The sequence below is a fragment of the Bidens hawaiensis genome, unplaced genomic scaffold, assembly GCF_021521415.1.
Source record: "Bidens hawaiensis isolate Kalapana, Puna unplaced genomic scaffold, B.hawaiensis_p1.1 tig00012385_1, whole genome shotgun sequence".
Classification (NCBI taxonomy): Eukaryota; Viridiplantae; Streptophyta; class Magnoliopsida; order Asterales; family Asteraceae; genus Bidens; species Bidens hawaiensis.
Window position 1 is genome coordinate 264,890 of NW_027492011.1, and position 144,179 is coordinate 409,068.

At 35.9% G+C, this 144,179-nt stretch overlaps 12 protein-coding genes, 2 non-coding genes and 1 pseudogene across 16 annotated transcripts in view; 6 read left to right on the forward strand and 9 right to left on the reverse strand.

Moving 5' to 3' along the window:
- Nucleotides 1–9,279: 9,279 nt before the first annotated feature.
- Nucleotides 9,280–10,544, reverse strand: LOC143540914 (BURP domain-containing protein BNM2C-like). The gene is made up of 2 exons (XM_077033869.1): nt 10,354–10,544; nt 9,280–10,226 (listed from the first exon to the last, which is right to left on the reverse strand). The coding sequence occupies exons 1-2, from the start codon at nt 10,426–10,428 to the stop codon at nt 9,378–9,380; spliced, it is 924 nt and encodes a 307-aa protein (XP_076889984.1). The 5' UTR covers nt 10,429–10,544; the 3' UTR covers nt 9,280–9,377.
- A 24,842-nt stretch (nt 10,545–35,386) lies between these two features.
- Nucleotides 35,387–43,105, forward strand: LOC143540915 (SWI/SNF complex subunit SWI3D-like). Of its 2 annotated transcripts, none has more exons than XM_077033870.1 (7): nt 35,387–35,918; nt 38,750–39,273; nt 39,982–40,665; nt 40,739–40,905; nt 41,799–42,244; nt 42,323–42,513; nt 42,589–43,105. In XM_077033870.1, exons 1-7 carry the CDS (start codon nt 35,453–35,455, stop codon nt 42,940–42,942), a joined length of 2,832 nt encoding a protein of 943 aa, XP_076889985.1. In that variant the 5' UTR covers nt 35,387–35,452; the 3' UTR covers nt 42,943–43,105. The 2 variants fall into 2 exon arrangements, with proteins under 2 accessions (XP_076889985.1, XP_076889986.1); XM_077033871.1 differs by lacking the exon at nt 35,387–35,918 and adding an exon at nt 37,040–37,072.
- A 703-nt stretch (nt 43,106–43,808) lies between these two features.
- On the forward strand, nt 43,809–53,109 carry LOC143540917 (coatomer subunit gamma-2-like). The gene is made up of 18 exons (XM_077033872.1): nt 43,809–43,867; nt 45,530–45,624; nt 45,709–45,759; nt 47,493–47,606; nt 47,697–47,897; nt 48,023–48,124; nt 48,262–48,369; nt 48,469–48,702; nt 48,972–49,222; nt 49,743–49,914; nt 50,542–50,697; nt 50,795–50,845; nt 50,923–51,063; nt 51,164–51,334; nt 51,426–51,557; nt 51,634–51,807; nt 51,899–52,138; nt 52,811–53,109. Exons 1-18 carry the CDS (start codon nt 43,825–43,827, stop codon nt 53,000–53,002), a joined length of 2,628 nt encoding a protein of 875 aa, XP_076889987.1. The 5' UTR covers nt 43,809–43,824; the 3' UTR covers nt 53,003–53,109.
- Nucleotides 53,110–53,993: 884 nt separating this feature from the next.
- Nucleotides 53,994–54,857, reverse strand: LOC143540879 (transcription termination factor MTEF1, chloroplastic-like). Its single transcript, XM_077033842.1, has one exon. It carries the CDS (start codon nt 54,833–54,835, stop codon nt 54,116–54,118), a length of 720 nt encoding a protein of 239 aa, XP_076889957.1. The 5' UTR covers nt 54,836–54,857; the 3' UTR covers nt 53,994–54,115.
- A 1,218-nt stretch (nt 54,858–56,075) lies between these two features.
- On the reverse strand, nt 56,076–56,178 carry LOC143540924 (U6 spliceosomal RNA). Its single transcript, XR_013136667.1, has one exon. It is a non-coding gene; the product is annotated as a U6 spliceosomal RNA (small nuclear RNA).
- A 961-nt stretch (nt 56,179–57,139) lies between these two features.
- TRNAE-UUC (transfer RNA glutamic acid (anticodon UUC)) lies at nt 57,140–57,211 on the reverse strand. The gene has a single exon. It is a non-coding gene; the product is annotated as a tRNA-Glu (tRNA).
- Nucleotides 57,212–58,113: 902 nt separating this feature from the next.
- LOC143540881 (cyclase-associated protein 1-like) lies at nt 58,114–64,726 on the reverse strand. The gene is made up of 10 exons (XM_077033844.1): nt 64,319–64,726; nt 63,393–63,561; nt 63,234–63,298; nt 60,721–61,015; nt 60,506–60,653; nt 60,306–60,415; nt 59,696–59,751; nt 59,568–59,624; nt 59,042–59,185; nt 58,114–58,442 (listed from the first exon to the last, which is right to left on the reverse strand). Exons 1-10 carry the CDS (start codon nt 64,592–64,594, stop codon nt 58,356–58,358), a joined length of 1,407 nt encoding a protein of 468 aa, XP_076889959.1. The 5' UTR covers nt 64,595–64,726; the 3' UTR covers nt 58,114–58,355.
- A 2,015-nt stretch (nt 64,727–66,741) lies between these two features.
- Nucleotides 66,742–70,844, forward strand: LOC143540880 (NADH dehydrogenase [ubiquinone] iron-sulfur protein 8, mitochondrial-like). Its single transcript, XM_077033843.1, has 8 exons — nt 66,742–66,855; nt 67,866–67,959; nt 68,451–68,504; nt 68,592–68,683; nt 69,451–69,564; nt 70,115–70,182; nt 70,337–70,448; nt 70,645–70,844. Exons 1-8 carry the CDS (start codon nt 66,802–66,804, stop codon nt 70,738–70,740), a joined length of 684 nt encoding a protein of 227 aa, XP_076889958.1. The 5' UTR covers nt 66,742–66,801; the 3' UTR covers nt 70,741–70,844.
- Nucleotides 70,845–72,013: 1,169 nt separating this feature from the next.
- On the forward strand, nt 72,014–74,545 carry LOC143540882 (AP-3 complex subunit sigma-like). The gene is made up of 7 exons (XM_077033845.1): nt 72,014–72,116; nt 72,248–72,290; nt 72,961–73,019; nt 73,754–73,850; nt 73,924–73,994; nt 74,230–74,321; nt 74,394–74,545. Exons 1-7 carry the CDS (start codon nt 72,048–72,050, stop codon nt 74,458–74,460), a joined length of 498 nt encoding a protein of 165 aa, XP_076889960.1. The 5' UTR covers nt 72,014–72,047; the 3' UTR covers nt 74,461–74,545.
- Nucleotides 74,546–74,689: 144 nt separating this feature from the next.
- On the reverse strand, nt 74,690–79,434 carry LOC143540918 (putative LRR receptor-like serine/threonine-protein kinase At2g16250). The gene is made up of 4 exons (XM_077033873.1): nt 77,445–79,434; nt 76,551–76,679; nt 75,617–75,639; nt 74,690–75,511 (listed from the first exon to the last, which is right to left on the reverse strand). The coding sequence occupies exons 1-4, from the start codon at nt 79,406–79,408 to the stop codon at nt 74,913–74,915; spliced, it is 2,715 nt and encodes a 904-aa protein (XP_076889988.1). The 5' UTR covers nt 79,409–79,434; the 3' UTR covers nt 74,690–74,912.
- A 19,242-nt stretch (nt 79,435–98,676) lies between these two features.
- On the forward strand, nt 98,677–100,683 carry LOC143540883 (glycine-rich RNA-binding protein GRP1A-like). Its single transcript, XM_077033846.1, has 2 exons — nt 98,677–98,831; nt 100,285–100,683. Exons 1-2 carry the CDS (start codon nt 98,718–98,720, stop codon nt 100,609–100,611), a joined length of 441 nt encoding a protein of 146 aa, XP_076889961.1. The 5' UTR covers nt 98,677–98,717; the 3' UTR covers nt 100,612–100,683.
- Nucleotides 100,684–127,801: 27,118 nt separating this feature from the next.
- LOC143540884 (protein RADIALIS-like 1 pseudogene) lies at nt 127,802–128,887 on the forward strand (annotated as a pseudogene). Its single transcript, XR_013136663.1, has 2 exons — nt 127,802–128,162; nt 128,710–128,887. The product of XR_013136663.1 is annotated as a protein RADIALIS-like 1 pseudogene (transcript).
- A 3,816-nt stretch (nt 128,888–132,703) lies between these two features.
- On the reverse strand, nt 132,704–135,995 carry LOC143540886 (uncharacterized). The gene is made up of 6 exons (XM_077033847.1): nt 135,905–135,995; nt 134,926–135,093; nt 134,697–134,831; nt 134,013–134,120; nt 133,809–133,880; nt 132,704–133,225 (listed from the first exon to the last, which is right to left on the reverse strand). Exons 2-6 carry the CDS (start codon nt 135,058–135,060, stop codon nt 133,061–133,063), a joined length of 615 nt encoding a protein of 204 aa, XP_076889962.1. The 5' UTR covers nt 135,061–135,093; nt 135,905–135,995; the 3' UTR covers nt 132,704–133,060.
- A 3,504-nt stretch (nt 135,996–139,499) lies between these two features.
- LOC143540898 (uncharacterized) lies at nt 139,500–141,882 on the reverse strand. The gene is made up of 5 exons (XM_077033857.1): nt 141,312–141,882; nt 140,091–140,239; nt 139,994–139,999; nt 139,784–139,836; nt 139,500–139,506 (listed from the first exon to the last, which is right to left on the reverse strand). Exons 1-5 carry the CDS (start codon nt 141,880–141,882, stop codon nt 139,500–139,502), a joined length of 786 nt encoding a protein of 261 aa, XP_076889972.1.
- A 608-nt stretch (nt 141,883–142,490) lies between these two features.
- The window catches only part of LOC143540899 (uncharacterized), a 4,782-nt gene continuing 3,093 nt past the window's right edge, over nt 142,491–144,179 (reverse strand). Inside the window, exons 11-15 of the mRNA XM_077033858.1 lie at nt 144,029–144,179; nt 143,199–143,911; nt 142,823–143,125; nt 142,650–142,717; nt 142,491–142,547 (exon numbers count right to left, since the gene is read on the reverse strand). The exon at nt 144,029–144,179 is cut by the window's right edge and continues 240 nt beyond it. Of these exons, the coding sequence (XP_076889973.1) occupies nt 142,491–142,547; nt 142,650–142,717; nt 142,823–143,125; nt 143,199–143,911; nt 144,029–144,179 (1,292 nt within the window). The remainder of the gene's footprint in view (nt 142,548–142,649; nt 142,718–142,822; nt 143,126–143,198; nt 143,912–144,028) is intronic.

Sequence of the window (144,179 nt, forward strand, 5' to 3'; positions counted from 1 at the left end):
TATGGGCTTCACATGTGGTGTAGACCAACATTTGCTCCTACCCACTAAAGTTCAATCAATTTTGACTATTCTTTTTAGAAAGTCAACTAGAATATGATGATCCCATGTTTTGTCTGATACATAGACCAAGTTGTCATGCAAAAATAGAGGTGAATGTCAAATAGGAGAAAATGTATGGTGACTGGTGAGTATAGATTGAGGGTAGATATGAAACTTATATTAAAAAAATAGATATTAATAATCCTAATAATGACTTATTGACTGATAATAATTTGAACTTACACAGGGCAAAAGTGAATTGCATTAACTTTGATGTTATTTTACTAATTTCGTGAAAATAACGTTAAAAGTGGCGGAAGGTTAATCAGGCATCATGTGATGACATTGATGGCCGAAAGATAAAGGTACATGTACCAATCAGCAGGAGTCCCAATGGTTGAGTGTTATGTGCCTTATGTCCAAGGTTTGATGCAAAACCACTATCGAGCCGGGGGTCTCACTGGAAGCAGCCTCTCTATTCTTACAGGGTAGAGGTAAGGTTGTCTACATCTTACCCTTCTCAGACCCTACCATAGATTTGTTATTGGTGGGATTTACTGAGTACGATGATGATGATGACGACGACATTGACGAATGATAATCCTAATTTTCTTTGTTGTTGCCATGAACAATCTCAATGATATAATCATCACATATTTATATTTGGTTTAACTTGATTTCTTTCATAATAATGATTATTAGCTAAATGGATAAACATACAAGAGAAATCGAGAATATAGCTATTGTAAATTAAGTGTAACACATGATGATTATGTTATCGAGTTTGCTGACAAAATAAATAAATATATAAAAGAATTATCACTGGTCAAAATGTAAGTATGAATTATTATCGACCAATATGTCAATAAAATACAATTATTTAGAAAGAAGAAGTTGTGAACCGAATATTTTTAACATATGGTCCTTGTTGAATCTTTAACTAAACAGAAACACCCATATTTATTTAGTGGCTATCTTGCTGTCAAACCTAAATGTATGATAGAAAATCTAAGCACCAAGGGCCCACTAAATGCCTTTTTGGCTATTGGGTAACCTTTTGTAGTTGACTTCCAATTGTGTGAATAGAGTTGGAAAATAATCAACGATCGATATGTAAAAGTTTATCATGTTAAAGCTTGATTAAATTCACTTTGAGTTGATTTGGTTTGGTTTGGTTTGGTTTGGTTTTTATAAATTTGCATGCAGTGTAATCGCTTGAATAATAAAATATAAGATAGTCTATTCCTTTACTCTACTGGTTTCCTAGCTTAAACTGATTTATGGTATCCTTTCTTTGTATATTTGTACATGGTAGTGTGGTATTAAGACTTTTATGACTTGATATTGTTGTTCGTCTGTTATCTAATACTTGTATAAACGGTAATCTAAAATCATCAAAATTTAAGAAAACAAGTGATCAGCAACCTAGCTTGAAATGAATATGAGCCAAGACTCTAGGGTGGACTATACATTACTGGTTTAAATAACTCGAGTCCAATACTCCAATTTCATATTGTATTGATTCAAACTTGATTATTTAAAAACCCTAATGACAAGGATGGTTAAAAGGGACACAAAACTTTGTTCATGAAAGTTGTAACATTGTTTACCTATATTATAATAGTTTTAAAAAACAATATATTACATTTTAATGGGGCATTTATATTACTTTTCAATAAACAAAGAGATCGATGATGAAACGTACTCAATTTAAAAACAAGTAATTAAAAACCAAATAAAAAGATGTAGTAGTAAATAAACCAATTAATCTTATATCTTCTTTTAACTTTTCTTAACAACACATACCCTACTAATATTAAATACTCCTAACATCACCATTTGAACCCTTTAATTACTCTTATGATAGGGAAATACACAATTAGTCAATTACCATTAGGACATCCACATACCTATGTTCACTTAATATTATGTCTTATATCTCTCTTTGTTTATTTTCGACGAGTTTTGACATTCATATGTACATATTTCAAGCAATATGGGTTTGACAAAAAATGACAACATATTAAAAGAATGAAAAGATAAAACAAAAATGTTTAAATGTGGTTATTGTGAAATTTTCAAGTATTATAGTGATTTTTGTTTGATAACTCTATTAATTGCGAGAACTCGAGAGAACTTTCTTTGAACAAAAAATATTAGTTTTTTCATTCTTTATGTATGTGTATATTCTTTATGTATGTTATTATTTTTACTAATACAAAATATATAAAAAATGTAGTTAGCAAGATTATACGTATGTAATCTCTCTTGAGTTCTCATAATAATAAAAAGAAGTACATAAAGATTGGATATAAGATATTAAGATGTCACTTTAGCCCAAAAAGTATACAACAAGGGGCATAGGAAGAAACTAGAATGGTCTTTTCAAAGCCAGAATGGCCACAGTTTTATACCTAAAGTTTACGTACTACTTGAAGTACACATTATTTCTTATTATAAAAGAACATCAGACAAATATAATAGAAACAGCTCAATCAACTTATAATAACACTAATGACTATGTTATTTACTCCCCAATTCACTAATTTTCACACATTAGACAAATATAATAGAAACAGCTCAATCAGCTCAATCGTTTTCAACCGAAAGTTTGATCCCGGCCTCCTCCGTTTACGGTTTTTTAATGAGTATTTTCGTCCGGACCCCTCAACATCTTTATTAAAGCTTCGCCACTGTTCGCAATAACCATGTGATTTGCATATGAGTAATAAAAACTTGTTACAAGAAACAAATATTGAGAAAATAAGAAAATCACTTTACTAGAAAGGGAAAATCATTTATAATTATTTTGTTTTTGTTGTATATAGTTTTATAACTCATATGATACACGGGATGCTTAAAAGAAAATATAATTAAACTGTAGAAATTAAATGACTGTTTTTTTTTTTAAAAAAAACCTATATTTTTTCAGATTAAATGGTTTTGTAAGTTCAAATTATATTTTCTAATACGTACAAATATGTGATGTATTCTCACACACTTTCTTTATAATTACCAAAAAGATGTACATGGTGATTTAAGTTATAATAAATATTTTTTAATGGAAGCAAATTCTAACAAAAGGTGATAAAATGTGTTATAGTTTCGAAAGAGATGAATAAAACACGCTTTTGTGTTATACTTTCGAAAGAGACGGATGAAAATTCTATGGATCCATAGAATTCAATGAATATGTGAGAATAAAGTTGTTATTCATTCATATTTTTTTCTTGTCTTTATCATTTTAGACATATATATATATATAGCGTTCAACGAATTTTACAATATTCATCTCCTACAATCAAAAGTGTATATAAATTGATTTAATAAAAAAAAGAGGTAGATATGATCTATTTGAATATATAATCATTTTGATTATGCTCACATAAATACCCGTAAAGTTTTAATCCCTATAATTTGGATTTAGATAATTAGTTATTTGATTAAATGATGGATTGATATCTTTTGATTATTCCGACATAAATATATTCTTATTAAAAAGAGAAAAAATAGTTTAAGCGGAAAATTTATGATATAAATAATCTTTAAGTAACATGTGTCTTCAGTTATTTTCTTTTATTAAAAGTAGGTAGATATATTATATGTGTATAAAAGCAACAACAAGTCACACTTGGAGTTGAATTTTTAAGATTCTATTTGAGTTCTATATAACATATTAACTTGGAGTAAAATTTTTAAGATTCTATTTGAGTTGTATATTACATATTAACACCAACATGTGGTATTAACATATATTAATTTCATTTTCAAAAGACATGTTCATGTATCAAGGCTTTGACTTTGTAATTTTTATAGATTGATTATCAATTTAGCAAACAATTTTGTATTTTATAAGACAACAAAGTACAAAATAAACCACTAGACAGACACCTCAGCTAACATGGATGATGGTGAGTAATCTAGATTGTGGTTGTTTTCTAGATAATAATCATACACAAAACTATAGTTTTGACCAATATATTATTAAAATATAACAAATAACAAATAACAAATTTAAATTTCTAGATATTATTGTGGGCATCAATATCTGGATTATGAAAACTGGGGACCCACAATTAGATATAAAGAGCTTTGGGTCAAACTATTATCAATCTATAAATAATAGTAAACCCTAGCAACATCACCATACATACAAGACAAAGGCAAGATGAAACATCTCTCAACTTTCTTGATCATCTTCTCTCTTATGTTGGTAAGGACTAATCCTAACTTCATCTTCATCGCAAATTCGTGCAACGATATATGTATAAATCTTTAGTTTTTAAAATTTTTTAAAACAAAATAAAAACGTGTCAAAACATGATAAACTTTTGTTTCTTATCAGCTGACACACTTCTAACGATTCGTTGTGATCACCCTGAGGTATTCAATTCAAACCGATATCATTATTCATTAGGGTATATATCTAGAACAAGTTGACAATATAATCTTTGAAACTTTGTGTTAAAAACCTAGAAATGTATTAAAACTAGTAAACCCTAATTTTGTGTTGTTATGTCATGTAAATGATCAGATTATCAAGACTAATGAAGCAAGAAGCAACCCTCGGGAATATTGGAGCAACGTAATGAAAGATGAACCCATGCCAAGAACGATCTTAGAGGTTTTGCCTCTCGAAGATGGTGTGAAAGAAAACAATAATATATTCATCAAGAACTTCGATTTAAAGCCGAATCTCATAATTTATCGTTCTCATGTTGTGTATAGTGAAAAACATCATCACATAGTTTCGTCATCGTCATTATCATCTGATAAGTTAAATTAATTAGTCAAAATTGTTTAAGCTTATGTGAGGAAAAAAAACTCAAATCTTGATTGTTTAGTATTATGCATGTATGTATGTAAGTTAAATTATTGTAGCCTTTTTGGTTTTTAGTTGTGATGGGGTTATTATTATTGTTTATAAATACAAATCTTACTACATAAGTAACTAGTTGGAGTTGAATTGTGTGTGTTTTTATTTATATTAATTTATAAACATTTGAATAACAAGAATAATACAAAGAATAATACAAGTTGGGTTGAATAATATGAGATGTTTATTGCTGTCTCTATTATTGTGAGATATAATACATCTTTATTAATTTCATTCCTGTTCATATATCATAACCTTGGACTAAAGTTAGGGCTCTTTAACAATCTTGTGTTAAATTTTGATAAGTTTCGACTGATTAAAAGTTAGCTTTTAAATCATTCAGTATGTCTATGTTATTTAACCATTAAGAGATGTATTTTCGATTAACCAAACACATTCTACTTCTTATAACCGATTGAAATGTATCCTCTTAATGGCTGGAAATCCGGAATCACTAAAAGGGCTACCAAACAACTCCTTAAACTTTAATATTTTTGTCTAAACCTACTTGGTTTAGAAGATTTTAATATTGATAAAATATTATTATTGTTTGAAGATGTATATAATAAGTTATATTTTTTCAACGAGATACGTATGTGTTACATATCAGTGATGTCAACTTTAAGTTTCTCTTGTACCTATAATATACTTGAATAGTTTTCTTCATTCTGCATCATATCATATTTTTATAATCTAGCTTACTGGCATGTCACAATGTGATTTAAGGTAAAACTTTAGTCAACATTTAGGAATGAAAATGAAAATGAAACTCAAATTTAATGGGAAAATCTAAAACTCTAAATATTTAGGGTGGGGTAATACTCATCCTTAAAGGTATGAGATGGGTTTGGGATGGGTATGAGGTTTACGGTATGCTTGATTATTTGACCTGATTACCTGCTAACATAGCGCCATTTACTCGATTATATACCTGAGTAATCCGACATAGTTTTCTTTAATTTATATATTTATTTATCTTACAAATATTACACAGATATTTTTTTTGTAATTGATTAGTCATCTGAGACATGTTTATTGTAATAATATTTTGTTATTGGTTAATCTTTTTATCAAAACCTGATAGATATCGGCATGTTTTGGGCCGATGGGTATATTTAATAAACTAACGGGATTTTTTGTTATTTATTTAATCATTAGCGACATTTTCTGGTAATCATTCTTTGTAACTGATAATTAGTTACCAGATGTGACGATTAGTTATATTATCCTAAAACCCGATAGATACCGATGGGTTTTGGGCTGATGGCTATATTTAATAAACTGACGAGTATGCTTGAAACTCACGAGTTTGTCCAATACCCGAAGGAAAATTACCCGATGAAAACCCAACAAGTTTGAGATAAGATTTTATATTTGAGTACGGGTTTGAAATTACCTAAACCCGCCTCATTATCATCCTAAGTCAATGGATATTTTGGGTTTTTCCCAATATAAAATCCCTGGTTTGGGCCTAAACCAAATCAGTATGTTTTTACATAATCAAAACCAATAGAGGGCTATTTCACTATTTGGCCCAAATTCATGTTTGTCCATTACTCTGTTATGTACGTATAATGCGAATTTATTATCAGAAAATGCATAGCTCGTATATTTTAAATCTGTTTAAAATTTACGTGTGTATTCTCCTGTTAAAAGTACTTTAAAAAATTCTTATAAAGTACTGTTAAAAGGAGAATCTATATATATAATATATATAAACGAAGACATAAAAATCCTATGTGTCGTGATGTGGTCGCTCCCTCTTTTTTTGGAGTCACCAGATTTGCTTAATTTTTAAATGGAGGCTTCTCATGCATTTGACCCGAATTCATGGGTATGGGTCTTACCAAACCTATATATTCCTTAAACGGGTTATAACATCTTATTAAATTAAAAATTATTCTCACCAAATTATTTACGTAAAAATCCTATAAAATAGGATATTATAAAAAATAATATCTTATTTATTTTAAAAAAGATATATATATTATTTAAATTAAAAAACTAATTTGATAGTAAAAAAATAAACGGGGCTTGGGTCTCATCAAATCATAAGTATATTATTAACTTTCATAAATATTATTTATAATTAAAAAACCAATTTCATAGTAAAAAAATAAACGGGTCTTGGGTCTCATCAAAATCATATAACTTTTAAACCGGGTTATAACATCTCATTTATTTGTAAAACAATTTATCATCAAACCATAAGTATATTATTAACTTTCATACAATAAAAAAAATAAAAATTAAAAAAATTAAATATTAGAACAAATAATATAAAACAACCCCCGTAATACGGGGGATAAAAACTAGTACACATATAAATTTTAAATATATTTAAAATATGAACTATGAATTTTTCTGATAATAAACTCACATGAAGCTTGAATAATCTAATGGAGAACCAAGTTTAATTCTCACTTGTGTCACTTTTGGTGGATTTGAGCTAGGTCTTGCGAGGTTTCCAGTTTGAATCTCGAGCTCACCCGGGTTCTAGTCTCACCATGTGTTACGCCAAAGAGTTAGATTATCAAGTAGCAGCCGATGGTATGGTTTCCCGGGGGAACGTCCAAGTCAAACTCTGAAGTCAGTGTGGACCCAGTTAAGACAACATAGTCTAGCCAGAGTGGAACAACAGAACTCTCCAAATTAGAGAGTTCGATAGCCTAACACACAAGAAAGTCGTCGTTGTTAAAAAAAAAAACAATTGAATACTTTAAAAGTGGAATAGGAGATTTGATGACAAAATTTTTCATCATGCCACTCTTCAAACTTCAGTCTCACACCAATATCACTGACTACAATTATAACAAAAATAAAGAATAAAAATAAATTTCTTTTACGGATAACTACATAAAAATATATTAAACTTGTCATGTATTATAATTATACGTTGATAATTTGGTATAAATACTTATGTCTATTAATCTTCTTGGTTATCTCACAATAAGATTGTTATTAATGGCTATTTATACATCCCTGTATTCAATAGAAATCGATCATTGATAATCAATTCTCATACTATTATATTTAAAGAGGAAAGTTAACGTAAAAATGAAATTAACGTGCTAATTATGACAATCAAGTAGATTAATTATATATACAAACACATAATTACTCTATGATATAATTACATAATTAATCTACTTGTATATATAATTAATTACTTTATTTAATCTTCACAATTAATACATTAATTTTATTTATATTTTATCCAAACTCTATATTTAAAATTTAAATCATTATGTTTAAATATACCAAACATATTGTCTTATTATGTACCATATGAACTTGAACAAAGAGTAGTTCAGCCATTTGTTATATTGTAAAGGTTTCAGTTTTAAATTATTTGTTAGTTGTTGTTGCTGCTGTTGCCAATAAAACAATGCTTTTATATCTATATTGCTGTTGCTTGTGAATTAAAAATTTTGGATGCATACAAATACAATAGGAAAATATTGTTCATTTTTAAAACTAATAATATGTTAAAAACTGTGATAAATAACTTTATAATACATTTATATATATTGTTTTGATTGTGATACATAAGACAGTCAAGTAACCGTCACACTTTCTCTCTCCCAAAACTTTGATTATTAGGGGGACGGGGCGGTGCGTAATGGAGCTCCCATCACTCGTGGTGAGCCTCTCCACACCGCCGCCGCCCCTTTGTCACGCGGAAAAAATGGATTTTGCGTGATGGGTGTCACGCGTGATGAAGAGTTGATTCCAAGAAAAAGAGTCGTTGGGAGAGCGGTGGTTATGACAGTTGGGGGGCAGCCGTGCTGTGGGTCGCCGGAAGTGATGGATTGCCGGAAAATTAACAGGAAAGAAGGAGTTGTGCTGTGGGTTTTGTTAGTATTATTATTATTATTATATTTTAAATACAATTTACACATTTAACCCCTTAACTTTCACATTTCTTTTAAACAGAATTTAGAATAATTTACGAATTAAACCTTGAACTTTTGAATGCTATAAAAATGATATAAAAGTCGGCTAAGTTGGCGGAAACGTGACGAGGCCTATATCAACCATTTCTTTGTCGGTTTTTATTTATTTATTTATTTATTTATCTTTGTAACATTTAATCTTGCAAAAAACAAAAACAAAAAAAAACCATCACACACCATCACACCACACCACCACCCCTAGTAAAAAACCATCACATGTGATGGATTTGGGGTTGGTGATGTGGCACCATTTGTTTGGGTGGGGTGTGTGATGAGTGATCATTTGGGGTTTCCAAAACGAGCCGATAGATTGAAGATGTAATGTAAAGCACCAGACATTGATCATTTATTTATTTGTAAGTATAAAACATACGACATATCATACAAGCTCGGTAGAGTTAAAGAAAATAAGCAAGTGACGAATTTTAGACAGACTTTTTAATGTTACAAATGAAGGTTGTTTGAACTGTATACCCTTCTTTATTTTACGAAGTGCAAAGTACATATTACATCGTTGCCGAAGAAGGTATGAGCACGAAATTGTCACTAGGAAAGAAATGACAAACCGAGGTTGCTCCAGGCTCGACCCCAAGCACGCTAAACGAGATATGACTGCGGCTCCACTGAGACGTGTCCATGTGGCAAACACTCAAAGCCTCAACAACATCACCATCTTCACCTTCTAATGTAACCATAAGTACTTTGTTCTCACTTTCTTGACTATGACAATAGAACACTGTATAGGCATATGGCATGGTGTGACATGCCACTAATTTTGGTGATGGTATATTTTGTGAGATTGCAATAACTTTATAGTTTTGTAAAAGTCCACTAGGTGGATTTTTGAGATGTGTTGTGGTTAAAGTTTTCACTTGAGTGTCGGATCCAAATATATCGCGTGAAAACTCGTGCACGGATTCTAAAGAAGTTGCGCAACGTTTGGTCTCGCCTTTAATAGGCCTGACCTCACATTCTGTGAGTGTGCTTTCCATGGCTTCGGCTTGTGGCGAGCCTTGTGAGAAAGAGTACAAACGAAGGAGGTTAGGCAATTCGGCTAGTGAAAAGGGGATTTTATCGGCTTCTTGTTTAGACAAGAGTTGAGACGATGAAATGTGTCGGTTTGGGAAGTGGATTGGCATGGTTTTACCTACTTGTAGATCTTGTAACATGAAAAAAACCATGACTCTAGGGTCTTTTTGATTCGTTGATGATGACAACGATGACGATGATGATGGATGATGGCCATTGGCATGGCCATGATGTTGGTGCATATGGTCATGATGATGGAAAAGGGGACCATCATCATCCATGGTATTGAGTCTTATAACATTAGCTTCATCTCCTTTCACTTGAATCTACAAAATAAAAGTTACAAGCCATATAAACAAATAGCTAACAATTCATGTATGATTTTCAGAATAAAATAACACTGATTGTGTGTGTGCGTGCGTGCGTGTTTTCGAGAGGGAGAGAGGAAATTACTAGAGTACTAAGAAGAAGGAAAATAACCCAAGATGCCAACTTGAAAGCCATTACTTGTTGTATGAATGTGTGCATGTGCAAGTAGTAGGAAGCTTAAAGAGGATGTATCATGTATATCTAAGAAACTGCAAGCAATTAACCTAATGGCAAAATTGTAATTTATGGAAACAAACAATAAAAAAACTTATGTTAAACAAGCCTAATTGGATATACATATATTAACATAAGTTGAAAACTACATATTGATGGTTATTTAATCGAATAAAAAAAATTAATAATTAAATATATGTTTTCATGTTTTGGGTGTATTCTTTGATAGGTATTTTATTACATATACATTGAACTGATTGGCTGTAAAAAATAAATAAAATTTAACCAGAACACGTTTTTATTAAAGATGAAAAGAATTAAATATCATTACATTTACTCAAAGATATATATATATTTTTTTATTTTTATATAAATTTCTTTCCTGATAAAATTAACACTAAAGTTTTTATTAGTGATTTATTATTATTATTATTGTTGTTGTTGTTTTAAAACTCTAGTATAATTTATTCAATAAACGAGCTCTAGCCCGAGCTTAGGATATCGAGTATAGCCAGGATCACTAGTCTGCGTCTCTTTTGTCTAGCAAGCGTTCTCCTTTCTACAATAACCAATTTTGATATATTTTTGCTACGCAATTTAAATCTAACATTTAGAACAAGAATTTACAACGCGGGAACAATATTTATCATTCAAAATGATTTTCTATTTACACACACAAAAAAAAAACTGAGAAAATAACGAGTGATCTATGTAGATTTTTACTCATCATCTATCTTAACTTACTTTAATTATTAATAATATCAATTGATTCATCATATCGGATAAAGACATGGCACATGAATAGTTGTACATTTTGGAAGCAACGAAACCTACACTAAAACATGAATGATTAAGTCAATTATTGTTAGCCATTGAAAATAATTATTTTATATGTGAAGAAACGTGGATCTACTCACTGGTAGCAGATCTACTTTCCTCGGGTTTTGATTGTACTATTTCACCGATGGTTCTTCTGGATCCGTGTTCTTCCACCTACAAAATGAACAACGCCGTTAACTTACCCCTCAGAAAGGGACAGAGGGGTCCTCTTTGGGGTAACCCTCCGGCGTGAGAATAAGTATGTGTAGGAGAAGATAATAACGTCAGAGTAAGGGAATCTGGAGAGTATTGCTTAATAGCTGAATACTGTATGATTGTGTGACTGTGTGTTTTTTCTGTAACTGACTGTGAGTGAATGTAATTCAATATGATTGAATGTGATATCACTGCCTGTAACTGTCAATGATTGAGTATGAATGTGTCCATCAAAGTGGAGTTGATGCTGTATTTATAGTGCTAGGGTTTCCACTGATTGGGCTCAACCTCGTTGGCCTCCTCCAATCGCACTGCGCCACGTGTCCTCTGGGACACCTGGCGCTTTCTCGTTGGTTGTAATCACGTGGTAGCACATGTGTCATGCTGAGTTGTCGACCTTTCATTTGGCAACTGTCAACATCAGCATATTCTTACTCCTTAAAAAGATGCCTTCTGGAAGGTTGTCTGACGTGCACAATCAAGGTTGCCCTAATCCTGATTTGGATAAGGACGAGGTCGATTATGTGCATGTGTGATATGCGCCAATCCTGAGGATGCGCGAGGTCTTCTCTTTATTCTCACGCGCAGATATTTCATGCGCAGATGTGATATGCACGAGCATGTGATATGCGCCGCGCGCATATGTGATGCGCGAGCATATGTGTGCCTGGGCATATGATGCCTGAGCATGTTTTGTATGCGCCATGCGCATAGGTTTTGGCTTTGTGCCTTCATAATGTCTTTATCTTGTGGGTTGACCCGCCTTGCTCGGTGTTGAGGCGGGTACATACCTCTTCAAGCCCCCCCAGTCTAATGTGTGTCTTATCTCGCGCTAGCGCGGTAAGATAGATATTAGACTTACTGATTTGGTCTTTTTAATGGGGTTTTGTCGTTTTCTTGGTTGTTTCCATCGTTGCGCGAAGTTCTATCCATTTGGTTGAAACGAAGGGTCCAAACACGTGGTTGGTTGGTGGTGACGTGCGCCGTAAACGTGTCAGACGTTTCGTGTGCTCGAGGTGCTACAGTTGCCTTTCATGTCCCCTCGCACAGCTGTCTGGAACACGTGTCGCGCTCGCATTGGTTTGCACCTGCGAGTGGGGGCGCGTCTCTGCTCCGTGGCAGGTCCGTTACGTTTTTATGTCCCCTCAACAGTGTTAGGGACACGTGCCGCGCCCTCGTTGGCTTACACCTGCGAGTGGGGGCGCGTGAAATCCGATCAGTTGCCACTTTTCTCTCTCCTGGGCCTATAAAAGCAGGCCCTTAGCAAAAATTTTTATCTTCATCTTCATTGTTGTGTATTCCAAAGCTTCTATCTTTCCGATTTTCTGGTTATTGCTTCCAAATACCCTGTTATCTGTTGCTGTTGTTATTGTATGTCTGATAGCTCAGACTCCTCTAACCCCTCAATCACCTCTATTGCCTCTCGAAGACGTCGTGTGAAATCTGTGGTGATGTCGACATTGAAGCAAAAGGGCAAGGGGAAGAGGGTTGTTGAGACCACATCGGAGGAAGTAGGGAGGACCAAGGCCACGAAAAGGTGGAATGAAATCCCCTGCAAACTGAGGCAGGCCGATCTCGACAGCCTCATCTCGTCACAGGGTTTTCTCCCTGTGTTTGGCTGCATGTTGCCTGTGGCCGGGCAAACGGCGGCGGACCCGCCTCCCGGCTATATTTCACTGTACACCCATTTTTTCACCCACTGCAACCTTCGTCTTCCGATGACAAGGTTTGTAGGCGCGGTGTTACGGTTTTTTGGGATACATATATCCCAAGTCCATCCGTTTGGACTTGTGCGCATGACTCATTTCGAGTTCATGTGCAAATCACAGCGCGAGGAACCCACCCCTCGTCGCTTTCAATTTTTTTACAAGCCCAAGATCCAAGATTCTTGGATCTCCTTTATTCCTCGCAGTCAGATGGTTAAGTGCAGCACCGTGTCATTCAAGAGCCTTCATGACTGGTCTGAGAGGTTCTTCTACATCAGGGCTGGTGTAATCCCCATCCGCATGACGATGCGCGCGATCGATTCTGCGCCCGCGGATGCGGATGTTATTAAGAACCCAACCGGCGCCTGGGTTAAGAAACTGACCGCCGAACCATCCCCCGCCAAGAAAATTCGCGAGGAGGCGCTGGTGGGGGTCGGCATGAGTAAGCTGTGGACCGACAGCGCGGCGGAGCCTGTCATCCAAGTGGACGGCTTGCGTAAGTTATCGCATTGCTTTATTTCCGCGTTAATAAAATTTGCCTTTGCTGATATTATTTGTCTTGTTTTTGCGCAGTAACCAAGGACTTTTTCCACGCCGCCTACGACGATCAAGTGGAGGGTGGCTCCATCCCGCTGGGCGCTGGGGAGGTGGGGTTCCCAGATCGCTTCGATGACATGTTCATCCCTGTGGATCTGGAATTTGACTTCGATAGCGACGCGCCTGGTAAGCCTTCGCACTTATGCTTATTCCTTTAGAATACCAAAGTTTATTAACAGTTCTGTTGGTTGTATTTGCAGATGCGCTCGAAAACTACGAGCTGGAGCTCGCGGAAGAGGAGGAGGAGGAAGAGGAGGCGCCCCTACTAAAGCGCAAAGCTAAGGGGAAATCTGGCGCAGGGGGCAGTAAGAGACAGAAGAAAGATGACACCCCTGTCGCTCATCCCCATGCTCAAACGAAGGGACCTGAGGAAACCCAGGTGTTTACCACCAAGGTTTCTTTAGCTTCCCTGCCTGTGAAAGTGGGCAGACCTCCTGTCCACTTGAGGTATGGTGGCGTGACCTCCTCCCTTCGCGCGGCTGAAGAGAGAAGCAGTGTCGCTCCTGCGAAAGGTATACTCTGCTTACCCCTAATGGTTCAATGAGGGCGATTCTGATTGAATTATTATTAAATGTTTTCGCATTTGAATGTTTGCAGGACCGGCGACGGTAACAGATCAGCAGCAGGCGCAACAAGGTGCTGAGGCTGCGCCGGGGGCTGCTTCGAAGTCCCCTGTTCTACCCTCAGAAAAGGGTAGAATGAACTTTATGGCGATGTTCGCCGCAAGAACAGAATTGCGCGAAGGTATGTTTTGCGCCATTGTCTTCTGAATTTTTTGTTTTGATCAAATCATAAACCCTTTTTTGTTGTTGATTTGTTCATAGGAGTTGTAGCTGGCGTAGAAGCTGCTGGTGACACTCCTGGCGCCGTTGCCGGCGCCGCTGGTTCTGCTCCTGCTCCTGCTAATGCTGAGTCTCCCCTTATTGGGATTACAAAGGAGCAGGAAGCCGTGTTGCGCGCCGAACTGGCGGCGTCGAGGCCTCCCTCGCCTCCTCCTATGCGCAGCCCTCTCCGCGAGGCTGGTTTGGAGCCCTCCAGGTCGCAGGAGAAGAGGCCGATTGAAGAAGATGAGGAGGATGAGGGAGCTCAAGCTGAAGACTCCTTCGGAGTCCGTGCCAGCCCTGCGATGCCACAAGACTTCGCAGCGCATACTTCTGGTGGGGCTGGCGCTGACTTTTCTGCTTCATCCCCGCAGGTATGTTTTAATTTGTTGCTCCGCTGCGCGTACTTCCATATAAGTATGTTTTTATGACTTAGAACATTTCTTGTGTTTTGCAGGAAGGTGACCGCGTTTACCGCCCGAGATGGAATATTAACGAAGACAGTTCCTTCCAATCCATGGGTGTATGCGAGGACTTCTGGGCTCATGCCGTGCCTCCTACTGAAAGGAGGTATCAGGAGGGGCGCACCCGCGCTGACTTGCTCAACGATCACATTTTCGCTGGGTCGGCTTTCTTTGCTGCCTCCCAAGAGCTTCATCGTGATTATATTAAAGTACGCGATGCTCTTGTGGAAGCCCAGCAAGAGGCTAAGGTGGCTGCCTGGAACCTTTCTGATGCTCGCGCACGAGCTGAGAAACTCCAGGCGGAGCTCAGTGAAAACCGAGCAAGTGCCAACACCGCCTTTATTAAGCGCGGGCATGAGCTCCAAGCTGCGCGGGAGAAGCAGCAGGTGGCGGAGGCCGAAGTTGCCAAGTACGCGCGGAGAGTGCGTGACTTGGAACTGGAGGCGGAGGCGCGTGACCAAGCTATCGTCCAGAATATCACTGAGAAATCATCACTGGAGAGCGAGGTTGCGCGCCTGAAGAAGTATTTGGCGGCCGCGCAGGCCGATAGAGATGAGGCCCTGGCGACGGCAGCGTCTAGCCAGGAAGCACTTGTTGCTGCGCAGGCGGAGAAAGAAAAAATTTTGGCGGCAGCAGCATCTGATAAGGAGGAGCTAAAAAAGACCAAGGAAACTGTTGAGTTATTAAACTCCCAGGTTCCTGCCCTCGAGACGTCTGTTGCTGGCCTCGCGCAGGATCGCCAATGGCTGGTGTCACAGGGCATGACTCGTTGCGCTTTGGCGATGAAATATTCTGGCGAGTTTCAGGCCCTTGTGATGGACTGCAATGCTGCCGCGCGCTTGGTGGGTCGAGCTGAAGGGTTTACGGATGGGTATGAATATGGGATGTTGAAGAAGAACCCATCCGAGTACCCTTACAAGAGCGACGCGGCCTGCGCGGACATGGCCGCGGTGGGGGAGAAGTATATGAATACTCCCATCCCCATCCTTGTGCAGGTACCTTGACCTTAATGAGTTTTTCTTGATTAATTTTCCAATTGTTTTGTACTTAATACTTTTCTAATGATTTGCAGATAGCTGCGCTTGCTGACCAGCCCGACCTCAGCGCGCTAAAGAAGTTGCTCGATGAATGCGAGGGGGCTGGTGGCGATGATGATGGCGCGGGGGATGTTGCCCCTGCCAGCGGCTCTGGCGCGGCGAAAGAATCTGCTCCTGACACCGTCGTGATAGAAGACTCCATTGAGGAGGAAGAACTTGACTATGGTCAGTTTGGAGATGAGGAGCAGGCCGCGCCAGATGCTGCGGGAGAAGATGAGGGTGAAGAAGTGGCTGACGTCGACGTGGAGACTTGAGAAGCCCTTCATCTTTCTAATTTTTTTTGTTTTTTTTGTTTTTTGTTATACTTGTAATTTGTAACTCATCACACTTGTAAATTTCAATGCTATGGAATGAAATTTGTTTTCCCTTTTTCACATCTTGCGCATTTCCATTCATCTCTTCATGTTTGCTTGTATAGATATAAGATATGCTTGCACGTTAAAATAAGAACAAGGTTGTAAGGAAATTATTTACTTAACCATAGTCCTATTTTGTAAGTGGTTTCGCAGTATCTTGTTTATGCTGACACGCGCGATAACTTTTCACTATTCCTTTTTTGCGCGTCGTTGTCGCGCGTTTTTTATATGGAATTATGAGTTTTAGTCATTACATGTCAGCATGCGTTACTCAGATATCCACTATGATTCCGCGCGCGACCTCGACCTGAGACCTTAACAACTATGATTTGGCATGTACTTTGCCTTAGTTGTGTTTAGGGATTTTTATGATCAGGCTGCGCGGGATGTAAGATGGATGTTTGTGAGTGTTTTGAGCTAAGGCTCTTTGTTTTGGGCTAAGGCCCTGACGTTTTTAGAGTTAAGACTCGTTAACGTGTTTGAGCTAAGGCTCGTAGGTTTGGGCTAAGACCCTGACGTTTTAGAGTTAAGACTCGTTAACGCGTTTGAGCTAAGGCTCGCGCATGTATGTTTTACTTCGTTTTATTTTGTTTTGAAGTCAATATAGTGTTGTCATATTGCTCCAAATTAATAAAGGAAGTGTGAAACATGTATGCAAAGGTAATAGAACAAATATTGAAAGATAGCGCGAATCATCATTCATGATGGCTTAAAATCCTTGATTACATATTTGAATTTTTACATGAAGCATTTTCTAAGCTGTGCTGCGTTCCACGCGCGCGGTATCTTTTTTCCATTCAAATCTTTTAAAGTGTACGCGCCTTTCCCCAATTCTTCTGAGATTTGATAAGGTCCTTCCCAATTGGGGGACATTTTTCCTGGGGGTATTGCGCGGCTAGCTTCATTGTTTCGAAGGACAAAATCATTTTTCTTGAAGTGGCATTCTTTAACGCGCTGATTATAATATTTTTCCAGCTTTTTCTTGTATTTGGCTTCATTGATGATAGCCGCTTCTCTGCGCCCTTCAAGCAAGTTGAGGTCCAATCTTCTTTCGCGCTCGTTATCAGTCTTGCTCATCATGAGTACCCTATGGGATGGGCATCCAATTTCTGCTGGGATCATAGCCTCTGTCCCATAGGTTAGGCTGAACGGGGATTCGCCATTGCTAGTTTTGCTTAATGTCCTGTGCGCCCACAGGACATTAGGTAACTCTTCGACCCAAGAATGGGATTCTCCCTCCAACCTTTTCTTCAGCCCATTTAATAAACTTTGATTCGCGCGCTCCACTTGGCCATTCCCCTGAGGGTGGTAGACCGAAGTGAAGATTTGGTTGATGTGCAATTCTTTGAGCCAGCTGGATATCTTCCTGTCAGTGAATTGTTTGCCATTGTCGCTCACAATTTCCATAGGAAGGCCAAAACGGCAAATGATGTGGCTCCAGATAAATTGCTTCATCGCCTCAGCTGTGATTTTTGCTAGTGGCTTGGCCTCAACCCATTTTGTGAAATAGTCTACCGTCACTACCAAAAATTTCACTCGCCCTTGCGCTTGCGGCAGGGGCCCCACAATATCAATGGCCCATTTGTGGAAAGGCCATGCGGAGGTCACTGGAATCAAGTTGTTCTTTGGCCGCATGGTGTTTGGCGCGTAGCTCTGACATGCCTTGCATTTTTGGATTTCTTTTAGCGCATCCAAGTACATGCCTGGCCAATAGTAGCCTGAGCTCATTGCCTTGGCAACCACCATGCGCGGGCCAGCGTGTATTCCGCAGATTCCTTCGTGAATCTCCCTAATCACATAGCTTGCTTCTTCAGCATCCAGGCATTTCATGAGTGGTCCAAGATAAGAGCGTCGATATAATGTACCATCAAGTAGTTCATAGTTCTGCGCCTTGTGTCTTATCTTTCTCGCCTGTGCGCGATCGTCCGGTAACTTCCCCTCCTTCAGGAATTCCATTATTGGAGTTATCCAGGATGAAGGGGTTGTATGAATTACAAGGACAGATTGCGTTTGCACTGACGGGTTGCTCATCACTTCCACCCTGACATCTTTGCCAAAGTGATCAAAATTAGTTGATGCCATCTTACTCAACGCGTCAGCGGCCTTGTTTTCGCTGCGCGAGATGTGTATGATTTTGAAGAAGTTAAACTGCTCAACGAGCTTTTTTGCCTGCTCTAGATATAGAGGCATGGTGTTCTCCTTGGCATCATAAAGGCCATTGACCTGTGCAGCTACCAAGTAAGAATCAACATGGGCCTCTAGCCTTTTAACTCCAAACTTGCGCGCAATGCGCAGACCAGCCAGCAGGGCTTCATACTCAGCCTCATTGTTGGTACTCTTGAAGTCCAACCTAATAGCATAAGTATATTCATGATTATCAGGGTCCACCAGTTTGAGGCCTGCGCCGGACCCTTCGCTGTTGGAGGCTCCATCAGTGAATAGCCTCCAAACATCTTCTTCATCATTTGCTCGCGGAGGGTCTACCTCGCGCTGAGCTTCTTCAATCTTTCCCTCTGGGATTTCCGTGATGAAATCCGCTAAAACTTGACCCTTTATTGCTGGACGGGGCTTATAGGTGATCGTGTGTTCACCTAATTCCAGCGCCCACTTTGTCAGCCTTCCGGAGAGCGCGGGGCGTCGCAAGACTTGCTGGATGTTGTAACCTGTCAGAACTTCAATAGGATGACCATTGAAGTATCTATGAAGCTTTCGCGACGCGTGTGTTAGTGACAAAACTAACTTTTCCATGATGGAATAGCGCGTCTCAGGGTCTGTTAGCACCCGACTCACATAGTATATTGGCGTTTGGATCCCCTTGCGATCCACCAATAATACTGCGCCGATGGCGCGGTCTCCAGCTGACAAGTACAATGTAAGGGTTTCGCCAGGAAGTGGAGCTGTGAGCGCGGGCAGCTTTATGAGACATTCTTTTATCTCATTGAAAGCTTGCTCGGCCTCAGGCGTCCACTTGAATTGGCTCTTCTTCAAGCAGTTCCTCAAGGTGTTAACGAATGGAGTAGATTTGCTGGCGTGGTTCGCTAGGAACCTGTTGATTGACACCAATCTACCATTCAGCTTCTGAACCTCTTTCATGGTGGATGGTGAAGGCATGTCAAGGATGGCTTCCACCTTTTCAGGGTTCACCTTGAAACCATCCTTAGTGACCATTACACCAAGAAATTTCCCCTCTTCCGCGCCGAAAGTACATTTGCTCGGGTTGAGCTTCATGTTGACTTCCGTTAAGCGCTGAAGAGTTTCCTCGATGTCTTTGAGCATTTGTCTCTCCTCCCTGCTCTTGATCACCAAATCATCAACGTAGACTTCTAGATTTCTTCCGATTTGTTCACTGAAAACCGAATCCATAAGTCTCTGATAAGTGGCGCCCGCATTCTTTAAACCAAAGGGCATTTTTGTGTAACAAAAAACACCCTTGTCGGTTCTGAAGGCAGTCTTGTCTTCGTCTTGTGGTGCCATTTGAATCTGGTGATAGCCTTTGTAGGCATCCAGGAAACATTTGAGCTTGAATGGCGCCACAGAGTCCACCTTTGCGTCGATGTTTGGGAGGGGGTAACAGTCTTTCGGACATGCTTTGTTGAGGTCCTTGAAGTCAATACACATCCTCCATGACCCGTTGCTTTTCTTTACCATCACAGGATTGGCTACCCACGTCTGGTATCGGATCGGGCGGATGATGTTTGCGCGCAACAGGTCCTCAACTTGCTCATTCATGGCCTTCGCCTTTTCATCCCCCATGATTCTCTTTTTCTGAGCAATTGGCTCCACCGACTTGAACGTGTTAAGAGAATGTTGCGCCAAGTCTCGCGGGACCCCAGTCATATCGGAGTGTTGCCACGCGAAGACCGACGTGTATTTTGTGAGCAACCTTTTCATTCTCAATCTCGTTTCGTCTGAAACGGTAGCGCCAATTGTGACCGTTTGCTCTGGGAATTTTGGGTTTAAAATCCACTTCTCTGGCGCATTGTCCGCCATTGGAAGTTTCATTCTCCCTTCCCGCGGCGTACTTGTCACTGCGCACAAATGATCGCGGTAAACAAATGTTACGCCTGTTGGTGTAGGGAACCCCAATGCGCCGTGCGCTGGCGACGGTACAGCATTAAATTTGGCAATCGTTCCCCTACCCAGGATCATATTGTGGCATGACGTGGTGGGCAAGACCAAGAAGTTGACAACTTCGGCTCGCTTGTGCTCATCATCCCCCATAGTTAGTTCAAACTGAATTTGACCTAGGGGATGGATGATTTCATTTGAAACACCACAAATTGGTGCGTTCACCATCTCAAGCCGCGCTTGGTCTGCCGGGTCTAACTTTCTGAAACATTGCTCATACATAATGTCAGATTCGCTTCCAGTGTCCACCAGGACCTTTGACACTTCGTAATGAGCAATGTGTGTGGTGATGACGAGAGGGCTGCTGATTGAAGGGCCTCCCCTGATTCTTGGGAAGATAACTTGCTGCTCGTCCCAATCTCCGTGGATTTGCGCGCTTCTCTTTTTTGACGTCTGCCCTTGTCGTCCCCCCTCAGCCACACAGATTCTTTTGTATTTCTTGCTGGCAGAGGCTCCTTCCGGTTGCTCATCCTCTATTCTTGGGTTTTTCACCAAGTGAGCCAGCCTGCCTGATTTTACATCCTTCTCGATCGCATCCTTTAAATGATGGCATGCGTCGGTGTTGTGGCCCGGGGACCTGTGAAATTCACAATATTTGCCACTGTTTTGCGGTCCCTTGTAGTGTAGTTGCTTGGGGGGCTTGAATTGGACATTCTCAGTACTTAACACCTGTGAAGGTGTTTTAGTGAGGGGAGTCCATATTCTTGGCAGAGGTCTGCTAGGATCTCTGCCGCCCTCCCTCTTGTCACCCTCCCCGCGATTACGAACATCTTTTTGGGGCTGGGGTGAGCTTGGTTGCGTTTGCTTTTCTGCGGAAGAAAAACTTGTTGGTTGCAACCTGGACCATACAGAGTTCTGTTTGGCCCTCTTCTCTTTGCTGCGCGGTGATTCAGCCTGATGCGCTCTTTCTCTTGCCCTATCTTGGGCAATCTGCTTTTCATTTCTCGCGAAGACTCGCGATGCTTCCATTAGTTTTGCCCAAGTGGTGGGCATACCATCTCTGCTTACGAGAGCTCGGCGGAGTTGATCACTGCGCGCGCCTTGTATAAAAGCCACGCGCAGGAGTTGCTCAGTTATACCCCCGATTGCCAGAGACTCCTGATTGAAACGAGTGATGTAGTCCTCAATCGTTTCATCATTCCTGCGCACGCAGTGCATGATGTCATCAGGATCGCGCGTGTGTCTGCGCTGCTGTACGAAGTGGGCTTGGAACTTTTCCAATAGTTCCTCGAACCCATCAATTTGCCCAGTCGGCAAGCTCTCGAACCAGACACGCGCCGCGCCCGTAAGGCAGCGGGCAAACATGTGACACCATGTTGGCATCGTCCAGCTCTCTAGGTTTCCCGTGTTATAGAAACCTTGCAAAAAGTCATCTGGATCTGTTGTGCCATCATATTTGCCCAGACCACTTGGCATCTTGGTCTTGTGCTGGATGGGGGCCTTAGCGATGCGCTCAGTAAATTTTGAGTGCTTCACTAAGATGGCCGGCCTGTACGGCGTGGTTACGTCCACTTGCCCCCTCACTGGCGGGCTGTACGGCATGTGCAGATCCAGATCTGCTATGGCTCCAGGCGCCATGTTGACAGGCGCGCGGAGTTGTGAGCCTCCTGCATGAGTATCTCGCGTCTTCCTCATGCTATGCACTTCCTCATCACTGAACTCAGTGTGTGCAGTGTGAACAGAATGTCCGTCTTCCGGCGCGCGCGGCCTTTTTGTAGTCTGCTTATCAAACGCTTGCCTTTGTGTTTGGTCGGCTAGCTTTTTCTGTTTGACCATTTCATTGTACCTTTCCATTAGACGCCGCTGCTCGTTTATGAGCCATTCATTCGGATCATTTGTTTCTTCTTCTGGACCCATTGGTCCTTTCAGTTTCGCGCCGACAAGATTCTGTAACGTGAGATCGTCTGGAGGAGTTTCAGTCTGGCCGTGAGGGGTTGTGATGAAGGGACGGTTACTGGTGGCGCGCGTAGAATCACGCGACACCCTCAGAAACTGCTGTCCCTCATTGACACCCTCACGTTCAATATCCTCCAGAGCTTGATCAGCGTTACGAACGCCAGAAACCATGGTGATTGATTTTTTTTATGTAGATCTGATGAGATCTGATTGCCGTTTGTAACAGTGGATGGCGCCAATGAAGAAACGTGGATCTACTCACTGGTAGCAGATCTACTTTCCTCGGGTTTTGATTGTACTATTTCACCGATGGTTCTTCTGGATTCGTGTTCTTCCACCTACAAAATGAACAACGCCGTTAACTTACCCCTCAGAAAGGGACAGAGGGGTCCTCTTTGGGGTAACCCTCCGGCGTGAGAATAAGTATGTGTAGGAGAAGATAATAATGTCAGAGTAAGGGAATCTGGAGAGTATTGCTTAATAGCTGAATACTGTATGATTGTGTGACTGTGTGTTTTTTCTGTAACTGACTGTGAGTGAATGTAATTCAATATGATTGAATGTGATATCACTGCCTGTAACTGTCAATGATTGAGTATGAATGTGTCCATCAAAGTGGAGTTGATGCTGTATTTATAGTGCTAGGGTTTCCACTGATTGGGCTCAACCTCGTTGGCCTCCTCCAATCGCACTGCGCCACGTGTCCTCTGGGACACCTGGCGCTTTCTCGTTGGTTGTAATCACGTGGTAGCACATGTGTCATGCTGAGTTGTCGACCTTTCATTTGGCAGCTGTCAACATCAGCATATTCTTACTCCTTAAAAAGATGTCTTCTGGAAGGTTGTCTGACGTGCACAATCAAGGTTGCCCTAATCCTGATTTGGATAAGGACGAGGTCGATTATGTGCATATGTGATATGCGCCAATCCTGAGGATGCGCGAGGTCTTCTCTTTATTCTCACGCGCAGATATTTCATGCGCAGATGTGATATGCACGAGCATGTGATATGCGCCTCGCGCTGATGCGCCGCGCGCATATGTGATGCGCGAGCATATGTGTGCCTGGGCATATGATGCCTGAGCATGTTTTGTATGCGCCATGCGCATAGGTTTTGGCTTTGTGCCTTCATAATGTCTTTATCTTGTGGGTTGACCCGCCTTGCTCGGTGTTGAGGCGGGTACATACCTCTTCAATATGTAATAATTCAGAAATATGGTGTTTTAACCGTTAAAAATTTTAGTAAAATAGACAAGATGGGTATACAAACTAATTTTAAATAAAGATGTGGACATTGTTAAAAAACAAACAAACAAACAAATAATACAAAATTGTAAGAAACTATACATTTTATAGTTAATGTTAAAATATGATGAAAGAACGTTATATAACGGTCTATATTTTTTTTTTCACTTTATCTAATTAACACTACATGCTAAGCAACATCTATACATTTCGAATGAAGCAACAAATACCATAATTTGTGAAAGTCACATGTCACTTGAAAAGCAGTGTTTTAAAAACCGGTTCAAACCGGCCGGTTGAACTATTTTTTAACCTAATCCGGTAGAAGTAAAATACCGATTTTTAAAACATTGTTGAAAAGCCTATTTGTCACGCTAAGATGAGAAACAAATGAGACCATTGTGTTATGTACCCAAACCCTCGTTAATCAATCAACATTAATCTCACTTTCTCATTTTCTATACATTATCTTTCATGTATTTATTTTCTTCTATTTTAAGTTGCATGTTCAAGTAATTAGTGGGGTAGTTTCCTTATTTTTAGTTGTGTCGGTTTATTTGTAAAGGCTATATAAAGCCTAAGTTGCATTCTCAATGATTATGAATAAAAAATGATGATTTAACTATCAAAGTCTCTTTCAAAAATCTATAAATTCTAATCTGGTTTCTATCTATTTTCTTTGGACCATTTGATTAATGATTAAGTTCGTATCACTAACATGTAAGATGAATGAAGTGATCCTCAAAAACATTGTTTTAACTTTAACTAAATCTCTTAGGTTTAATAAGTACCAACTAAACATGACTTGAAATATTACTACTACATCATATGATTATCACATGTCAAATACATGTTTGGTGTCCCTAAACACTTGGTTAAAGTAATATACATATATCATCCAATATTTTAACATTTAACTTTGATATATCTACATGACCATACAAAACAAGCAAGGATATAATAACAGTAATATTGTTTTCAAACAAGACATACGGCCAACTCTATAATAGAATATTCATTTGAATAGAGGTATAACTCAATAGCCAATATCTAGAAAAAAAGATAATACTATTTTTTGGATTTTTCCAATAATTAGTAAAGTTGATAAGGCTAATAATAGTTTAATCTACATCTTAGTGGTTACCCCTTAAACTTTCTTTATATGATTTTAATTTTAAAATTCTATCTACATGCTAAAGACATTTAACATGTTCAAGCATAAAGAATTCTTTGGTGACATTTACATAATTAGTATATAACATGTCCAATTACAATTAGTATTTGTAATGTTAGCACATTGATCTCCAATTACAATTAGTATTTAACATGTCCAAGCATGACAAACACATATAAGCACGTTAATCTCCAATTTTCGTCTTTCGTACTGTCACTTTAACCACCAACTATATGTTGATCCATGTGCCTGAAAACACAACACATAACAATATGATTCTTGATACATGATGATATGTAGATCACACACTAACCAACTATATCAAATATACGTTTGATGTGATTGAACGGTGAACCACGTTAAAACTAATTATATTTATTATTTGGTGAAACAATAAATAGAAGAAATAAATTAACAATAGTATTATTATTTAAAACTATGATGAACAAAGTATACATATTGTTGCAAGTATATTTATTATTAATTATTTATGTATAACTTCATTTAGTTAATTGGTAACTAATCTAGATTAATCACAACAAAAATAAACGTGATGATTTGAATCAAAAAACGTTTAATTATGAGTTCTTCAATTTCCTTATACAAATAACTACATATGAGATTATTTTTGTTGAATTGTGATATATTTAAGGTTTATTGGATTTTAATAATTCGTATTGAACAATATTGGTCGATAATAATCCATATTCATTTTATCGTCACCGGTGGTCCCCGTTAAAAAAGACTTAACGGCGTTATACTTTTTTCTGAATTTCAAACCAATGTTTTATGGCCTTTTATCAGTAGGATGATACGAATCGATTGATGTAAAACTTAGCTCGAAATGATGATCCAAACGGCTTGATTTTTTTGTTAATTGCAAGTTCGAACACTCGAATTGAAGCATTATTTCGCCGTTTTGGATCATCGTTTTGAACTAAGTTTTACATCAATCGGCTCGTATCCTTCTTCCGATCAAAAGCCCTAAGACATTAGTTTGAAATTCAGAATAAAGTGTATCGCCGTTAAGTCATATTTAGCGGGGGACCATTGGGGGTCAATTTTATTAAATTTGGGACCACCGGTTGCGATAAAATGAATAATGATTATTATCGCTAAATACCATTCAATAAGGATTATTAAAATATAATAAACATATATTTAAAGAGAAAGAAGAACTTAACGCCAAAGTTAAAATTCAGATAAAACGAAATTAGTCAAGTATGAATCAAAATCTTGATACAAAGTTAAACAAAAATATATAACATACAATCAACTTCTAATCTAGTCACATTATTCTAACATCAAGGATTAAACGAGGATAATTACGATCTAATCATAGACTCATTGTTGGGGTCATTGTCGTCATAAAAACACCTCACGATTTTAACATTTTAATATCTTTAATAACATCACGTTGAACATGTTATTGTCTAACATCATTGTCTTATATTAAGCATATATGCTCACACAAATACACAATGTCAAAATCTTAATATTTAGTAAGATATTTCAACAACATACAACTTTGCATCACTAACACATGACTTGATTCTACTATACATTTACACAAAAGAGGAAGAACTTTGATTCTTTATAGGTAAAAAATAAACGAAAGTGTAAACCCTAACTTCGTGTTCGTGTACGTGCTGTAATTTTTTGGGATTATGTTGTTAATACTAATTGCTAAGTTATGGTTAGAATAACGTGTAGTTGTTTAAACTCGATGCAAGACGAGGGCATGTAATCAACAAAAGCGTATTTGGTGACTTAGGGGTGTGTGAAGTCAGTTTTGTTCGGTTACGAGGGCTTAACCATAACTACAACCAAATTTCCGTATACTGTCGTTTATGGGTCGGTTTTGGCTTAAATGTCCAGTGTATAATTTTTATGTTTTTCTCCTTTGAAAAAGTTAAAATTAGTTCGGATATAGTGTTCCAAGCTTAAGTATAAAATTTCAAAATCCAAACTATGTTACAACTTACAAATTGTTGCAACATAAATTTAATTGTTTTAAGTTGAATAAAAGGAGGTACAAATTTTGAAAAAAGAAACATAAACATATAAAGTTTAGTTTGGTTCGGTTAAAGTCGGTAACGAAGACACATTAAACATAACTGAATAGTCGGTTAATCATATTCAGTTAACAATAACCGTCACTTTTATTTGGTTATGGTTAATCTCGGTTATCGATTCAATTTTCGTTTATAGTTTGGTTTTGCTCCCACTTAGCGCAAGATGCGTTGGAGGTAGGCGTGTAAACGAGCTGAGCCTAGCCCAAGCTCGACTCGTTTTGACTTAGGAGAGCTTGAGCTCAACTTGTGAGCTCTTTCTTCAAGTTCGGGTTTGGTTCATTTGTTATTTATTAATTAATTTATATACGCTTTTAACGGTTTTTGTGTATTTTGAAAAAAAAAAACTCTTATTTAGCGAGCTCGTGTAGTACCTTAAAAGACATAAGTCAATAAAGAATCAAAATAAAAAAAATACATAATGCTCGACAAACCCAAACGAGTTTTCCATACAAGGCTTGAGCTAAAAAAAACTTGACTATTTTCAAACATTTTTATAAGGGGCGTGCGTGGTGTGGTTCGGTGCGCTTTTCGGCTAAAACCAAACCGAAAACCAAAACTTCAGTCTTTGGAATTTTGAAACCGTTCGGTTTCGTTTTTTCGGTTTGCTTTCGATTTTTTCAGTTCTTGCCATCTGAACCTGAAAAGTTTAGGCCGAAAAAAAAAAAGTTGACAAAAATAAATGAGTTAAGGTATAAATAATTTTGTTAATTGTAAAATTATAGACTATTATACATTTGATAAAAAAATATTTGAGTTACATATTTATTAAATTTTTATAAATTAGTTGATATAAAATATAATAAAACAAAATTTTAGGAATTCGGTTCGGTTTTTTGGTTTTTATTACATGAAAAACCAAAACCGAACCATTAGTTCGGTTTTTAAAATAGCATAAAATCAAACCGTCGGTTTTTGATTTGGTTCGGTTTTTTTCGGTTTGAATTTTTCGGTTTTTTACACACCTTTACTTTTTATTAATCATTACTCGAGTAACTCATGAACAACTCGATTCGTTTGCACCTTTGGTTTTTCTGAAACAAAATTCTCACAACCGTGGATGTAAGATATAGGTAGCGTTTGGTACGCAAGAATGAAGGACGGAATGGAATGACCCATTGTGAGGGAATGGAAAATAGTGTGTTTGGTTGACCAAAGAAATGGAATGACCCATTACCTAGTCCATTCCGTTACCTCTAAAATACCTCAATTTCATTCCATCCATACCCCATGTTTTATTTCATTTCATTCCCACCTTCACCCCACATAACCTCCACCACCCTCCCAACACCACCACCACCCAACATTAACACCCACCACCGCCACCAACCACCGTCGCTGCCACCAGCCACCACCATCGCCGTCCACCGCCGCCACCAACCATCGCCATCGGTGGCAGCCACTCAGCACCGCCAGCCGCCCGCCGCATATATCAACCATCACCCCACTATCACACATGCCGCCCACCGTTACCGCTGCCCACCGCCACCGCCACTGCCACCAATCACCACCATCGGCGTCCTCCGCCACCACCACCCACCTCCACAAACCATTGCCATCAGTGCCAGCCACCCACCACCTCCAGCCACCAGCCGCATCCATCAATCATCGCCCCACCATCACACACGCCGCCCACCGTCATCGCTGCCCACCACCACCTCCACTGTTACCGCCACCACCATCTCCACCGTTACCGCCACCGCTCCCACCACCACTTATTACCATTTTAATTTTATTTTTTTATTTTTTTCTTACCTACCAACAATACAAAGTAATAATTCATTTCATTCCCATGTGATAACCAAACATTTTATTGGAATGGTAATAACCCATTCCATTCCTTTGTCCATTCCATTACCACGTCCATTCCATTCCGGCGTCCATTCCATTACCCCATACCAAACAGACCCATAGTCATATAGTCCCATTCCCATCTACGGTAGATATCAACGCAGAATACCTTAGCAATGGTGAATCGCGATGCACACAATAACACATCATTAACACAAGTTTGATTTTAAAACCGTCTGTAACTTCTAATCAGGTCATATAATGATATTAACAAAAGCCCAAACTAAATATAATACTCAATCTATAATATATACATATAAACGAAAACGTAAAAATCCTACGTGTCGCGATGTGGTCGCTTCCCCTTTTTTTGGAGTCACCAGATTTGCTTGATTTTTAAATGGAGACTTCTCATGCATTTGACCTGAATTCGTGGGTATGGGTCTTACCAAACCCAGATATTCCTTAAACGGGTTATAACATCTCATTAAATTAAAAATTATTCTCACCAAATTATTTAAGTAAAAATCCTATAAAATAGGATATAATAAAAAATAATATCTTAATTATTTTAATATATATATATATATATATGTATATTATTTAAATTAAAAAACCAATTTGATAATAAAAAAAATAAACGGGTCTTGGGTCTCATCAAATCATAAGTATATTATTAACTTTCATAAATATTATTTATAATTAAAAAACCAATTTCATAGTAAAAAAAATAAACGGGTCTTGGGTCTCATCAAAACCATATAGCTTTTAAACCGGGTTATAACATCTCATTTACTTGTAAAACAATTTATCATCAAACCATAAGTATATTATTAACTTTCATACAATAAAAAAATATAAATTAAAAAAAATAAATATTAGAACAAATAATATAAAACAACCCCCGTAATACGGGGGATAAAAACTAGTGATATTATGTTTAACAACTTTTAACGTATATCAAGCCCAAAACTAAGTATTATACTTAATAGTATTATATTTAACAAGTTTAAAATGTTTATAATAACTATATCTTAAACGAGCCGAACTTTATCTCCTAACTCGTTAATAACTAATAACATTTTACTCAACCAAAGTTAATCCAATATCACAAAATTCATATCGATAGTTAATAAAATTACCAACAATATACGGGTTAAAAACAAAAGTATACGATAAAACACGCCGAGCTTTAAAAATGAAGAAATGGAAACCCAAAATAAATAAATGAAAACCACGTCGAGCCATAGAAAATTAAATGATACTCTCACCATATCAATCATTTCACGAGTTCCTGCTAGGCCCAATAAAAGAAAATCCAAAAAAACTTTATTTCTTTAGTATGTTTTTTTCTCACAATCCTAGGTTCTTATACACATAATATCAAATAAAGTAGAAAATTTGGAAAATGCAAAGATTTAGCTATTGATCAAAATAGTGAGGGTCGGTTGAGAGAATCAACTTCTTAGTCGTCACACGAGTCGCTGATAGCCTCGTTAAGTGACAACTAAAACTTACTAGTCACTGCTAGCCCCGTATGGATAAAACAAAATTGACCCTTTTAAAATGAAAAAATGGAAGCGCAAAATGAAGAAATGAAAACCCGATGTGTCAACGAAAAATAGAATGAGGGACTCGCCATCTTAATCATCATACGAGTCTCTCCTAGGCCCAATTTTAAAATAATCCAAGAAAACCATTATTTATTTATTATTTTTTTTCAAATAATCGTGGGTTCCTATACTCATTGTATCAAATAAAGTAGAAATTTTCAAAAATGCGAAGGTTTAACTATTGATCAAAATTTTGAGGGTCGGTTGAGAGAATGGCTTATTTGTCGTCCCACGAGTCACTAATAGCCTCGTTAAGTGAAAACAATAGCTTACTCATCGTTGTAGTTACTAGCCACACATAAGGGAAACAAAATCAACCCCCAAGAAATGAAGAAATGAATTCCCAAAATAAAGAAATGAAAACCACGTCGAGCCATAGAAAATTGAATGAGAGACTCACCATCTTAAACATTCCACGAGTCCCTCCTAAGAGCAATAAAGAAATCCAAAAAATTATTATTATTTTATTATTATTAGTTTCTAACAATCATGGGTTCTTATACACATAGTATCAAATAAAGTTGAAATTTTGAAAAATTCAAAGGTCTAACTATTGATCAAAATAGTGAGGGCCAGTTGAGAGAATCAACTTCATAGTCGTCCCACGAGTTGCTGATAGCCCCTCAATAGTGAGGGTCGGTTGGGATGACTAAAAGAAGCTGATTCTCTCAGCCGACTCTCAATATTTTGATCAATAGTTAAACCTTCGTATTTTTCAAAATTTATAATTTATTTGATACAATGTGTATGTGAACCCAACTTTGTGAGAGAAAAAAAATACTAAATAGATAAAGATTTTTTGGATTTTCTTGTATTGGGCCTAGGAGGAACTCGTGGAATGATTAAGAGGATGAGTCTCTCATTTAAATTTTTTCTATGGCTCGGCATGGTTTTCAATTCTTTATTTTGGGCTTCCATTTATTCATTTTTATAGGTTCGATTTTTGTTTTCCTTATGCATGGCTAGCAGCGACTACGATGGGTAAGCTATGGTTTTCACTTAACGGGGTTATTAGTTACTCGTGGGTGGAAAAAGAAGCCATTATCTCAACCCTCAATATATTGATCAATAGTTAAACCTTTGCATTTTCGAAATTTTCTACTCTATTTTGATACAATGTGTATAAGAACCCACGATTATTTGAAAAAAATAATAAATAAATAAAGGTTTTAGATTATTTTCAAATTGGGCCTAGGAGAGACTCGTGGATTAAAGATGGTGAGTCCCTCATTTTATTTTTCGTTGACACGTCGTGTTTTCATTTCTTCATTTTGGGCTTCCATTTCTTCATTTTAAGAGTGTCGTTTTTGTTTTCTCTTTTCAGGGCTAGCAGCGGCCGGCAGACTTTTGTTTTCCCTAAACAGGTCAAAATTCGACTCATGGGACGACTAAGAAGCTGGTTCTCTTAAACGTTCCTCAATATTCTAATCAATAGTTAAATCTTCGTACTTTTGAAAATTTACACTTTATTTGTAAAATGTGTATACGAACCTACGTCTGTGAGAAAAGTAATTAATAAATATAGATTTTTTGGATTTTATTTATTACTTAGCAGGGACACGACAGATGATTAAGAGAGTGAGTCTCCCCTTTTATTTTTCTTTGACACGTAGGCTTTACATTTCTTCATTTTGAGCTTCCATTTCTTCATTTAGAGAGTGTCGATTATGTTTTCCCTATGTGGGGCTATTTGCGACTGGTAGACTTTTGTTTTCACTTAACGGAGCAATCAGCGACTCGTGGGACGACTAAGAAGCGGATTCTCACAGCCCCTCAATATTTTGATAAATAGTTAAACCTTCGCATTTTCGAAAATTTCTACTTTATTGATACAATGTGTATAAGAACCCACGATTATTTGAAAAAATAATAATAAATAAATAAAGGTTGAATTATCTTAAAATTGGGCCTAGGAGAGACTCGTGGGATGATTTTGATGGCGAGTCCCTCATTCTATTTTTCGATGAAACCTCGGGTTTTCATTTCTTCATTTTAGGCTTCCATTTCTTCATTTTAAGAGTCTCGATTTGGTTTTCCCTTTTCAGGGCTAGCAACGGCCGAGAGACTTTTGTTTTCCCTTAACGGGGCAGAATTTGACTCGTCTGACGACTAAGAAGTCGATTCTCTTAAACGTCCTTCAATATTCTAATAAGTAGTTAAATCTTCGTATTTTTGAAAATTTCTACTTTATTTGTAAAATGTGTATAGGAACCTACATCTGTGAGAAAAAATAATTAATAAATATAGATTTTTTGAATGTTATTTATTACTTGGCCTAGCAGGGACACGACAGATGATTAAGAGGGTGGGTCTCTCATTTTATTTTTCTTTGACACGTAGGTTTTTCATTTCTTCATTTTGAGCTTCCATTTCTTCATTTTAAGAGTGTCGATCATATTTTCCCTATGTTGGGCTATCTGCGACCGGTAGACTTTTGTATTCACTTAACGGAGCTATCAGCGACTCGTGGGACGACTAAGAAGCGGATTCTCTCAGCAGACCCTCAATATTTTGATAAATAGTTAGACCTTCACTTTTTCAAAAATTTATACTTTATTTTGACAATGTGTATAAGAACCCACAATTATTTGAAATAATAATAATAAATAAATAAAGGTCTTCTTGAATTATCTTAAAATTGGGCCTAGGAGAGACTCGTTGGATGATTTTGATGGCGAGTCCCTCATTCTATTTTTTGATGAAACCTCGGGTTTTCATTTCTTCATTTTAGGCTTCCATTTCTTCATTTTAAGAGTCTCGATTTGGTTTTCCCTTTTTAGGGCTAACAACGGCCGGGAGACTTTTGTTTTCCCTTAACCGGACAAAATTCGACTTGTCTGACGACTAAGAAGCCGATTCTCTTAAAAGTCCCTCAATATTCTAATCAATAGTTAAATCTTCGTATTTTCGAAAATTTCTACTTTATTTGTAAAATGTGTATAAGAACCTACGTCTGTGAGAAAAAATAATTAATAAGTATAGATTTTTTGAATGTTATTTATTACTTGGCCTAGCAGGGACACGACAGATGATTAAGAGGGTGGGTCTCTCATTTTATTTTTCTTTGACACGTAGGTTTTTCATTTCTTCATTTTGAGTTTCTATTTCTTCATTTTAAGAGTGTCGATCATGTTTTCCCTATGTTGGGCTATCTGCGACCGGTAGACTTTTGTTTTCACTTAACGGAGCTATCAGCGACTCATGGGACGACTAAGAAGCGGATTCTCTCAGCAGACACTCAATATTTTGATAAATAGTTAGACTTTCACTTTTTCGAAAATTTATACTTTATTTTGACAATGTGTATAAGAACCCACAATTATTTGAAATAATAATAATAAATAAATAAAGGTCTTGAATTATCTTAAAATTGGGCCTAGGAGAGACTCGTGGGATGATTTTGATGGCGAGTCCCTCATTATGTTTTTCGATGAAACCTCGGGTTTTCATTTCTTCATTTTAGGCTTCCATTTCTTCATTTTAAGAGTCTCGATTTGGTTTTCCCTTTTCAGGGCTAGCAACGGGCAGGAGACTTTTGTTTTCCTTTAACAGGACAAAATTTGACTCGTCTGACGACTAAGAAGCCGATTCTCTTAAACGTCCCTCAATATTCTAATCAGTAGTTAAATCTTCGTATTTTCGAAAATTTCTACTTTATTTGTAAAATGTGTATAAGAACCTACGTATGTGAGAAAAAATAATTAATAAATATAGATTTTTTGATCCATGACTCTTATACCAATTGTTGTGATCTAGATTTAAATTCAACCAAGCTAATGAACACGAGTTACACCAAACAATATCAACTGATCTAATCCTTTGAATGGATTAGTATCACATTAATTGAATTTATATTGAAATTATGAATTAATTAGTATTATCAAAGTTAAAAGAAACGAAAATTAATCAAGCCATGGAAGGTTTCAGTGGAAAAACAACTTTGTATTATTTAAACGAATGATTAAAATCTATTGTTTCCCATCAATCTTAGCTCTTCATTAATCAAATTTTAGTACAAAGGTACTTTGATCAGATGAATGTTTGATGTAAAGTGTTAATGAAGAATATACTCTCTTCTTCATTTTATACAAATGTAAAACAAATAATGAGCTAAAGGTGAAAAGGAAATTTAACCAAATATGTTACAAACTACTGATGAACTGATACAAACAACCGTCAAAAGAATCCTATGAGAACTAATTATCTTTGATAAAACAACTGATGATTATCGTCAGTTGTTTGTCTTTAGTTATTTGAATCTTCAATATTTGCTAAGCAGTTATTTAGTCTTCTGTTCTTTTGTATCAGCAGTTTAATTTGTGAGCAACAATTTGACAAAAACCTTAATGGAGAACAACCAATGTTTGTAACATCAACTGTTTGGTTTCTAGTCATAAGTTATTTGCTAGGTTCAACATTTTCCAATCGGGTTCAGATTTCACTGTCGTTCCTACACTGAACACCGTAACAACGGTGAACCGCAAAGTACACAATAGCACATCAATATCGGTGTGCATATTCTGTACATGTCCAACTCTTCGAGTTCTTTCCGAAACAAGCCCTAGAAAATATACCAAAACCACAATCCACCAGCCACCGCCACCGACGCACCAGCACCGTCATCATCCTCCGAACCACACCAAATCTCCCGTCGGCGCGACGTGAAGCGCAAATCCTCACGAGCTTTAACCTTGTTCGAGCCCGTGTATGCGCTGCCTTACACGAGCCAAACCTCGCCTCGAGCTCAGCGATGCAATGCAAAATTAATAACATAAATCAAAAAAGAATAAAAATACACAAGGCTCAAGCTCGGGTTCGATAACTTAACGAGCTTTTTTAAAAATTCATACTAAAAGAAATCTTGACTTTTTTAAACTTTTTATCAATCCAAGTTCGAGTAACCCACTAGCAGCTCACTAACTCACTAACTCACACATACACAATAACACAATAATATTATTGGTGTGTATAGTCTCTGTATAGAGATCTCCGAATTCATTCCGAAACCCTAAAAAAATGGACCAAAACCACAATTCTCCGGCCAACGCCGCCGAACAACCACCGCCGTCGTCATCAGAACCACCACAACCGTCACGGCGGCGCGGCGTAAAACGCAAATCCTCAAACTTCAGCAACAGTAACACCTCAACTCCACCAACAGCATCATCGTCAAAGCGTCAAACACGAGAGAAGCCATCGCCGGTGTTATTCTCACCGATCCATAACGGACCGTTGACGAGAGCTAGGTTACAGCCGAATTATGCGGAAACGGCGTCGTTTTGGGAGGCGGTGGAGGTGAGTGGTGGAGAGGGAGGAGATGGAGGAGAAGGGAAGGTGTTGGCGGCGAAGGTTTCGGCGAAGGTGGAGGAGGAGTTGAATGCGAGACGCGAGGCGTGGGAGGCGGTGGAGAAGGAAGTGGAGAAGGAGTATGAGGTTGTTAAGAGGAGAGGGGAGAGTGTTCATGTCGTGCCGAATTCGGCGGGTGAGTTAATGTGGAATGTGGAAATTGGTTAATTGTAGAAATGTTTAATTGATTTTTGTGTCTTTAGGTTTTAATAATGTGGATTGTACTCGTTAGTTGTTGATCGGGCGGTGGGGTACTGACTAGCGATTACTAGGATTAATCGGTTTAGAATTCGGCTGGTGAGTGAATGTGGAGTGTGGAAATTGGTTAATTGAATTTGTTTGATTGATTTGTTTGAGTGAATGTGGAATGTGGAAATTGGGGGGGGGGTACTGACTAGCGATTAATTGGATTATGATGTTATTAAGAATAGAGGGGAGAGTGTTCATGTTGTGCCGAATTCGGCGGGTGAGTGGATGTGGAAATTGGTTAATTAAATTTGTTTAGATGATTTTGTGCTTTTAGGTTTCAATGTGGATTGATTGCTTAGGGCACAATAAAATTAGGGGTTTCTACAACATAACATTGGATTATGATCAGTGTTGTCAGTGGCGAAGCTTGGACGAAACGCCCACGGGGACTCAAAATGTATAAAAAATTTCACAAGGGGGGGGGGATTTTCGTTTGAAAATGGGTAAATTTACACTACATATAAAAAATTTCAAGTGAAAAATGGGTAAATTTACAGTAATGCGAAAAAAACAGAGGGGGCCAGGGCCACCCCTGGCCATCACTATACTTCGCCACTGAGTGTAGTAGAATGCTAGGCGGTGGAGAAGGAGGCGGAGTATGAGGTTGTGAGGAATAGAGGGGAGAGTGTTCATTTCGTGCTGAATTCGGCTGGTGAGTGACTGGAAATGTTTAATTGAATTTGATTTTTAGTTCTAGCTTTTTAATGTGCATAGACTGCTTAGGGTTTAGTAGTAGTTGTTACAGTAAAATTAGGGGTTCATAGAGTCAAAAGAGAGAATAGAACATTGAGATTATGATCTAGATGTTTATATTTAAAACTCTGATGATAATGTGCATGTTGTTGGTGAGTGAATGTAGACTGTGGAAATTGTTTGTTGTAAATGTAGAAATTGTTCATAAACTTCTTAGGGTTTAGTAATTGTTACAGTATAATTAGGGGTTTCTAAAATCAAAAGAGGGAATATAATAGTGGATTATGGTTTAGAAGTTGATATTCAAAACTCGGGGAGAGAGTGTTCATGTTATGCCGAATTCTGCTGGTGAGTGACTGTGGCTTTTGGAAATTGGTTATCATGCTTATTGTGATTGTTGAAAAGTTTCTTTGGTTTTGTTCCATCAATTCTTAAATAATGTGCATAGAATGCTTAGGGTTTAGTAGTTGTCATAGTTGTCAATAGCGAATAGCGGTAAATAGCGACGGGTCACCTATATGCTACATAGCGAATAGCGGTAAATAGCGACCGCTATTTCATATTTAGCGATAAAGGAGTAGAAAATTTTTAAGCAAATAATTAGGCTTTATTTTCACAAAATAAGCTTTTACGGTGGAACTTGTGGAAGGTGCAGCTGTTTGGTCGATAAACAAGCCTTAAAAATAGGTTTCTACAATTTTTTATATTAAAAAATAAAATAAAAATTAAAAAAAAACCCTAAATACCGCTATAATCACGCTAAATGACTGATATTTTGTATATAGCGGCCTATAGCCGCATCGCTACATAGCGCGCTATAGCACCCGCTATCACCGCTATTGACAACTATGGTAGTTGTTACAGTAAAATTGAGGGGTTTTTAGTTCCAAGGGAGGCAATATAATAGTTGATTATGATTTAGATGATGTTGTACTGAATTCTGCTGGTGAGCGAATGTAGCTTGGGAAAATTGGTTGTTTTAGTTGTGGAAATTTTTAATTGAATTTGTGTTTTTAGATTTTAATGTGGATAGATACACTGCTTAGGGTTTAGTAGTTGTTACAGTAAAGTTAGGGTTTGTAGCGTCAAAATGAGGGGAATATATTGTTGGATTGTGATCTGGATGTTGAAATTTAAAACTATGATGTTTCATCAGGATTGATGTGTTGGTTAATGGTTATGCTATCAGTGAATATGAATTGTTTTTTCGCTTTTATTGTGCATAGTGCATACTGCAGAGACTGCGCCACAGTCCAGGTTTTAGTAGTTGGTACAGTAAAATTAGGGGTTTCTAGAGTCAAAATAGAGAATATAATATTGGATTCTGATTAAGATGTTGAAATTTAAAACTCTGATGCTTAAGTATTCAGGATTGTTGTGTTGGTTAATGGTAATGCTATTAGGAAATATGAAGCTTTATCTCATATAGTCAGTCAGTCAACGTTGTTTACGGATGTTTTTTTGTATATATTAACTCAAGCTTGAAAATTGGGCATATTTTAAATTTCAGTTGAGAAAAAAAGTATTTTGTAGCTATAGAAAGAGACTGGATATAATATTTAACTGATTGCTGTAATTAGAATGGAGGGGAGAACCCTTAATATATACAATTGAGAAACCTTAAACCATAGAAACGATAGAGAAACCTATCTTGGTCCTACGGGCCATATGCTTATAAACGCTAATGGTAACACACTAACAACTATAGTAACAGTAACTTTAATAATCTTTACCTGTGGTTGGAAATTATTTTTATAGTGGTACGGATAGCCTGATATGTTGAGTTTTGGCAATAGTATTGTCTATGCTAGCCTGATTAAGATATTCTCACTTTTGATATTGCTAAAATCAGTTAAGAGTACATTCAAACTTGGCATTTTTCATTTTCAGTATATACTTGAGACATTGAATCATTATTTTTGATTGTTTTATACTTTATACGTGTAAATTTTGTTATTGAATATTGCTAGTGATTATTCGCATAAGAATGATCTACTGTAAACTGACACACTGTGGGGTTTGCAGGTTGGTTTTCATGGAACAAAATTCATCCATTGGAGGAGAAAGCATTGCCTTCTTTCTTCAATGGAAAATTGGAGAATCGGACTCGTGAAAGTTACATGGAAATTCGAAATGCAATCATGAAACGGTTTCATGAAAACCCTAACACCCAAATAGAGGAAAAAGATCTTTCTGAGATATCAGTTGGAGAATTGGACGCTAAAAAGGAGGTGATGGAGTTTTTAGACTATTGGGGGTTGATTAATTACCATCCACTCCCTGAACCAGATACTGTTAACTCAGTGGGTGACACTGAAGAAGCTGTAAAAGTCAACTCATTGATACAGAAACTTTTTGACTTTGATTCGGGCCAATCGTGCTCTCCAGCTGTACTGAAGAGTAGTTTAGCAACACCTGCAATTCCATATTGGTTACCTGAATCCATAATAGTTGATGACTTAGCACATCCCGAGGGACCATCTGTTGAGTATCACTGCAATTCATGTGCAGCTGATTGCTCTCGTAAGCGTTACCACTGTCAGAAGCAGGTCTGTTTTTTTCTTTTTAGCTCCAAATTAGTTGTAAGTTTATCACAATAGTCTGATATGCTTTCATATGTCTGTATGCTATTCATGCCATCATAGTGTCATACCAAATAACGTTTACTGATTTTTTTATACCTAATTAGTAGTTAGTTTTGTTTTTCATGAGTGAGCATGTTTTTGTTATAGTTTATGTAATAACCCAACGTGCTACGTGGTTTTATGAATAAAGTATTATTAAATATCATGATTAGTTACTGATTAAGTAAATAATAGAAGGGAAACTAATAAACTATAACATAATGGAGTTAAAAGTCTAAAAATGTAACTCCATGTATTCTTCTCCACACATTTTGAAGCAAGCTATGAACTTTTATTCTCCATGAACACATGTAATCTTTGATTTATACATGTAATGTAATTTACAAAGATTTCATCTCATACACATACAATAATGGAATCCTAAGTAGAAAAATGGTGGTAACTTGTGTATAATTTGAATCTTTTAGAAAGGAAAAAAGATATAAAAAGCAAGAATATATAAAGAATTGTAGGTCTTAGAAGATAAAAAGGTAATCTTTTTCTCTATAGACTAAATGGAAGATAATTATGCATGTGATAAACTGGAAAACACGTTCCATGTATGATGTATGTACACATACATGAACGCATCACATTTGTGTGTTTTATGTTGATTCAGTTTCTGTTAGGCAGGCAGATTTTGACTTATGTACTGAATGCTTCAACGAGGGCAAGTTCGACTCTGATATGGCCCCGTCGGACTTCATTCTCATGGAGCCTGGTGATGCTGCGGGTGCAAGTAGCGGAACATGGACCGATCAAGAAACACTACTTCTTCTAGAAGCCTTGCAACTGTTCAAAGAAAACTGGAATGAGATTGCTGAACATGTTGCAACAAAGACAAAAGCTCAGTGTATTCTGCATTTTCTTCAAATGCCGATTGAAGATGCGTTTAGGGATTGTGATGATGAAGATGATAAGAAAGATACAAAAAGTCTTGATGATGAAAATAAAGATACGAAAAGTCCTGATGATGAGAAGAAAGATACGAAAAGTCCTGATGACGAGAAGAAAGATACAAAAAGTCCTGATGACGAGAAGAAAGAAGCTGGTCAAAGTCAACAGGAAAATGATGACAAAATGGAAGTAGACAAGGAGAATGGTGATTCACAAGATATGAAAGAAACAGAGGATCCAAAATCTAACAATGATCAACCAATGGAGATTTCAGAATCTGCGGATAATGGTAAGTCAAAAGATAAAGAGGAAAATGGTGTGAATATCGCAGTGAAAGCGTTAAAAGAAGTGTTTGAGTCTGTGGGGTCTGTTGATGAGAAACTTTGCTTTGCTGATGCTGGTAACCCTGTCATGGCAATGGTAAGTTCAATTCTTTTGTTTTTTCTATGGAGGTCGTTGTGTTTTCTTACTTAGTTTAATGTTTCTTTTTCAGGCATCATTTTTCACTCGGCTCGTGAAACCGAATGTTGCAACTGCATCAGCCCGTACGTCTCTGAAATCTGTGTCTAAGGGTGGCACAGGCTTGCAGTTGTCTGCAAGGCATTCCTTTGTTCTAGAAGATCCAACTGATGAAACTAAAAAAGCAGATGAGACAGACAGGTCAATAAATTTTTATATTTATATTTAGTTACCAGTTAGAAAGAATTACTAAAGCTGGTGGTTTCAACTAATTTACTTGAAAATGGACCGATTTGGGTTATGTGTCATTGCACATAAGTTAAAAAACTTAAAAAGTTATCAAAAGTGTTAATCAAATGTTTTGAACTGCTTTTATAGAATGTTAAGGGGTAATGTTGGAGAAAACTAACTTTCAACATTTTAACAGTTTAGTTCCTTCACATTTATTTTTGCATCGGTTTTATCCCTCAACTTTTTGTTTATTTGTTGAGAATGCCATTTTGAGTCTTGACGTATTAAGCAGGCCAAGTTCATACAACTAAAAAGTTGGTTGGTTTTAAATATACATCAACCATTTGACAAAAAAATAGATGAAACGTTTTAGCTGGTCAATCTAATCAACATGGCCTATATAGTGGTCTCATTTGTGTCAGGTTGCAGGTTGACGGGTTAAATTGTTCATCCCGAACATGACCCATATATTTTTTCATGTCATCAACAATTTAACATCAACCCTGACCTCCACACACTTAAAACCGTGTAACCGAACATGACCCGCTTAACCCATATACATAAAGTGTCAAACGGGTCGGTGGGTGATAACTAAGTTGTACAAGTGTTAATCGAGTTCGTGGGTTGTAAAAAAGTGGGTAAACGGGTTAGTGGGTCCGCTTCTTTACCTAAACAGGTTGGCGGTTAACCCGAACCCGGCATGTTCAATTAAACAGGTTAACTCGAACATGCCCCGTTTTTTAAAACAGTTAGATGTCCCAACCCAAAAGCTGACTTTTTCGCGTCGTTTCGGAAACTGCCACCCCTGATGTTGACGTGTTACCACCTTTGAAAATAACTAACACTAAATATGTAATATACAGAGATGTGCAAGAAGTGGTAGATCAAGAAGCCGTGAAAGAGAAGGACGATTCTTCCAATAAGGAGAAAGAAGAAAAGGAAGACACGAAAGTAACTGAAAACGAGAACAAAACAGAAAAACAATCTGTTTCTGATGAGAAAAAAGAAGAAACGGTTACAGCAGAAGCGACGGTTTCTAAAAAAGGAAAAAACGCTGGCACGCGAAGAAAGGGTTTAAAGAAAGACAAAGATCCAGCGACTGAAAAACCGGTTATTACTGAAGAAACAAATAAACACAGGATAAACTGGATTCCTTCAGATTCCAAAAAGGAAACTGAAGATTCTGCTGACGGTGCGCCCGAGTTAGCGTTAGTAGTCTCTGAGTCAACCGAAGCTCCAAAAGACGAGGAGATGGCAGAAAAGACGGAATTACCCTCATCTACTTTGGCTGAAAACACGCCAAATTCAGGTTAGTTGTTGCAACTTACAAATGAAATCTTATTTTATTGTACTTAATTTAATTTCTTGGTTATGTTTAATGATGTAGTGGACACAGAACCGAAAGACTCGAAAAATGAGGACAAAAAGGATTCAGACGCTGAAGATGATCCGGTAATGGTTAAACTGACACGTGCAGCTGTTACCACCATCTCAGCTGCTGCAGTCAAGGCTAAGTTTTTAGCAGACCAAGAAGAAGACCAGATTCGCCAGCTGGCAACATCATTGGTGGAAAAACAGGTGAGGTGTCAATAACCTATTGGCTAAACTGGCCACATCATATATAGATTATGTAATAATAAATTTGTTCTACAGTTGCACAAATTGGAGACAAAGCTGGCTTTTTTTACTGAAATGGACGGTGTAGTATCACGGGCCCGAGAACATTTAGAAAGGTCAAAACAGAGACTTTACCATGAACGGGCCCAGATAATCGCAACCCGTTTGGGGATGTCGGGTGCTGCTGGTTCTAGGCCCATGGGTGGACATCCATTACAAAGGCCTCCAAATCCAAATGCAAATCCAAATCCGAATTCAATGGCCATGACCCCTCAAAGACCACCACTTTCGAGGCCCATGATGGGACCCGTACCTCCTTTTTCTAACCCAATGGTTTCTAGCCCAATGGGACCCGCAACAGTTGCAGGAAACAACCAAGCAATGAAGTAACTAGGCCTGCGGATCATGTGAGTGGTAGCCGGTAGGCGTGGGTGCGTTATTTAGTTACAATGACAACTTAGGGTTTATTTGGACTTAATTATTATAATCTTATCAAGGTATGGGTAGGTATTGTATGTTGTATGGCTACGTAAACTTTTTTAATTTTAGAGTTTTCGTGTTTGTAAATTTGTAATTTAGCTAAGTAATTAACTTGGCAAAATAATTTCGAGCAGCCTTTCTATGCAGTTGATGTGTTGCAGGTATCGTCGCAAAACAAAATGTTGTGTTTGTGTTGAATAATTCTTCGAAGTAGAGGGTGTAATGGTCATTTGACGTGTGAACGACAATGATCAGTTTCAAAATTTTAAAATATTATTGCAGAGATCCATAGTTTTATTGGCAATTTTTCCATTGTGATGTTAATGTGACACTGACGTCGTATTGTTGCGGTCTATGTACACAGTCTTAGCCCACATATTTCTCTCTTTTGTGTTAACTACAAGGTTCAAATTTAAACCCTAACCATTAGTTTTATACATGTTTTAACTTGGAGTTTTAGAGATTTTAAAGTTGAAAGTCTTATTATTAATAATATTTTGGAGTTTTAGAAATTTATGTTTGAAAACTTTGTACGAAATCAAGCAAAATCAATCCGCTCGGTTTCAAACTAAACCAAGATAAAACATAAAAATACCCCTCGTTTATTTAAACTCAATCCACTCGATTCATCTCGCTTTCAAACCAAACCAATTATGAGCGAGTATGAGCAAACCCGTGTTCGACTCGGCTCGGCTCGATTTATGAACTAACAAACTTTTAATAAAGCTCAAAAGAAGATAAAACTTACTCACAAAAACATCGAATCGAATACACACACACATATTCTCTTCAATGGCTCAGTACATAAAGAAAGTCGATGATCGTGACGAAGACGGTACCTTACGCATCTCTAAATTCAGTTCAATTATCATAATCGACTAATCGTTCGTTCAATTTCATCGATATACAGTTATTATAATTGTTCGTTCTATTAATTACTCGAGAATTAGATGATTCGTTTCAGTTTTAGGTTTAGCACTTTAGCTTCAGTTTGGTTATATATCGTTACAATAATATTAGTTGAGAACTTGAGATGATCAGAAATTGCTTAGAACTGTTTGATTAGTTGATCTAGTAGGCGTTGGATGTAAAGGTGTTGTTGGCATTCACTTCAATCGTCATAATCGTTGTTTCGGTTTCTTCGATACAGTTATTATAATTGTTCGTGTTATTGATTAGGCGATAATTAGATTATTAATTTCAGTTTTAGGTCTAATTCCCGTTCCGCTATATCGTTACAGTAATATTAGGTTAGATGACCAGAAACTGCAACTTCTGTTTGATTAGTTGATCTGGTAGGTTTTGGATGGGATTAGGTTTAGGTTTACATTCAGTTATATTGTTACGGTAATATTCACTGAGATGATCAGAAACTGCATCATTGTGATTTAAGCCTGTAATCCAGGTTTTAGATCATTGTGATTTAAGCCTAGATGATAAGATATTTGAGAAATGATATATGTGCACATCCAGGAACATGCAGTTCACAGGCATATCCTATAGGCATAATTACACAGTTCAAAAAAGTGGAAGATGATATAGGTTTGGGTCTTCTTGTACGACTGATTCAGAGAGCATTGATGAAAATGTAATCCAGCGTTTAGATAATTTTGATTTAAACCTAGACGATAAGAAAAATGATGTATGTGCACATCCAGGCAAATCTAGTTCACAAGCATATTTTATTGGCATGGCTAAATTACATACTTCAAATAAGTGGAAGATGATATAGATATTTAAATCTCAGTTACCTAATAGTTATTGATTTATGGTATGAAATAGTAAACGAATTTTTTTGTATATGATGTGATTTCTTTATTGCTTTATCTAATAGTTTTAGATTTAATTTCATTTCTGCTATGCCATTACAGTAATCTTAGTTGAGGTGATCAGAAATTGCTTAAAACTATTTGATCAGTTGATGATCTGGTAGGCTTCGGATGTAACGGTTATGACATACATGAGTTTGGTTTAGGTATTCTTGTACGACTGATTCAGAGAGCATTGATGAGAAGTTTGGTTTGGTAAATAGATCGGTTTATAACCAAATCAAAACCTGGGCTAAAATTTTAAAGTTAACATAATAGAGGTATAAAAGCTAGAAATATATGAAAATATGAATGGTTCGGTTCGGTTAATTGGGTTACCCGGCGGTACACAAAAAAAGTCATAACCGATTTTATGGTTAAAACTTGTTTCGGTTTCGTCAGTTTTTGGTTAAAGGTTTGGTTTTTGTTCACTCCTAAATGAAACTACCATCCAGCTTTGATCATTGTGATTTAAACCTTGATGATAAGATACTAAAGAAAGATATATGTGCACATCTAGGCAAATTTAGTTCACAAGCATACGCAATAGGCATGTATAAATTACACACTTTAAATAAGTGGAAGATGATATAGATCTTTGAATTTTGGTTACCTAATAGTTATCTAATTATGGGATCTTAAACTATGTTTTTGTATTTGATATGTGATTTCTTTGTTATGTGCTGCAGAGTACTCTCCCTTTCTCGGAATTGAGAAGGGAGCAGTTCTTCAAGAAGCCCGGGTCTTCAATGATTCTCAGCTAGATTCAAGGAGGTGTTCACAGGTGATTGTTTTGTTCATCTCATTTGATTTTTTGCTATTAGGATTTTTTGATTCATACTAATGTGATTTATCCTTCTGTTGTCAGGTTATTACAAAGCTGCTTTATCTTCTAAATCAAGGGGAAACCTTCACAAAGGTCAGGTTTCATTCTCAAGCCTGTTTAAACTTGAAAGTCTAAACAGACCACATCAACTTGTGTGTATATATATATATATATATATATATATATATATATAGGGTTAGCTTCCTTAGAGAACTCATATTTTGATGAGAACTCTAAGAACTCTTTAGAGCCATTGATCTTATTAATCAAGGCCCTAATCAATTAGGGTATAATTGTAAATAATTAGAAATCTTGGTCCAATTTACATGAAAAAGGGTATTATCGTAAAACCATTTGAATTATATTTAAATCAGTTTCCAATAACTACATTCCTATTTTTTCTTAACTTCCTATATGCACGATGCCATTTTAATTTCTCATAAAATAATCAATTAGTTATATGGAATGAATTTCCTTTAGGATTCTTTGAAACCGAAAAGAATAAGAATAAAACTGAGACTTAATATATTATATTGAAATTTACACAATTGTAAATATGTCAATTACACCAATCTAAATTAGAGAAATACATATACGTAAATGTATGAAATATAAGCTACAAGCATATGTAATTATTAAACTTAAGATATTCAAAATTTGGAATTAATACATGTGTATAGGTCCGGTCAACCATATGCACGTAAGTGAAATATTTACATATATGCAAATGTTATATATGTATATTAAATAGGACACTTGCATATACGTAAATTGTGAAATCACGCGTATTAAAAAGAAAGTACACATAAAAGATTGTATGGATAATAAGCCGAATTTGTATATATAAATAAGTTTATTGCACATATGCATAAAAAAGAACTAAACAATGTAAATAAAAGAATTAAACCTCCACACAATAAAAAGAAAAGTGTACTGTAACAAAAAAAAAATGTAGAATCATACCACTAGACTTCAAACATAGACAAATAATGTAAAATGAAAAATTTTAATTTCTAAAAAAATATATATATCGGAAAATAAAAAATTTCAAATATGAAAAGAATAAGAACATTAATCATTGTGGCTACTTTCTTCAAAAATTGTTATTTTGTGACTTTTGTTGGGAAATCGATGAGAAGATAGCTGACTAAAATATGTTTACATGATATAACCTTTGAATATTTTTAGAGTTTATAGGAATGATTAATAAGTATTGAACAAAATCTTAACCAGATATTAGAAGAAAGTGCTATTGTTCAAAGACCCTACTACCCTTAGTTAGAATTTGATAAAGAAAAAGAATAAAATGATTTGATTGGTTAAGAGGAGTTCTTAGAGTTCTCAATGAAATATTGAGTTCCTAATTGATATCAACCCTATATATATATATATATATATATATATATAGTTCATGATTGAGACAGTTTGATATTCTCTCTTCACGTTGCAACACAAGACACCAATGTTTCTATCTTTGGATTTCTCTCTCTCTCTCTTCCTTTTTTTGGTTCTTGTAATATGGGCACCAGAACATGTTTCTAAACCCTGCAATAATTTACTTTTGGTTGTGTTTCTTTTGCATCTAAACTAACTGAAACAAAACACTTCCAGTATACAATTTTTACAATTTAACTAAACAAGTAGTGTTAGTACTAGATATTTTAGACTCTTAGTTCCTGCGTATTTCTGTGGAATTGTGGATAAATATGTGTTCAAAGTTTTGGAAGTGTTACATGCCACATGGCTAATTACAGATGAAAAGATATGTTTGTTATACTTAGCATAGATTTCATATTTTGAGTTTCTGTTAATGTTATTCAATGTAGGTTGAAGCCACAGAAGTCTTCTTTTCCGTGACAAAACTTTTCCAGTCTAAAGATGTCGGTTTAAGAAGAATGGTTTATTTGATTATAAAGGAGCTCTCACCCTCTTCTGATGAGGTTATTATAGGATAACTGTATTCCTTTCTTTGCTCACTCAATCTTGATATATTAATGTTTGAATGACATGTTATTCTTGCTAACAAAAAGGTTATCATGGTCACAAGCTCACTCATGAAGGATATGAATAGCAAAACTGATGTGTATCGAGCAAATGCAATCCGTGTTTTATGCCGTATTACAGATGCAACACTTCTTACTCAAATTGAGAGGTACTTAAAGCAAGCTGTTGTTGACAAGAATCCTGTGGTTGCCAGTGCAGCTTTAGTCAGTGGTATCCATATACTCCAGGTACAACTAAACATTTGGGAGATTGTGTTATGTTGTGCAGTGTTCTATAATTATCTTTAAAGATTTTTTTAACAGTCCTTAGTTATTTTTATTTATTTATTATTTTTTTTAATTTGAATTTTTAGACAAACCCTGAAATTGTGAAAAGATGGAGTAATGAAGTACAAGAAGCAGTTCAATCAAGGGCTGCACTTGTACAGTTTCATGCACTTGCTCTACTCCACCAGGTATGAAACCCGTCATTCCCTTTCCCGTTATACCATGTTAGTAAACTTATATAATTAGCAATTCCTTGTTAAAAACTAAACCTGCTTTAACTTTCAACACCTGTTCTGTTTGTATAAGAAACTTTATATATTTGCAGATAAGACAAAATGATAGATTAGCCGTGAGCAAATTAGTTACCAGCTTAACAAGGGGTTCGGTGCGTTCACCTTTGGCTCAATGCCTGTTGATTCGTTACACCAGTCAGGTATTGTTATTAGTATTGTTCTTATTGTAATATCGCGTTTACAAGGTACTGGTTGGTTAGGTCCGACTCATTGGCACATGTGTGATTTCATTTTTTTAGGTTATTAGAGAATCAAGTACGAATAATCAAAGTGGAGAACGCCCATTTTATGACTATCTAGAAGGTTGTCTCCGCCACAAATCAGAAATGGTTATATTAGAAGCAGCAAGGGCAATAACCGAATTTAATGGTGTTACTAGTAGAGAATTAACTCCTGCAATTACTGTTTTACAGCTTTTCTTAAGTTCCTCTAAACCAGTACTTCGGTTTGCTGCTGTTCGCACATTAAACAAGGTAATTGTCATTCTACCCCTTTTCATTTTCCATGGCATTTTTTCATGTGACTTCCCTTAGTTCTCTTAGTGATCTTCATTTAAATTTTACTGCTAGTGTAATTTCTGTTGTGCTAATTGTGTAATTGGTTGTAAAATCAAGTTCTTGTTTTTTGCCTCAGTTAGTAATCTCATCTTTTTTAAAATGTGCGTTACAAACATTTATTTTCTGTTTAATGTAATATATCTGTTGGTATCGTTTCTAATATCTTATATTTCTGCATTATCTAGGTGGCCATGACCCATCCAATGGCTGTAACTAACTGTAATATCGACATGGAGAGCTTAATCTCAGACCAAAATAGAAGCATTGCTACCCTTGCAATTACCACACTCTTGAAAACAGGCAATGAATCAGGCGTTGACCGTTTGATGAAACAAATTACCAACTTCATGTCAGACATTGCTGATGAATTCAAAATTGTTGTGGTTGATGCCATTAGATCTTTGTGTTTGAAGTTTCCCCTCAAGTACAGATCATTGTGAGTATGTTTATGGTCTTTTATATGGTAATGTGTACATAGGTCACCCAAATTATTCAAAGTTATCATTATGGACACCCAAATTTTAAAACAATTTTAGAGTTCTCCCAAGTATCAGTTTTATTTCGTTTATGCCGATTCCGGCTTTGTGAATGACAAAATGTCCATAAATTAAAAATCTTTTCTCTTCTAAAGTTGTAAAAATGACAAAAATGCCCTCGGATGTAGTTTTGTACAAAGGAGTTAACTCTAGATGGATTTTTAAAACACACATACATATATTTAGGGGTACTTTTTCGTTTTACAAATTTCCGACTAGTTTTTTTTTACTTGGAATTGACATTAATGGAACAAATTTGATAATTGGATGGCATTAAAGGTTTATTTTTATTTATTTGTATTTGGGTTTGGGTTGGCCATGTACATGTTATCCCTAATTTTATAGTCTTAATTCTTTTACTAAAAAATGAACTGTATAGCATGTCTGTGACTCACAAACATTTATTTTTTCTTAATTAAGGATGAATTTCTTAAGCAATATCCTGAGGGAAGAAGGTGGATTTGAGTACAAAAAAGCAATCGTTGATTCAATCGTGATACTCATAAGAGACATTCCAGATGCAAAAGAAATCGGTCTTCTTCACTTGTGTGAATTTATCGAGGATTGTGAATTTACCTACCTATCAACACAGGTAAGTGGTTGGAGACTTCTGTTATTGGGGTAAATTGGAGTCTAGGAGCTGTTTGAAAGGCGCAAAAAATTTAAAATCAGTTAGGAGTTAGGACCCAATTGTTTAGTTCTTGTTTTCAAGAATTTTCAGATCAAAGGTTATGTGAACCTAACTCTATTAGTTAAACCAATTTAGGTAAGTGAGTCAAATGATAAGATAGACATGAACTAACACCATTAAAGACCAGGAAAGTTATTTTTACAGGTATAGCTAATCAATTATACTGGTTTAGGTGGTGGGAGTAGAAAATGACAAACTTTGTTACTCACTGTCTGCTCTCTGATGTAAAAGTAAACGAGTTCTATTTTTCAAATTTAATAAAAACTGCAGTTTTACATTTTCAGCTTTCTAACTTATGTAAAACCATTGTTTACATATTGATATAATGGTAGAATCACAAAAATAGAATGTACAAAAAGTTGAACGGAAGTAAAGAAATGGACTCACCTAGGACTGGAACACATGATATATTTAACATACAGAAATCCACTATCATTTCATATTTGTTTGCATATTGATATAAATGTAAGTCAACAGTTCGCTATAGTAGTACTACAACATGTTAAATTTCTGTAAACTTATGATCAGATTCTACATTTTCTCGGTGTGGAGGGACCAAAAACTGCTGATCCTAGCAAATACATAAGGTACATATATAACCGTGTCATCCTTGAGAATGCAACGGTTCGCGCCAGTGCAGTAAGCACATTGGCTAAGTTTGGTGCAGTTGTTGATTCTTTGAAGGTAACTTTACTCACATATTCTTATTGTTATATCAAAAAGGCAGGATGATTTAGTTTTTGCCACTAATATGGACATGAATTTATATATTTGATTGCAGCCCCGTGTATTCGTTCTTCTGAGGCGCTGCTTGTACGATATCGATGATGAGGTTAGTTACTTTTGTAACAATAGGTTTTCTTGTTTGTACATAGTAATTAGTAAATATGTTGACCAATTTATGTGTAGGTCCGTGACAGGGCTACACTGTATCTAAACACTCTTGGAGGAGACGGTTCGGTTGTTGAAACTGATAAAGATGTAAAAGATTTTCTCTTCGGGTCACTAGACATCCCGCTGGTTAACCTAGAAACTAGTTTGAAGAACTATGTAAGTGTCTACCCATAGTTTTTTTTAATTTTATTAATGATCTTGTCTATCAAATTTATCCATTTTTATTATTTGTTTATTACTTTATTTGCCGATATAGGAACCTACGGAAGAACCTTTTGATATCAATTCTGTTGAGAATATACCTGCTGCTGGTAATAAGCCCACAGCTCTCGGTGCACAACCACCAGCCCCCGCTTCCACAGTTGATACATATGAGAATCTATTATCATCTATTCCGGAATTTTCTACATTTGGAAATCTTTTCAAGGTTCTCTTGATTCCACATAATCTTGTAAAAATACAAACTTGTTACCTGTTTTTTATTGTGATTTTGTATGTTGTTTGGCATATATGTACAGTCATCAGCCCCCGTAGAGCTAACCGAAGCCGAAACAGAATATGCAGTAAATGTTGTGAAGCACATATTTGACAAACACGTTGTGTTCCAGTACAACTGTACAAATACTATACCCGAGCAGTTACTGGAAAATGTAAGTTTAATTTATAGAAAGCTTAATTTAAAATGAATTGAAAATCTCTCGTCTTAATCATGGATATCTGTTTTAGGTCGTTGTTGTTGTAGATGCTTCAGAAGCAGAAGAGTTTGCTGAGTTGGCAACCAAGCCATTGAATTCTCTACCATATGGTGCCCCGGGTCAAACGTTCGTAGCATTTGAGAAACCCGAAGGGGTCCCAGCTGTCGGTAGATTTTCTAACGTCTTGAAGTTTCTCGTCAAAGAGGTAATAACTAATAACTTCTCATCTGATGTTATTTATTTTATTATTTATCTATGGAAAAAGATTTGATATTTGAACTTAATGGAATTTGCAGGTTGATCCATCAAGCGGTTACGCTGAGGAAGACGGCGTTGAAGATGAATACCAACTTGAGGATTCGGAAATTGTTGCGGCTGATTACATGCTTAAAGTTGGGGTTTCTAATTTTAGAAATGCGTGGGAAAGCCTGGGCCCGGAGTTTGAGCGAGTTGATGAATATGGCCTTGGCCCGAGAGAAAGTTTGAGTGAAGCTGTTAATGCTGTTATCAATCTTCTTGGCATGCAACCTTGTGAGGTACGTTTTATATGTCGTAGAGGTGGCAGTTTCGGCCCATTTGAGATAAACGCATAAAAATATAAAAACACAACCCAAATCGACAGATCATAAGAAAATGGGCGTAACTTTTGACCCCTTTGAGATGAAGTCATGAATCATGACCAAGATCGACCCCCATTCATAGACAAACGGGCCTATGAATGAGTCGATTTGGGTTGTGATTTTTTACTTATATCTCAAATGGGTTGAATGTTCCGGCCCATTTGCCTATGTGTAGGTTGATTTGTATTGTGTGTTATACTTCATCTCAAATGGGTTGAAAGTCTATTTCTAATGCATGCAATTGACCCGTTCATACAAGATGAGCCGAAAGTCCGAAACTTTCAAACATGACATAGATTGTCCCATTTATAGGCAGACGGGATGACATTTTCAACCCATATGAGACAAAAGTATGCAGCGCAATCCAAATCGACACATTCATGGGTTGACTTGGGTTGGGTTTGTCTACTTTTATCTTAAATGGGCTGAAAGTTTCGGCCCATTTGCCTATGAGTGGGTTGATATATTGTGTTTTATACGTATATCTCAAACGATTTGGAAGTTTATTTTCTAATGCATACAGTCTCCTAACCTACTACATTAGAAACCTTAAAACCCGATTATTGCTAAAGTAAAATTTGTTTTCAGGGCACTGAGGTGGTTGCAGCAAACTCAAGATCACACTCGTGCTTGTTATCGGGCGTATACATAGGCAACGTGAAGGTACTCGTTCGTCTGTCATTTGGGGTCGATAGTTCCAAAGAAGTGGCAATGAAACTTGCAGTTAGATCTGAAGACGAATCCGTTAGTGACGTTATTCATGACGTAGTAGCCAATTAGTCCGCTTTTATTTACCATTTTTGCCAATTTGACAAGATCCGACATACTAGTATGTTGAGAAGATATAACGTTACTCGCTTTTGTGTTTTAGTCACGTAGACATTGATTGAGGTTATGATGTTGTAGGCTTGGCATTTGAACGTTTGACCTTCGGTATCAGAAATATAAATAGTAGAATGCAGAAGTTATTTGAATTACGAATCGAAAACTTGAACGTATTTAAGTTCTGTTACTATAGTCGAGTAATTTGTTGTGGGATGGTTTTGATAATTCTAGTCTAATATGGTAATACCCGATTATAAAACAATGTCCGACACCGGTTGTAATATGGTCTCATGTGATTGGAAATCAACCCGATCTTAAAATCAACCAAAAAACCGACTTAATATATACAATTACTCGACTATAGTAACAGAACTTAAATACGTTCAAGTTTTCAATTCGTAATTCAAATAACTTCTGCATTCTACTATTTATATTTCTGATGATTATTAGATTATATAAAATGTTAATATATTCAATGCGAGTAAAGTATTCATGTAATCAGACGAGTATAAACCTAATAATAATAATAATATCATGCACGCTCCAAACCCATACACTTTTTAACTAATTCCACACATATAATTGTCTTGAATGTTTCGGGTTTTCCTACTATGTAGACATTGGTTTTACAAACTAACCGGCAGGTTTTAAGTTGTAGAAAACCCGCCCTATGCTTCTCTCTTCCCTTTACGAATCAACCCGGTTTTTTTTATTTTTACTTTTATAGTTTATAAAAACACGAGTAAAGTGCCAAAATCGTCCCTGATGTTTGTTCAATTACGCGTTTTTCGTCCAAATAGTTTTTTTTTTTTTTTTGCAACCGGACTCTGACGTTTCTCATTATCTGCTAATATCATCCAAATTGTTAACCTCGTTAGTTTTTCATGTCAAATCAGGGGTAAATTTGAACGGAAGTAGCATAATTATCACATGTTTAAACGTATCGAAAACCGCTATTTGAACTAAAGTCACATAATGTATAATATTATTTCCATTTTTTATAAAACCTATGATCACTCCACAACAACATCCTATTCAAAGGCACCACACCATCAACACCCCTATGTTTCAAATGCAAAAATGTCTAACCTTAATCCTCTTATCCAGACTAAACCCAAAATACATTGGAAACTTATTCACTTCCTCTATCCCATCTCTCTTCATATCCTTCACCAAATACAAATACTTCACCGTCAAATTATTCTCAATCCCATACCCGAATATCACCGGAAACCGCCCACAAACCCGCCTCGATTCCTCTCTACTAAACCCAACCCCCTCCAAAAACCTCATTTTCTCTTCCATCTTGTCAACTCTTGAATTCAACAAATGTGCATTCAAAGTACTCGCATTGTTCAACCGCGTAATGCCCAAGCTTTTTAAATACTCTAAAGTCGGTTTTAAACATGATTCCGGGTCTGACTCGAGTAACTGAGGGCATTTTAGTATTAGTGTTCTGGCATCTTGTGGTGACGTTGATAATTCGACCGTTAGGAAGTTAAAAACCGAGGTGATCGTGGATTGGTTATACGTTGGAGCGAAGACGTTTGGGGCTAGGAATGCGAGGCGTGGGAAGTCGGGTTCGGAGAAGCCTTTGGATTTGAAGAGTTGGATGGTTTTGAGGAGGTGGGAGATGGCTTGTGGAGATGGGGTTGTGGTGATACCGAGTGATTTGAGGTAGCGGATATCGGTCCGGTTAGATGTTTGGAATTGGAGGTGGTGGTGGGGTGGAGGATGGTGGCCGGAGTAAGAGCAGAGGGTTGGAGTAGGATGGAGTAGAAGGTGCATGGATGGTTAGTTTGTGGTAGTTATGAAGATAACATTGTCCATTGTTTTTGTTAGTATTTATATTTTGTTTTGTTCTTTTTTTTTTGTTTTTTTTAACTTCCACTATTTTTTTTATATATTATTATTATTATTATTATGTGTGTGTGTGTGTGAGGTGTGTGTGTGAGGCTTGAACTCTAATTTTTGCTAGGTAACACTAGAGGTGCGCAAACTGGGTATTTTCAGGAATCGGAACCAGGTAGGAACTAATCTCACGTATGGTCAACAAAAATCCAAACCGGGTTGGGTAAGAACCGGTTCCGGGTATAGTTGGTTATTTGACCGGATTTTTTCGGGTAGGGTAGGGTCGGGTTTTGATATGGTATTTCCGGTTCCGGCAGTTCCTGGTCGGTTCCGGTTTCGAGTACGGCTCTGGGGAGAAATCCTATACCAGGTAGTGTTGTTCCTGAGCCGAGCCAGGATGGTTTTGAGCTTGAGCTCGAAATTAAACGAGGCAGCTTAGCTAGGCTCTAGCTCGATTTTGAAGTTAAACGAGCGTAAGATCGAGCCAATGAGCTGAGCTATGACCCGAGTCGATCTTAGGTCGATTTTGGCTTGGTTACAAAAAATGATCAAACTCAGCTCAGGTTGTTTTAAATCAAGTTTTTTTAGCTAGTTTTATTCGAGCTTTTATCGAGCGAGTCACGAGCCCAAGCTTCGAGCTACGAGCTTTATGAACAACCCTAATACTAGGTCGTACCCGCGGGTCGGGTAATGGTAGGAACCGGTTTCGGGTCACGCCCTGAACCAGGTATTTTGTGCATCTATAGATAACACCAACACCTTTACCACCACACCAAAGGAGTGGGGCAAAAATTAAATTTCTGTTAACTAGGTAGTAAGTAAACATGATCTAAAGAATAAAGAGATACAAATTGCAAGATAATTACTGCATTTGTTTTCTGTAAACTATATATAATTGACACATAAAACAGACATCTTAAATGCACATACAAATATACTATTCAAATAATGAGCTTTAAAAGATCATTGTTAGTGTTTTTTTGTTCATCAAACATGCTGATTTTAAGATTACTTTGGCTAACATTTACCACATTCATTAAGATAACCGTTAAAAACTGTCGGGGTTTCAGCATCGTAAAAGAACGAGAAGATAATAAACTTAAAAAACAGCAGATGCAAAAAGAGAGAAAAAAATATGGGTTGTGCGAGGACGACAAACGAAGAAAACGAAATAGAAAAAAATTTGAACCATTTCTCGATTTGTGCGTGTCATCCTTGCGCAGGGGCCATGCTAATCTTCTCTGTATCGTTCCAATTTTATCGGATGTCCCCGAAGGGACAACTTTTAGCTCCCAGTTTGGCTATTTCAAGCAGCTATAAGTTTTATCTTTGTTCCGATGTGGGACAAAACTGAACCGCCATGATGAACTTAATTCTTTCTTTTAATTAAAGAAACATATTTTAATGTAGGATTTGATCTGCATTTATAAATTATGAAATCCAGTGACATTTTATAAATAGTAAATATACTATTGTTCTATTAATCAGTTCAGTATAATATGTTCAGTATTTGGTGTTCAAGGTGAATTTAACTTATAAATATTAAATATACCTTGCCCCCGATGTTGCTACGTTTTTGAAAAGAGTTCAGCGGGTCGTGCAAAGTAACTCAACGACGCCGAAGAACGATAACTTTGTTTTTAGTAGGATCGGTTTTGTCATTCAAAAGGGGATGGCGGTGCAGCTTGTTGCCCACTTACCTGCCTCTCTATTGTAATTGAATCCTTTTTTTTTAGTTAAATGAAATTGCAGGTTCTATATAAAAAAAAATTAAATAGCTGAAACTTCTTGATCCGCCAGTGTTATGAACGACGTTTTAGTGTTACACATGTATAATTTTTGTGTTTTAGAGTTAGATAAATAATATGCAGCTACTCTTTCTGTTCAAAAATTCTACATGTATTGATATATAACAAATTTAGTGTTGTATATGACCTATTTTATTCAGTTATAATATTAATACTTTGGTATAAGTTATTTAAGTTTTATTCAAACAATGTTTACCAATTTTTTGTATTTTCATACTCATGTGGCTTTTGACGGTCCCGTCTTTTAAGATATTTGTTCCCAACGAGCTGCCACTAACGAAAGCCTAACACCGTTAGTCTCCAGTCTCCGGTAAAAAGATTGTGGCCAGAAAACTCAACCTTTTTCGCCAAACCCGGGTCTAAATTTAAAATGTTTAATGGTATTTAGGATTACTTCAGATCTTTAACCATTGTTGAGCTAAATTAAAAAAAGTTTCATTGCCGGGAATCGAACCCGGGTCCCCTGGGTGAAAGCCAAATATCCTAACCGCTGGACGACAATGGATGCTTGGGTTGTTAACTTCATATTTCTTATAATAGAAAGCAAACAGTACAACCATAAAAACATAATATTATGATCACACTAATATCATCTTATAAGCAGTGGCATCACCATTTTGTATCATCAGTTCTTTTCATGGCCAATATCTAGTTGAGCTTCTTTTTAAACTTACCACCGCTCGAATCATTAGTTGGATAATTCATAGGTGAAGCCTCGAGTATTCTCCCCTCTTTATGAGTCATGCCCATAAAGAATTTTACGATCAATGTACATTGTTCGTGTGAGCTGTTTCTTTTCTTATTTCACTACAAGTAGATGTTTGTTTGTTGAGGTGGTTGGTAAACAAATGAAGCTTTATAAACAGGTTTAGTTGTAACTAGTGCAGTAGAAACTTTAAATGAAATCAATGAGCTCATGAAAGTATGCATTTTACAGTTAATATTAGAAAAGAACTATCGTTACCTTCGAATACAGATAAGCAAGTTCTAGACGTCAACTTTACCGTTGATATAGTTTTTCAAAAACATTTAATGCATTTAAGAAAAAAACAAGTTTGCTATACGTATATTTAACGTAGATAACAACGGTATAGAGGCCTTCTTTATGCAGTGAAGTGTTTTAAAGTCATCTTTTTCTGCTTAACTCGATCTTGGGTCGCAATGCTTGTCAAACACCCGATTATCTTTATTTGACAGTTCAGTAGCGTCTCTTCCGTAGGTCATACCATAAAAAAACACTGTTCTACATTAAGAAGAGCCCAAATAATTCACACGAATTTGATACGTGTATCCATCTTTTAGATTTGTGTATTCTAAGAATGTCCTTTCGTATTTTCAATTTTGATACTAAACGACACATAACTAAAAATCGTATAAAAACTTGTCGTCTATAAGTCATGCTTGTTCTAACAAACGAAACTTTGTGCTAAATTCGTACCCTTTATTACAACAAAACCAGTCCGGGATACAAGTTTTTGACTCTTTGTGGTCCAACAACAATGTTTTTGTACCAAATACCTACACTACTTCAAACCTCAATAAGCACTTATTAGTTATTATCATAACCCACTCAAAGAGGATACAAAAATGATGATGCATAATAAGGAAACAATGTGGTACAACCTTAACATTACCAACAAGCTCACTGATTAGCCTCCGGAATGCGAGACTGGGGTTGTAATAAATTGGCCATCTTTGTAAGTGTGAAGGTACATTTGCGGCATTGCATGTTCCGCCTGCGACAACACCGTCACACAGTTCTTGAGAAACAAAAAAAATGACAAATTCGACTACCCGTTCGTGTATTATGTGAATAACAAAATCACGAAAATTGCGATTTTGGGTTTTGTTAGTGTTTGTGCAACCTTTGGGCTTGTTCTATTTATACCCTATGATGTAACTGTAATATGTGATGTGGCTACGCATATTGAAATAAGTTAAGTTGCAGTCCGTGGATGTAGGTCTCCCCTTTGAGACCGAACCATGTAAAATTCTTGTGTCGTGTTTCTTGTTTATTATTTTCTGCTTATGTGTGATATTCGTTTGTTCGTTTGTGTGTGTTGGTTCCGTTGTGCTGCTTCGTTCCTAACAGGCTTGGGTATAAGAGGGGTCCGGTCAGTTTCAAGTCGATCCCGTGAACCCGTTTAGCTAAATGGGTTGGGTTCGTTTTCTGTTGACCCATTTAACCCATTTATTTTGTAGAAATGTGTTTTTTGTAATATATTACATTGGTTCACGTGTCTGACACGATTCTCAGGTTCGGGTTCATGTCGGGTTGGACCTGTCAACCTGTAAATACGGCCCGTTTGACTAACGGGTCAAATGGTCAACATACCTGATCAGCATCAGGATCTTCAGCAGGTACCAAAACATTAACTTCAGTTGCCTTAGAAGTTGTGATAGAAGATTCTAGAGAATCTTTGCTCAAGTACAGCTGGCAACCTGATGTATTATCTATTGAAATAGTTGGTGCTGAACCCTGTAATCACAAACAATGAATTATATGAGATTAGCTTATCTAACTGTCTTTTAGTTGACCAATTATTACTTTATGCATGTACATATGCAATGGCGAAGCTTGAATGAAAACGGCGGAAGGGGGGGGGGGCTCAAAATGTATAAAAAAATATCATAAACGAGGGAAGTCGAGCTCAAATTTTTTTGTCAGAAACGGGTAAATTTACATTACGTATAAAAAATTCCAGGCGAAAAACGGGTAAATTTACACTACTGCGGAAAAAAACAGCGCGGGGCCACCCCTGGCCCTAAAGAAGATTTGCCCAGGTGGCAATGATCCATTTCAACCAATCCCTATTCGCCACGTTAGCTTTATATAATAAGAATACAAGTAAAATGGATACCTGGCATTGCACCTCAAGACTGCTGCAATTAACAACCTCAAAGGCAGCAACAACATCCTGTTTTTTAGAGTTTTAAAGAGTCAATGATCATATACTAGTATGTTTTAAATCACAAATTTGTCACTGACCGTGAATACGACGCCCATTTTAGTGCATTTGTCAACAGTTATATTGTTAACTTTCCCTGCATAAAGTAATTACACCTCTTAATAAACATAAAACATAGACAATAAGAACACGGGTTATTCGAAACGATTCAGGTAAAATTGTAGAATATACAAAAATTGTTAAGACGAGACGAGTCAAAAAGAGCAAACGGGTCAAAAGTTTCTTGACGAATATTCATGTGCTTATAATGTCCTATACCGTTTTATTTATTAAATAAAAAGTTATACACTTCTCTTGAGTGATATGGCTTATAAGTTATAACAATACTTCATACATTAATCCACATCTCATGTCAGGCGCCGATGAGCACACTGAACTATCCATGTGGCTGATATCCCTCACAGCCCAGGCACAACGACGCAGTTATCAAGGGTGCGCTCTACCCACTGAGCTAATAGCCCGTCGTTACAAAGTTTAATAAAAGGGCAAAAATTGTGTGTGGGTGGGCACGACCCATTTAACCGACACTTAAAAATACCAGTTTGGGCCTGTTACCCAAACCAATCGACCCGTCCGGTTTTCCAACGCTAAAGGAAATGAGCTGCAGAAGGAAAAAACAGATTGCATCACCTTTGACCTGAAGAACTGAATCTTTGCATCCAAAAATATAAACTGTCTGCTTTGGATCACAATCATCAATCGACAAATCCTTAGCGCCAATTTGATTCTCAACAACCCATCTGCATAATGTGTATTTACATTAACAATCTGGTGTCAATTTCTATAACAAAATATAAGAAAAAAATATTTATGTTTATAAATATACTGACTTTCGACCCATTACAAGCTCGAATTTTTGAGGACCAACTTTAGCAGCCGCTGCGACATTCTTTTTAGGTTCTTTTTCAACCGAACTCACAAATCCTGCTCTATCTGTTCGGTTTTTCGTCTTCATATCATCTGTAACTTTCTTTAATCCTAAACACATGAAAATGAGTTAATATTAACTATAAAAAGAAGATAAAAAGATATAAAAGAAAGCTACCTGCAGTAACGGGCTTCGAACTAATTTCTTGAAAAACAGCAGACATTCCTTGTTTTGGAGCGGACGAAGATGACGATGCAGTTGATGAGCTGGCAAGTGAAGCTGGTGGTGGATTTGGAGCAGCTGGTTTAGAAGACTTTGATGGAGCAGATACAGTTGCTCCTGTTGCACTCCATACGGGTCCTAACGGATAGTGAGTTTTAACATAATCCCTTAACCCTGGTACATAAAGTTCCTTCAGAGCTCGAGTCCATTCCACGTGGCTTGGATCTTTGTTTTTGAATTCTACAAGAACCTACAATCAACAAATGAACAACTTCAATTTACTTATTATAAAACACTACCCTAGTTTATAACTATTAGATATAATATATTAGTTGATCAACGTACGTAACATCTAAATATTCTAATATTAATAATGAGAGTTGCGTTAAATTGTCGTGTGTTAAATAGTTAATTAGTATTGAATAAAGAAAAGTCATGGACTTGGATTAATTAATGTGGATTAAAGGGGTAATGGGCCTTAGGTTCATGGGCTTTAAGGGGTATAAATACCTCCTTAAACCATCATAAAACCCTAATCCTCATTTCATCTTTCCATATTTGCCTACACACTAAAAAACACACACATACACTACACTATATACGGCGGCCGAGAGAGGGTGTGAGATCCAAGGCCAAGCAACGTGATTTTAGATAGATCGTTACTACACGAGATATATATACAAGATCAATAACTCGTAAGCAAGCTAACCTAGAGCAAACGAGCACGTAAAGGTATGTCGTTTACCTTAAAGTTTACGTTTTTATTAACGTTTAACCTGGAAACTTATAGCGAGAATAGATCGGGTGTAATTGAAACGTAAAGTTGCGAACTTGATGCTAAAACGAACCTAATGAACCCGCGAACACAAACGGTTCGTTTAAGATAAACCGTAGATCTTGGACCCCGCTAGGGGCTGCTGCCCCTAGAACCCCGCTGCCAGGAGCGCTGCCTCCGGACCCCCGTTCGTTGTGGGTAATAATTGAACTAGGAAGACGATATAGATAGTGATAGATGATTGATACGTGTAATTGTTATACAGTTAGTCGTGCACAGCTCAAGAAAGGGATTACGATTAACGGTGAACGTAACCGCATTCAGGTGAGTTTCTAGCCCCATTTCCTTGTTATGTTTTCGGGGCTGTGTGCATACTCGATGTGATAGTTAATAGGCTTACCTTAAATGGTAAGTGTATGTCATGTATGATTTATGTGATAGATATTATGTTATGATTGTGAATGAAAGCTTGTCAATACGTGAACGATCTTCGGATATTGCACGTGTTGACAAGGGAGGTATGTACATTGTGAATGAAAGCTTGTCAATATGTGAACGATCTTCGGATATTGCATGTGTTGACAAGGGAGGTATGTATATGAAAGATGAATGTGTATGATATAAATATATGAACGATATATGAGTATGTAATAATGATTAAAGAAAGTATATGTATGAGTATGTAAAGATAGTATGAACGAAGAAGAAGAAAGAGGGATCAGACCCTAATAATATCTGAGATAGAGAAGACGGGATCAGACCCGTAATAATATCTGAGATAGAGAAGTAAAAAAGGATCAGACCCTAATAATATCTGAGATAGACAAAGGAAAGAGGGATCAGACCCTAATAATATCTGAGATAGAATGGACAGTAAATATAAAGTATAAAGGTAATAAAGTATGTACGTATGTATGCAATAAAAGTAAATTAGTAGAGTAATTATTATGTATCTTTGGATGCATGATTGGAGGTAAGTGAATGTATTGTATGATGTATGATTAACTAGAACTCACTCAACATAGCTGACTTTTAGTATGCACGCAGGTGAGTAGGATGCGACTAGCGTGAGCGGGACACGTGGCAGAAGAATAAAAGCCTGACATCTGAAGACCTGCTATGTTTTATAAGTTATGTTTTGATTTTGAAAAAACAAGAAGAATGGTTTTAAGACCTGTTTATGATTTAATATGTAACGTTTATGAAAGTTCTATGTTCCGCGTAAGTTTTTAATTAACTCTTATTTTAGAACTGTGTTTATGAGTAAATCCAACGTCCAAATGTAGGGCACCGGTAATGAGGCCTTACATTGTATTTCTGTATATAGTTGATCAATAATACATTGTATATCACGAAATTTTCATAATTCTATATATAAGGATATTATGAAAACCCCATGAGATATTATGTATTATTGATCAATTATATATACGGATACATTGAGGATTATGTAGATTATGCAATCGGAATTAAAAGAAAACCGAAATACACGTGCAAATTATGTACTTTGTTGCGTTAAGGTAAAAAAATCTGGTAAGAAGGTTGCTTAAAATTGGTTAAAAAGCTATGCAAGTCACGTTAATTGGTTAGGAATTGCATATTTTGATAAAATATGGCGATTTTAAAAGCATGCTACAACATCAAAGAAAATCATATTGCAAATTATGCATGGACATTAGAAAAAATGAAGTACCTTGTTACTGTAAAACTCAGCAGACTGCCAACATTCTTCAACATGTGAAATAGGCATGCTCATTCCTAAAATTACAAAAGATTCAATAATAGATAACTTTATCCAAAAGTTTATATTTTTCATATAAATAACAGGATATGTCGAATAATATCTTCTAACCGCAGTTTTTCCCTGTATATGCAATCCATGCTAAAGCTGTTAAACTTTCTGCAACAGCTTTTAAGTGGTTGAAGAAATCAGAACGCGGTCCTTCTGTCATGCGAGTTGCTTCACCGAGTTTTTCATTTAATGGCTTGAGGAATTCACCCAATCCTCCAGCATCAGGTTTCTGAAAATTACAGCAACTACAATATTGATATCTACTTTTTCTAATTTTGATCAATCGAGCCTTGTATGGGATGCTCGTTTAGGCTCGTTAAGCCGCTTAATGAGCCTTGTGTATTTTTTTTTTAGTTTTAACTCTTTTGGACTTCTATGTATTAATTTCACTGCACAACCAACTGACCAAGCTCGAGTTGGCTCGTTTACACTCCTACCAGTATAAATCAACTCGAGATCATTTAACATTTAAAATGATCTCGAGACGATTTATCAGATCAAAAGAGTGCCGCTCATGTCTCGTTTTTCACCTAATTTCACAAACACTAACGGATGATCTCGTAAACCTAATGTTCGTAATAATACATGCACGTATACACATCATTCATGCAGTAGATCTCAAATTAGATGACGAATTCGAGTTTTTGTAACATATTACATACTGTATAAGCAATTACACGCAATACTGTATAACTGTATAAGTAAATACACGTACAAAATACATGAATAACAAATTAAACAATATTAAACCGATGCGTACAAATTACATGTAACTCCGATCGTATTTATACGTAAATTCATGCAATAGATCTTCAATAAGACGATGAATTCGAGTTTTTACCAAACGATTTAGCTCATAATCATACCGAATACGTGAACATACGCACAAATTAATCCTACCGATACCGATTCATACAAAACACACGTAACCGAACGATCGTGTTTTCGTAACCGCAAATAACACGAAATTAATCACCGAAACGAACCTGCGTTTGTTTGATCTTAACGAGCAGCTCCTTCTGCGCGTCAAACGCGTGACGTAGTACACTCGTGATATCCTTAATCTGTCCGCCGATCTTCTCGGCAGCATCGGACACTTTTTCTACGTATTCGGTGATCAGATCATTGAATGCGACGATTGACGGATCAGACGATGCGGATCCGGCGTCTAACGCGGCGGTTTGCGGCCGCGAACCGCCGCGTGAGAACGATTCGAGCCGCGTTACCGCGGCTTCGAGCCTCTGGATCAAGTTTTCAGCCATGAGAGTGTGAAGGTGTGTGTGTTTGTTTGTTTGTGTGTATGAAGTGAAGGTGGTTATGAGTTTGTTATATGCGAGTTATATGGTAAGATGTGAGGTGGTGGTGTGACACGTGGATTATTATTAGTTAGGTTGGTTTTGTTAAATACCTGTGTTTTAAAAACCGGTTCAAACCGGCTGATTAAACCGAATTTCGCACAATAGGTTGGTATTTTGAGTCCGGTATTTTTGACCAGTTTGCTAGATTATCGTACCGGTGTTTTTTGTCTAAAATACATGTTTTTACCGGCAACCCGGTTTTATGCCCGAGAAATTTTTGATATTTGTAGCTCATATTGAACAAAAATTTGTGTTTGTGTTTGTGTTTGTTCAGTAAGGAATTGAGCTTGCTGATGTTCGTTCGTGTCCATTCGCTAATATACAGACACAAACGAACGCTAACGAGTAACGAATACTAACGAGCAAATGAACAGAAACGAGACTACATGACAAACGTACGTAAACACTTACATATTTTTTTCGAAAATATAAACGTAAAATCACATAACTTCAAATCCATAATTCAAACGGATATAAATGAATCTAATCGGACGCACGTAAACATTTTAACCTGAGGGATGTAAACAGATGTAACCGTACACGGACACTATTGAACAAACGAGACCATTGTTCGTGTTCGTTCATTAAGTTTACCAAAAGAAAAACTTTTATTCGTGTCCGTTCATTAAGCTTACCGAAAGAAATTTTGTTTGTCCATCACAAACTTGTCTTTATACCATCGACAAACTATGGCGTTTTTGTGGATTTTATAGCCGGTATATATTGCATTCATGTTATCTTTAAGTTTCATGTACATGGTACATGAAACTTAATAATATAACCTAGTTATAAATAACATGCTAGGTTTATTATGAAATTATCTGACAAACGATGTTGTTTGAATCACAAGGATCTCACAATATAAATTAAACCTTCTGGGTGGAATTGCCACGACATGGGTGTATATACGTGAGACAAAATCTACTAAAAGAGACAATAGCTATTGATTCTTTAACCGATAAGGAAACGATCTTCATAACCATAGTCCATAACTTGTACATTCTAACTTTACTTCAACCGTCGAACCCATAGCTGGGCACGATGAATACACTGATTATCTGTATCTGATCACGCTAGAGCCTCGTCAACTATATTAAACTGTTCCAAATTGATTCGTGTCTGCTGAAACAAAATGGGATCAACTATCTTAGTTTATAGTAATTTTACGAGCAAACACAAACGAATGCTTGCAAAACCAACAAAGCCCGAGGGAGATAAAAAAACGACAATGTTCTTGTGGATTAAAATTAAACGAGCGAAACCTAAAGGTCTTTCTTTTTCATTGTATATGTGCTAGCTAGACACAAAAAGAAACACTTTTACTTATCTATATATACTAAATGAGAAGCTTGGCGTCGCAAGCTTATTGGGACACCTCAATTTTTATATATATATATATTTTTCTGTAACGGAAACATAGACTCATCACCTCAACATTCGAGAGTTATATATGTAGCAAATACTTTCAACTATAAATTATAAATGATATTTACAGACTTCACTATATACTTTGATGAAAACTTTTAAACTTTTAAAACATTTGAGTATGTATTATATATATCATCAAATTTCCTAAAAGAACAAACAAATTGTAACAGCTAGCTTCACATAAACACTCATAGAACTGGATCATCCACACCCGAACCAAGTGTAGCGGTGTCTCTAGGCAGACGAGATTCATGCAAGGTGTAAGTCACTTATTTATCAAAACTGATCGAACCGAACTGTAAACACCCATATGAAGAAAATAAGTTTGTGAAGACTCACAGTGCTCTTCGGCCTCGAGCATGTGTACAATTTGGCCCATTTTTGGTCGTTTATTTGCATCCATGTCTATGCACCGAAGGCACACGGGCATACCCAATTCATACCCGTGTGTCAGGTCGGGTAAAAACAAGTTCCAGATATTTTACCCACCTTTAGTTTAGTTTCATCAGTTAATTCGCTTTTACGCACACCCGTAATTATTATTATTATTATTATTATTATTATTATTATTATTATTATTATTATTACAAACATATACAATGTTTAGGGGTTTATATGAAACTATAAACAAAGCTTACACACACACAGGTCTTGTGCTCGTGCTCGTGTTGGTTCATCGCGAAATGGCTGCCATTTTAGCTCGCAAATTGATCTCAGCTATTCGTAATCGACAGCTTGTAAGCTCAATCTATATATATATATATATTAATATAACGTAATTGTAACTGTGGATAAAGTTATTGTTTAATTGATGCTGATTTGATATTCTAGGGTTCCAATTTCATTGCTAGATTTTATTTGAATCGGACTCGAGGAACTCTAAATTCGATTCAAACCGCATTCGAATTCGATTTAGTAATCGAATACGAATTTATGATTTTAAATTCGATCGAAATTCGAATTCAAATTATACATTTTATTTTTATACATATTTTAAAAAAATTTACATAATTTTTTCAAGTTGTAAAGACTAAAAATTGGAAGCTCATCAGGATTGGCCGATAATAATCCTAAGTCAGTTTATCGCCTCTGGCGGTACCAAATTTAAAAAATTTGGCCTCTAATGCCCCCGTTAAAAAGGAGTTAATGGCGTTATATTTTTATCCGAATTTTAAAGTAATGTTTTAGGGCTTTTGATCGGAGGGAGTATACGAGTCGATTGATGTAAAATTTAGTTCGAAATGGTGCTCCAAATTTATGAATACGAATTTATGATATTAAATTTGATGGAATTTCGAATTCAAATTATACATTTTATTTTTATACATATTTAACAAAAATAAATTACGGAACTTTTTTAAGTTGTAAAGACTAAAAATTGGAAGCTAATCATTTTGGTTATTAGTTCATGTAATTGGAAGTTACCATTTTGAATATTAGGTGTTCGAGTCGAGTCCATTTGAATTTGATATTCAAACTTGAAGTGAATTTTTAATTCGAATTTAATTTGTCGAATCTGTTTTGAATTCGAATCCAGCTTCAAATTTTTATAGTTCGAACATTTGAAATTCGATTCATTGAACACCCCACCCCGACTTGGAAAGACCCGGGGGGGGGGGGGTGTTCGTGGTGAACATCTTGACTTTTGTTTTGTACTTTAAAAATTGAATGTATGATCATATCTGTTCATATAAAAGATACTACAAGTAGTTTCTTGATGATATGTTATATCTCTGTTTAATTCCAGGCTTTGGCAGGACAAGCGTTTCAGGGCCCTAACAACGGGACAATTTCGGGTGCTCGCTCGTTTGCAACCAAACACTCATTCTCAACTGATAAAGGTGAAAACATTCTTGTTTATATTTATATAGTAGAATGTTAATATTTTACCAGTCATATTGTTGGTTAGCAAATTTGCAATAGCACATGATTCTCTGTTAAGCATAGTTGATAGTGAATACATTTCGTGCATTGCTGATAGTTTCAAGCTGCTTGTGTAGGTACACAAATTTACATACTGATCTGGTTTGATAGGCAGTGAGATTATTTTTCATATTTCCGACAATACTAGCAGTTATGATTGTGAAATTATTATGTTGTGGCATTGTGAGCACGAAAACTCTGATACAGAAAGTGTTATGTTATGTAGAATGCTTTGAAGTTGTGATAATTTAAATGGTAAAAATAAGGAATGAGGAATTTGTCTTTGCCCTGTATTGAGAATATTTGTTAGTTATTTTTTATGTCACTTATAGTTTGAATAACTCGGTTAGCTTCTGTCTTGTTATGTATCTATACAATCGTATATACATAACTTTACTTTAAAGTGCAGATGATGAGGAAAGAGAAAAGCTTGCAAAGGAGATCTCGAAAGACTGGAGTTCTGGTACTTCTCACACTGGCTCGTTTTGCTATATATGTATTTTATTTTATTATCATTTAGTTCTGGTTTATGTTGATTTATTATGTGCAGTCTTCGAGCGCAGCATTAATACATTATTTCTAACTGAATTGGTTCGAGGCCTGTCTCTGACACTCAAATACTTCTTTGAACTGAAAGTTACCGTAAGCACTTTACTTCATCTTTTTAGGAATACTATATGTGGAACTGTGGAAGCGACTCATGTTTTTAACTTTCATCAATGAAATCATATATATATTGAAACTACTTTATAGGCCATCTGGTTTCATTTATGCCAGTTCTTGACTTCCTGCCAAAAAACGTTGGATGACAAAAACGTCCTTAAATATTGTGTAGAAACAAAATACATGTGATGTGATACCAAATTACCAACATGTGACCGCATAACCACCAAAGCCTGTATCTTGTTTCACTTATATTTTGTCATATGCTGAATGATGAGTTACAAGTGAAACAAGATACTTCTTGCTAAAAGCATGTTGGATGACCAAAACCTTAATTTGTCAACAGATACATTTGATGAGATGCCAGCATGTGACCACATAACCGTCCAAAGTTATTTTGTATCTAGTTTCAATTTTGTTATATCATTCGTATAAGATGAAAAGTATGTATCTCTATGAACAGTATCTATCTTTTCACTTATATTACAAAATACAAGTGAAACAAGATACAAACTTTTTATCTTATACAAGTGAAACAAGATTACATACAAAATTTAAAATAAAGGGCATTTTTGTCAATTGGCATATCATATTTAGGTGGCCTATTAAGTAGTTTTATTATATCGGTGGTCTTAATGAAAAGAGTTTTAAAAATCTGAGTGGGCTTCGCATACATGATCCCTTTATTACTACAATCTTTTGGTCATTATTTTGTAATCAAATATTAACCGATTGTTGTGATGCAGATTAATTATCCATTTGAGAAGGGTCCTTTGAGCCCTCGGTTTCGTGGTGAACACGCCCTCAGACGTTATCCAACTGGAGAAGAACGTTGTATTGCTTGTAAACTTTGTGAAGCTGTAAGTTTCACTTTTATTAGCATAACTGCAGTAAAGTTAGTACAATTTATTTAAAAGTTCATATTGAGCCCTTCTAAAAACTGATACTTCCTCCGTCCCATTAAAAGTGTCCATATTTCCTTTTTTATTTGTCCCATTACAAATGTCCACTTTCAAAATTTATTAGCCAATTTCCAAGTTTACCCTTAAACACACACAACTAACATTAATAAACAATATTGATGGACCTAATTTCCAAGGGCATTATTGTCATTTGGTAAGCAAAAAAGGTAATCATTCAATCTACCTTGAACATTGTGTTTTTCAAACCATGACACTTTTAATGGGATGGAGGGAAGTATCTGATTAGCCTTTTTTCCCATAAGATGACGCATAAAGTCAATAACTTGACCTTCTGAGCATACAGTTGGATATTGGTGAACTTTAGAAGCTTAACAAGTATCATATATATGGGATATGATTTATATTACTCGAATGCAACTAATATATTTGATCCCTTATTCCCTTTTTTTAATATTAATATTTTTAAATATGACATATTTTTTATCAGATATGCCCTGCTCAAGCTATCACCATAGAAGCCGAGGAACGAGAAGATGGCAGCCGTAGAACAACAAGGTGAAAATACTTCTTACCCTTTCCATATTTCGAAATATGTTTGAAGCTGATTATGAAGGCATATGTATATAGATAAAGGGTATTTTAGTCTTTCTGTGCCGTTCTTCACCCCTATATCTTCCTGACCATGTTCTTGAATGGATTCGTATGGCAGGTATGACATTGATATGACAAAGTGTATATACTGTGGATTCTGCCAAGAAGCATGCCCTGTTGATGCAATCGTCGAAGGCCCTAACTTCGAGTTTGCTACCGAGACCCACGAGGTTATTAAATTTTTCATATTATCATGTCTTTCTAGATTTTATTAAATCTAGTTACCAAAACCGGAAGATTATCATACACGTGCGCGCATGTATAAAATGTTAAAAATTTTTGAAAAATATATATGAAAATAATATATATTGTTATCCTTAAATAATATTGCATATGTGACAAATGTTGATATCCTGATTTTTGTAGGAACTCTTGTATGATAAGGAGAAGCTTCTCGAAAACGGGGATCGATGGGAAACTGAGATTGCTGAGAACCTCAGATCCGAAAGCCTTTATCGATAAGTTGGTTTTCTGGTCGTTAACCTTCCGTCTTTTTATGACAATGAGATGAATAAACTGACGTTTATCGTCGTTAAACATATACACTTTTTTTTTGTATCAGTTATTTGATGAAAGTTTATGTTTGTCTTATAACCTAGACAGACCTAACATCTTGAATTTGTTTACTTTTTGTACTTTTTGTGATATGTTGGTTTAATTTCTGGGTTTTTGTTGTATATATGCCATTTATCAAGTCAAATTTGAAATCTCACATTTATTTTATTATCTTATATTAAGCCATGTTTTTGTGTCTAACGTATAAATGAAATTAACATGTAAACTAAATCAACTTACAGATGATGCACACATTGGCGGACCTACTCACAAGATAGGTGGGTTCGCCGTCCCTTATATATTTTTTTAATGTTAATATATAGTTGAATTTCCTACCGACCTCTGACCCCTGTATAATTTGTACACCGACTGCTACGGAATTTTGAAACGACTTCTATGAAAGTTTGAGACCGACCCTAATAAAAAATAGAATGAAAATTTTACATATATAATTATATAAATGTTACATAAAACAATATTCGTATTAAATTTCAGCTTAATACCAATCTTTAAGTCCAATAGACAATAGTCCAATAATCAACCCAACTCATTCAAACCCTACCCATTTTTTAGTTCAATACCCAGTTCATTTTTCATTTCTATGATGTTGAAAGTGATAAAAGAAGACTGTCGGTTGAAATCGTGATAAACATCAATAATTTGAAAGGAGATAAATGATTTAAACGATTTAGCAGGGCTTGTTCAATTGATGGCTCAAACAAAGAAACGCAATTCATTTGCATTGGTGTACCATTTGCTTGGTTATTTTTTTTATATGACCCGACACGATTCGACCTGACCGGATGAGTCAAACCGGACCAAAAAAAGTTTATATACCAATTCGACCCGACCCAAACGGCCAAACCGGAACGAAATTTTTTATATATAAAATTGAGTCCGACACAAAAATCTGTCGAACGGTTAGTGTAAATCAGGAATGAGCAAATTCGGTATTGGTACTGAATCGGTATCACGTTTTAAGTTTTAAATTTTCACTATGAATACGGTACCGATTTTTCCCGAATTTTACACAAATATTTCAAATTTCGGGATCAATATCGATACCGTCCCGAGTTGATCCCTTAGGGTAAATAAATGCTTATTTTCGAAACCTATATGATTAGAATTAAGTGATGAACCATAACAGTCCGTATTATTATTCGTTATTTTCTACAACACATCACCGGAAACTGAACCAACAGTTATCACCGGCGATGATCCGAGCGGTAATAATAATAAACAATCAAGACAAACCACGTCTCATCAAATTCTACGATTATCAGGTTCTCTTTCAATTCCGTACACATAATAATAATAATAATAATAATAATAATAATAATAATAATAATAATATTAATAATAATAACCAGATCATAATCAGTTTAGTTTTAATTTCAATTAATTGCAAGGTTAGCCGGTAGAGAAACATCAGGAACTCATTCGGAATATATATTCAGGTCTGAATTCATCGCTAATTTGTGCTTTTAATTGTTTTTGTATATTGTTGTTATTAAGCTCATAAGCTGTGATTAGATATAGGATTACCGAGCTGATCGATTCATTTTATGCTAGATTCCAGATCTATAGTTAAGTAAATATTGTGCATTTTGTGTTGTAGACATTGTGGCCCTATGTTAAGGCTGTAAACGAACCGAACCAAACCGAACCGAATAAGGCATTGTTGATGTTCGTTCGTTCGTTAAGCTTTTAGCGGACGAACAAACGGTTCATGAGCACAAACAGTGTATTGTTTTTATTATGCAGTGTGATTTGTTGATTTTGGTAAATTGTAGGTTGAGTTTGTAGTTTAGGTTTTGTGATTGACGTAAGTTGATCGTGAATATTAGCTAGGAGTTATTACTAGCTGTCTAGTTGAAGCTTTGATCATTTTAAATTAGGAAAATCTTCACATGATGTAGTTTAAGCTGTGATTGATTATACGATAATCAGGCTGATCGATTTGTTTTCATGCCAAAATGATTCCATTGTGTATTACTTCTGATTTCGAATCCATAATTGCCTAAATATGAATTAGATAGAGATTTTTTTTTTTTTTTTTTTTGTGGACATTGTAATTTGTAATCCTAGGAGTTATTGTAATTATTGTGCATTTTGTGTCATGGACAGTTCTATGCAGTAGAGCTGAGAATGTGAGCAACTTTGTTCAAGATTCAACTTTTGGACCGGTATGTTATGCATATTTTATAATGTTATATGTTGAATAAGATCGTGTGTCAAACCGCTAAAAGATGAATTACCCTTTTCAGTACTTAGTTTCTCTCTTTTAGCGCATAACGAAATCACTTAAACAGCATATCTAGTGCTTACAATTATAGAAAAGTATTCACTGGTATTGGTCCTTCTGTGTGCTAGGGATTGACAATTAGGCTGAAACGATAGTCATATACTCTTATTGTTGAAAGTAACACATTAATAGCTTTCATTCTTCACAATAAAGTTGTATAAACAAGGACACAAATAGCCTTTATTATTATTCTTATAATTCCCATGTTCCAGAATATGACAGTAATTTTATATCATAGAAACAAGTACTATTAACTTCATAATAGAAACAGAGCTCTACGTGTTTCTACTTTAGCTAAAAGAAGATTACATTAATGTTCTACCATTTGGCCCGTTAGAGAATGCATAACCCAAATCTACTTATACACCCGTAAACGGATTGAAATTGCCACCTTGAAGGAAACCTTCCGGTTTCTAGCTTACGTAACTCTTCATATTGTGTTTTCTACCTAATAGATTACAGATATTAACATTGGTTTCCTTTTTAAAATATTCTCATATCAAAATATACCTTTGAGGTGTCATATGCTGACTAGCATTTCTTGCCATTTTGCTAATTGCTTGTTTTATAATCTTTAAATTTTCAACAATTACAAAAAGGTCCTTGTGCCTGCAGGATACCCGACTTGTGTACAAGACTTTCGCTACACTATACTTCATTGTCATATTTGATGAGTCTGAAAATGAACTTGCCATACTAGATCTTATGCAAGGTATGTCTGCTTTTAGTTTGATATTGCGTGTATATATCTTGTAGTAATTATGTTTTAATATCTCAAATTTCAGTATTCGTGGAGACGTTGGACAAGTATTTCCATAACGTGTGCGAGCTTGATATCGTGTTCAATTTCAACAAGGTTAATTCTCTCTCTTTTCATCTATTCATTCCATGTAAATGATAACGAAGTCCGCTTATTAAAACTATTTATTTCTTATTTTGTTATATTAAAAAACATTAAGCAGATAAACGATTTTAACAAACAACAATACCATTGTTCTCGTATCATATGTTGTACGTTTTTGGAAAAAGAAAAAATTAACTTGTGGGACGGTGGGACCCATCAATACTCTGCTAATCAGTTCAATTTGCAGGTACATACCATCCTTAATGAGATTATTTTGGGTGGTCAAGTCGTCGAAATGAGTTCTTCTGAAGTCGTCAAATCCGTTGACGAAATTTCATGGTCTCTCTCTCTCTCTCTCTCACACACACAAACACACTATATACAGAACTCAAACAACGCGTTTTTGTGCAGGCTGGAGAAGACCCCGAACTCAATCGTACGAGTTACAAAATCCATATCCGGTTGGCAGGGACAATAAACAACATTAACTTGTATTATGTCGTTTTATTTTAATCACGTCCCGTTTCTTGTAGCCATAAATATGGACATGGACTGTGTTTTTTACTTCTGGACATTTCTATATGCAGTGTAGGTGTGCGTGCGTGCGTATGGTGTTACCGTAATCATAAAACAAACTAAAAGAACAATAAATTATCTTAATCTGGATAAAATCAAAATCCATTCCAATTTACAAATCCACAAAAGAAGAAAAAAAAATAAAAACACCCACCAATTACAACTAAAAATCTCATGGTTTTAACAACCATAAGCAACAAAACCGGGTTTTTTTCCTATCTCTATATATTGCAATTTTTATGTCTCTAACAAAGAAAACAAATCTTCTGTATCATCAACTTTTACCTGCCATGGTGGGTTGGGGGGTGTACTTAGATGCATTATTAACAAAGAATAATAATCAATCTATTTCCATCAATGCCCATTGTCGAATCTCGCCTCGTCTTGCGCATCCAACGGTTCAGGAAACACATCCTTCGAATGCTTTCGGTTTGAAGACGAATGATCACCGTTATGCCCGCCACTCCCCGACTGTGACCCGCTCGTCCCCGACCGCTTAAGACTACTCGGTCCTGCCCCTGCCGCTACGTCAACCGAACTCTGCTGCCGCCAGCTACTAAACAAAGCTGCGTTCCACGAACCCCAAGACGACGGTGTACGCATCCGAGCCGAGCTTCCACTTTCTTCTCTAACTACCTTTAACGGGTTTTCTAAAGCTTTAAACACGTATCTCATTAGTGGTCTTCTGGCGGGCTTCGGGTTGAGACAAGATCTTGCCACAACTGCCATGGCCCACACTTCTTCTAACAAATCTTCGTCTATGATTAACGAGGGGTCTACGATGTTTGTCACGAGTTCTTTGTCGTATATGTTGATATATGGAAGTATCGAATCTAGCAACTCCTTTGTGGATGAATCGTTCGATGCACTAATTCCCATTTTGCCAGTTACAAGCTCCAATAACACCTTCCCGAAACAGTACACATCATACGCACACGTCGCAGTCGCTTGCCCTAATGTTGCAGATACAAACAATTTTTAGTCACATTTATATTCTTACCGAAAAATGGAAATTAAAAACATAAAATCTAACTAGAATGAAGATCAATAAAACATACCAGAAGCACCTTGTTCAGAAGTCCTGCATTAAACAAACAAAAATTTCTGGTTAAAACCGCGAATTTAAATGATTTACCACAAAAATGTTCATAATTTGTATACTTCTAAAACAATGTAAAAACAGACTCATATACTTTAACTTCTAAAATAATGTTTATATAATTAACAGCATCGGAAACCATCAGATTTCACCTAATAACTCGGATAACCGTATCAGTAAAACGTTTGATCGTCTCTATAAAATCTACTAGTTATCGTGTTCTTGGTAATTCAAGAAATACATTTATTCGGTACCTAAATCCAACCTAAAAAATTAAAGCAACCACCATAGTATAATTTATAATACACACTATATATTTTAAATTTTTTTATTTAAGTACGCCTTTTTCTCTCAGACCCTCGTTTTTTTTTCTTTGCGCCTTGCGCCTAGGCTCCAAGTGAGGCCTACGCACATTTGATAACTATGGCTACCTCAAAAGTCTATTTTCCTAAAAGTCACAGCAAAACTCAAAATCATGCATATAAAATGACTTCGAAATCCTGTTAATTTTGACCCGAGTGATTATCTTTTTTCAAGTTTTAACTTGTATCTTTTAAATCTTTTAAAGATGCATACTTTAAATCATTATACCCTAAAAGCAAGTTCTTTTAAAAGTGCATACTTTATATATGTATTAGGGTTAACCTACATATATCCATTTTGTCATGCAATTCACCTTAAAACTATATTTAAACAAGGAAAAAACACACGTAATCATATAACGACAAGCAATTGAATACGACCTGAAAACGACAAATAAAAACAAAAAAAAACTTTCCAATTATAGGCCTTGATGTATAAAAATAAAATCCATTTGGCATATAAAGACAAGTTTCTTGATTCTAATATTGAAGCATAATAAGCATGTTTGTTTTTAGGTTTTGAGTACTTACTGAGGTAATCTAAGCAACCTTGTGAACCGACTCGAGTGACTGTCCCCTTCTTGTACACACACTTCACTTAAGCTCCCGAACCGCACCTCGTATTTATCATCGAGAAGTATACTGCTTGCTTGAATATCTCTTCATTAACAAACCAAAAACACTGAGTTTTAATAAAATTAAAAAAAATGTAGTTTAGCAAAAAATATACCACTAAATAGACAATATTTCATTATTTCATTATAATGAATATACAGTGTGTATTTTTTTTTTGTCTATGTCATGCATAATTCGTGTTTCTTTCGATCTGTCACGTGTGTGACCGCTAATTATGGTTACTCTATTTTAAGAAAATGACGAATTTTCATATGCATCCTTCTTAAAGTTTAGAAATTCATGCTGCCATGTTTACTCGTTAAAAACACGCAAAATATCATGATACCATGTTTACTCGTTAAAAACACGCAAAATATCATATGTATTCATTCTAGAGTATACAACATTAAACAATTACTTATAACAATCTGTTAAAACTTAATAACATATAGGAAAATAAGAAAACAAAGTTATTACTGCAAAATATTGCAATGCATATTGTGCTATTCGTTTATTCAAAAAAACTCGACTGTTTGGGGGGGGGGTTGTTTAAATATGGTTTTTGTAGTGTTTTGCAAGGGTAAATATTATCAGATATTGAAAATTTTATGTAAATGTTAGAGCTTTTATGAGGATATATATGACATTAACACACATTTTAATAGTAAACCATAATTAGCAACCATATACGTAACGATTTAATGCAATTTATGCGATGCAGATCGAAAAAAATGCCATTTTTGCATGTTTTTAGATTTAAAAAAAAACACATTATATATATGATATAATATATATATCATCTTATTATACCTGTGAACAATGGGCGGAACACAATCATGATGAAGAAAAGTAAGCGCTTCAGCAGCGTCTAATGCAATCTTTAATCTAGTAATCCAATCCAGCGACTGTAAACTATCATCAACTTCATCACTTATCCTATACATCGAGCCCGCCAAATCACCATTCGGCATGTGACCATACACCAAAAACTTTGCATTCTCATTCTCCAAACAATATCCCAAAAGAGGCACCAATCGCGCATGCGCCACCTTACTAAAAAAATCCAACTCCACCATACACTTGTCCTCCTTCCCGGGCCCCATTTCGAATCGTTTAACCACCACCGGCGTACCCCCTTCGAGAACACCCCGAAAAATATCCGCTGCGTGACCGTGTTTTATCAGATTTTCGGAATTTAAGTCGTTAGTAGCTGCAAGAATCTGCTTGTAAGTAAACGAGTCTCCCAAACGTGCAAGATTCAACGCTGCCTCGGGAGGCGGCTGCTCTGCTGCAGCCGGGGCGGGTCCCACACCTGTCCCTCGTTGACTAGCTGCAGGCCGTTTCCGACAACATACAACCACTATTAACACAACGATTGCTAAAAGTATAACAAGCCCAACACCGCCAAAAGCCGCAGCCAATATTATCCACTTTTTGTTACTATCACCGCCACCACGAGGCGGCGACAACGTCCTGTTCGGTAACCCGAAGTTATCAAACTGTAACCCCCTCGAAGAATAAAACGTTGCGCATTCACGCACGGTTTTCTGACCCGTCGTGTTTCGAAGGCAGTTTCGGTTCAAGGAAACGATACCCCGCGACCCGTTACGCAAGTTATCCGGTACCTTACCTTGCAAGTAATTATACGACACATCCAACAAATCAAAACTCCTCAACACCGGCATTATGTTCCCGTAAAACATATTATGCGAAAGATTCAACACCCGAGACGTAAAGTTCCCAACTTTCGGAAGCTCACCCGTAAAATTATTAACCGAAATATCCACAAATCTCAAACCCGAAACCCCCCACAACGCACTCGGAATCTCACCCGTAAAATTATTATGATCCAAAACCAAACTTTCCAACTTACTCCCATCACTAAACAACTCACTCGACAAGTTCCCGGTTAACACATTCTTCCTAACAACCAACCGCTGCAAGCTCGTTAACCTTTTAAATTCTTTCAGTAACTCCCCACTAAAGGCATTCGAGCCCAAATCAAGAAAAACCAATGTCGTAACATTACTTAATATTTCCGGTATCGAACCCGAAAGACTATTACCCGAAACATTCAAAACCCGAAGATTCGGTAAGTTCCCGAAACTCTCCGGGATCACACCCGACAAGTAATTCAACGACATATCCAACGTCGAAAGGCTCGTTAACAACCCGAACGAGTCCGGGATCGACCCGGTAAGCGTGTTGTTCGATAAATCGAGAACCGAGAGACGGGTGAGCAAACCGAGACCATCCGGAACCGACCAGGATAGCGAATTACCCGAAAGATACAAAACCCCCAAATTTGTCAACCCGGAAAAACTATCCGGAACCGACCCGGTAATCTGACAAACCCTAAGATCAAGAATCTGTAAATTGGGCAATTGGGTACCGAATTGAACCGGAATTGAACCGGGTAATGGGAAATTGGAGGCATTGAAGGAAACCAAGTTGGTTAAATTGGTGAAATCGATTGAAAATTGTGGGTTTTTGCTGCCGATTCGGGTTCTTTTTAACCCGGATATGTTTATACCCGAAACGGTACCGTTTTGACAAGTGATACCCACCCAGTTCGTACAGTGGTTTGATTTAATCGGCCATTGTTTTGATCGTATTCCCAGTGTTGACCGGATTTGTAATAGAGCTGCCCGTTCTGCCCGGAAACTCGCCGGATTATTATTATTGTTGAAAGATTGTTGGAATGTGGAGTTGAAGAAGAAGAAGAATAGCAACGAAATTGCGACGAGAATATTATTATTATTAGTATGTGACATTATTATTATTGTTGTTATTATTATTATTACTACATTGTTCGTACCTTGAGAGTCCGGTGAAGATCCGGTGAGGAGGGAGGGAGTTGACTGGAGGTAAGTGGTGGTGAGAGTGTAAATATATATATATATATATGTATATGTATATCACAGTCTGTAGATGTAGATACAGATGGGCGTGTTAATAGGTGATTGTAATAATATTATTATTGTGTGTGGGAGCATCAGTCCAAAAGTAAGTGATTTTGCTTGATTTAACATGTTATTGTCTAAATCTATATCTTTTTTTGTTTTATTATCTATATATGGTTGGTATCATTTAAGAACTCTAAAAAGATTAAAACCTCTTAACAACCAAACAATTTTTTATTTCTTTTTATATATTAACATTATTTAAGAGTAGTTTTATCATATTTTATATAAAAAATTTTGATTACATATATGTAAAATTTAAGTACTAACAAATTTACATAGGTATAAAACAAAACATAGATATGTATAAAAACTAATTTTCAAAACTGTAATCGTAGATATAGATATACATAATGATAAAAACAACTCTCAAAGAACATTAGCATACAAAAAAATTTATAAAAAACGTTAGTTTTCAATGGTTCCTTCAAGTTCTTAAATGATTTAACAGTTCTGTAATGATACTCATTATATATATATATATATATTAATAACAAATAATTTTTTTAATTTTCTTTTCATTTCCTTCATTATAAGATTAAAAACGTAAAAAAAGATTGAAAAAACAATAAAAGAATATTCAGCACACGAAATGCGTATACGTAACTTGTACGCTACATATATGTATCTCGTAAGAGATACATATATAACTCCGTAAGTTACGTATACGCACTTCGTGAGCTGTATATTCTTTTATTGTTTTTTTAATCTTTTTTCACGTTTTTGATCTTATAATGAAGAAAATGAAAAGAAAATTAAAAAAATTATTTGTTATTAATATATATATATATAATGAGTATCATTACAGAACTGTTAAATCATTTAAGAACTTGAAGGAACCATTGAAAACTAACGTTTTTTATAAATTTTTTTGTATACTAATGTTACGCACTTCGTGAGCTGTATATTCTTTTATTGTTTTTTTAATCTTTTTTCACGTTTTTTATCTTATAATGAAGAAAATGAAAAGAAATTAAAAAAATTGAGGTGTATGTAGTGGTTTTGTTGGTTTCTATATAAATTGTATGGATATATATGATTACACAATGATAATAATGATATTACAACATTTAATTTTATAACTAATATTGAAAGGTAGCAATTATATATATTGATATTTGATTGCACTTTAGTAATAATAACAATATTACAGCATTTAATTTCATTGATTAATATTGAAATTACTAGATATTAATTCAATGTATCTTGATGGTAAGAGTGTAGACTTGCAAGAGTTATTTTTTAAAAGCTCATTAGCTTGTTTATTATTTATTAAATAATTTTGATAGATTTTTTTTTAATTATTTTTGTATATTCTAAAAAAAATCCTTGATCGAGCTCGTGTAGTACCTTAAAGGATCCAAAGCTCGGCTTGAGTTGAGCGTGCAACGTTAAATTAATAACATGGAAGTTTGAAATAGGTAGACTTAAATATACACACGGTTTGTTAAGGCTTTACGAGCCTAACCAACCTTTTCATATAAGATTTGAGCTCATATTTGCTAACAAACAAGCTTTATTTGAGGCTCGGGATCAGCTCGTTTCAAGCTTTTTTTTATTAATTTGAGTTCAAGTAGCTTGCCACTTGCAAGTGGCTCAGCTTGTAAGCACCCATAAAGACATATAAGGATTAATTAATGCAACTAAATAAAACTTTATAATCATAGATGTTCAAAAAAATAGAATAATCATAAATAGCATTTCTCTCTTTGTGATTAATATATACACGGTCAAAATTCAAAATAATATTTGACAGGCTATATTGGAGTAATGAAGTTGGTAATTATATAAATATAAATTTACTGAATAATATATTTAAATATTTAAGTATATAGTTTGATTGACACAAAACTGAATTGAAGTTTCATATTTCATAATCTGAGAGAAAAATAATAATTTCAAGATGTAATTCGATAAACACAGCTGGATGTTTAATAAAGAAAAGGTTTGATCCACCAAAATGTATTTTTTTTTTTTGAAAAATTGACTTTCATTAAAAACAAACACAACCAACGACTATCACCAAGATGGAGAAAGACGCTGAAATCCAAAAACCAAAAACAACAATCACGTTACATCAAATAAACACCATCTTTTCCAATCCACTACCCCTATCTTAGATCTATTTTTGTATCAAAGAAAACCCAAATATTTTATATTCGCAACCATTTCTACCACCTTAGTGTTCTTGCCCGAAAAAATCTTTTCATTCCTAGCCCGCCAAATCCTCCAACAAGTAATGATGACAATTCCATGAATAATCAATCTCTTGTTCCCCGTCGCACCACAAACCTTATGCACTTCCACCAAATCATTGACATGAAAAACAAAAGATCTAGGGATGTTGCACCATGAACCAATCGCATTCCAAACGGCCATAGAAATGAAACACCCGGTTAACAAGTGCTCGAGCGATTCCTCATTACTCTTACATAAAGCGCAACTATGATCATCACAATGCAAATGACGTCTAGCTAAAGCCTGCTTGGTTGGAAGACTATCCAGAACGGCCCTCCACATAAAAATATTACATTTTTTCGGGACCCAATCGCTCCATTGGAAACCGAAACTCCCAGCATCCACAACGGACCGCACCATCCATCTTTTAATCGCCGAAACCTCGAACTCTTTGCAGCTACCAACCGCCCAAGACCATGAATCTTCACGGTCAACCATCACCACCCCTTGAAGGAGATCTTCCAACTCTTGCTTCTCGATCACCTCCTGTTGGGAGCAAGGAGCTCTAAGCCAATCCCACACAATGCGACGAGAAGATCCAGTGACCACCAACCGATCTGCTAACAAGACATTTTTATGTTTTTCTACCGCATATAAGGACGGATACTTGTCCATAATCGGCGCCGAACCCAACCACAAATCCATCCAAAACCGAACTTGGCGACCATTCCCACCAAAATGTATAAATGTTGATATATTAAAGTAATAACTTAATAAAATTTACATAAATATAATTATTATATTAAATATTTTAGAAAGTTTGACATGTTGTTAGGCCAAAAAGGATGGTACTGCTGGCAATCTAATGGTCCACATCTTTGATTATTCAAAGCAGATCCTTTAATTCCTTTTTAATATCCCTAAGTTGGCTGTCATTTTTTATTAATTGCCACTTTGCTAAGGCTGAGGGGTGTGGGGCTTCAACGGGCCGCTCGCGCCCCCAGGCGCTAACACCACACCACCAGGGCGCTAGCGGGGGCGCTAACGGGGCCTAACGCGAAAAACAATGCAGGCGTGAGCCGGTTAGCGGGAGAAGAGAGAGGGCTGCACAACTTTTGATGGTTTTTTGACCGTTGGGAGCCGAACAAACAAAAAAAATAAAAATTTCCTATATAATTATACCCCATTTCACCCATTTTTATACCAAAACTTCAAACCTTCACCCAAAATCAATTCATCTTCTCAACTTTTTTAAAAAAAAATGGCTGGAAATTAGTTCCCAAACCTTGATTCAGATTATCTTGACGATGATTTATGGTCGTCACCGCACCAACCGATGTTTTATTCGGAGCCGCAAGAATCATCCGGCTTTCAACCATCCAACACACAACCGTCTCCTAGAGACTTCAGTAACCTAAATCCGGTCGATCAAATGCTAATGGAAAAGCAAAAGGAACGTATCCGAAAGAGGTTGATTGAATAAGACCAAGCCGAAGAATAAGAAGAATGTTTTTTTAGTACTTTAATTTTTATTTTATTTTTAGATATTAATGTGTTTTTTTATTAATGTGTGTTTTTTTTAATAATTTATGAGTTTTTTTAATAATACGTTGTTTGAATATATTTATAAAAAAATAAAAAAAAAATCGCTGGAGCCCCTGCTGGAGCCCCTCCACACCAGGGCCAGGGGCTCCAACGAGGGCTCCAACACCCCCCTTATCCAGTTTCTCTCTCTACCACACGTCATAATATTATTGGTTGGAGCCCCCATTAAAGCCCCTCACACCCCTCAGCCTAATAACACTCTAATCAAATTATAAGATTGTGGGGGTCGGGATTTGCAATGTATATTAAATATATATATATATATATATATATATATATATATATATATATACGAAACATTTAAAAGCTCTTTGGATGCTCTGTACATTCTCTTAAGCCACCAGATTGTTTTATTTGTAAGACCATGAGTTGTCATAAAGCCTCACATCCAGGCATTATGCGACACGTGGCGCCTAGTCAGAGTTATGGTTTTATACAAAAATAGAGGGTAGTCATAAAGCCTCCATAATGCCTCATAGTGCATCCAACTTCATTATTTTATTAATATTTTTTGCCTATAACCTGCGTTATGTACAAAACGCACCAAAAAAAAACTATAATGCCGGGGGGCGGGGCGGTGTGCCCCCGGCGTTTTAGCACACAACGCCTCCACAACTTTGCCACTACGGGTGATCTAATGACGACTTCTCATGCATTTGACCTGAATATTAAACGAGTTATAACATCTCAATAAATTAAAAGTTAATCTCACCAAATATTTGATATGAAAATCCTATAAAATAGGGATATACGAAAAATTAATATCTGATTTAAAAAAAAAGATATTATTTATAATTATGAAACAATGTTATAGTAAAAACAAATAAACGGGTCATGAGTCTTATAAAACTTATATAGCTTTTAAACGGGTTATAACATATCATTTATTTGTGAAACCGTTTTATCATCAAACCTTAAGTATATTATTAACTTCTTACAATGATAAAATTAAAATTAAAAAAATATATGAATATTTAAACGAGTAATGTAAAACAACCCCGTAATACGGGGGACAAAAACTAGTATAGTTATATTTAAAAGTTATGAAAAACTGTTAATTATATTAGAAAAAAAAATACATGCCACTACACCACTTTAACATTAAAAAAATAAATATATTTCCAAAAATAAAAATCTAGAAAAAACATGTTAAAACTTATAATTTAAATAAAACATAAAAGTTGAGTAACTTATTTAAAACGTGTTTATTATTTTAGAAAGTTACTCACCAAGTTTACCATCTAAATGAAATTTAAAGAAAGAGTCAAAGGCAATTTTTGTCCATGTGGTTTGCTACTTTCGCCACTTCAGTCCAAAATTTGTATTTTTGTCAATTCAGTCCCCGTAGTTTTAAATATTAGCCAATTACATCCTATCCGTCTAACGGCATCCAGCTATGCCGTTAGTTTAAGGGTTTTGTCTTTCTCCTTTTTATTTTGAGTTATTGGTCATTTTCGTCCTTGTGGTTTGATACTTTTGCCAATTCAGTCCAAAGTTTGAAATTTTGTCAATTTAAGTCAGTTTTTTTTTCTATAACCCTATAGAGCATTATCCAAGCCCAAAACAACTCTGCATTTACTCTGTCGACAACAGTAATCATACCCCCTCCTATCGTATTTAGTTTTTAGACGGTTCCTAAACTCTCCCCCATGGTGGAATTCAATGGTAAAGTGGTCAAAGCAATTCCGTGAAACCGAATTGTACGGAAAAAACTAAAAATCGTTTCTTTGATGAATGCATAATATTTAGGGTTTAGAGATTAACATATCATAACGAAAATCTGGGTCGTAATCAACTATTATACATTAATCAACAAAACAATTTTTAGTTTTTTCTGTATAATTCGGTTTCAGGGAATTACCTTGACTACTTTACCATTGAATTCCACCATGGAGAAGATTTAAGGAAACGTCTAGAAACTAAATATAAGAGGGGGGGTATAATTACTGTTGTCAACAGAGTAAATGCATACCAGTCCTTGAGGTTGCTCGATGGTTTTGGGCTTGAATTATGCTCTTCAGGGTTATAAACAAAAAACATAAAAAAATAAAAAAATCTGAACACTAAATTGACAAATTTTCAAACTTTGGACTGAATTGGCAAAGATATCAAACCACAGGGACTAAAATGACCATTAATCAAAATTAAAAGGAGAAAGACAAAAATACCCTTAAACTAACGGCATAGTTGGATGCCGTTAGACGGATGGGACGTAATTGGCCAATATTTAAAACTATGAGGACTAAATTAACAAAATTAAAAATTTTAGACTGAAGTGGCGAAAGTAGCAAATCATAGGGACGAAAATGGCCATTAACTCTTAAAGAAAACTACACAGTACAAAATAAAATACCATTTGACCTTTGTGACAAACCCAAATAACCTGGCCGGTTTAATTTGTCATTTTCTAAAATAATAATTATTGTTGTGATTATAATTTTATCAAAACCCATTAAAAATGAACATAGCCAGCTACTAATAAATAAAATTGCCTTACGTGGGAATAGTTAGTTAGGGTGTCATAAATTGGATTTTAATGCTATTGGTAATTGTTTTGGCATTGTTGACTATCTATTTACAAATCTATAAACAAACGTTTGGGTTATATTAATGTGTATTTTTGTGATGAAGGTCTAAAATCAAATAAATAACTGTAACAAACTATATTTTATTGATTTGTAAGATACTTTTAAGGTTCCCTTTATAAAAAAACAATACTATTGTGACATATCTCCTATTCTCCTGTCTTCATAAACCTTTTCAATTATATTAAATTAAAAATAAATCAATTGTTAAATTTACATTAATGAATTACTCACCTTTAAATGTACAAAAATATATTATACATAAACTATTTTCATAATAATACGGCTTATTTTTGTTAATTTTATTGAAAAATTTGGATTAGAACATGTTTGCTGAATTATAAGTTTTAACGCCTTACTAACACCCGTAACATCAAACCTCACATTGTACGAGCTTAACTTATAAATCTTTTTATTTTATAAATCTTTTAAAATATTTATGTCTATCATAGTGGATGTCCTATAGTATGTTGACTTACAATATTTTTCTATTTATGGTATAATAAATTGAGTTGTATATATTTAATTAACAATCAACTTCTATAACTTTAAATGTTTAATTCTTAATAAAAAATTGTATTTATTAAAATAAAAACAAATATACAACAATCTGAAAAGTGAAAAGTACCGCGAAGAAATAAGGGGCTTTTTAGAAACACGAAACACCCTTTTATACGTTCCGATATGGGAGGCTATATGCCCTTTATAACCCTATACAGTGTTGTAAAAATCGCTAGTTGCTAGTCGGGTGGTGAGGTCGGGACTAGCGATTAATCATGTTTAATCGAGATTAATCGGATCGGACTTTAATGTATATTTTTCAGTTTTATAATTACACGCACATATTTTTAAATGCAATTTTCAGTTTTATACATACAAAAACAATAAACATATTTTGGCAGGACATCAGTTGAAATTTCATTGGATACCGTTGTTTTTGCTGGAATCTCGTCGGGAACCACTGATTTTGGTTGGACTCTTACCGAAAAACGTTGATTTTGGTCGGAATCTCGTCTAAACCGCCAATTTTGGTCGGATTTGACCGTTGACCAATTAATTGGCCGACTAGCCCAAAATTAATTAGTGAAGTGATAATTAGGAATTAATCGGTGATTAGTCAGTATTTTTGCAAACTGGCCCTGTACGTGACGTATAAGGGAGTGTTTGAGGTGTCCTAAATGGGACCAAGAAATAAATAACATAATATTAATAATCATATTATGTTCTTAAATAATAAAGTTATTAAAATTGTTTAATTTTGTGGATGTGATGGAAGTAGATTGAGTTGGAACAATAATGAAGTCAAACACTATGCAAGTGGGTTAATAATCAGGTGGAGGTCGATGTACCACAGTATCCTGCACCACTCAATCAGTCAATCCAGTCAGTAATCATCCTTCACTTCTAGGCTTCACCATCAAACATACAGACAAAGGCCCAGATGTTTTCTTAGTGGGCACACCTACTTATCCACCTTGTTGACATTTACCTTAAACAGTTACAGTAAATAGTAAATACACACACTCGTCAACAAAATCAGTAAAAACTAGATTACAAAACTCGTCGTGTTGAGGTGGTGCACATACATGAGTTCGGTTGATATCGGTTATGTTCGTAAGGTAACGACAATAAATCCAAAAAAGTAAGTACTTGTATAGCTTATTACTCCATCCGTCCAATTACAAGTGTTCATAATTTTTTTTATTTGTCATATTACAAGTGTTCACTTTAATGTCATTTGATAAGAAAAAAAGGTAATCATTCAATCCACCTTAAACTTTGTGTTTTTCAAACATAGACACTTATAAGGCTATCAGGTATAGATGCCAATTTGCCATTGAAAAGCTGACCTGGACAGCGGTGCCGGCGGCAAACACCCCCCAGACCAATCGGTGCCGCCCATCGGCGAGGATTATGTGGAAAAATTACCGACTAAACTGCCGCTGGCATCCTTCGTAGCACAATTATTCACCCCTTTTTTCTTGTTGAATGTTTTAGAAAAATAATAGAGGAAGAAGAAGATAGAGCATGTGTAATTTTAGGGTTTTGATTTTTTTAAATGAACATGATAGAGAAGATAGACACTGTGGCTGCGTATGGAGTTAAACCTATTTTTTTTTAAATTAGGCTTTTAATGTGGTTTTTTAGAATTGAGCTTTTAATGGGGTTGTTACAAGAAAATGAATATAATTATAAAAAATGGACAGATTTGAGAATTAAGAGTATTTTTTTAAAAACTTTTAAGTTTAATAATTAGTTATAATAGTGTTACCCAAGTATTTAATTTCTTATTTTAGTTTTCTTAAATTAATTTCAGTTATATAAATATTGTTATTTTATTTTAAAAAGAAGGAAAGTGGTGAATTGGTAAATTGGTGCTCGTTTCCATGATATTATTGAAGAAATTGAAATGGAGTAAGGTATGATATGACGCTGACGTGGCATTGTGAAGTAAGAAATAAAATGGTATCTATACCATATAGTCTAATTGGACGGAGGGAGTAAAAAATATGACAAAACCCGCGCGATGTGACTACGAGTCAACGTGAATTCAGTTGGTATTCGGTTACGGCACTGAAACTAAACAAAAAAAATAAATTCATCAACACCCAAACGCAACAAAATAACATTTAAAAAACATGTGGCGAAACAATAAAAAAAACAAAGAAAACATACGCATTACGATGGTGAACTAACGCGAATCCAGCTGGTGTCGATAGTATCGACACTAAATCGTAAGCATATTATAGTAGGGCCCAATCATGTTACTGCAACACCAACAATAATTATTTATTTATACGCAGTGTTTAAAAACCGGTTCAAACCGACCGGTTGAACCGGTTAAACCAGATTTCGCACAACATGCCAGTATTTTAAGTACGGTATTTTTGGTCGTTACTTTGCTAGACGGTTTTTGTCTAAAATACCGGTTTTTACCGGCAAACCGGTTTTATGTCTGATAATTTTTTGATAATTGCGGCCCATATTTTTTCAAAATTATTTTAACCCAGCAATTAACATTGAAACGTGTAAATTTTAGAACTATTTTTTTTAAAATTAAGTGTTTTTGCATCATTTATTTTAATATGGATTAACTTTTTGATTATTTTTGCTATGCAATCAATTACTTTTGAGTTATTTTTGGATTGAAGTTACATTCATAGAAAATTATAAGGCAAACTATTCAACCGGTTGAACCTTCCGGCATAACCCGGTTCAACCGGTTTTACCATTTTTTAGCCCAATCCGGTACAAGTAAAATACCAGTTTTTAAACATTGTTTATATGTATAATTACTCAAAATATTCGTACAAAAATAATTGTGATACGTTTAAATTTAGTTATTAGGGTACTATGGGCGGTTTCGGATTCAGGGTTCAGTTTGGTCAGGTTGCTTGACAACACCGTTGTCGGCATATTGGATTGGAGAATCGGCTTGCAGTTTCGTGTAATAAATGTATACCGAAGACCCTTCTTGATGTGTAATAATAAGAGACTGTTTTTACTCGTAGGCACGAGGCGCGCTTTCTTTGCCAAATCTTTCTGTTAAATCGGACCAGATTTCGAGAGAGGTGTTGGCGTATTTTACGCTTCCTCTGATATCTTTCTCCATGGCAGTAGTTAGCCACCCTTTTATCATCGCATAACAGCGTAGCCAAGGCATGTAAGTATCCTTTGTTTGCCTAGTTTCGGGATCGAACCGTCGACAAATCCCATCTTGCTCTTGGCACAAAAATTTCGTCATCTCGTGACACCAATCGATGTAGTTCTGTCTATCATGAAACTTAAACACTCATAACTTCAAAAGAGACACCTTTAACTAACATGTTACTATTAGTACCATTACGCCAAACCCTTTAATAAATAATATCATAGATTCTAGACAGAGTTACAAATTTTGTCCTTTAAAATAAGACGAATTACGGTTCGTGTCCTTTTCTAAGTTTCCTTGCAGGCGGTGTACTTTAAACTTTTTTTTCCTACAAGTTATGTCCTTTACGCTAACTGGGTTAGAAAAACTCTGTTAAATCCCATCACGTGAGAAGCATGTGAGGGTAGTTTTGTCTTTTTGCCTACCCTGCAACTTCTTCTTCTTCTTCTGTTTCTGTATCTATTAACACACACTTTGATTAACAATCTAGGGTTTCACCAAGGTATCACCACCGCCACCATAGCTCCGCCACCAGCCACCGTCTCCATCTCATCTCAGATTCATCACCACTCTCCCGGCCACCATCACCACCGCCACCACCTGCAAGGCTGCAAGTCTGCAACACCCAACATCACCACCGCTTATCCCCACCAACAAGTGTCACCATCTCTGTGACCACCATTAGATCCGTCCACCACTTATCCCGACCACCCTGCAACACCAAACTGCTTAGAACCCACAAACCCAGATCCAACTCGCCGGAGAACCCATAAACCCAGATTCCGGTCAAACTCACCGGAGAAGACACAAACCCAGATCCATCTTCCAGATCCAACTCGCCGTCATAATAGTTTGTAATGTTTATGGCTGAATCCGAGTGGCACGTTTCCGGAAAAGCTTCGATGCACTGATCTTCGTTCAGGAGGTGCTTTACGCTATTTTTGTGAGCCAAACATCGTAGCTAGGTTTGGGGAAACGACAACAGAACTCGTGGTCTTCGGAGCTACACAACGTCCGGCGGCCTGAGATCTAATCCGACCAATGGAAACCGAAGGTTTAGGGTTTGTTTCTTCTTCTTCTTTGCGAATGTACAGTCATTATCTTCAATCGACGACGGAGACGATGACCCAGTAATCGCTCCGACATAGTTTTCAAATCGATACCGTTGAAAGCTTTTATTATAGGAGATAATAGGAGAAGAAGAAGGAGGGAGATGTTTTGATTTTATTATTATTATTATATTTATAAATAATAATAATAATTGTTAATAGATTAACTATTGAATCTGGGTTTGTGGGTTCTCCGGGAAGATGAATTAGGGTTTTCAACGGGAAGATGAAGATGATGATGGAACCATACGGAGGTGTTTGCGGAGATGGCGGTTGGAGATCGGATGGTTGTGGTTTTTTGGTGGTGGTGGTGGTGGTGTTCATGGCTGTTGGTGGTGGATGGAAAGGGAGATTAAAGAAACATAGGGAAAGAGGAATAAGAAGTTGCAGGTACAGGTGAAAAGACAAAAATGCCCTCACATGCGCCTCACGTGAGGGCATTTAACTGAGTTTTTCTAACCCAGTTAGCGTAAAGGACATAATGTGCAAAAAAAAAAGTTTAAAGTACACCGCCTGCAAGGAAACTTAGAAAAGGACACGAACCGTAATTCGTCTTATTTTAAAGGACAAAATTTGTAATTCTGTCTAGATTCTATCCGATCCCAACTATTTGATGCTTCATATCCGACTCTAAATCATATGTAGACGAAAACTCAACAACAGGGTAAAATCACCCCAACGGCCAACATATGTGAGTCGAGGCTTGAACCGACAACCTTATCTAAGATAAACAAGGATAAACAACTGGGCTACAATTAAGCCAGAAGAACATTGGTAAAACCAACTTAAGAACAAGTTTAAAATTAAGACAACTTATTATATAAGAAAATCTAAATGTATATAAACAGATAAAACGTGTAAGCTATAGTTTATTTTAATGTATTAAATTATAGTATTTGTAAATCTTTCTTTATATAAATCATATCGAACTTAACAAAAATTTGGCTTATATTGTCATTTAAAAGGTAGATACAAGAATATTCAAATTTAATAGCAGATTTTATATTTTTAATATAACAAATCTATTACTTTACATTTTTATATTAGTAACCGTACTTTCATCACTTTTGGGATTCCTTCTAGTCTGCCTTTTTATTTTTTTAACGGTAAAGAATCTCACTCGTAAATTTATTCTTTCGGGGTTATATTTAAAGTCGACTCATCAACCACCGTAAGACCATACCCTCTGATGCACGAAAACCAGATAGCCCTCAATGGCACGTGTGACTACTATCATGTTGTGTTCATTTAATTAAATGAACGAACACGAACATAAACACACGTTTTATTCTTCGTTTATGTTCATTTACTTATGAATCATTTACTTATGTTATGTTTGTTTACAATCATTTATAAGATTACAAGATTTGTTTGACCAACAATAATTCTAGTAACATTTTTTCTTTATTTAATATTTTATTAAGGTATTACAACTTGTCTAAACCTAGCAAAATGCAAAGTACATTAGGCTCATCAATAATTAAGTAATTATGGTGTTAATGGTAAACTGTCAATGATTTGCAAGGAGTGTCACATGCACCATTTATCTATATTCATTTCATATTCAACTTTAGTTGCATCTACAGCTTATGGAATATTAGGTTTATTTATTTGTTTGTTTTTATTTTAGGAATATTAGGTTTTCTAGTTATATTTTATATACAATATAAATCATAAGTTCGTAGCTTGTGTGTGAGTCATTTGTTTTTGTTTTGAGTTCCAACAAACACACTAAAGGATGCCTACACAATGTGATGGAGAACACAACACTTAGGTTAGTGATTCATAATATTGTATATTCGATAGAATAAAATTCACCAATTAACTGAAAATACTAGTTAAAACATAAATATTTTTTGAATCAGTGGTACGTCAGTGATTGAAATAGTCATTAAAAGAACACAACATATTATAATATATGTTTTAAAAGATGTATTTACCTAACTTTTTTTAAGTTATTTAAAATTACCCTTTTTTTATAAATATATTATAATATAGTACATAAATATAAAAAGATTCCATAATAGTTCACTTAGGTGTGCATAACATGGAATGTGATCCACTAACCACAAAGATATGGTAGCCATGCTCATGAAATGGTATCTACTTAATTAAATAAACAATTATGTCAATATATAACTAATAGGTGTCATTTGTAAAAATCTTTCACCTTGTTGGACTATCATCAATTTTACAAATTACAATGATCTCAGAGAATGAAAGAATTGATTTGAAAATCGGATTGATTAGAAAACCGTTCGCTCTACCAAGGCATGAGTTGGATCGTTAATAAGAATCAGATGACCCTATAGTTAATTATAACCGAACCACTTAGGTGGTTAGTTCTTATTCTAACCACCTAACTGGTCTGATCATGTTTGCTTTTCAAAACATTATTACTTATATTACAAACACGTAGCATTGGCTTTCGGCATATATTTTGATGTAGTTTTCTACTTTATTTGAAAGTAATCGGTGTATCCTTGGTTGTGGCTGTGTCTTAAACCGAAATTGAATTAAATGCAAGTAACGTGCAGTCAATATATTCCACATTTTATAAATAAAGAACCTAACAAAGTTTGCTAATGAATTTAAACTTCTAGTCTTGACATAGATTTTGAAAGAATATCTGCAGAAATTTAATTACGTCATAATCTTATGCAACTTTTAGCTTGTGATTGTGTTTTACAATGTTTTACTTTATAATATTAACTATATACACCCAACAAATCGAATCATTATATAAGTAGGGTAGAGATATTGCACGATAATGACTTAACGTATGAGAGGTACGCGAGACGCTCAAAGACAAAAAACAAAGGCAAAAGTACTAAAACGCTAAAAAACGCTCACCCAAACCCTAAACGCTCAGCGAAAAACCTAAAACGCTCAAAAACGGTTTTCATGAAAAAGGTGAAAAATTGATCGATTAACCATCCAAAACTGTTTTTTTTGTGAACCAATGATTAATTGGATATGTGTTGACGATTCCGAGATGTTGGAATGTGATTTCATAGATCGATTTCATGAAAAAATGGATTCGAGTACCTATTGTACGTTAAGGTATTATTGTATTGGATCTTTTCCCTATATAAGTTTATTAGTTTGAGAACCATACACTACACGGGTTTTTAAACAAAAGATAACATACTACAATAACTCACAAATACATCTAGAAGTATATATTGAAATTATAATACAAATTCAAACTTTAAATCTAAATTTTAGTAAATATATTGGATCCATTTAAGGTTATAAAATATGAGATAACTATAAATTTCAAATATTTATAAATAAATAATAAGTGAATATTTAATTAGCAATTTTAAAAAAAGATTAGATTTAACGTGACAAGCGATAAACTTGTAGCTTTCTATTATAATATGTGGTTAAGGACATTTTACTAATTTCAATTTATGTAAATTAATTAAATTTTGAATACATAACTACTCAAATATATCTTTTTATATTATATGGAGTTGCAAATTATTAATATCTAAAATGGAGAGTAAATGATGTTCAAAGTTTTAAAAAGACATGCACCTAACAACTCAAAGGATCCAACAACTTAAGTTGAAAATTATGAAAGACATGGCAAGTAGGAATACCTACTTAGGACATTGTCAACAAATGCTAACATTGGGAAATATTGAATGTTGTACTATATAGTGTTTTGAAACCATACTAGACTGGTCCGTGTTGCTCCTATCGACTAAAACGAGACAATTTGGGAGTTAGTTTGGTCACGAGTTTATGAATTGATCGTGTTGAGAGAATCAAATAGGGATGTAAACGAGTCTAGCCCTCTGTGAGCTATTAGCGATTGGCTCGCTAAAACCTTGAATTGAGCTGAATCTAAACGAGCTTGAGCTTCCATTTGAACGCATTAATATACGAGCTCGAACCCAAACTTTATTTATCAAGCTCGATTAGGCTTGGAGCCTAAACAAACATGCTATTCAGTGACAGATAATCTAAGCATATATAGGTGAGGTTAAAGAGAATAATATATAAAAGTAAATGAGTAATATTTCTCATTTCTCGGAATATAAATAATAAAATAAGTATTAAAGTTAGACATCAAGAATTAAAATAAAAAGTCTCCGCTAAATTGCTAAACAAATTAATCAAAAAATATTATATAACTAGCATAATTGAAGTCTTAACTGAATTGTTAATCAAATATTACTTTAAAACAAAAATAATGAAAATGATTAGATAATTCAATTCAAAATGGGCCGAGTCTTGGTTCATGTTTGGTTATGAAGTTTTCTCATTTATGATGTGTTTCATCTGCGGGTAATATAAAGATTATTGAGTGTTAGTAGCCCGTCAATGACTCAAATAAATGCTCATTCAAAAAAGATAATGAGTTTAAGAGGTTGACTTGTTTAAAGTAATCAAACCATACAAGTTACTAAGAATTATTTAGATATTTAGATAATGAATACCATAAAAAGATTTATTAGTTGTTGGACTTTCAAATTGAGCCCAAATGGATATACTCTAGTCAAAACTTAGCCTAGAGTGGCCCAATTGCTCAACTTTGAAAACATTGAAGTTTGTCTTGGGCCTATGGCTTATGAGATCCGCCACGATCCGCCACTTCAGCAGTTCAGCTTCTAATATACTTGTATAGTTGTATTAATCTAGTGTATGGTACTCGTGCTACGCGGCGAGGATGTATTTGTTACTTGGTATATAGATGAGTTAATACGTAAATGAAAGTAAAATAAGCAAGTCACACAATTAAATAAACATGTCTAAAAATGACACGGTTAGTTATCGTGTCATGTTCGTGTTTAGCACAACAGGTCATCGTGTTTTATCGTGTCATGTCTTAGCTTGTCGTGTCTTATCGTGTCGTGTTCGACATGTTATGACAGCCCCTAGTTAAACATGTTAAGACACAAACTAATAGCCGTACCAATCCCAATTTCCCAATCCCGGTTTTCTTAAAAACTTGGTGCCGGTACTGTAGACAAAAATTCAGTGAATTACCAGTACCAGTATAGAAACATCAAATAGTTGGTGCCAAATTGATGCCGACGGCCTGACAGTACCCATTTCGACTGATAACAGGTACACATATATTATACATATGTACACAAATTGCTTATTTGTTGTATTAAGTTATGTGTTTCTCTGTTAATATAGAGTATGTAAAGTCCAAATTGTCCATGATTGATCTTGAATAACCATGAGAGGACGAGACGGATGTGTGTGAAATCAATCAAACAAACACGAACAAAGAAATTCTATATGTATTGATAACCGAATGATTGTTTCGTGACGAAGGGATTATATCTTACATACACACATACATTCACGTTTTAGCCACCCCAAACCCTATGTGCAATCTACACCTTTGACTTACGATATCAACTTTGCTTGACCTCGTCACACATCTTCATAAATCACCCAATTAATCAATCCTGAGCAACCTGATTCATCTTGGACATTAGATTTTAGGCATAAGATAAAGGTTTGAACATCCATTAATCAATCCCGAGCAACATGATTCATTAATCCAATGACAAAATTTTGCAAGTTAATCAAATTATTTAGGTATTTCCTCCTATATAAAATAGGTTAAAACACACACTTTCAAGTTTGAAAACCCAAATATATTAATTTTTATTTTAAATAAACATGTTCGATAATCGTCCTCTTAAAAAGAAGTATCCTATATACTCGGAGCCCACATAGTCCGGTTTCGATTTGGAAGGACCAAAATTAATGTTGTAAACATAGAATCTTGAACTTGATCAAACATGTTTAATAAAATATCATACTTTAGTGTGAGATGGTGGTACATATAGTAGTTAAAAATATCAAGAAGAATATACTAGTAATAAAGATCAAAAGGCCTTTGATCTAGTGGTACATAGTGTTAAATAAGATTGTGTCTTTTCAACGGTGAAAGTTTAGATACCGTAATTACTAAACATGTTTAATTTATGAGTTAAATGTTTAATTTATAAGTTAGAAAATGTCAAAATTTTTGAATTCTCCTTTGTAAAGAAACACGATAAAACATTATATATTGGCAATGTAATATTAAAATTTGGCAAATGCAATATTAAATCTTTAATATTGGATCTGTTACATTATGTTAAAAAGTATCTTAATACAAGTTGCCCTTTTCTAATCACATAAATAACACACTCTTATTAGACAAAATATATTATATGACATAGAACCCAAATTGATGAGAAAATTTATATCATAATTTAAATAAACAAGAATAATATAGGCATTTAAATATATTTAATATAACTTTTATTTATAAAATAAATGTTTATTTAAAAGACAGAAGAATTAAAAGAATAAAATAGTATGGGTCTGTGGTTTGATTAGTTATGGCAAATAGATACCTTTGGAAAAGAAACAAAAATAAGTTTTAAGTGTGTGACTCACCTACTCTAACCAAAATCCAGAGATGATGATGATAAGCATGCCCTACAAAACTATTGTAGTTATATTCCTATGTTTTAGCTTTTAAGTATCATTAAAAACTAAATGGGTTTTATTTACCAAAAGTCAAGTTTATTAAATTAAGATCAATAAAATATAGTTTATTAAATTTACTTAAATCATTTTTAAAATAAATTGTTTTTAGGTAGCATGCAATATATAATTATGGAAACTTTTTATTGAATGTATTATGCATTTTTAAAGAGACACAATAGACCCTAAACCATAAACCAAACAGTTAGTGACGATTCAACTTCAAATTTCAACGATTTAAATTTAGTTTTGATGATAAAAGCCGTTACTAATGGTTTGAAAAAAAAATCGTCAAACCTTTGTTGTCAAAATCAATCCCTTGTGTATGTAATACACAATTAGTTTGTAAATCTATAGAACATTAATATTGTATAACATTACAATTACAATTAGTTTGGTAACAAATATTAAAGCAGTGACTTGCTAATTCATCAACATTAAATGTAAATCAAATGATACAATACAAAAATAAATGAATTTTTAGTAGTTATATAAACACACAACAAATTATTTGATGTGGGAAAAATATTTAGACGCCAGGAATCTATAACTAAACCTATTTTTTTTAACGATCAACGAATAAAGTTTGGTTACTTTGAGTAACCCAATGACAAAATTCAACATCATACACCCACGATCGCAAACAACGTTGGATAACTCAACCCAAGCCCACCATCTTCTGTTCCGGAGAATACCCGCTGTCCGAAAGCCCACCGCGTGTGTTTCCGAGTTCACTTAACGAGTGAAAGGAAATGTTTTCCTTTCCTTTCTGTTTTTCTATTTTCCTTTTAATTCCTTCTAATATGAAAGGAAAGAGATATCTCCCAAATTACTCTTTATTTCTCCTACTTTTCCATTATGTTCTTTCCTTTAATAAAACTCAGGAACAAAACAATTTCTTTCTATCCATTCATTTCCTTTCCTTCTTAATGCCGTGTTTCTGAGTTTATTTAAGGATGTGAAACAAATGGAATGAAAGGAAAGAAAAATATTATTGTGTTTTTTTTGAAGGAATGTAATGAAAGGAAATGAAAGAAAATTGTATTATTGAGTTTCACTAAATAAAGAAAAAGAAAACATATGTAAGAAAAATTAAGGGAAATAAAAAGCAAGATGAAAATAAATGTTTTCTTTCATTAGCTGAACTCGGGAACAGAATCCAGTTATGCGAATGAGCTTTAGCTCAGTTGACTTGAACGAGAAGTGACGTTTGAATCCAATCCCAACGTGCTGATTATTTGATTTTATTAACTTATTATTATTATTATTATTATTATTATAAATTATATAAATTATTATTGATCATGAAAATATCTAACGGGTCAAACTTAACCAGGGTTAACCGCCTTATACCATAGTCAAGTCAATTCCTTCAACTATAAAACGTCGTCGTATTCAATAACCACTTCCATGATTCCATCCAACAGAAAATAATAATAATAATAATAATAATAATAATAATAATAATAATAATATCTTAAATGGCGTCTGCTGACGTGGAATACCGGTGCTTCGTCGGCGGCCTAGCTTGGGCCACTACTGACCAGTCACTCGAAGAAGCTTTCTCTAAATTCGGCGAAATTTTGGAATCCAAGGTCGAAGGCTTATTATTAATTGATTGATTTAGTGGTTTAATTGATATCGTTGTCGGTAGATTTTGTTTTAATGGTTACAGATATTATGGTTATTTCAATTTTTTTTTCGGTTCTTAAAGAATACAAAACCGAAGCAAAACCAATATTTCGGTTTTTCTAAAGTTCAAAACCGAACCGTCAGTTACTAATTCAGTTTGGTTTTTTCGGTTTCGGTTCGGTACGTTGAAGTTAGGCTTTCAAATTGAATGTAAGCACTGTTTTTATAGTAATTAGGTGTTTGAATTGGATTTAATCTTGATTTACGGTTTTAATTGCTGTTTATTGTAGAAATAAGGTTTTTGAATTTAATCTATTTGCGATTGCATCTTTACTGTGTAAACGAGCTGAGCTTGAGTCAGACTAAGCTCAAGCTCAGCTCGTTTTTGGCTTACAAGAGCTTGAGAAAACGAGCTCTCAAGCTCAGCTCGTTTTGGCTTACAAGAGCTTGAGAAAACGAGTTGAGCTTGAGTCCGACTAAGCTCAATCTCAGCTCGTTTTGGCTTACAAGAGCTTGAGAATACGAGCTGAGCTTGAGTTAGACTGGACTCAAGCTCAGCTCGTTTTGGCTTACAAGAGCTTGAGAAAATGAGCTGACTCGTTTTGGCTTACAAGGCTTGAGAAAACGAGTTGAGCTCGGCTCATTTGGAGCTCTTTTTCTAAAGCTTGAGCTTGAAAAAGCTTGGTTCGTTTAAAGCTATTTATTGATCCGAGCTCAGGTATCTCGTGAGCAGTTTGGCTTGTTTCGAGCTATTTATTGAAACAATGCGTTTTTTGGTGTATAATTTACTTAGATCGATCAATTTACTGGTTTAATTGATGCTAATCGAGATCTAGCGTTTCAGTTGCTGTTTTTATAGAAGTGTGAATCTAATCGCGATTTGTAGTTTTAATTGTAGTTATTATAAAAACAAGGTTTTCGAATCAAATCTAATCACGGTTTCATCTTTATTGTGTAAACGAGCTCAACTCGTTTTGACTTACAAGAGCTTGAGCTCAGTTCATTTGAGCTTTTTTTCTAAAGAGCTTGAGCTCGAAGACTAAATGAGTTTTATTTGAGTCTTGGGCTCGACTTCAGCTCGAAAAAGCTTGGCTCGTTTCAAGCTATTGATTGATCCGAGCTCGAGTATATCAAAAGCTGCTCGGCTCGTTTGCACCTAATTTAGCGATTTAGCATTTTAAATGTTGCTATAGAAACTAGGTTTTTGGATAGAATCTAATCGTGATTTAGACGTTTAGTGTTTCAATTGCTCTGTTATTATAGAATTTAGGTTTTCGGATTGAATCTAATCGCGATTTAGAGTTCGAGTTGCTGTTTTCATAGAAATTAGCTTTCCGAATTGAATCTGATTGCTGTTATTATAGTAATTAGGATATCGAGTTGAATCTAATTGGTTATTATGTTTAATGCGAATAGATTATCAACGATAGGGAGACCGGTAGATCAAGAGGATTCGGATTCGTTACTTTCAAGGACGAGCAATCAATGAAAGACGCGATCGAAGCTATGAACGGCCAGCCTCTAGACGGTCGTAACATCACCGTGAACGAGGCACAGTCCCGTGGAAGCGGCGGTGGTGGCGGCAGACGTGATGGCGGTGGGGGTGGGTACGGCAGACGTGATGGCAGTGGCGGAGGTTATGGAGGAGGAAGCGGTGGTTATGGAGGGGGTCGGGACCGTGGTTTTGGCGGTGGCGGTTACTCGAGGGGAGGAGGTGGTTCAGATGGTAACTGGAGAAATTAAGAGTTTGGTGTTTGATGTTTGTTTTGTGTATGAAAAAAAAATGGTGTGGTTTCAAGTCTTGTTTTTGACCTATGGTTGTGTTTGATGATTTCAAAAGAAGTGTTGATGATTTAGAAGTTTTCATTTCATATATGTGAAATTAAGCTTTAGTTTTATATAATCAAAGTAGTTTTAATTGTAATAATTTTCATGTACTGTTGTTCATAAAAGTGAACATAAAACATGATTGTTTTGTTTAATTTTCACACTTTGTTATATAGGTGCACAAAATACTCGGTTTTGGACCCCTACCTGACCCGGCGGGCCCGAAGCTGTACCTGGCGGAACTAGAGTTGTAAATACCCGGTCAAAACCCGACCCTACTCAAAACCAAAAAAATCCCGGAAAACCAGGTCAAATACTTGACTATAACCAGAACCGGTTCTTACCCGACCTGATTTTGACTTTTGTTGACTATGCCCGAAACCGGTTCATGAAAATACCCGGTTTGTGCACCTTTACTTTGTTAAAGATACATGCTCATTTTCTAACCGAAAATTGAAACAACCATGCCCGTTTACGCAAAATCTATAAGTAATACCCGAAACAACGAAAATCGAAACAACCATGCCTATTTACGCAAAATCTATAAGTAATAACAGAAAACCGAGACAACCATGCACATTTACGCAAAGTTTATAAGTAATAAGGTAGTAAATATAATACGACAATGTTATGTAACTTGTAGAAGTAATCATCAACTGTAATTAAGCAGCCTACTAAATATGTAATTAGGCGGCATTATACACATTTTGTTAGGCTATGGATTACATGAACAATGAACAAATGTAGTTGAATGGAATAACAAGAGGTTACTTGTTCCACTGTGCCTAGATAGATAGTAAAAAAAATCTTTAGAATTATTAGAATTTAATAAAGTATGTCATTCATGTTTCCGTTATAGTACGGCGAAAGTCAAAAGTTTGAATAAAGAGACAAAAGGGGAGATTTTCTAGCTAGGGCTAGTGCCTTTAATGTTCCCGGGCGCCTGCCTTTCATCCTTAGCGTTCCAAACAACCACTAGTGACATCAATCTGGTTCCAATTCGAGCGAGAGGCCAAACGGGGGAGGCGAGAACATCTTGGTCGAAAGCTCCACTGTTCTTAATAGTGAGAGGCATTTTCAAATTTGATCAGATTGATCGATCATTTTCTAATATCTTAGGTGGGCCAACCGACCGACCAAGTTGGGTGGGACGTAAGCAGCGAGAGGAGCGAGACGACCATTGTGAGTGGTGTCAATGGGAATTTCAGCACAAAAGTAAGTGTTGTTATCACACGTCCGTGTATATTGTAATTAAGCAACCTATATATGTAATCAGAAGCCCACGACCTATGTATATAATTACGTACATTATACGGGTAATACGGTAAACTTCAATTTAAAATCATACGTATCCAACTTCAAGACATGTGCTTATGTTTTTTTCTCGAGCATTTGCTCGTTATCGACCATCTTATATGTGAGGCTACACGCGACGTTAACATCAATAGAGATGAAATAAGGTGTATATGTATATATTATGAGATCTCACTAATGGAATTAATAGAAATTCAAACTTCACAAAACAACTCAAACTAACATATGATACACCACCCGAAGTAGGCGTACGATGGCGTATCATATGTCAGTATGACGTATTTGAGCAACATGCACAGGGTAAAATGGCGAGAAAAAAATAATTCTTGATCTGGTGTATACTAAGCTCGTGAGTGCATTATATGCCCAATATATAGTAACACTAACATTTTAATATTCATTTTAACTCGTCATATTCGATTCGGTACTTCTTGTACCTATTTTTAATTAACATAATCACAAGTAAGAGAAGCTATACACGTAGTTATAACCCATTCTCAAACTTTCTTTTTAAATTAAAATATTTGCAAACTTAAGTTAATAGTACCCAAATTTTCATTTCCAACAACATCATTTATAATATACACAATATAAAGCTCAAACCAATAAATCTTTGACCCATTTTCATTCTAAAGTATTTTATTAGCTTGTGACTTTATACTAACATTTACACATCACCATTATACTCCTTTAACCTATGGCATATATCACTAACAAGACACCCTATTAACAGGAGGTTAAAACTCTTTCATGTAATATTTACACATTATAATTCTCAATCTTACCATATGACCTAATGAATCATATAAGACTTCATACTACTCATATGTTCGCATCTTGGATATCAATCTAACAACTAACCGCTTTAAATTTTGGTCGTTATTCATATAAGGCGTTCACATTAAGTAAGGTGCAAGAGTCTATTGCCGCAACTGACGACACATAGTCTCACCATAAACGTGTCAATGCAACTCATAATAACATTACTACTACCTAAATCAAATGTTAACCTGTTAACCGTTTAATTAGTTCGTATAGTCCCGTGTTTCCTACACAAGCACTGTTGCTACAACAAAGATAAGACCATTGATAGTGAATAGACTGGTTGGGCTAAAAGGCTTCAAGGGTTTCGGTTAGCCTAACGCAGGTCGTGGTGTCCCTCTACGTTTGCAAAACGTAGAAGGAGGTTCACTAGTTAGTTGTTTGTTGTTATAGCTCACCGATGATCAAGAACCGTGATGTTTGGAATCGGTTTTAGAATGATGTTCTTGGTGAAGCTATGAAGATATTGAAGTAAGAAAGAAATAAGCTTGGAGCATATTTCTCAAAGAAGAAGAGAAAATTAGGGAGATGATGTTATCTGCCCAAATCTGGTTTCTTCTTGTTTGTGACTAAGCATCTCTTATATAGGTGAAGGGATGCAAGCCTTTTAGTCCAGATGTAACTAAACTAGTTAACCTCTTGTTTGCATAGAGAGTTGACCATTGTTAGGCGGGAAGCTTTGGACCGCTGGTCCATAGATAAAATAATATTACTTTATCTGAGTATGTCCTTTGCTCAGAGGGGACAAGGATGTGAACAGTGATGTGACGTCGTACTGTAGCACATGGGTGCTTATTTACATAAGTTTGGGTGGGATTTGAAGCTTTTGACCTTTTAACCCTTTTAGCGATAATATGTTCCAGCCATTTTATTATTTCCTTGGGCTACCCCCGTCATCAGCCTCCAAAGTCAGAGGTATTTGATGAGTATGCTCAAAGGCTTCTGACTTTTGCGCATATTTTGTTTACTGCTTAAAGGCTTAAAGGCTTGAAGGCTTGGAAGCTTTGTTCAGTTTTGGTTGTTTTTTGAATTATTGATGTGACAGTTTGATATGATTGTAACTGTCAGAATGCGGTTTCCAAGGAACTGCTTTTCCTTAATAGTTATTAACTGAATAACTATTCATTTTCTTCTATCTTTTTCCTTTAAAAGTTTCCATCATAAACACTTACAAGTTTCCTTCAATCTTCCAACATGTTAGTCTTAATCCTTCATCTTTCTTTCAAAATTATGGTTGCCAAAAAAGATCTTTCGATCAGTTTTTCCCGATTAACCCAAGAAGAGGTTGAATCGTTCTGTATTGAATGGGGAATAGGGTTAAAGTTCAAACCGGTTGCTCCGCCGGTCGATTGTTCGATTGATCGTTGTCCGTCGGGCTTCATTGCTTTATATTTCCGTCATTTTGAATTTTCCAATCTCCGACACCCGTTTTCAGTTTTCGTTTTGAATGTTTTGGAATATTATCGTATATCGTTCGGTCAAATCCATCCTTTAGGGCTTGCTAGGGTATTGCATTTTGAGGTTTTATGTAAAGCCCTTGGTTATGACCCTTCTTTACTGGGTTTTCGCCGTTTCTTTCGCTTAGCGAAAAATGGTGATTGGTACACGTTTGAACACAAAAAAGTTGAAACATGTTTAGTTTCCTCGACGGTTACAACCCTTGGTTCTTGGAAGGACCGTTTTTTCTTTGTTTCTGATTCCATTCTTCCATTTAAACCCGTTTGGAGACAACCCGAGGCCGTTCTAAATGAGCCTGAGCCGACTGAATCTGATTTGAACGAATTGTTTTTGAGGCGTATTAGGGACTGTCCGTCACGTCTTCGTCCTTTTCCCGAACACCTTCTTGTGTTATTAGGAATTAGCAAACTTTGGGATAAGCCTAATCAGGATCCTGTGCTTATGAGGAATGATAAGGGTATGCATTTGTTTATCCCGTACTTGCTTTATTTTGTCAATGAGTTTGCTAGTGATTTTTCTTTGTATTTTGTAGTTATGTCTGTCTTAGACTTTTTGAAGAGTGATGACACTTCGGATGTTGGGTTCACTAATGTTGCGGCTACTTTTGGGGAGGACTCGGTTTTTCGAGGGAAGGAGGGTCGATTTGAGGATGCTGAGTATGCTGGGGTTGCAAACGTTAAAGGGTTCACCAAGTCCTCTGTTCCGAAATCTTCTACCCGTCGTTCTACACGACGTTTGCTGAAGTCTGTTGGTGCTTCATCTTCTCGTGAACCAGTTGAAGTTAGTGATGATATTCAGGTTTCTGAAGACCAAGGTCCGATTATGGAGGTTGAGAAGGAACAAGGGTTGGTGATTTCTAAGAAGAAGAAGTCGACTGACAAGAAGGTTGAGATGCCAGTCGTTCAAGGGTTGGATGGGAATGCAGTTTATGTGCCGGAATGGAGTGTTAAGGTTGGGGATAGTTTCAAGGATCCCGAAGTTTGTGCCAATGCGTTGGCCCATTTTCCTCCTCCGGGGATTCGTGATACTATCTCCAAGATGGAAGGTGATTCCTTGTTGTCCAGGTTGATTTTGAACTCTTGCAACGTTTCTGCCCTTTTGGCAGAAGGTGTTACTCGGTTTCGAAAAGGGATGGAGAAGTATGATGAGTTTATGAAGAAGAAAGAGGGAATGAAAGCTTCCATGATGGAGATGAAGAAGGATATTGAAGGTTTTTCGAGGAAAGAGGAAGGTTATGTTGAGAAGATTAATGAGTTGTCTCGCGGTCATGAGATTGAGCTGGCAGGGTTGAAGAAAGCCATGGAGGCTGACAGGGCTAAGTTGGATGCTGACCGGGAAGCCTTTGAGGTTCAGAGAAGGGCCTTTGAGATGGAGAAGGAAGGTTTAAAGGCTTCGGTCACCCAGACTTCTGATGACAACAAGTGGCTGATTGAACATGGGTTTCAGCAGGTTGTGGCTTATTTGCTTCATTCTAGTGAATTCAACTCGGTGTTGGGCGGTGTGTACACCAAGCTGTTGGCCCATGGTAAACATTTGGGCTTCGTTGCCGGTTGCAGCTATCATGAGTCTGGCCAGCCTATTGAGAAATCTCCTTTGTTCAACCGCGATGATTACAAGCTTTTTATGGAGTCGGTTCATGCCATGGAAAGGCTCACTTACCCTTATGTGGGTGAAGTGTCATCGTGCTTTGGTAAGCCTCTTTCTATGTTGCAGGGTTTGAAGCCAGCCGGCCTCGATGAGAAGGCTGTTAAAGAGGTGCTCGAGTCCTTGTCAAAAAAACGTTTCCGTTCAGGTGACAGTGAAGAAACTCTATCTGGAGGCAGCGACGGGTCTCATGTTGCAAGCCTTGAAGGCTCGGCTGTTGCTGATGTTGCCCCACAAGTCAAGAAGTCTAAAAAGGGTAAAAGTGTTAAGGGTGGTAAGGCTAGTACTTCGAAGCCTGTTTCCGATGTTTAAATACTTGATTCGTAGCTTTCTTAGCACCTTAAAACAATGTTGTGTAATCTTAAACAATGTAGGTTTGGCATGAAACTCTTAAAGTTTCTGCCTTGTGGTTGTGTTTGGCCTTTACGGCCCTTGAACATTTTCTTGGGAATCCTTGTGATTTCCTTGTTTTAGCCTTAATTGGCTTATTATGTATGGATTCTATGGCCTTAGAATGGCCTTGTTTATGAACTTATGATGTTTTATGTATTTGTGTGTTGATTGCTTGTCTTGTTAGTTTGATGTGATTTTAGCTAACTTTCCTTAAGAAGTTTTAGTGCTGCAGTCACTTTTAGCTTCAAGGCTTCGTTAGGTAAAAAGCACATGTTGGCTATCCTTTATATCACTACTTAGTGTATGTTTTTTGTTTTCGTAAACTTTTTTAAAGTTTAAGGAACGAATTGGTGTAGGATGTTCAGGCCTGTCTATGAGATTAGTTTTAGTTAAAAATTTTCTAAGTCTCATGGAGTTGGATTGATATAGGTACTCACCCCTTATATAGGTCCATTTATCCCTTGAACCTATTGAGCAATGTGGCCTGGGAGCTCATCCCCTTACATGGCCTTTGCCATGGAGTTTCTTGCTAGGTTCTCAACCTGATTATAGGATAAGACAAGTTATGACAAAATCTTTATCATTCATTCAAGAGGTTGATGTTCACAAAAAGGAGAATTATACATCTCTTGAAATACATCTTAAGACTTTGATTAGGCATGAAACCTTTTAAGGGTTTTGCCGTTCCAGTGTCTTGGAAGCCTTTTGCCTTCTGTGTCGGCCAGCTTGTAGGATCCACCCTTGTGAGCTTCAAGGATTGTGTATGGCCCTTCCCATTTTGGGCCAAGCTTTCCTTGGTTTTCTTTCTTTCTGGCCTCATTGTTTCGAAGTACAAGGTCTCCAGGCTTGAAACATTCATGTTTCACTCTTGCATTGTAATAAGCTTCCATTTTCTGCTTGTACATAGCCTCTTGTATTGTGGCTTGATCACGAACTTCTTCAAGGAGTTGCAAATTCAACATGGTTTCATTGTTGTTTGATTCGAGATCCATGTTGAGTGTTCTTTGAGTCACAACTCCGGCTTCGGCTGGAATTACAGCTTCTGATCCGAACAATAGGCTGTAAGGTGTTCGTTTGTGGCTTGTTTTTTCGGTTGTTCTTATTGCCCATAGAACATTTGGGAGTTCTTCAAGCCAATTGTTGTTGTGCCTTCCCAGCCTTGTTTTGATTCCTTCTACAATGGTTCTGTTTGTTCTTTCAACTTGGCCGTTGGACTGTGGGTAAGCAACCGAGCTGAACACTTGGGTGATTCTGAATTCTTTGCACCATGTGCTAAAAGGCTTCTCGGCAAATTGCTTCCCATTATCCGTGACTAACACTCCTGGCAAACCATAGCGACAAATAATAGTTTCCCACACGAATTCGATGACTTGTTTGCCCGTTATTTTTGCAAGTGGTTTGACTTCAGGCCACTTGGTGAAGTAGTCAACAGCTACTAGCAAAAATTTTACCCCACCCTTGGACGGTGGGAATGGACCAACAATATCCATTCCCCATTTGTGGAATGGCCAAGCCGAGGAGATGGGGACTAGATCATGTTTTGGGCTTTTTGGAACCGGTGCATGGATTTGATAGGCTTCACATTTTTTGAGCTGTTCCGTTGCATCTCGGTGCATGGTGGGCCAGAAGTATCCGAGGTTCATCAATTTTGCAACCACCGTTCTTGGCCCAAAATGAGCTTCACATATTCCCTCATGAACCTCTTTGATCAGATATTGGCTTTGTTCAGGTCCCACACATCTTAGTAGCGGTGCAAGGTAAGCCTTCTTATAAAGGGTTTCTCCTTGCAACACATACTGTCGGGACTTGATTCGAACCCTTTCAGCCTCTGTCTGGTCCAAAGGTAACTCACCATTTTTGAGGAACTTTTCTATGGGAGTCATCCAACTTGGACCTTCTTCAGTGATTACATCTTGGACCTCCAATTCTTGGATTGAAGGAGTCTTCAACACTTCAACCAAAACTTTCTTGGTGAGGTGTGCAAATGTGAGGGATGCTAGCTTGCTTAGGGCATCAGCTCTCTTGTTTTGTGATCTTGGGACTTGCTTAATTGATATAGCACTCTTGAAATATGGTCATCAACCCTTTTGCCTTTTCACGGTACTTCTTCATGTTGGGCTCTTTTGCTATATAGCTATCATTGACTTGACTTGAAACAAGCAACGAGTCTGTGAAGACTTGTAGCTTTTGGATCTTCATCTCTTTGGCAATCTTCAGACCAGCGATCAATGCTTCGTATTCAGCTTCGTTGTTGGTGATCTGAAATTCAAGTCGAAGAGCATATGTAAACTCTAACCCTTCAGGGTTGATTAAAACGAGCCCGGATCCTGACCCTTTGATGCTGGAAGCCCCATCGGTAAAAAGCTTCCAGGCTTCGGGGTCAGAAGGTTCAGTGGCAGTTGTGTGTACTTCAGGAATGACTTGCTTTGGGATTTCTACAATGAAGTCCGCCAAGACTTGGGCTTTTATAGCTTTTCTTGGGACATAGGTGATGTTATGTTCACCTAGTTCCACAGCCCATTTGGCCAATCGGCCTGAATTTTCAGGTTTTTCAAGCACACTTTTGATAGGTTGGTCAGTGACTACTTGTATAGGGTGTGCTTGAAAGTACCTTCGAAGCCTTCTGGCCGTTTGAATTAAGGCCAGAGCAAGCTTTTCCAAAGGAGGGTATTTGATCTCTGCCAGTTTTAGTGTTTTACTAAAGAAATAAACGGGTACCTAAACTTTGTCTCGTTCGATGGTTAGAACCGCGCTTAATGCTTCTTCAGCGACTGATAGATAGACAGAGATCAATTCTCCCGTTTCAGGGGTTGCAATAGCTGGAAGTGAAGCCAAGTGTTGCTTCATTTGATGAAGGCTTCTTCTGCATCTTCCGTCCACCTGAAATCTTTCTTGTCTGTGCAACCCTTTAACGTTTTGAAAAAGGGTAGGGATTTCTCAGCAAGCTTGGAGGTAAAACGCTTCAAGGCTGCAAGCCTTCCGTTCAGGCTTTCCACTTCTTTTTTGCTTTGTGGATATTTAGTTTCAAGAATAGCCCTGACTTTGTTGGGATTGGCTTTTATGCTTTGTTTACCCACAATGTGTCCCAAAAACTTACCTTCTTCGAAACCAAATGAGCATTGTTCAGGGTTGAACTTCATATTGATCTTCCTCAAGTTCTGGAAGGTTTCTTTTATGTCTTCAAGCATTTGATACTCAGTTTTGCTTTTGATTACCAGATCATCGACATAAGCTTCCAAGTTTCTGCTAATTTGGCTAGCGAAAGCTTTGTCGATCAAACGTTGGTAGGTTGCCCGGCATTTCGTAGGCCAAAAGGCATCTTTTGATAACAAAAAAATGCCCTTGTCCGTGTGAAATGCGGTTTTTTCTTCATCCTCCACCTACATGAGGATTTGATGATAACCCTTGTAAGCATCCAGAAAACACTTGAAGGGATGGCCGGTTAAGGAGTCAACCTTGAGGTCCATTTCGGGTAAAGGATAGCAATCCTTTGGACATGCTTTGTTCAAGTCCTTGTAGTCGATGCACATCCTCCAAGACTTGTCAGGCTTTCAAACCATGACTGGATTAGCCACCCAAGATTGATATTTGACCTCCCGTAGGATCCCAGCTTGTACAAGCTTTTCAACCTCTTGGCATGCTGCCAAGCTTCGTTCAGGAGCCAGGCTCCGTTTCTTTTGGACAACCGGCTTGACATCAGATGGTATCTTTAGCTCATGCTCTGCAATGCTTCGAGGGATGCCGGTCATGTCTTCCGGGCACCAAGCAAAGACATCGTTGTAACATATCAGCAACTTCTCAAGGTGTGAGAGAGTTTCTTTAGAGAGGCTTGTGTTTACCCGTACCTTTTGTTCAGGATACTTTGGGTTTATGATCAAGCTTTGTTCTACGTTTTCCCCTTCAACCGTGTAAACCTCTTGGGTAGGTTGAAGGGTTGCAATCCCCCTGTCGGTTGGGAACTTCACAGCACCTTGACCAACTGAGACAGCCATGTTGAACGCACACTGTCCTGGCCTTCCTATGATCACATCATAGTTGGAAGGTATGTTGATAACCACAAAAGTGAGTGGTTTGGTTTTCTTCATCCTGCCTTCACTAAAATAGACATCAAGGGTTAGTTGGCCCAAAGGCTTCAAGGGTACATCGGCGATACCTTTTATAGAAGACCCGGAGGGTTGAAGCCTTGAACGTTCTTCCTTGCTTAGTTGATTGAAGAACCTTTCATACATGATCTCTGTGGCCGCCCCTGTGTCGATGTAGGCTTTGTTTGTTTAGAGTGTTCCCACGCTTGCCTCTACCACCAAAGGATTCGAGAGTAAGTTACCTTGAGGTGGTGGGAAGTAGACACATTGAAGCTCCCAAGCCTCCAAGCGTTGTCGTTTGTGGGAAACACCATCGTCTATATTCACCATATTCACCTCTTTGCTTTTTCTTTCAGCCATTTTGTCTTTGACCCCTTTCACCAAATGAGCCAATTCTCCAGACTTAACGGCTTCCTCAATTCTTCTCTTGAGTTGAAAGCAATCGTTGGTGTGGTGACTTTTTTCTTCATGAAAATCACAGAACTGGGTGGAGCTTTTGTTTTTCTTGCTCTTGGGCAAGGGTCGAGGAGGTAGGAATTTGTGTTTCACCTCTTCGGTGGCAAGGATCTCCTGAGGTGTTTTGGTTAAGGCTGTGAAGTTCACAGCCTTTTCCCTGCTTGGAGGGTTCCGACCTTCAGGCCTTCGTTGATCTGAGCTTCTTGAATATTTGTCATAGGGGTTGTAGTTCCCTATTTTTTGGTTGGGGCTGTTGCCTCGCCAACTAGGAGCTCTTTTTCTTTGTTCTTTGAAATCAACAGCCTCTTCGCCTCGGATATGAGCTTCAGCTCGCTCAAGAGCTTCTTCAAGGGTTTTAGGTAGGCACTTGTTAAAGTCCCTTGTGAGGTATTTGGAGGTGATGGCGTTCATGAAGCCTGCCACCCTCATTTTTTCGTCAGCCCCCACATATTGTAACCCTTCTTTTTTGTACCTTTCGATAAAGTCTCGAAGGCTTTCATCATCTTTCTGCTTTATCTGGAAAATGACCGTGGCATCCTTGACATACCTCCTTTGTTGTGAAAAGTGGGCCAAGAATCCTTTGCTTAGATCATCGAAGCTTCGAAACGCTTTGAGCAGGAAGGCCATTGAACCATATCCTGGCTGATCCGACTAATGTTTGCATGAACATCAAGCAACATTCAGCGTGGGACCATTTTTCAATTCTGGTCGCCCCAGTGAAGACCTGGAGGTGGTCTTCGGGATCCTCGGTCCCATCATATGGTTTTATATGGAGTGGCATTTTGATCTTTGTTTGAGAGTCATAATCGGCAATTTGTTGAGAGAAAAAAGAAAGGTTGCCGGGCTTGTAAGGTTTCGCCAGGTCTTCATCTACCATTGTATTATGACTCGTTGTCCCTTGGTGAGTACCCAGTGCTTGGTTGATGAGCTGGGTCCAAGGGAAATGTGCCATCATTTGAGCCATCATTTGAGGCATGAGGTTGAAGCCTTGAAGGCTTTCAGGGGTTGCTGCTGTTTGGCTGGTTCCTATGGGAGTGCTCATCGTAGCACTCCTAGCCAAGGGTAAGACCGACATGGCCTGTTCCCACGTGATGGCCATAGGAGGGGGAACACTTGAAGCTGGTGAGTGCCATATTTGGTCGAGAGTGGTCTCGTGCCCAAGGGGTTGTGAAGTATACAAAGGGAAAGCCGTTGGGCTTGGCCTTCCATAGGTATAGAGAGATGAGTTAAGAGGTTGACAGGTTACGCTTGGACCAGCCTCTAAATGAGAAGCAGCAGGTTGTGAGCTGGTTAAAGGGGAAGGTGGACGTCCGAGTGACAGTGAGGGTTCATCATCGCTGTACTCCAGCCTTAATCTTATCCTTTTTCTCTTTCCTAGCTCACGTGGCGGTTAAGAAGATGTCTTAGTAGCAAGAAATGCCGTGACACACCTTCCATCGTCAAGTCGACACGTTCCGGGGTGTTCGTGACTCCTGCATGAGGAGAAGGGACCCCAGATCGTGAAGGAGTCGGAGTTCGAAAAGATGAAAACTCGAGAAACAAGGGTTCCGTCGAGGTTCCTCCCGAAGTCGAGAAAATCGAGGTTACCGCCAGAGTTTATTGACCGGCGCTAGGTGTCGGTGTTCTTGACACTTGGTTAACTTATTCGGGAGATTCACCTTCTGTCATGGTGATGGAGCTACACTACTGGTCTTTAAAATAAAGTAAGCGACGTAGCCCCACGGTGGGCGCCAACTTGTTGCTACAACAAAGATAAGACCATTGATAGTGAATAGACTGGTTGGGCTAAAAGGCTTCAAGGGTTCCGGTTAGCCTATCGCAGGTCGTGGTGTCCCTCTACGTTTGGAAAACATAGAAGGAGGTTCACTAGTTAGTTGTTTGTTGTTATAGCTCACCGATGATCAAGAACCATGATATTTGGAATCGGTTTTAGAATGATGTTCTTGGTGAAGCTATGAAGATATTGAAGTAAGAAAGAAATAAGCTTGGAGCATATTTCTCAAAGAAGAAGAGAAGATTAGGGAGATGATGTTATCTGCCCAAATCTGGTTTCTTCTTGTTTGTGACTAAGCATCTCTTATATAGGTGAAGGGATGCAAGCCTTTTAGTCCAGATGTAACTAAACTAATTAACCTCTTGTTTGCATAGAGAGTTGACCATTGTTAGGCGGGAAGCTTTGGACCGCTGGTCCATAGATAAAATAATATTACTTTATCTGAGTATGTCATTTGCTCAGAGGGGACAAGGATGTGAACAGTGATGTGACGTCGTACTGTAGCACGTGGGTGCTTATTTACATAAGTTTGGGCGGGATTTGAAGCTTTTGACCTTTTAACCCTTTTAGCGATAATATATTCCAGCCATTTTATTATTTCCTTGGACTACCCCCGTCATCAAGCACTAATCTAAGTTTATTTATATACATTCATTGAGCACATCAAATTTGATATTGTCCCAACAACTAATAAGAATATGACCACTGCAATATATGAATTTATGATGCATTATACTTCAACATTTATTCTATTTAAACAAAGTCATAGACCTTTTAGATATTTCCTAATTATTATTTAAAATTGAAGGGAAAAAATTTGGGATGTAAGATGTTGTTATGACAAAATAAGGCCGAATATTGTATGCATCGTTAAAATCTGTATATATGGATGATAGGTTACTATGTGATTATCATGAAGTGGATACATGAATATAGGATCCTAAATAAGATCTAATTATAGTGCTTAATGAACTATATCTTAAAGCAAAGTATTTTGTTATTTTACAAGATTTGCCAATCATTTAGCAATAGAACATGTAATGAATCACTTTGGTAGTTCATAATATATTATAACCCAAATCAAATAAGTATTCACTCATTTTACTTAAATAACATTTTTAGATATGTAACCCTATTCCCTCCCACTTATGAAAAAGGATCCAAATGGTTCCATTGCACCTATTCGTGACATTTTCACATATAGATATAGATATTTATGCATCCTATCATTAGGTAGAATCCTAGTTGTACCAATTCCCACTCATTACCTATTATTAGTGTCGCGATCACCGCAATCTCATTGTCATGTTGATGATATTCGGATGAATGCAACTTTAGCAACTTGTATATTATCGCCCTTATTACTTTAGAATGGTTCTTAAAAGCTTGTATCCTTGGTCTTTAGGAATCATAATGATTCGTTGTTCTAAATGTTCCACGTTAGCAATCGACAATATTGAACTAGGAATTCATTTTCTTATCTCTTTATGTGCACACTTTTATACAATGGCAAAGGATTTGAAGAAATGCAAGTTGTGTGGGATGAAGAAGTGCAAGTTGTGTGAGATATAGGATACCATTCATAGAAATTCTCTCGTCCGGATCTAGTTGGCATGGGGGCGGACGTGGGCTCACGGGCCACACACAATGTAGGGCCTCAAGTCTGGTTCTGAAGTTTGGATCTTTAGATGAGAAGGCGGACGGGATAGTGGCCCCCCATACACACACATATAGAAAATAGTTAAAATTAATAAGAACCAATATTGTAAGAAGTGTAAAAATTAGTTAGCACGATTTTTGGATTCTTTTGACATGGCTAAATATCGAAAACACCACATGTAACAATTTAAAACACAATAAAATGTATTCTATGCAAGATTTTTAACACACTAATAAATAAAATGGGTATATGACAATGTCTCCAACTGGCACATAGAGGTTTCAAGATATTGAAGCCTTTAAGGATCATATTGTAGTCCTCATATTCCTTCTCCATTGAAACAATTGAGCAACCTAATTTCTTGTATCAATCAAATCGCCTACGAATCCACCCCTTGATCACTTGTTGCATTCGAATCTACCCCTTGATCATTTAAGTAAAAGGAGTATTTTGTTTTTTTAATTTAATCCTAATATTAATCAGTATAATAAGATTAACAATATATAAGTAATTTAGTTAAATAATAAACAATAAATTTAGGGTTGTTCCAAACACTATTAAAAAAACAATAAATTGTCTTATTTCACATCAACTTTAAAATACAGTTGTAAATTCCTCATTTTCGATCGGTTACAAATATCATAAATGTCGGTAAACATAGGCGCGAAGGTTGTGAAGATTTTTGTAGGAAGATTCATCAAGTATGTGCATGTGCCACTTATTTTGTGTGTTTGTTTTATGTATCTACGTGAGAAATGAAAGACGACCATATAAAATGTTCAAACATCTATGTTGCACAATGAACCTCAAAAGTATGAAAGCTACCTAATCAACTTTATAATGATTTAAAGTGGATGGATATATGTTCTGCCACTGAATATGGTTCCATTCACTAGCTTGGGAGAGGTTTAATATATAACCAATAACCATCGGGAAAGAAACAGTCTAATTAAATAAAATACGATAGCTACTTAATAAGTAAATTGACATTTTTATAAAAATGTATAGAAATTACATGTATTCGAAGGTTTTTTTTTTTACGAAAATGTATAATTTTAACAGTATACGTATATGTATAAGAGTTTATGCTCTTCTGAATTGGTTAGTTTTTCTCTCGTGGGGACACATTTCGAAAGAACAATGACACCTTTTGGAGGAATCTCTAAATACATCAATGTTGGGCCGTCTAACTTTTGTAAAAACCGGGTGAAAAGGTTAAAGAACATGTTCATAAACGTATTGATATGATGAAAAGAAGCAAGTTGCACTTTTGTAGATATGTGACCGTTTATATAAAATCCATTGAAGGTAAAAGGGGGAAGATCTTATGGTCGATTCAATCTAGGCGTAGGAGAAGTCATACGTGGACCGCCGACTTAAGCAAACAATATATGATGGGAGTAGATGAAATCTCAATTTAGAATTGTATGAAGAATGGAAAATTGATTTCAGCAATGTTTATTGTCTTTTTAACTATTGATATTAAGAGATATTCTTATCATTTTTTTTTTTTTTTTTTTTTTTTTTTTTTGAACTATCAAGCTTTCCTCCTACTATTTACATTATACCGCCAATGCGTAGGAGATATTCTTATCATGTTATTCACTTTTAAATGCTACAACATTAATGTAACATGTATTGTTTTTAACAACAATAATATATGACATGTAGTACGTATCCTAACATAAAGCATAACCTAAACCTAAACCTAAACCTAAACCTAAACCCTAATATTTTTAAGAGAGTTTTTTTTATGGGACGACAAAATTCTTACATGATATCAATTATTTTGAAAGAAAACTCGTATTGGGTGCCGAGGACACGCAATGAAACCGTAGACAGTCAATTGGAACATGTTTTGAGTTCACTACTTAATTAATGGTGGGATATACTAGTATGTCTTTTTATTTATATGTAAGAATCACATTCTGTTAAATCACATATTGAAAGGTTATATTTAATTTGTTTTGTATTATATGCAATAACCATATAATGATATAATGATTAATGAACTCTTGACTATTAACAAGTCCATACTAACTTATAAGTCCTACATTTGTAATCACACACATATCAAAGGCGGATGCAATATATGAAGACCATGAAGACCAGTGTCGTGTGACATCGTAAAAACAGTTATGTTTTATATTTGTATCCGACACTGACCCCGAGTTAGAAAAACCTGAACAAACTCAAATTCCCCGAGTTTCAAAAAAAAGTTTGTGTTTTCAAGACTGTGACAAAATATTAGACAAAATATTAGAGTATTAGACAAAACTGTATAGAGTATTAGACAAAATATATGTTAAGGTTTTTCTTGATCCTAAAGACTTGTTTTTCTTGACAAATCACAATGTGAGTACCGAGTGTTAAATGTTTTTCTTGATACTAAAGACTTGTTCACTAGAATGTTAAGTGTTACTGTAAAAGCACCTAAAAGATGTCCACTTTATTTGAACTCTAGTGGCTAATTAAGCAGATTCTATCCTTTTCTTGTGGTGGCACTAGTGTAATATAGTACTAAACTGAGTCAAACTCAATCCAGAATATGTGCCTTCCAAGTTGCCTTCATATTCTTTCACTAACCAAGAGATTTTTTCTTGTGTGGAGAGAGGAGATGATATTAAAAGATTCTCATTACCAAAAATGAAGAAGATTTAAGGAAATAAAGTGTTGCCTAAAATAGAAATTGAGTTCTTTGTTTTAATCATTTCTTCATAATTAGTTTTTAGTGTCCCATGGTTATTATATATATATATCAATAGTTTTTATATAATGTTCATGAGAAACTATGAAATATGTGACGAGCCACATGTGGTATCTCGTTTACAGCCCCCATGTTCATGAGAAATAAAGCGGCCTGAATAAAGCCCGCGCACAGATAGTATTGTGTTAAAAGAAACGTATAGATTTGTAGTACATGGTTTGAGATAATTCTCAAGTCTCCAAAACATACAATTAGAGAATAAATTATCATACATAATATAATTATTATATGTAATATGCAATTACTTATAAGAAGTATTTAGAGATTTATGAACTATATTGTTTTCATTATTCATTTTCATGTTAAAAGATAGCTTTATTTTTATTACGAGTTCTAAAGCTGGTATGCTAATGAAATAGGAAAACAGTATGCTAGTTAATAAAAATATATATTCTTATAAATTACAATGGTTACCTTATTTCTGCTTCGGTTCATAAAAACCATGAACAATTTAGAACTAGAGTGGTAGCATAAGATCAGGATCGATCGAGATCAAGCGCGCATTTAGAACTTGAATCAAACGTAGTGTTGGTAAGTAGGAGATTGAAAAATAGATTCAAAATATAAAGCGATACTAGATGTGACTATTGATGTCATTATGAAACTCATTATCATATAGCACTTAACTATATTATTTTTCATTAAATTTCTACAGTTTAAAACTACTATCGAATTGGTTTAATTTACATCCGAAGTTTACTAAAAACTACTTTTCAAAATATTCCACACCCAAATTTTGGTATTTTTTTCGTTAAGACACATGATGCGATTATATATGTATAATCTTACAAAATACATCATTATCATTATCATCGTACTCAGTAAATCTCACCAATACCAAAGCTATATATGGTAGGGTATGGGTAGGGTAAGAAGTAGACAGTCTTACATCTACCTCGTAAGAATAGAGAGGCGGCTTCCAGTGAGACCATCGGCTCGATAGTATTTTTGTATCATGCCTTGGACATAAGGCACATTACACTCAATCATTGGGACACCCGTCGATTGGTGCATGTACCTTTGTCTTTCGGCCATCAACGCCACCACATGATGCTTGATTAACCTTCCGCCACTTTTAACGTTATTTTCACAAAAATAATAAAATAATGTCAAAGTTAGTGCAATTTCCACATAATGCCTGATTAACCTTCCGCCACTTTTAACGTTATTTTCACGAAATTAGTAAAATAACGTCAAAGTTAGTGCAATTCGCGTTTGCCCACCTGAGGTCCCACATATATACATTATATGTGCGCACCGCAACCATAGCGATATACTAGATCATAAGGAATACATAGCCTCAAATATCACCATGGGCGGGTGACCTCTTTCGAAGTTTCCACTCAGATAACAAAGAATAAATTCGTGAACTCATGGTGAGAAAAACAGACGATAGTAAGTTGTACTAGAAGACCGAATGTTACATGATTCGAGTTCAAAACTTCAATAACTCGTGATGAAAGTACAAACAATTTGTAGTCACTTTGTAATGGATCACTAAATGCAAATAAATTCTTAATAGGCAGTCTAAAACAACATAAAAAAAATTTATAGAATAATATTTGTAAATGTTAGAATGCTGCTATTGATCAAGTTTAGAATAATGGACCTCTTAGCAAGAAGGATGGGCCAAGAATCAATCAAGAGAGTAAAGTAGTGGATCAAGACAAAACCTACAACAAAAGGCAATATCTTATTGACTTTAAAACCAATAATAATATACTTCCGTCACCATGAAAGTTATCACTCCGTACATCAGAGATTGTAGAGGTAAGGTACCAAAAAGACCCAAATACCCTTAAGTACCATCCGTGGGTCTGTAAAGCCCCGAACCTGGTAGCCCTATTTTAGCGTCGGATTTACTCATAAACACAGTTCTGCAAATCAGAGTTTATTAAAACTTTTCGCGGAATATAAAACATCAATCATTTGTTACAATACATTAAATCTTTTCTTTGATACCATAACACAAAACTTTATATTTAAAACATCTTTTCTTCTTTCTTCAGATGCTAGCCGTTCAATCCATGCCATGTGCCATCCTCATGCTAACTCTATAATCAGCTCACCTGCGTGCATACTAAAAGTCAGCTACGCTGAGTGAGTTCTAGTTAATCATACACTATACAATACACATAAACTTATATTCTTTCAGTCATACTTTCATACTTTCTTTACATACATAATCATACGTTTTAAAGAGCCTTTCGCCCTATAACCTCACAGATATTATAAGGGTCTGGTCCCTAACATCACAGATATTATAAGGGTCTGGTCCCTAACATCACAGATATTATAAGGGTCTGGTCCCTAGTTCTCGAATATTAGTAGGGTTCGATTCCCTCTTCGTTACCATACAACCATACATCATACTTCGAGTATTATTAGGGCTCGGTACCCTTTTCGTAACCATACAACCATCATTTCCTTCTTTTATTAACTTTATCATGTTCATACACATAAGCATACATATCATACTTACCTTATACATAGCGTTACAACCTGACAGTACGTGCAATATCCGAAGATCGTTCACGTACCATCAAGCAATCATTCATACATATCACATATATCACATATGGCATACACTTATCACTTAGGATAAATGTATTAACAACACATCGAGTATGCACACAGCCCCGAAAACATAACAAGGAATGGGGCTAGAAACTCACCTGAACTCTGCCTCTTCCTCCGATAGTTGTAAATCCCTTATTTAACTGAGCTCGGCTGACTGTATAAGTTACACGTATCAATACTCGCCTGATCTAATCTGGTGGCCTAGTATTAGCTTACTTTTACTTATCGTTTATAATTTATTTTCTAATCGAACTCGACTTTAGGCGAAGTTAAACCTTAGGCGAACTTAGCTTTAGGCGAAGTTGTCATCAGGCGAACTTAGCTTTTAGGCGAAGTTGTTATCAGGCGAACTTAGCTTTTAGGCGACGTTGTCATCAGGCGAACTTAGCTTTTAGGCGAAGTTGTCATCAGGCGAACTTAGCTTTTAGGCGAAGTTGTCATCAGGCGAACTTAGCTTTTAGGGGAAGTTGTCATCAGGCGAACTTAGCTTTTAGGCGAAGTTGTCATCAGGCGAACTTAGCTTTGCAGGCGAAGTTCATCAGGCGAACTTAGCTTGCAGGCGAAGTTGTCGGCTGCAGCTACTGTTCGTCCTTAATCATCTTCGTTTCTTAACCAAATAACTCGATTTAGGTATCCACGGAATCGTCTGACCAGCGCCTACAAACCCCAACCATCAATTCGGCCTAACATCGATGTTTAAGGGGTGCGATTTAGGCATCTAGGTTACGGGTTCTTTTATCAATCGATTATCCCATCAAATCTTAACCATTTACAGTAAGTTTAGCTTTGTTGGATTCGTTTTTACCATACAAACTCAGATCTGTCATTTATCAAATCAAACCGAACCTATACGAACGATTTCTAACTATAAACGTACCTTGAACGAGTCGAACTACAAACACGGTTAAGCCTTGATGTTGTTTTGGTCCGTCACGACGTTCCAGCACCAACAAGCTCGGGTTTTCGCCTTCGGATCTTGGTTCGGGTTATAAGATGGTGTTGTGTGTTTTGGTGGTGTATGGAATATGTGAGAATGAGGATTAAATGGTGATTAATGGCATTTATATTTAGGGATCATGGGCTTAAGCCCATGGACTCTCCTTCCTTCTTTCATAACCCAAGTCCATAACCCATATCCATTACCCAACACTAGCCCGACCCATACCAACTCCTACTCTATTTATTTATTTCCCGATAACCCGAGTAAACTTTCCCTCTATTATTAAGTAATACAATTAATATTATTTTGGAAATTTCGGGATGTTACAGGGTCACAGAGAATCCTCTTGTAAACCACCCGCGGAACACATGGACCTCCCGCATATCACGAATGAGGAGGAACATCCTCACAACACACGCGGAAGCATCCTGGCATCCTCAAAAGTCATCCGCAGGATAGGATATCTGTCCGCCTAAACATCCGGAAGGCAATGCCAGCGGGACAACTTTCATCACTCAAATACTCTCTAAAAGAAGGTTCATGATTCTTACTTGGGGAATACGTGACTGAACAGCCAATAAATAAAGGACACATGGCCAGTTTGTTACAACCGTGCACATGGTCAAGGTGCAATTCATCCTATCATTGGGCGACGCGTGTCCAGGTTGTTATACCCATGCACATGGGACGTATAGCTCAACCTATCACAAGAGGACACGCGTCCAGGAAGTTATCAAAGATCTTCTGGAAGAGGACAGCTGGCCCAATCACCTTCCTACATCATTCGGCTATAAATACCATGTCAAACGGTATGAGGTATTCATTCACTCACTGGCATTCTGACTACACTTAGTCTGTTTACTTTAGTACTTTCTTCATTTACGAACGTTACTAATTCTCACGCCGGAGGATGGTTATAAGAAGACCCCCCTCTTGTCCTTCCTGTAACGAGACTCACGGTGTCTGTTTTGCAGGTTCCGATCATTGGACTTTGTGAAGTCACACTCATATCATTGGTAGTAATTATCGTATCTTACCCTGTGGACTCATTGGATCCAGGACCCATACTCGGGGATTGATCCGTGTTTCTTCATTGGCACCATCCGTGTTGGTGTTAGAACTGCATAATTTTGTCTCTGTCGGTTTTTGGTTCGTTTGATATGAGTAAACTTTCTGAAGGGCCGACGGGAACTGCTGCACCCGATTCACGTGTAACTAACACAGAAGCACCTCCGGGTTTTAGTGTTTTTGCACGTATCACGAATCCGGGTGGCCGTGCTCTTGAACGTGTCACTGCTCCGGGGTCACGAATCACTGAGGTAACACCTGGGGGTTTTTCCCTAGAAAATGTTACAGCACCAACCGATCCCACTTCCACAAACATGGGACGTGCCTTGGCACCGGAAGGTTCTAATTTGGGTCAAAAACGAATTACGGATGAGACTCGCCGAAAACGGCCAGAATTGGATCTGAAAATGATTCAGGCGATTCTGACATCGCGAGATCTCACCAACGTAATTCTAGATCCAGAGGAGCATTAACTCCTGAAGAGTGGCTTCGCATGCAACAAGAAAATTTGGTGGTTGAATACGAGCGAAGAAAACGTAATGAAAGATTTCACGCTCGCACTTTGGATTATGAGGAATCCCCTACAGGATCTCCTTTCCCTCCACCAATAGTGCGAGGAAGTCAGATTCGTTACTGCCAACAGGCGGAGCCAGAGTTTGGCGAGTTACCAAGGCTACGCCCTCGTCCTCGCATAGACATGCGGATACCATCTTATTTGGACGAGTTTGATAGTTACGATTCATCTTACCACCCGGGAGATTACAGTATGTATACCGGGGATAGTAGGATGAGCTCCCAGACGAGAAGTAGTCGTCCGCATGACACCGTCCGCCACACCGAGTACCATAGCAATGCTGAACGAGACTTTACAAAACCATATCGCCCCGCGGCTTTCGTCGAAAAATCAAAATTTATAGCGAGCATTGCCACAGCACCCTTTCCTGTTAATGCTAAAATACCTACATCGGTAGGTAAATACAATGGTATGACTGATCCAAGCGATCATCTCCAGAACTTTGTGGCGGTAGGTGGTGTTAGTGGTTGGACGCTTCCCTATTGGTGTCACATGTTCGCATTGACACTAACAGGGACGATTTGGTGAAAAAATTTTCTCAGCAGTTCAGTCAGCAGAAGAAACATACTCGAGACCAATCAGAAATTTTAGATGTCGTTCGTCGCGATAACGAGTCTATAGAAAATTTTATCACCAGGTTCAACGATAAGAGCCTGAACATCGGTGGAATTAGTAAAGACATGCTTCGAGGCGCCTTCCGCAAAAACGTCAGATGTGATGATTTAGTCCGCACACTTACTGGCAGAGATGGAATGCCAAAAGAGTGGGACGATCTCATGACTAAGGCAAAGGTGTATGCTAACACTGAGAAATGGTAACCCGAAGCAAAAATTCAAAGTCGAGTTTCAAACTCCAAGACCTAATAGACAGGCGAAAGGCCCTATCTGGTCAAGGCTTCAGCCAAGTGCGGAAGCATCAAAATCATTTGATGCACGATCCCTCATAGGCAACAAAAACAAAGTGGGACCCTCGAATCGAGCTCCCAATAATTTGACTCCCCTTTCAAAGACTCCTGCCGAAATTCTCACCACGGAGAACGTGAATTTTAAAAAACCACAGCCACTGACAAGAATATCATTCCTTGACCCGAAAAAGTGTTGTTCGTATCATGATGAAATTGGTCATAATACGAATGAATGCAAAACATTAAAAAATGAAATTGAAGCAGCTGTAAAGTCTGGAAAACTTGGACACTTGGTAAAAGGTGGAAAACCTGACAATGGTAAAGTTCCCGCACGAGATATCCAAGGCCCGAGTAAAAAGCAAGTCAGAGATTTAAACGTCCATATGATACAAGGCGGGTACGATACAAGGAAAAAGAGGAAGGAGTCTGATGATGAGGACTGGAAGAATGAGCCAGTGATCTTTCCTCGTATCAAGGGGGGCCGAATAATAAAAACCCCTTAATCATCACTGCCCAATTCGGACACTACCGTTCCCAATACGTCTTCTTCGACACCGGTAGTACTTCCAACATTATGTATGAACAATGTTTTGAACAGCTTGACGAGGAAGATAAGGAAAGATTAAAACCCATCCACGCTCCAGTATCGGGGTTCGGAGGGGAAATAATGCATCCGCGGGGTGTAATTTCATTCCCAGTCACCTTAAGTGACGGAATTCACTCTAGGACTAAGGAAGTCGAGTTTTTGGTTCTGCCAGCAACATCAAAACATGACATTATTCTTGGACGAGAAGCGATTGGTGACTTTAATGCTCATCCGTCCACAACACACGGTGCAGTAGGAGTTCCAACTTGCACGGGCATAGCAATAATTTATGTTAATCGGCACTGCTTTGCAACCGAGAGCTCAAAACCAAGCAAAATTCCAAAACAAACTGTGAAGACTGAACCAGAGAAATGGGTTTTGAACAAAAAATTTCCTGATCAAACTGTAACAATAGGACCTACTATTTCTGAAATAGTGCGAACCTTCTTGAAATAGTTATTATCAAAGAATATTGATGTTTTTGAATGGCAACCCGCGGATATGACATGTGTTCCGAGGAACATTGCGGAACACAAGTTAAGGGTAAACCCGTTGTTTACGCCAATTGTTCAGAAACAACGCAAGATGGGTCCGGAACAAACAAAAGCAATGAATGAGCAAGTCCAGGACCTCTTACAAGCTGGAATCATCCGCCCAATTCGTTACCAGACCTGGGTTGCTAATCCAGTTATGGTTCCCAAAATCAATGGGTCATGGTGGATGTGCATTGATTTCAAAGATCTAAATAAAGCATGTCCCAAAGATTGTTATCCCTTACCCGAAATAGATCTCAAGGTTGATGCTGTGGCACCATTCAAATTCAAATGCTTCCTGGATGACTACAAGGGCTACCATAAGATCCGCATGGCAGCAGTCGATGAGGAAAAAACAACATTTCGTACCGATCAAGGCACTTTTTGTTACAAAATGATGCCTTTCGGACTGAAAAATGCTGGAGCCACGTATCAACGATTGATGGACATAGCGTTCAAAGATCAAATTGGCCGAAATTTAGAAGTGTATATGGATGATCTCGTAATAAAAAGTGTTGAGGAAGACCAGATGTTGAGAGATATTGAAGAGACGTTCGAAACCTTGAAAAGTATCAACATGAAGCTGAATCCGGCCAAGTGCTCATTTGGAATGGAAGAAGGAAAGTTTTTGGGAGTGATTGTCACGGATGCGGGCTTTAAAGCTAATCCAGATAAAGTTCAAGCTATAGCCCGCATGCCTTCCCCATCTTCCCTCAAAGAAGTTCAGACATTATATGGTCGACTGGTTGCCTTGAATCGTTTTTTGGCGAATCATGCAGTCAAGTCTCATCCTTTCATTTCAACTTTAAGAAATTGTCTCAAGAAAGCACAATTTAAGTGGACCGCGGAGGCCGAAAAAGCTTTTTTGGAGGTTAAAAGATGTTTGATGGAACTTCCCACGTTAACAGCACCCCAAGCGGGAGAACCTTTAACGTTATACCTATCAGCTTCACACAATATAACAACAACGTTACCAATAAAAGATTCTTAGGTGTTTTTACGAAGAGAGAGGATGATGTGAAGAACAGCGGGGTGCGGGTGGGGTATAGATTTTCATTCTACTGTTCTACTTTCTCATTACCCGGTCAACCTCTATAGTGACGACATGTCGTACGTATAAAGTTTGACTGGTAAAAAAATATGAGAAGCACGCCCTATAGCTAGTCGTTGCTATTTATTTCTTCTTTCTATTTGGAATCATGACCGAAAATGATTTGCTAGATAACGTTGAACACATTTGTTATATATAATGTTGGATCGTTGTGTTAGTTAACTAAATGCTTATGATATGATATGATATGATATGATATGATATGAACAACGTAACATCATTATAATGTTTTACAAGAGCCGTTGCGTTAGCTGATCTTTGAAGACTTCGGGTATATTGTATTATCGTACATAAAGTGAAGAAAGTTGATTGATAGATTATAATGTTCAAATTACATGTTTAGATTTTTAGTGTGTAAAAGATGATGTTTGATTATATTTGGTTTAATTCATTTTATTTCTTTGATTAGTTCAAAATTGTTGTTTATATTTTAAGTTTAGAGATCAAGAACTTCGAATATAATTAATTCGTTTAATTAAAAGAAGTTTATGTTTTTAGTTCATTATAAAAACTTCACTTGAACCCTTAAACCGAGTTTAAAATGTAGTTAGCATGCATGGTTTAGCACTACAATCTTAGTCATATGAACTAAAGATACAATCCAATAAAACATTGGTGTCTCCTAATGCATGTAAACTAGAGTAGTAAGATAACACAAAAAAACAATAATTGCCATAAACATCAATAGAAACACAAATACCAACATACACTAACTAAAACTGATACGCATTTCTACACCACTTTCCGTCGGAAATGCGTAGATCGGAATTCAGAAACAGTGTTTACTGACGTATTTCCAACATAACAACGTGTTAAGAATAAGCCTCATTATAAAAATCTTTACAACACGTTTCCGACATATTTCCCATAAAAGTATTTTTTCGGAACTTTTCAACGAATTTCTGACGAAATATATATATATTTTTTATACTTTTGGTCTTCCTAACGAAAATTATAGTGTTATGAAACTAGAAAGTTCTAAAACAAAGTTAATAGCCCTACACTAGACAGACAAACTAGACATTAAGAACCCTACTTTGAAATATATATATATATATATATAGAGAGAGAGAGTATGTGTGTTTGGATCAAATACAATTAACTTTATTATAAGAATTATACAAATATTATGCTATCAATAGAGTAATTATTATTATTCTATTACTTTTGAACTAAAGTAATTATTATTAAACTATTTTAACTTTTTACAGCATAATTACTCTATTTCAAAACTGTAATTACTCTAGTTATTTGTATGTTTAGTACGTTAATTTTATTTGTACCTGAACTCATGACTATATATATATATGTGTGTATGTATGTATGTATAACAAAGTTCGCCAACTTTAACCTTTTTTAGATTTAATCTAATATGTTGAATATGTATAACAATATGACAGTTGGACAACCTCACAACCATAGCCTGAAGCCAGCTACAAGTTTGTATTTTTGTTCAGGACAAAGTACATATCCAAGATAACCTTCCTAGTTTCTACACAACTTCAAAAACTTGTTCTATTCTCGTGAACTCTAGAATTGGTAAACATTGATTCTTGAAACCCTAGTGAAGGCCTTTGCTAATTTGGTCACTTGATCCAAATTTAGAACAAGTGTTTTACTGCTTCAGTTCTGTACTTATAATATATCATGTACTAATATAACAATTAGTTTTAGACTATAAAATGTAAGTTTTTGGTACTCGTGGTACGTTGTGTCATTTATCTTACTCGTGAGTACACGACCATGCTAAAAGCAAGATTATACGCGTTAAGACCTCGTCAAGATATGAAGATTATGCGTGTTTTTTTGGTTCTCTATTAAGAATGATCATGTATTGACGTAACAATTTGTTTTAGACTATAAAATGATCGAAAGTACTTGGTGTGCGTGGTGCAGTCATTTATCTCGCTTACCTACGATTAGATGACCATGCTAAAAGCAAGATTATATACGTTAAGACCTCGTCAAAATATGAAGATTATGCGTACAGTTTTTGGTACTTTTGTGTGTGTGTGTTTTGTCGTTCTTTACCTAAAAATGATTATGTATTGACATAATAATTTGTTTTAAACTAAGACCTCGTCAAAATATGAAGATTATGCGTAAAGTTTTTGGTACTTGTGTGTGTGTTGTCGTTCTTTACCTAAAAATGATTATGTATTGACGTAATAATTTGTTTTAAACTATAAAAAGAAAGTTTTGGTAAGCATACCCATGCATAAACACGAGTAGATGATATTATACGCGTTAAGATAAGAAGATTATGATAAAGAGGAAGTGTAATATTTCTTGGAGATTCTTATTCTTCCACCATACTAGAAGAGATAGTATTGTCCCGGTTATTTCGTGGTGCTTAATGAGACCAATCATCAAAAATTCTTCTAGTTTGGCCAGCTTTATATTCTTGGAGCCTATAAATAGAACACATTGCCACCAATTCACATATATCAACACACTTTAAGAGTACTCTACACTTACAAGAGTGATCACATTCTAAGAGATCTTACATACCCTCTTTTGTTTCCGAGTTTCACGAGTGTTTATATGGCGTCTAGCTCAATGTCTTCGCATGGGTCCGATTCATGGACTGCCAAACAGAACAAGGCCTTCGAGAGGGCACTTGCTGTGTTTGACAAGGACACCCCGGACCGTTGGCACAATGTTGCCAAAGTTGTCCCTGGGAAAACTGCTGAGGAAGTGGAGAGGCATTATGAACTACTTATGCGAGATCTCAACAGCATTGAGAGTGGTCATGTTCCTTATCCCAACTACCGAGCCACCAGACGTGGCGGGTAGAGAAGGTAATATCAAATATCATGTAATATATCGTGAACTTTCATATCACGATTTGGTTTTTACTATATACATAACATATTCACGTATACGACGTTTCTAGTTTTCAACTTATTGACTTCATATATTATATGTTATATGTTGTTACCATGAAAGCAGGAAACCACATTGTTATCTTATAACGTATTTAAAGGAAACAATGCGGTTTTACAGCTTTCACAGCATTTTTAGAAATGGTATATGTTATAACTTTTGAGTCGTGGTCACAATTGACTTTGTAGACGTGTGAGATGAGCAACCATATATCGACTCAAAAGTTGCAACAAATACCAGCTAAAAAAAGAACATTCACCGTCCAAAATATTATGGTCCCACAATCAATCTCTTCGTTTATTCTTCATATTCTTGAGATCTTTTTATTTTACTTTGAAAAAAATTCAAAAAACAAACACACAAACATGCATTAGAAGAAATGCATGCATATATATATATGCATGAATATGACATGTTTGAAGAGAATGCTAATTATTCTTCTACATTCCTTGAACCTTGCAGGATAAGGAATCCAACGGTCCATGAATGTGGCAATAAGGAAGATCCAACGGTCATTTTCTTCAATGAAATTTTATTAATATCATAACTATGGAATCATAAAATTGATTCCTTCATGTAATTTTGATTTATGCCATAATTGGCACCTATATCTTCTTCTTCATATGAAATAACAATATATATAACATTACTTTTTTACTTTACTGAATTATGAAATGTGTGTTCATTAATCATTATAGCCTAAAGTGTTTATGCCATGGTTATAAAACAAGAACCGAAATCTGTTGCTTATTGTTTTAAGAATATAGAGCACGCTTCTTAAAACAGTAAGCGGAAGATTTTAGTTCTTGTTTAAGAACCATGATTAACATCTTTAACGATCTTATAACGATTAAGGAAAATAATTTCATAAAACATATCCAATTAAAGAATGTTCAATTATATAAAATTGAACGCAATTATTTCTGTATCCAAACACACAAAGTTATTCTAAGGGTGTGTGTGAAATTGTTTTAAGAATATAGAACACGTCATGGTTCAAAAGCCATAACAGAGATATGTCGTTATTGTTTTAAGAATACATAACACGCTCCTGAAAACAATAGACGATAGATTTCGGTTCTTGTGTTTAGGAGCATGATTAACATCTTAATTTAACGATCTTATAAAGATTAGGAAAAATAATAATTTTATAAAAACATATTTAAAATAAGAATGTACGAATATATAAAACAACCAAAAATGACATAACGTATGCCCACGCAACCATTTTGCTTTCTCAATTATAAAGATTATTCATATATCAAAATTGTGTAATAAGAGAGTACTCAAACTTGTATCTTTTTTCTATTTATATTAACTTCAAAAACATAAAAAAACATCTAAAAAAACCTTGAATCGTTTTCAAGATGAAAAACATTTAAACACATAAAATGTTGACAACCCATAAAATCATTTTGATGTAACACGCACGATACTACAATAGTATGTATAAGGTGAAATCTGCAACATATAAAATTAACATACTAAGGATACAAATAACTAGAGTAATTATTATTATGCAGTTGTGAACTAGATTAATTATATTACAAATTATAATGTGGAGTAATAATAATTACTCTTGTTTAAAAGTTGTAGAGTAACAACAATTACTTCTAGTGTTATTATAATTATACTAGTTATTTGGACACTTTTTACGTTAAAAGTTGTTTGTATTTGACCCTAACGTATTAGAGACAGAAGCGTTTAGGGAAATATTATACTTTAATTACATCATATAGTATTGTTCAAGAGTGGGCTTATTGTTATAACTGCAAGTTTTAATATTTTTTGAGTTTACAATTAATAAACTGAAACATTCTTTAAAAGTCATTCACAAAATCATTAGATGAAAATCATCATTACGAAAATCTATGTATCAAAATTTAAGACTGATCGACCGATGCTAGATGTGTGCTACTCGCTTACTCCGATGGATGTATAGTTGGTTACTCCCGTTAAGAAATGCACTTTTAAACAACTAGCGGGGACTGAACCCGCATGCTTCTCACGGGGAAATTTGTAAACCCACAGTTTAGTTTAGAATTAAATTTTCTCTAAATCGTAGATAAAAATAAGCACGTAGCAACAAAGTATTAGAAACTTTATTAAGAATAATATATTTATTTGTAAAGTAAAAAAAGAAATGAAACCTTTAAGTAGCTTTGGCTTATGCGTTTGTGCTTCAAGAACCTATATCTTATTGTTCACAACCCGGTCTTGAAAAAAATTCATGTCGAGTTGTTGATAAAAATATCTAAGCATGAATCAAAGGAAATTTTGTATATTATAAAACATATCATTTTGAAAGTCGCAAGAAAAAAAAAAGAAAAAGTAACTTTGAAGCATAACTTTGAGGCAGTTTCGGCGCTTTGTATGCTTGTGATTCGATGCATGTATATTATCATGCACAACTCGATTTGAAATACTATTTACATTGAAACATAGATAAAAATGTTGCCGATGCAAATTTAAAATTTTACAAACCAATATATTAATAAAACTAATAACACTATATAGGGTTTTATGGTAATATTACTTAAAAGTGCATATTCTAACTTTAATTTTATATATGAATAACTTACACTAAAATCACTTATAAAATGTAATAAAAACATTTCTAAACTTTGATTTGACAATGTGAACAATGTTTTATGGATGGATGATCAGTGACATGGAATATTACAATATTTGAGGATAATTCTTATTATTAATTAAACCAAATACCATATTTGTTCTTCCAAACTCCAAAGCATCCATTATGTTTGTAAAGGATATTAACCTTTCAAACAACCAAAGTGAAACAACTGTATGATGTTTTTTATAAAAAAAAAAATAGGGTTCACAATCAAACATTTCCATGTCATTTCACGTAGGAGCTCTAGCTAAAAAAAGTATATTGACAAATGATGTAAGTAAATGATAGTGAAGTTAATAGATTTGGTTGTGAAAGATAGACTAGCCATGGCAGAAACAATAAAAGTAGTAGATGATGTTAGAAATATATTAAGAGATGTTTGATAGTGCCATATAATAAGAAAAGATAAAAAAGTAAAAAAAAATTACAGTTGTTTCATGATGAACTTGTCGTTGATTATGGGGACATAAAAACTCTGCTACATATAAAATAATTTCAATTACTGGTGTTGTCGCTCTTTATTATTTGTGATGTCGTGTCGAATCTGTGTTTAAATGTTTGTGTGTGTTGAAGGTTTACTTGATCGGCCTGTGGTAGCTTTGGACCTATACGAACACGACCCACTATGCATAATGAAAAAAAAAGATCATTTTAACAAATGTTTAAATAATATGTATGATGTTTTTTATAAAAAAAAATAGGGTTCACAATCAAACATTTCCATGTCATTCCACGTAGGAGCTCTAGCTAAAAAAAGTATATTGACAAATGATGTAAGTAAATGATAGCGAGCTCAGAAGGCGTAACACGCCGATTATTTACCAACCATGTGTTTGTTTATTTGCACAACATTTTTTTACCGACTATGTGCCTTAAGGATTGGTAGAACTATCTTTTTGCTAGGTGGAAAGAATGGGAAAGCCATTATCCCAGTCTTGTCCTATGATGGTCATTTATCGAGCATCCAGTCTTTCACGGTAGCTTTAGAATTCGTGTTATTTTTAAATGACGAAGTTTTGTCAATCTAGAGATATGTGCTATCTAGTAGTAGACAATAATAAAAGAAAAACATAGAGCTCAATGGCTCAAAACCAATAAATATATTTTTACTATTTAGTTCAATAACTATAAGAAGATTATGTTTTCTTAATTTTCAACCTTCAAAAATAAATAAAAAAAGGTATTTAGTCATTATTTAGTTTAACCTTTTCGGGTTCATTTTAAATCAATTATTTTAATAGTTTACAGCCAATTCGGATAATAATCCAATTGATTATTATAGTTAGACTGAGTGTTGTGAAAGGAGGTTAATTAACGAAAAGTGTCATCACATCACTGCCAGGCATGCGAATAACTAAGCTCTTAAATGAATGTAATGGTTTAAAAAAACAACTAAGTTTTTAATCTTTCTTTTGTTTGTTTTAATAAACATGTCAAGTTTTATTAGTTGAATTTGTAATTGATCCCGCCATCAATGCCCTTCATCTCGTTACTTCAATTGCGCCTAGGGTGGCGCCCCGATTAAATATTATGGTTTTTGTCCTCCAACAATGGTGATATTAAGAGAAAATGTCTTTGCAACATTACTTCCTTAACCATTTTGGAGAACAGGGCGCAACCCGCCTGAACCCGACAAAAACCCAATCAACTGTCGATGGCTCACCCACCCTATTTGAACCTGCCGGATGCCTCAAACACAAACAGCAGTCTTCCCGTCAACCCATAAACCCCTGCGTCATCTTCCTCACACAAACACAAACATAAGCACTCCTCTCCTTCCAACGGGTATAAACACCCGCGGTGGTATAGCCGCAGTACCCAAATAGGGGTACCCGGTTCCCCCCTAACAGTATGTTAAAAACATGCGTCGCAAAACCTTTTCAAAAAAAAAAACAAAAAAAACTAACAAAACAGTAACTTGTTAAATCAAGTTACTTATAAACTTCAGACATCAAAATTATCAATTATCCTTGCAAATAACCTCAGTTTGACATCTTTACTTATTCTACAAAAAACCGGAAAACTAAAGACGAAACAAACGTCTAGAAATCCAAACCAAAAACATCTCCAAACCAAATACGAAAAAGTTTGTGAACCTAAATAACCTTAAAACCGAATGCCACATGTATTCATGAAATCAGGTTTTCCTAGAAAAACATTATAAGTACCAAAAATATCTTATTTTTTGCGGATTTTGACATCGAGAGTCCACCGCACTTTGCCCTCTGGTAAAGGAAGGGTTTTGGGCAGTCTAAGTGGCACCTCAAATTCGCCTAAACTTGACAACGGAGACGGTAATTGCAAGTTTTCAGGCTCGATACCCACGCCAAGCTGTCTTGCAACCTGCCACGTCAGCCGAGAGAAATAGCATTTTAATCGATTTGTATAAAGAGGTTGTAAATGTTCAATAGGGGATCAAAATGGTCAAATATGTAGCAATGAAAGTAGCAAAACACAGAACAGTCAAACAGATAAACGGGTCAAAACTCATGTGTAATTTGTATTCAAATGCTTACATGTTGTAAATTGTTTATTTAAAAGAAATAAATTAACATATTAACGATACATCTTTCCTAATCATATTTAGTAGTATTTATTTACAAAATTAAAGAGAGTAAAGATAATTAAAAAGAAGCGAGTTTTAATAGTGTTACTTGTTTACTGCTTAATGACTTTTTTTTTAAATTATCACTAAACAGTAACCAAGTTTAATAACTACACCAATGAGTGTAACAATGATAAAACTTGTATACTATTAAGCAAGTATTTCTCAATTGGCAGGTCGGCCCAGCCCGACCGCCACATGCAGATAAATGTTTGGTAAAATATCAACTAACAAGGTGTTAAAGTTATTAACTAATTTACACATGTAAGCAGAAATAAGCAGAATACACGACAAAAAGATCGTAAAGGAAAAAGGCTATACCTCAGAAATGATTTCATCTTTGTCCACAGGTGTACGCAATTCAGTATCTATCTTTATATATCTTCTCAAAACCTACAACAAATCTCAAACAGATCAAACAAATAATAAATAAACTCAAGTACATGGCTATTTTACGGCATTAGCCATTTAGAAAACTACAAACGTAGATTCAAAATCAGCAAAAAAGAAAACAGAATAACAAACCAGCTTTGCATTTTCCAGTCTTCTTGCTGCCTTTAGTTGTTCTTTCATTGTATCTTCCTCGGTCTTTGGAACTACCTTAACCTCTTCAACTTCCTTCGGTTGATATATCTGGTTGAAAACACATGTTCAAAAGATTAGCAACAAATAACTTCAACATGAGCCATCACATCATAGTTCACACATTCTTTCCAAAAAGACTCATGATATTAAAGTGTACGCCAGCTTGCCAATCACATCATACGGTCTGTACGATCAGGCGAAAAACGGTCATACATATGACTTTGTCAGTGGTCACGTCAGTCATTTCCTTGTCGGCCAAAAGCATCATACGGGCTGTATGATTTGCCACAGACGACCCATATGACCAATTTTCCCTGTCATATGGCCATTTTCTCCCTGTAAAACTATTAAAAAACCCTTGGTAAAATGGTCATATGGCCATATGACTTTGTTAGTGGTCACACCACTAATTTCTTTATCAGCCAACATCATTCAGACTGTATGATTTGCAACTTGTATGGCCAATATGATCATTTTCTCCTTGTCATACCGGCCTAAATGACACGCCAAGTGTATGGACAGTGTGGTAGTGGTGTTTTTTAAACATTAAACTAATAAGCAAAATCTTCAGTAAATGTAAAAAAATTCAAATCAGAAAAATGCAGACAACATAACAAGAACAACCTTCCTCTGTTCGTTGATTAAATAAGCAAACTTATCAATATTCGGAACCGCAAGCAATTTAGGCATCAAATGGTTGCGAAAATGCCCTGGAGCAACTTTAACCATTTCACCTGCTTTCCCCAGCTTGTCTATATTCTGCATTCAACAACACAACACAACACAATTACTTCATTTTACGCAAATTATAAAATGGCCGAAAGCCATTTAACTGTAAAACTGATATACTTACAGTTGTAAGTATAACTTCCAATTTTCTGTATCTAACACCTTGACCGCCATAAAACAACGGATGATGCAGCACACATTCCGAGTTCAAAACCTTAGTCCGGCGAAGGATATTTTTACCGTATTGGAAGTAAGCCATTCTTCGTTTACGTATTCAGTCAGACCCCTAAATGTTTATAATCCTGCAACATGAAACATGTAAACGAACTGAGCCAAACCAAACAAGGCCTTGTTCATGTTCGTCCGTCAGGAGTTTATCGCACAAATGAACGGTTCACAAGCACCTAACCGAACGAAATTTTTTGCTCGTGTTTGCTCATTAAGGAAATGAATTTGGTCGTAAACCGGTTCACGAACACAAACAAATGAAGACAAATGAACACATATAAACTAATAACATAAGACTCGTATATATATATATTTGTTATATAGTTAATAGTTTTTCTTAAATCTATATGATAAGACTAGAGAAGTCGTTAGAAAAATTAACATTTGATGAACAAACATAAACAAACAACACATTAACAAACATAAACGGATGTCAACGAACGAAAATGAAAACATTATCGAGCGTTCATGAGCACAATTGAACGAACATGGCCTATGTTTGCGTTCGTTCATTTAGTTAACTAAACGAAACATAAACTATAAATAAATAATAAACAAGCCGAGCTCAAGCTAGAAAAAGCAACTCACGAGCCGAAACAAGCCAAGTTCAAACTCCAGCACTCGTAAATCAAAACAGCCAAGCTCAAACAATAGTATCTAAAATGTACAAACAATTTTGACCTAATTTAGTTGTAATAACGCGAAATTAATTAACAGCTTCTAAAACAGTGTAAATGTGTAATAATATGAACGTATTACACGAATCAATACAAAATGTAAACAATTAGAACAAAATTATACAATATTTTGACCTAATTTAGCTGTAATTAGACGAAATTAATGAAATTAATTAACCGCGAGTTTAGAGATTGAAGATTTGAGATTACTTGAATGGAACCGGTAGTCGCCGGCGACGGTGTACCGGAATCGCAGCCGCCGCGTGTTTGTTCAGTGACGACGGCGTAAATGTGTATTGAAGATGTTAAAAGAGTTTTTTTCTTTATATAAAATGAGCACTTAAGTTTTTATTATTCTATATTATTATTATTATTATTATTGTGGACAATGTGTCACACGGACCTGTTGACACGAAATGATATGGAGGTAAACTGGTTTTTGAGTTTGAGTTTGACAGGTTGTCGTATTAAAGACTTTGTGTGTTTTCGTGTTTGGAAAAAATGAGACGATTAGTATCATGTTCGTGTCTGACACTATAGGTGACCGTGTTGTGTCGTGTATGGCATGTTATTAAGCCTTACTATCGAGCCGGGGTCTCACCGAATCAGCCTCTCTATTCTTAGGGGTAGAGGTAAGGCTATCTACATCTTACCCTCTTCAGACCCTACTATAGTTTTGCTATTGTTGAAATTTACTGAGTACGATGATGATGATAATGAAAAATCAAAATATAACTACCACTCATATGTTATATTTTCGGGTTTAAAGTTGCGTAAAGCACCACTAGATGTAAAGCACCAGTAGAGGTAGGAAAATAAACCAGTAAACCGAACGACCCAAAAACCGAACCGAAACGATTTAAAACCAATTATGTAGAAACCGGTTTGATTTCGATTGAAACCGTAGGTTCGAAACCGGTTTTTAATTTTCTCCACCAAAACCAGTTCCAAACAGGTTAACCAACCAAAACCAGATCCGAAACGATCAAAACCTGAACCGAAATTGATCGTAACATAGTCAAGAAACCGGTTTCAACTAAAAAAACTAATCATAAACCAGTTTTGAATTTTGTTGACCAAACAAAATCGGTTTTAACCAAAACCGGTTTGTGCCACATTTCGAGTTCGAATCTCACTAATATGTCATATTCTCGGGTTCCATTATTAATGAATTAGAGCATTCTCATCCCATCCCCTATAATTATGTGTGGGGAGTTTGTAAATTATATTGTGGGGTTGTGAGTGTAAATTATAGGGTTGAGAGAGAAATGTAGTGATTTTTTTGTAAATTTGGGGAACATTGTTTGCCCCTATTTAATTTTTTAATATTTGTTGGATTGGTTGTGAGTAGAGGAGAGAGAAAACTGTAATGATAAAGGTATAAAAATATTATTTAATTGAATAGGAGAGAGAAATGTAATGTTTTTTAGTGTAATTATAGAGATAGGGATGAGAATGCTCTTACTCGCAATTCCAAGAAAATATACCAGAATATACCGTTTATTATTATCGAACAAACCCCCCACTCCTAACGCTGTGTTCCCGAGTTCATGTAATAAAAGAAAGGAAAGGAAAAGAAACATTTCCTTTCTTTTCATTTCCATTCATTCTCCTTTCCTTTCATGTTCTTTCTTTCCATCCAATTCCTTCCAAATTGGAAAGAAACCAAATACTCTTTAAATCCTTTACTTTTCTCCTTTTTTTCTTTCCTTTCTTATCTTAAATGAATCTTGAAAAAACACAAGATTTTTATAATTCCTTTACTTTCCTTCTAAAAAAAATCTCAGGAACACACTCCTTTTTACATTTCCTTCCATTTCATTTCCTTTTCTCTCATAAGTGTGACTCTGGAACACAATGTTAAAGTTTATATTATTCTATATTATAATTATTATTATTATTATTATTGTGGACACTGTGTCACACGGACCTGTTGACACGAAATGATATGGAGTTAAACTGGTTTTTGAGTTTGAGTTTGAGTTTGACAGGTTGTCGTATTAAAGACATTGTTGTGTTTTCGTGTTTGGAAAAAATGCGACGATTAATATCATGATCGTGTATGACACTATAGGTGACCATGTTGTGTCGTGTATTTTACGAGACCCTCTCGAACCGTAACCGTAATAAGTTTTATCTTTAAATGTGATGCTTATGAATGTTATGTAGTAATATAATCACAACATTTTACTAACTCTCATTATATACTTTTTTTTTTTTTGAAAAGCAAGCTTAAATCAAAAGCACATACCCGGTTAAAAAAGCCTAACCGGGGGCAAGAACAAAATTACATAATAAGTAACGGGTTTTTAAGCCACTTTATCCAATTCATACGAAAATTACAATTACAAGACGAGGACCACAAATAAGAAACCGTCACAATCGAATCGAACAGAACATCTTTGTATTCGATCAGTGAGCCAAAAATCGCCTCATTCCGGGCTTTACAAATAATCCACCAAGCAATAAAAATAATCGCCTCAACAACCTCATTATATTCTTTTAACTTAAGACTGATTTTGTAGTGAAGGGTGTCATGTTAGGGGGTGTTTGGGATTATTTATTTTTATCAACTTATAACTTATTAATTTTTTAAAAAGGAATAAGGTGTTTGGGAGTGCTATTGTATCATGTTAGGGGGGTGTTTGGGATTGTTTATTTTTGTCAACTTATAATTTTTTAATTTTTTTAAAAAAAGAATAAGGTGTTCATGATTGCTATTGATCTAAGAGAGAGAAGTTAATAAGATACACTTTGTAACTTATTAACTTATTTAAAGTTATAAGAGGGTAAAATAAGGAATCCCAAACACTCCTTAATACAATTGTTAATTTTAAACAACGGGAAACAAACATGTGTATCATTACGAGATAAGTTAGCTAACCGATTTGGAATATTAAATTAACGATCTTAATAGCATATGCAGGTCGATGGACAAATAAGTAAACACTAATTTTTGGCATTGTTTAATAGTGGCGCCCAAAAAAGCCGGTTTCACGACCGGTTAACCAATACGTGCATAAAACCGACTCGACTCGAAACCGAAACCCGTATACCCAACCCATGGGTACGAAACAAGTTTCAGTTTCTCAGAGAAGCCGTATCCGAGCCCTAAACCAAACCGGACCCGACTTGGTCAAAACCTTATAAAAAACTAAATGATACCCATAACCTGTTCCTACCTGGTTTTCGATAAAAACCAGTTTGCCCACCTCTATGCACCAGTAACACCACCTTGTAACAGCCAGGTGTTTTGGGCCGTTTGTTTATTGACTACCAACTAAAACATTGGGCTTAAAGATGATGATGATGATGATGATGATGATGATGGCCCACTTATATCTATTTATGTATATAAGTGTTTTAAATAATATTATTAGAAGAATCAAGGATGATAGAAATGATTCTCTATATCTTCGTGAATGTCAAGTTCACGTGTCTTCTACCTTTATTTTATATATTGTATACATATATATGACCATAATTTATTTTATACTAGGTTCGTACCCGTGTTACACACGGGTTGACATTAGATATGTAACAAAATGTATATAAACTACCATACAATATCATAATATATATAATAAACCATAAGATATCATCAAATTTACAACCCAAAATATATCATATATCACTATATTTGAGATATAGATAAGAATATTGTCTACATAAAAACTTACTAACTACACAAACTTAAGTTTATAACAAAAGTCATGAAAAATATACAGATGTTAACATTCTTATACCGACATGATATTCAAAATTTCCTTCATCAAAACAGAATCATCATGCACTAAAACCTGAAAAAGACAAACAAACCATGGAAGTCAATTAACTATTAACAAAAAGGTTACTAACATATATCATAAAGACTAAATGTAAACATAAATATGTAAATACTTTTGTGTTATAATACACACAAAATGTGAAAATGTAACACAACTTTATAGTCACAACAAACGCATCAAACTGGTTAAAAAAAATCATAGAATTTTGAAAATATAATATTATTGTAACAAACATATTAAACATAAGAACTACAACAATAGAAGATCTAAACATGTGAATTCAACTTACCAAACATCATATTCATCCACAATCCACCAACAAAACAAAACTGCCATAACAACCTACAAAACAAAAAAATAAACGATTTTAGCAGTTTATTGTACGTTTTAGGAATTTGTATTTATAAATTAATGTAATAACATAATCAACCAAAACATAGCAAACAATAAACTAAATATTTAGACTAAGTAAATAAACAACTTATTGAATAATTGTTACCTTAAACTTCAACATCATAATCCAAATAACTTTGTAAATCATCAAAATCGAACTCATAATTTTGACAATCTAACAACCATTTCACTTTCTGACCGACCTCCTCTTCCAAATCAAAATGTGCCCTGTGTTTTCTCTCATTCGAAAGCTTCAACTCATCCAAATCTCTTAATAGGAAAAGATCATCGGATTGCAAAATTGTTTTTGGCTTAACAGTCTTCTGTTGGCCGTTGACATACTTTATAACAACTAAATTCAGGAAAGGATAAAAATACCACTCACTAACATTGACAACCGGAAGAACCTCTTGATCATGTTGTAAAATATCTTCTCGTATAGCATTCATCAGCGAGTTCTCTTCATCAGTTAGAACTACTTTTCAATTGCCAGCGCCGAAGATTTGGTACTTGTTGAGAATTCCAAAAGACATAACAGAGTGGATGTTATACTTATAAATTACGGAAAGATCACTGATAAGGAACGCATATCTGTTGTAATCGGTGGAAAATTTCCAGTTAACAATTGTCGACATTGTGGAAGAAGACGAAAATTGTTTGGTGTTTGATTGAAGAAGTTAGGGTATGATTGTTCATCTTCAAAAACTGTATAAATTAATAAAAATTAATGACGGTTTATTGAATCAAGAAAACTAATTATTAACCCTATAGTTTCAGACTGTTTTTAAACATTATACCTATGTTTTTTTTAAATACAAAATCTGGTAAATAGATATAATCCAATACATATCAAATAAGTTAGCCTACAAATATAAAGTTTAATCAAATATCGTATAAATATTTTTTTTATCATTAATTTCCTAAAATATACTGAGTACAAGATAAAAGAGAAACATAAAAAATAAGAAAAAATAATGGATGATTAACAAACAAACATATACCTATAGTTAGACATAAAATAATTAACACAATCCTTTTATAATAAAAAGTTAAATGCAATTACAACTGTTGAAACACAAACGAAAATGAAATGTAAAAACTCATAAAAGGTTTCCAAATATTTCCTTATACACAACTTTTTTTTGTTTCATTAATCAACTGAGATTCTTTATCTAGTAAAACAATCTTAATACCTTCTCGAGTCTTAACTCTAGACAAAGCAACATAAAGTTGGCCATGAGTAAAAACCGGGTCTTTTAAATATAATCCAACACGCGATAACGATTGTCCTTGACTTTTATTTATAGTCATTGCAAAACAAACGGATATAGGAAACTGTCTTCTCTTTAACTTGAATGGAAGCTTCTTATCAGAAGGTGTAAGATTTATTCAGCTAATTAAAGTACGAAATCCTATATTTGTACCAGAAACAACCTTAGCTTCAATGACGCGTTTTCCCAAACTAACAACTTGTAGTCTAGTTCCATTGCACAAACCTTTTTTCTGATTAATATTTCTTAGTAACATAATAGGAACTCCCACCTTAAGTAACAAACGATGGTTTGGCATTCCAGACATCTTTATACCATTAAGGAAATCAGGAGAGTACAACGTGGGATCAAAATCTTCTAAGACCCTTTCAACCTCATCGATACTATCTGAACTTAAGTATTCCATTTCTTGACCGGGAAAATATGATAACATACGATCATTAATTTCTTGAACCACCTCATTTAAGTGAGCAAGCAACGCCCGTTCTTGAAAGTAAGTAAGATCGTTAAACCTTTCTAACATAGAAGGATAAACAAAGTCTATTAAATCCGACATAGGATCAAGGGAATGTTTTATTAGAAGGTCATCTAGAATTGATATAGTTGCTTCACCATCATTCGGACCACCAAGATTACCTTCACCAATATCCAACAACCAATCAACAAATTTTTGAATCTCTAAAGTGTTTGTCATTTGAGAACCAACAGTTAACCTCATGTTCATTGTTAGTTTCAAAACCTTACACTTTGACCATATGTAAGAAGAACTAAGGCCCTGTTTGTTTTTGCCTCTTTTCTATGAATAGAGGAAAACGTCTGATTCGGTCAGACGTAATCAGACGTGGGGCTGTTTGTTTTTTTTTTCTGGCATTAAGAGGTTCAGCGTCTTAATAGCATCTGAACCAGTAAGAGCTTTTAGTGGGTCTGAAAACCTCTTAACCCAAAAAAAAACATACGCTTGTCTCCGGCCTCCATTAACTTCTAACCCAGAGACTAGGCTCCATCTCCGACGACTAGAGGTTCGTCTCTAGCCTCCACCTCTTAATGATTCAGATTTCATACATTTGAACCACCTCTTAACATTCAGATGTGGTATTCAGATTCAGACTTAAATCTCTAAAAAAACAAACGTGGCCTAATTGTGGCATTGACACACTCGTTTCTTGTTCCATTCTGTACAATAGGTAAAATCTGTCTGAAATCACCTCCAAGGACAACTACCTTACCTCCAAACAATGATTCAGAAGTGTTTGCCAAATCACCTTTCATAACATCTTTTAGCGTTCTGTCCAACGCTTCAAACGCATGTTTATGAATCATTGGAGCTTCGTCTCAAATTATTAATGATGTTTTCTTCAATAAGTCAGAAACATCAGTATTTCCCTTAACCTGAAAATGTTGAATATGTAAACATTATATTAAATATAATAATTAAAAAAGATAAATTAAACTGTAAAATAATAACTACCTAATAAGATTTATAATACTTACCTGACATTGGGAGTCCTCGGTAAGATTGATTGGAATGAGGAATCTTGAATGAGCAGTTCTACCGCCTTCTAATAATAAAGATGCTATTTCACTTGAAGCAACATTAAGAACAATTTCTCCCTTAGACCGAATTGAGGCGGATAAAGTTTTTCATAAGTATGTTTTGCCGGTACCTCCATAACCATAAACGAAAAAAACACCACCTTTTTTACGTTTCCATGAGTCAAATATTTCGTTGTAAACGCCTTTTTGTTCAGAAGTTAGAGATATATACAAATGCTTAAAATCATTTGTCAAAGCATCGGTATCATAAGCTAGTTCTTCCATCATAAGAGGATTCATTGAGGCAGATATAGATTCCTGATCTGGAAACGGCATGTGCGAAGACCTACGTAGAGATGAATTGTTTGATACCAAAAACTCTTCAATCTCAAGTAATGCCAAGTTCTTAAGTTGGTCGTCACTAAGACACAAATCTAAAAAATAATTAATTAATTTACTTTAAAGTAAACTACAATAACAAAATATCACATATAGAACAAAACTAACCTGGATTCTTGTGTTTCTTTTGTTGATAATAAAGAATACCGTCGACTAAGAATTGCCATGTATTATCCCAAACGTAATCAGGTCTTGATAATGAGAATGTTATAAGCATTGTTGCAAACAAATTCCTTAGATAATATCCGTTTGCGGTATGGCTTGCTTCGTCTATTGCTTCTATGTACTCCTTATCATCATCTAAAAGCCCTCTTCTATAACATGCATCTCTAAAAGAATCACAAACAACACCATCTACCGTGCGAATATCTTCGAAACATTGGGGTCCTTTAACCTTGTTTAAAAATATTCGTAAGTAGTAGGCCTCATCAAACGATGAAGGAACGGCATGAATTCTACCAATAGCAAATCCCTTTAACCTTGGTACCCATTTCGGTGGTGCTGTTTTTTTCCATACAAACTGTGTTGGAAACTCAGCATAGGATAGCTTCCTTGCATGCCTATAGCTTTTATTGGATTCCATCCAACCAATAAACATTGAAGCAGCATTGGAAGGCTTCGTAAGAACGTCTTCAATATCTTCCTCCGGACCATAAATTACTTGTTGCTGACCAGGTAAATGGAAAGGAAGTCTCGTAACAGCCGGGAACCTGTAATGAACATCAAAAGCAAATATCCTCCAGGCAGCCTCACATGCAGAAAGATATCTACAATCATAAAATGCTTTAATCTCGTCCGCATTAGGATCTTCATTATCGGGGCTGTTATTTTAGACAAGGGAAATTGTAGCATGATCTGGACCCTTATTTATATATTTAAACAAATACTTTATTGATCCTTCTTGATTGCACCACTCGACATTTATATGGGCTTGATACTTTCTTAACAGAATTTTGTTGTAAGGGACAACACTTCTATTATCTAAATTTATTCCTTTCTTAACGACGTAACGTCCATTATCTCTTCTTTTGTAAATTGGAAAACCTTTTGAATCTATACTTGTCTCACTTTGAAATATTTTTGGAAAAA

Coding starts and splice junctions, on each gene's coding strand:
- LOC143540914 (XM_077033869.1), bottom strand. CDS start 10,428: ATGCACACATTCATACAACAAGTAATGGCTTTCAAGTTGGCATCTTGG. Junction 10,227..10,353: donor TCCTTCTTCTTAGTACTCTA/GTAATTTCCTCT, acceptor TTTATTTTGTAG/ATTCAAGTGAAAGGAGATGA.
- LOC143540915 (XM_077033870.1), top strand. CDS start 35,453: ATGGACCAAAACCACAATTCTCCGGCCAACGCCGCCGAACAACCACCG. Junction 40,906..41,798: donor AAAGCAGATGAGACAGACAG/GTCAATAAATTT, acceptor TGTAATATACAG/AGATGTGCAAGAAGTGGTAG. Junction 42,514..42,588: donor CATCATTGGTGGAAAAACAG/GTGAGGTGTCAA, acceptor TTTGTTCTACAG/TTGCACAAATTGGAGACAAA.
- LOC143540917 (XM_077033872.1), top strand. CDS start 43,825: ATGGCTCAGTACATAAAGAAAGTCGATGATCGTGACGAAGACG. Junction 47,607..47,696: donor TCTCACCCTCTTCTGATGAG/GTTATTATAGGA, acceptor GCTAACAAAAAG/GTTATCATGGTCACAAGCTC. Junction 51,335..51,425: donor CATTTGGAAATCTTTTCAAG/GTTCTCTTGATT, acceptor ATATATGTACAG/TCATCAGCCCCCGTAGAGCT.
- LOC143540879 (XM_077033842.1), bottom strand. CDS start 54,835: ATGCACCTTCTACTCCATCCTACTCCAACCCTCTGCTCTTACTCCGGC.
- LOC143540881 (XM_077033844.1), bottom strand. CDS start 64,594: ATGGCTGAAAACTTGATCCAGAGGCTCGAAGCCGCGGTAACGCGGCTC. Junction 59,752..60,305: donor TTCAGTTCTTCAGGTCAAAG/GTGATGCAATCT, acceptor TACTTTATGCAG/GGAAAGTTAACAATATAACT. Junction 59,625..59,695: donor AAATGGGCGTCGTATTCACG/GTCAGTGACAAA, acceptor TCTAAAAAACAG/GATGTTGTTGCTGCCTTTGA.
- LOC143540880 (XM_077033843.1), top strand. CDS start 66,802: ATGGCTGCCATTTTAGCTCGCAAATTGATCTCAGCTATTCGTAATCGA. Junction 66,856..67,865: donor CTATTCGTAATCGACAGCTT/GTAAGCTCAATC, acceptor GTTTAATTCCAG/GCTTTGGCAGGACAAGCGTT. Junction 68,505..68,591: donor CTCGAAAGACTGGAGTTCTG/GTACTTCTCACA, acceptor TATTATGTGCAG/TCTTCGAGCGCAGCATTAAT.
- LOC143540882 (XM_077033845.1), top strand. CDS start 72,048: ATGATCCGAGCGGTAATAATAATAAACAATCAAGACAAACCACGTCTC. Junction 73,020..73,753: donor AAGATTCAACTTTTGGACCG/GTATGTTATGCA, acceptor TTGTGCCTGCAG/GATACCCGACTTGTGTACAA. Junction 73,851..73,923: donor CATACTAGATCTTATGCAAG/GTATGTCTGCTT, acceptor CTCAAATTTCAG/TATTCGTGGAGACGTTGGAC.
- LOC143540918 (XM_077033873.1), bottom strand. CDS start 79,408: ATGTCACATACTAATAATAATAATATTCTCGTCGCAATTTCGTTGCTA. Junction 76,680..77,444: donor GTTCCGCCCATTGTTCACAG/GTATAATAAGAT, acceptor TTGTTAATGAAG/AGATATTCAAGCAAGCAGTA. Junction 75,640..76,550: donor AGGTTGCTTAGATTACCTCA/GTAAGTACTCAA, acceptor TGTTTAATGCAG/GACTTCTGAACAAGGTGCTT.
- LOC143540883 (XM_077033846.1), top strand. CDS start 98,718: ATGGCGTCTGCTGACGTGGAATACCGGTGCTTCGTCGGCGGCCTAGCT. Junction 98,832..100,284: donor GCGAAATTTTGGAATCCAAG/GTCGAAGGCTTA, acceptor TAATGCGAATAG/ATTATCAACGATAGGGAGAC.
- LOC143540886 (XM_077033847.1), bottom strand. CDS start 135,060: ATGGCTTACTTCCAATACGGTAAAAATATCCTTCGCCGGACTAAGGTT. Junction 134,832..134,925: donor TGGAAGTTATACTTACAACT/GTAAGTATATCA, acceptor TGTTGAATGCAG/AATATAGACAAGCTGGGGAA. Junction 134,121..134,696: donor TAATCAACGAACAGAGGAAG/GTTGTTCTTGTT, acceptor GTTTTCAACCAG/ATATATCAACCGAAGGAAGT.
- LOC143540898 (XM_077033857.1), bottom strand. CDS start 141,882: ATGAACATGAGGTTAACTGTTGGTTCTCAAATGACAAACACTTTAGAG. Junction 140,240..141,311: donor TGAAGCTAAGGTTGTTTCTG/GTACAAATATAG, acceptor TCCTGAATTTAG/TTGTTATAAAGTATGTCAAC.